Raw genomic sequence first — 144,179 nt, 5'->3', positions numbered from 1 at the left:
ATCTCTGGATAGAGTCTACTATTTGACATTAAATGACAACATTACTTTCCCACTTAACAAGGTTCTTTGGCTATCACTTAGGTTTGAATAAATGGATATGCAAATATGGAAATGTAGTAATTTTTATTGGATGGTAACTTCCCCTAAATGTTTGGCTTCATCATCTGTCAATTTCATGCCTTTCTTCAATATTGAAGCTCCATACCAGTGTAGTTGGTAGGTGATTTACCTCAGAAGTGAAAGGTAAATTAAACTAGTTGTTGAACAGGTTTTCAGAGAACCAAGATTACAACCAAAAAACTATATATGACATTTCTAAAGAAAGATGGGTACTCTTATTGAAGAACCAAATGGAGGTGCCTGGGTGCCTCAGTCAGTTAAGCATCTGTCTTCAGTTCAGGTCATGGGATCGAGCCCCAGGTCAGGATCCCTCCCTGAGTGGGGAGCCTGCTTCTCCCTCTCCCTCTGTCTAACCCCTTGCTTATGCTCTCTCTCTCTCTCTCTCTCTCTCTCAAATAAATAAATAAAATCGAAGAAGGAGGAGGAGGAGGAGGAGAGAAAGAGGAAAAGGAGGAAGAGGTGGAAGAAGGGGAGGAGGAGTTGGAGAAGGAGGAGTTGGAGGAGGAGGAGGAAGAAGAAGAAGAAGAACCAAATGGAGCCCAAAGACTGATTTACCAATGACAGAAGACAAGGAAGCATGGTAACAAAGTGAAGTTCTAAACAGCCATTACTGCAGAAAGAAAAGAACTCATCTTTGTTGACAATATAAACCTTTGCTGCTGAGGATTTTTTTAAATGAAGACAAAGCACTATTTATTTATGATGAAATCTGTGACTTAGTAATCCTCAGGTATCATTAGAGTCACCCGTCTACTGGAAATATGTACTTAGATCTAGTACTTAGATCCCAGTTGTACACTCCTAACAAAGATATATCTTTAAAACCACCTTTATCTTATGAGCTTATTTTGTAATATTCCAACTGCACACAACTCATAACATACCTTTCTCCTTATGTTATAATTTAACATTCAGGGCTCGGTCAAGAAAAAAGATATCAGGGGCACCTGGATGGCTCCATTGTTTAAATGTCTGACTCTTGTTTTCAGCTCAGGCCATGATCTCAAGATCATGGTATTGAGCCCCCATTTGGGCTCCATTCTCAACATGGAGTCTGCTTCAGATTCTCTCCCTCTCCCTCTGCCCCTCCCCCCACTCACGTTCTTTCTTTCTTTCTCTCTCAAATAAATAAATAGAAAAAAGAATTCAAGCTAATTATTTTAATAAAGAGAATTGAGTGTAGGTAGTTGGTTAAATAGCTTCTGTAGGACAAAACAAAAAGTGAAACAATGTGGTGAAAAACAAGAAGCCAGTAAATACCAAGGGCCTAGGGGTTTAAAGGGAGTAGTGAACTTTACTTAATTTTAGAGTAGAAAGACATTTGCTGGCCATTATTAAAAATATGTAACATCTCTTAACTACAGAAAATGAACTGAGGGTTACTGGTGGGGAGGTGAGCAGGGGGATGGGTTAAATGGGTGGTGGGTATTAAGAAGGGTACTTATGATGAACATGGGGTGTTGTATGTAAGTGATGAATCACTAAATTCTACACATGAAACTAATACTACACTGTATGTTAACTAACTGGAATTTAAGTAAAAATTTGAAGAAAGAAAAAAATGTATATATATATATATATATATATATATATAAAACAAGAAAGCCAGAGGGAAAATAAAGCAGTGATTTCAAGAGACTCACCTTAGTATTACAAGATAAGTATAGAAAGATGAGTTTGAAGCAGAGAGACTTAACCAGCACAAAAAAAAAGTTTACAGTATTGGAGGTCAATAATTTGAAGAAAACATTTGAAAAAAAAATCATTGCCTGGAACTACAATAATTTTTTTCACAACTTACTCTTTTGAGCTTGATCTCTTTAGGAACTCACATCTAAACCATCTTGGGTGTTTTTTAAAATCCTCATACCTAGACACACACCTGTCCAACTAAGTCAGAATCTCTGGTGATAAGACTCAGTCATCATTATTTATAAGACTCCTCAGGAGAGTCTAACAAAATCCATGGTTGAGGACCAGTAAACAGCATCCTTAGACATTACCCACATAAACAGCTTTGAGAGATGCAAGATTGGTATGGAAAGTACACAGGAACCATGGAAAAGAATATAAAATTTAAGTATATGAAGAGACTTGTAGGGGCACCTAGGTGGCTCAGTTGGTTGAGCATCCAGTTCTTGGTTTTGGCTCAGGTCATGGTCTCAGGATCATGGGATAGAGCCCTGTGACAGGTTCCAAGCTCAGTGAGGAGTCCGCTTGATGTTCTCTCTCTCTCCCTCTACCTAAGCTGCTCCTCCCCCTCTCAAATGAACAAATAAATCTTTTAAAAGAGACAGAGAGAGAGAGAGAGTTCTACATTTCACCTGGATACCAGGGTCATTGAGAAGAACCTCTCATGCATTTGTTATGATGTACAAGGCATCCCAGAATACTCCTGCAACCCAATTAAAAACAAATTTTTTTAAAGATTTTATTTATTTATTTGACAGACAGAGATCACAAGTAGGCAGAGAAGCAGGCAGAGAGAGAGGAGGAAGCAGGCTCCCTGCTGAGCAGAGAGCCCGATGCGGGGCCCGATCCTAGGACCCTGGGATCATGACCTGAGCCAAAAGCAGAGGCTTTAACCCACTGAGCCACCCAGGCGCCCTCTTCGAGGGTTTTTTAAAAAATATTTTTAATGCATATTCTGAAACCAATCTAGCAGCAACTTCTCTCATCCTCTTCAGCCCCGCTTGACCAGCATCCACCTTACCTATTTTTCTTCACATAACTTAATTTCAATTAAATATGTAGGTCATAAGTTTTCACAGTTGAAATTGCATTTAAACTGAGGCCAGCCCTGCTTTCTAAATCGCTCCCTTAACAAACATTTTGTTGATGACAACTAGCGTACCCGGTACACAAAATTACACTCTGTGGAATTTAACTTTGTGGAATAGTAGGAAAAGCAAGACCATCTATTCCTAAATCAAAAACCCGTAAAAGAATGGAATGAGTTTTGTCCAAGGCAAAACTTTAGAGAAAGCTAAAATGAGTTAAACTGTAATATAACAGCAAAGAGGGATGGACATATTTCCGGCCCTACTAGCGATTCTCTTGATAACCAATATGCACCAATTATGTAAGAGTTGCGCCCAAACAGCCAAAATGGAAACTCCTTGAGGGCAGATAAAATAGTCTGTCTTTATACCCACATCTCAACACAGGGCCTACTACAGCACAGATGCTCAGAGAATGTGTGCCAAATTGTGGACATTAGGATGGCTACAGAACTCAACCAATCATTTCTACTTCTGAATGCATTCTCTTCTCAATGGAAAACAACACCTTGAGGAACCCCTGGAATATTTTAAAAAGTAATATTCATATATGAAACTTGAAGAGGAATGGGAACTATAAGACTGAAAAAATAATGTGACCAAGAAAGCAATATTTGCTGTTCTACATGTTTGGTTGCTGATTTTTTTCAACCCACACTTCAAAAAGGATTGTGCACATACTGAGATTAGCCTGTTCTTCTGAGGAACCTCCATAGGGCACTCTTGATATCCCTGTTCCTCAGGCTGTAAATGAAGGGGTTCAGCATGGGAGTGACTACGGTGTACACAACAGAGGCCACCATATCCTTCCTGGGGGAAGGCAACAGTGCTGACCCAAGGTACACTCCAATAGCAGTTCCATAAAATAAGCAAACAACTGACAGGTGAGAGCCACAGGTGGAGAAGGCTTTATACTTCCCACCTATGGATGGGACTCTCAGAATGGAGGAAACAATTTTATAGTAAGAGAAAAGGATCCCTGAAATAGGGAGAAAACCAGAGATGGCACCAACAAAATACATGATTATGTTATTAGTGAAAGTGTCCGAACAGGCAAGGTTTAGGAGCTGAGAAGGGTCACAGAAAAAATTAGAAAGTTTCATGTCCTTGAAGCAGGTAAGTTGTAACACAATCAAATTGTGCAACTGGGAGTCCAAAAGGCTAACAAAAAAAGACAACAAAACTAAAAAGCCACAGAGGCGGGGGTTCATTATGACTGAGTAGTGTAGAGGGTGACAGATGGCCACAAACCGGTCATATGCCATCACAGTCAGAAGCATACCATCCATACATCCGAAAAGGATCAAAAAAGACATCTGAGTCAGGCAACCCATATAGGAGATGACTCTGCTCTGAGTTTGGATGTCCACGATCATCTTGGGGATTGTGGTAGAAGTGAAACCAATGTCAGCCAAGGACAGGTTGGAAAGGAAGAAGTACATGGGGGTGTGGAGGTGGGGGTCAGAGCTGACAGCCAGGATGATGAGTAGGTTCCCAAGCACTGTGACCAGGTACATGGACAGGAACAGCCCAAAGAGAAGGGGTTGCAGTTCTGGATCATCTGAGAGTCCCGTGAGGAAGAATTCTGAGACACGTGTTAGATTTTGTGGTTCTGTGTAGCTTGGACACCTTCTGAAAAAGAAAAGAGGGTTGGAAAAATGAAACAAATGGGCATCCAGCACTGTGTCCCTATTGTATATTCAAGCAATTCACAAATAAATTATTCACTCTTGTGGTCATACACCCTAGTGCCTTCAGGGGTATTTCTCAGTGTGACACATCCTATTTCTTGGAACTCATTTCCTCATTGGTTTCTTCATTATTCACCTCTCTCATACACATTTACCCTAGAGAAACTCTCCTGAAGGGTATCAGAGAACCAAGAACTGAGATTTTTTAAATTTTGATGCCTCCTCTGTGCCAAAGTATAGGCTCTGGGGACTCAGAAATAAATGAGACTCCGTTGTTTCCCTCCATATGCTAAAGATGTACTTGTATAAACAAAGGTGAAAAGTCCTGCTAAAGCTGTAGAGAAATCATAATTTCAGGTCACCAGATATTTAAGTCTAATGACATGAGAATTAGTTTTATCATTCTTAGTAATAAAATATCTAAAATTTAATTTGCCCTTGGGGGAACCTGAGTGGCTCAGTTGATTAAGTATCTGCCTTTGGCTCAGGTCATGATCTCAAGATCCAGCTCCGCCTGGGCCTCCCGGCTCAGCAGGGAGTTTGCTTCTCCATCTCCCTCTGCCCCTCCCCCTGCTTGTGCTCACTCACTCTCTCTCTTTCTCTGTCTCAAATAAATAAAATCTAAAAAAATTTTAATATGCTCTACTTTATGCATTCATCGCATATTTATTGCATGGAAGGCATCCATTTTAATCCTTATTAAGTTGAGGTGTGCCTGGGTGGCTCCATAGGTTAAAGCCTCTGTCTTCAGCTCAGGTCATGATCCCAGGGTCTTGGGATGGAGCCCAGAGTCCTGGCATTGAGCGCTGCATCGGGCTCTCTGCTCAGCTCAGGGAGCCTGCTTCCCCTTCTCTCCTGCCTGCCTCTCTGCCTACTTGTGATCTATGTCTGTCAAATAAATAAAATCTTTTTTCAAAAATCCTTATTCAGTTGAGCTGTATCAACTAGGAATCAACTTAGGTGATAGCCCTAATTCTCAGAGATACCAGGGACTTGCCCCATAGCACACTAATAATAAGTGAAGCAGATAAGTTTCAAAATTAAATTGTCATACTCTGAGTCCCATGAACTTCCTTGCTTCCAGAATTTCTGAAAGTTTTAAGCAGAGGTACAGAGGTTTTAACTACAGGCACATTTGAGATACATTTTTAACCTTATTTTGTTTCCTGAGTAGAAATGGACCTTTTGTGTCTCCTTTTGTGATTAAGTAGGCTGACTATAAGAATGGACGAGGGGGGCGCCTGGGTGGCTCAGTCAGTGAAGCATCTGCCTCCTGGCTGAGGTTGATCCTGAGTCCTGGGACAGAGCCTCACTTTGGGCTCCCTATTCAGTGAGTATCCTGCTTCTCCCTTTCCCTCTGCTCCCCTGATCCTGCTCTCTTTCTCTTACTAGCTCTCTATCTCAAATAAATAAATAAAATATTTTAAAGAAAGGATGGAGGAGGAGGTGAAGAGTTGAAGCGAAAATCCAGGAACAGGGATGAGAGAGAGAGAGAGAGATCTCCCTGAATAATCATGTGCCAACTCTGTATGGTCACTGCCTATGATTTCAGCCATTCTTCCTATAGTTGATGCAGGAAGTACTATCTACTGCTCTCCAACAGTGATCTGCCAGAAACCCCTAGAGGGAGTGACATAACCATTTGGGGTTGGCAGGGGAGACTAGTCTGATGCCCAGATTCAAACATTCAACCCTTTCTAAGTCATGACCTGGCACAAGTTACATAAAATGCTACACTCTTTTCATTTTATGTAAAATAATAATAATGTGTGCACTTACAATTTGGAATAGATTATGCAGATGAAATCAAACATGCTAAGTAAAACACATACCTCAGAGCCTGACATTTAGGAAGCCCTCAATAAAAGTACATTGTGTTGTAGATAATGGTCAATGTCATCCTCCTCCTTCCAGTTATCATAATCTTACTTCAGGATCATTTTGGAGTAGCTTAGGGAAAGGTTAAAGAGATCCACGTGTGGTTGTGGTGGGGGAGATGCCAACCAAACCTGAAGCAGTGAGAGTGGAAGCATAATTCTTCATGAAAGTTCTCAGAACCCCACCAGAACCAAGAAAACAAATTTCACAGGGCTCTCATCTGGAAATTTTTTTTTTTAAAGATTTTATTTATTTATTTGACAGAGAGATCACAAGTAGGGAGAGAGGCAGGCAGAGAGAGAGGAGGAAGCAGGCTCCCCGCCGAGCAGAGAGCCCGATGCGGGGCTCGATCCCAGGACTCCGAGACCATGACCCGAGCCGAAGGCAGTGGCTCAACCCACTGAGCCACCCAGGCGCCCCTCATCTGGAAATTTGAAACCGATGCCCTCCCATCTGTCTACCTGGTATCATCATGTTTGTGTTGTGGAAGAGGAAAAAATGCTCCTGACAGTCCCTCTTCCAATCACTGTCCCCCTCAGAACTTACCGGGCTGAGATGCGTCTCTGTTGGAACATGACCAAGGAGTACTGATCGCTTGTCTGGTGTGTGATAAAGGCTCAGAATCCCTCCTCAGGACTGGCAGGAAGGCAGACTTGGCTGAGAACTTCTGATGCAGATGCCCACAAAGGGAAGAGACACAGGTATGGAGCTACTGTCTTAGAACCTTCAAACTAAAACCTGGAGACAATTGCCAATTATTTACAATTGTATGATTTGGGAGGCTCAATGCACAAAGCTAGTTAGCTAGTTGGCCCATGTTGTCCCAACTGCCGAGGACTTGATAATGGTTTTGTGTGTGTGTGTGTGTGTGTGTGTGTGCGCACGCGCGCATGTGCGTTTTCAAGGATTTTATCTGTTTATTGAGAGAGAGAGAGAGAGCAGTGGGAGGGGTGAGGGAGGGAGAGAGAATCTCAAGCAGACTCCATACTGAGCATGAAGCCCGACATGGGGCTCCATCCCATGACCCTGAGATCACAACCTGAGCCAAAGCCAGGAATCAGACACCCAATTGACTGAGCCACCCAGATGCCCCAGGACTTGCTAATGTTAATAGAAGAGGAAAGGGAAACAAGTGAATGTTTTGGGAAGGGTCTGGGTTCTTCCTCTCCCCAGGAAGAAATTCAGCCGTATTTCCTTGCTTCTTCATTCCAAGTTGTAGAATCGTAACATAAAATTCAGACTTTTTTTTCTTTTTTCTTTTTCTTTTTTTTTAGGTGTTTTTTTTTTTAAGATTTTATTGACTTTATTTGACACACAGAGGGAGAAATTACAAGTAGGCAGAGAGGCAGGCAGAGAGAGAGGGGGAAACAGGCTCTCCACTGAGCAGAGAGCCGGATGCAGGGCTCGATCCGAGGACCCTGAGATCATGACCTGAGCCGCAGGCAGAGGCTTAACCCACTGAGCCACCCAGGCGCCCTTTTTTAGGTGTTTGGTAGAAATTTATTAATTGATTTATATATGCACTAATGCTATATACAATCATACAGTTTTAAAAATAGTTAGCAAGAATTGTTATAGAACCATACATTTATGACATCATTGGGAAGCAAGGATTAATTGTCCATATTTTTTAATGAAAGTCTCATTCTCAAACCTTTCATTAAAAAAGTTTGTTAAAATTATCATTTAAAAAGTATCAAATAATTGACATACTTGATATGTCAGATGTCAACTTTCTCCTTTTCTTTTTTGCCCCTCTTTACTCCCATGTTTAAACTCCATTGTTTAAAGTCTACAAGTATATATGATATATCAAAACTAAGGAACTTATTTAGTTATTTCACACATTTATGTCAAGATGGTCTACCTTTAGTTTGCCTTGGATGTGTTTTATAAAGCCTATATAATAAACAGTATGAAATATTGTTTTTCAGCTAATATAAATGAGTGTACTTTGGGTTCCAATTTTATATTATGAACTGCACATGAGAGGGAGGAAGATGATCTGTAAGGACACTTCTTATCCTAAAGCTTATTACTCTAGAGAGAGTTGTCACTATCTTGGATTGCCATTTATAGAGAATATTAAAGAAATAGAGAATATTAAATAGAGAAATAGAGAATATTAAAGAACAAATTATTTAAAAATAGAGTATTCAAGAACACATTATTGCTCTAATGAAATAATGCTTGTACATTTCAGACTTTTTTTTCAATTGAATCATTTGGTGTGTGATTTTGATATCTGTAAAATGATTGTATGAATCATGAAGTTGGACAGAATTCAGTCTTCTATACAAAGAATGTGATACCATTTCCATTTTCTCAGTTAATATTTGCTCTAAGGATAACTTTCTATTTTCATTTCTTTAGTTCTTGCTTGGGTTGGCATTTTATATGTTGGAGATTCACAGGTTATTTTTAAGATTTTATTTAAATTCAAGTTAGTTAATTTATAGTATAATTATTAGTTTCAGAGATATAGTTTATTTTATTTTTTTTTTATTTTTATTTATTTATTTATTTATTTGACAGACAGAGATCACAAGTAGGCAGAGAGGCAGGCAGGAGAGAGAGAGGAGGAAGCAGGCTCCCCGCTGAGCAGAGAGCCCAATGCGGGGCTCGATCCCAGGACCCTGGGATCATGACCTGAGCCGAAGGCAGAGGCTTTAACCCACTGAGCCACCCAGGCGCCCCGAGATATAGTTTAGTGATTTATCAACTGCATCTAACACACAGTGCTCATTACAAGTGTCCTTCTTAATACCCATCACCCAATTACCCCGTCCCCCACCACCCCTCCAGCAACCCTCAGTTTGTTCCCTATAGTTAAGAGTCTCTTATGGCTTGCCCCACTCTCTGTTTTTATCTTATTTTATATTTCCTTCCCTTCTCTTATGTTCATCTGATTTGTTTAATTTTTTGCTAATTTGATTCAGACTTCAGTTCTGTTTTTCTCTAATTGGATTACACTGGTATTAGAAAACTATTGATTTTCACATATTTTTGGTAACTGATACTTTATTTAAATACTTCAGAGAGCCTCTCATAACAATACAATCAAGGTGTTGGCCAGGGCTGTACTCATCCCAAGGCTCAACTAGCAGAAGTCCACTTACAATCTCACTCATGGGGCTGTTGGTAGAATTCACATGTTTGCAGGTTATTAGCCAGAGAATTTCCTCAGTTCCTTGATACGTGGACCCTTGATGGGGCAGCTTATAACATGGCAATTGAGTTCCATCAACCTGAGCAACAAAGAGAGCAAGAGAGAGGCGACAGCAGGAAGAAAGCTGCCTTCCTTCCCACCCTCCTCCCACTCTATTCCTGGAAGTTATTTCCCAGCATTTCTTCCATGTTCTCATTGTTGGAAACAAGTCACTGTGTCTATTTCACTTTCAATAAGAGGGACATACACAAGAGCAAGAAAACCAGGAGTTGGGGAACATAGGGAGCCTCTCAGGTACTGCCCACCACACAAGTCTCATCCTCTATGAGAACTTTATGCTCCAAGCACTTCAAGACTCATGTCATATCTGTCTGCTTTCCAACATAGTCCCAAATTTGTCACACAGCAAAAATTCCTAGACAAATTGGAAAATGGGTAGAACTTTCTCTCCATTGGGTATTTCAGCAGATCCCACTTCACTGCTTCTGGTGACACAGGCTCAAGTAGACTCCCTGGTTTCTGTTATACCAGGAGAGCCCCTCCACCACTGGTAAGCCAATTCATAGCCATTCCATTCCCAAATTTAACAGATGTCCCCAGTGGTTGTGATTTCTGCTAACTAGAAAGGAATCAACTCGCTCCAGAGTATATTTTCTTAGATTTCTGTGGGGTTCTCAGCTCTTGAAAACAAACTATGGTTTTGGTTTATCTGTTTTTTCTAGTAGATAAACAGAGATGTGGATAGTTGTACTTCGTAACTTTCTAAGTCCTATCTTTGCATCTTTCCTGACATGGATGGACCTATGGGCTATGAGGTTAAGTGAAATGTGTCAGTCAGAAAAAAACAAATATCGTATGATTTCATGCCTATGTTGAATTTAAGAAACAAAACAAATGAACAAAGAAAAAAAGAGACAAAAAAACAGACTTTTAAAAACAGAGAACAAATTGGTGATTGCTGGAGGAGAGATGGGTGGAGGGATAGGTGAAATAGTTAAAGGGGATTAAGAGTACACTTCTCTTGAGGTGCCCGGGAGGCTCAGTCAGTTAAGTGTCTGCCTTTGGCTCAGGTCATGATCTTGGGGTTCATGGGATCACCTCAAGTTGGGCTCCCCACTGAGTGGGTAGTCTGATTCTCCCTCTACCTCTGCTCCTCCCCTCTCCATGTGTGTTTCTCTCTCTCTCTCTCTCAAATAAATAAATAAATAAAATCTTTTAAAAGAGTACACCTATCTTGATGAGCACTGAGAAATGTATAGAACTGTTGAATCATATTGTACCCCCGAAACTAATAAAACACTATATTTAATTGTACTCGAAAATAAACAAATAAAAAAATACCAAGTTTGAGAACCAGTGACATACCTCCATTCACATAACCTGCACAAACCAATTGGATAAATAAGTGATTTGTATGGAAAATACACAAGAACTGTGGGAAATATGTGAATTTTAAATATGTAGAAGGAAAATTGCTCATCTTTCTGGGATGCTTGGGTAGCCAATGATAAAGCACAGAGTCTCTGTAGATACAATAAAATTTACTCATGCAGTAATTATGATATACAAGGGACCCCAGAATACTCCCTCAGTCCCATTTAAGACATAGGGAAGAAAGCAATTTTCAGATGTTAAGCGAGGAGAGAGATGAAAGCCATGACAACTACAAAAATGATGTGGTGAGAGAGGTAGGATTTCCAGGTCTAGGTGCTGAGTTTTGCTGCACTTTCCAACCTACACTCCAAATGGATGGCATGGGTGCTGTGATCAGATGGTTTTGCTGAAGAGCCTCCACATAGCCCTTTTGATGTCCCTGTTCCTCAGGCTGTAGATGAAAGGGTTCAGCATGGGGGTGACCACAGTATACACCACTGAGGCCACTGCACCTTTCCTGGGAGAACGTGAGACAGCTGAACTGAGGTACACCCCAAGGCCTGTTCCATAAAACAAGCAAACAACTGACAGGTGGGAGCCACAGGTGGAGAAGGCTTTGTGCTGCCCACCTGTGGATGGGACTCTCAGAATGGAGGAGACAATTTTATAGTAAGAAAAAAGGATCCCTGAGATAGGGAGAAAGCCAGAGATGGCACCAACAAAATACATGACTATGTTGTTGGTGAAAGTGTCAGAACAGGCAAGGTTCAGGAGCTGAGAAGGGTCACAGAAGAAATGAGAAATTTCCACATCCTTGAAATAGGTGAGTTGCAACACAACTGAATTGTGCATCTGGGAGACCAACAGGCTGATGAAAAAAGATGTCAAAACCAGCAGGCCACAGAGGCGGGGGTTCATGATGACCAAGTAGCGCAGGGGGTGACAGATGGCCACGAACCGGTCATACGCCATCACAGCCAGGAGGAGACTATCCAAACATCCAAAAAGCATAAAAAAAGACATCTGAGTCAGGCAACCCATATAGGAGATGGCTGTGCTCTGAGTTTGGATGTCCACGATCATCTTGGGGATTGTGGTAGAAGTGAAACCAATGTCAGCCAAGGACAGGTTGGAAAGGAAGAAGTACATGGGGTGTGGAGGTGGGGGTCAGAGCAGACGGCCAGGATGATGAGCAGGTTCCCAAGCAAGGTGACCAGGTACATGGACAGGAACAGCCCAAAGAGAAGGGGTTGCAGTTCTGGATCATCTGAGAGTCCCGTGAGGAAGAATTCTGAGACACGTGTTATATTTTGTGGTTCTATGTAGCTTGGACACCTTCTGAAAAAGAAAAGAGGGTTGGGAAAGTGGATCAAGTGAATGGGCTTCCGGTACTGTGTCCCCATTGCATATTCGAGCAATTCACAAGTAAAATATTCACACATGGGGCCATATATTCCAGAGTCTTCAGCAATCTTTCTGGTCTCAGATCCAATTTTCTTAGAACTGTTTCCTCATTGATTTCTGTGTTATTCACATCTCTCTATACATGCTTTAAAAACACTCAACTGAAGAATGTTAGAGGAGCATGAACGTTTGGAGATAATTGACAAATCCATCATTACCACAAAATATTCTTTTTTTTTTAAAGATTTATTTATTTATTTGACAGAGAGAGATCACAAGTAGACAGAGAGGCAGGCAGAGAGAGAGAGAGGGAAGCAGGCTCCCTGCTAAGCAGAGAGCCCGATGCGGGACCCGATCCCAGGACCCCGAGATCATGACCTGAGCCAAAGGCAGTCGCTTAACCCACTGAGCCACCCAGGCGCCCACCACAAAATACTCTTAAAGAAGCATACCGAATAGGAAACATTCTTCTCCCTTTAAGGAAAAAAAAAATCATTCTAATTAAAGGACACTTAGAAACAGCCTTATTTTATTCAAATAAGTGCAAGAAATTCCCTTTAGAATATTGATAAGCTGTATAATTGCTAGAACTACATTATTGACACTCTAAATTAAAATCAAATGTTTGTAATCAGAAAGATTTTTTTGATGTGTTCATTATCTTCAGGGGTTTTCATCAGTCTCTGGTTTTTGACATCTCTCCATGGAAATAAATGCTCACTCAAATATGTGGGTTGTCTTTATAAAGTCTTTTTAAATATAACTCTTTTTTTTTTTTAAAGATTTTATTTATTTATTTGACAGACAGAGAACACAAGTAGGCAGAGAGGCAGGCAGAGAGAGAGGAAGGGAAGCAGGCTCCCTGCTGAGCAGAGAGCCCGATGCGGGACTCGATCCCAGGACCTTGAGATCATGACCTGAGCCGAAAGCAGCGGCTTAACCCACTGAGCCACCCAGGCGCCCTTAAATATAACTCTTAACTGTGGGCCTGATAGACTTCAAATTTTGATGAGTATGTTTGGGTTAAATGCACAAAATCATGCGGTATCACTGACCCCACGGATGGTATTAGTGTACAATGCAGCTCTGAGTTATTAAACAATAATTAATTTGTAAAAAATACTTTCTTCCTATCTCTCATCTTATGCAGGATTAAATATCAACGTTACACAATCTCAGGGAAATGGACACTGGTGTTTGACACCGCTCTTTGGGGGTTTTTTGGTCTCTATTTTGCAGTAGTTTGGCATTGGTAAAAGGGCTTATATGTATTTCTAAACCCAAACATTTGGAAGTGCTCTGCCCTCATGAGATCCAACTCTCTTATTTATAATCAAGGAATTTAGGACCATACAAGGCCCCCAGAACCAGGTCTGAAATCTATCCTTCTTATGCTTCCTTAACTTCAATCTTTACTGAAACAAGGAGAATTCTCCTTAATTCATTCTTTTAAAAATTCCACTTAAGAGTCTGGGATTTTTTTGTTTGTCTTTTTTTATTTGTTCACTTCTTTTGTTTCTTAAATTCCCCATATGAGTGAAATCATATGGTATTTGTCTTTCTCTGACTTATTTCATTTAACATGATACCCTCTAGGTCCATCCATGTTGCTGAAAATAAAGAAATAAGTAAATACATAAGTAAACAAAAAAATCAATTCTCCTTAAATACAAAAATTTTTTTAAGATTTTCTTTTTAAAGATTTTATTTATTTTTATTTTATTATTTATTTGTCAGAAAGAGAGAGAGAGAGAGCGAGCACAGGCAGACAGAGTGGCAGGCAGAGGCAGAGGGAGAAGCAGGCTCCCCACAGAACAAGGAGCCCAATGTGGGACTCGATCCCAGGACGCTGGGATCATGACCGGAGCCGAAGGCAGCTGCTTAACCAACTGAGCCACCCAGGCGTCCCTAAGATTTTCTTTTGAAGCAATCTCCACACCCAACCAAACCCACGACCCTGAGATCAAGAGTCGCACGCTCCACTGACTAAACCAGCCAGCCAACCCTAAATACAATTATTTTTAAATAAATTCCCTGAAGGCAACTCTGATATTCATTTCTCTTGACAGGTTACACTGTGGTTTAATTTAGAGAAAAATCCAAAGATTAAAGTACAAAGACTAACATAACAAACACCTGGGGAGTTTCCACATTGGTAAAATGGTAATAACAACTGAACTCACCTTATTGGGTTGTTTGAAGAAATTAAATAAAACATAAAGTGCTCAGACCTGTGGTTCTCAATCCTAGTTGATTATTATACTTACCCATTAATATTGTAAAATGTACTGATGTCCTGTCCACTGCCTAGAGCCAATCAAATAATAATCTTTACATGCACGATTCTTGGTGGTGCTAATGTACAGCAGGGTCAAGAACAATGCTTTAAGATATTGCCGGGCACCTAGAATATGGTCAATGAATATTACCTATGATTGCTATAATGAATACCCAATAGCTATATTAAAATATAAGCATTTACTAATATTTGCTTCCAGACTCGTATTTTACAGAGATTTGAAATATTACTGATAAAATTTTAGCTTTCTTTAAATCCCTGCATGATCTCATTGCCCTGCACATTTGTCCCCCAAAGCAACGACTGTCATTAATTAGGTGGGTATATTTTCTTTGGGTGTTTCCATGATGTTATTATTTATGTATTTACAAAAGGTTTTCTTGAAAATTTACCTAAATAGTAGGTACTAGCACACTGCATATAAAGTGTCCTTATTTACTACAACATTGTGTTTAAATCTAGATAATAACACTTCAAGTGATACATAGTATTAACTGAGGAATTAACTTCATTCTGTTTATCAATTGCTTATTTCAACAACCCTATGAAAAACCTTATGCCTTTCTGCGTATCATGCAAGTAAGAATTTCTAAATGACAGCTGCATGGAGGATATTGTGTTATAAAAATCAATGCAAGTTCAATTTCACTACTTATTGCCTATATTTGTTTTCCCAGAAAAATTAGTTGCTATCAACTACATGCTATTATTAAAGTATACAATCAGAAATATTTCTCAAGTATTTAGTTACAGTCATTCTGTGATAGCTCCATATAAAAATTCACATCTTACTTAGGGAATAATATTTCCGTATCTCGGATTTTCAAACTCAGCTGTAAAGTGCATTGCTGTTGCTAGGAAATCCTATAATCTACCATTTTACTGCCATAAGTGCTCCTGAAAATCACTGGTCCAGTACCCTAATTCACAGGAAGATGTGTAAATCCCTCAACCTGTGTGTGCTAGCCCTGCGTCTCTGGAAATCGAAAGATAAGTCATCTCCAGAGATGCGTGGCATCTAAGGGAAGTGGAACTTAATAAATATTTGGTCATTGTTTTGTAATAAGAATTAATTTTTTTTGCTTTTTTAAAGATTTTATTTATTTGAGGGAGAGAGTGCACATGCAAGTGCTCACACACAAGCAGGGGAAGGGGCAGAGGAGAAGGAGAAAAGCAGACTCACCCATCCCAGGACTTGGGATCAGGACCTGAGCCCAAGGCAGATGCTTAACCGACTGAGCCCCCCACATACCCATGTAACCAGAATTTGAATCATTATTGTAACTATGGGCTTACTGATGAAATGCAATTCTAAGACGTCTTAATAACCTTTTATTATGTTATATGGCAGAGAATCTGGAGGCTCTCTTGTCTCAGGTCACTAGAAATCCTAAAAAGTGTTTGAACCTACACAGTTAACTTTATCTTCCCCTTCTCATTCTGCCTTTTCTTTTTCATATTTACGAAAAGCACTGTGATGATTTTTGAACAACTGAATGTTGCAAATGCTATTAAATAGAAAATAATAGGGAGGTGCCTGGTGGCTCAATTGGTTAAGCATCCAATTTTTGATCTCAGGCTCAGATCTTGATTTCAGGGTCATGAGTTCAAGCCCATGTTGGGTAACATGCTGGGTGTGGAGACTGCTTAAAAAAAAAAAAGAAAGAAAGAAAGATCCTATTGAATGTTTATGACATAGATACAAACAAGCTCTATTTTATCTTTTTTTTAAGATTTTATTTATTTATTTTACAGAGACAGACAGCAAGAGAGGGAACGCAAGCAGGGGGTGGGGCAGTGGGAGAGGGGAAAGCCAGCTTCCCACTGAGCAGAGAGCCAGAAGCCGGCCTCAATCCCTGGGCCCTGGGATCATGACCTGAGCCAAAGACAGCTGCTTCATGACTGAGACACCCAGGTTCCCCCAAGTGCTATTTTATCTTATCTCTTATCCCTAAAATGAATGAAGGCACAGGCAGGAAAAGACCAGTGTGTGCAAGCCATATTGACTATCCTTTGTTCCTGTGACTCAGAAAAAGTCCTACTCAATATTTAATATATTTGGCGGTTTTGTTGTTGTTGTTGCCTACTCTGTACCAAAGATGATACAAGATCTGGGGAAATAGAAATGAATGTGATTCAGTCATTTCCTTCCAAGCACTCAGTACTTACCTTGTATAGGGGTAAAAATCAAATTTTTTTTCAGGAAGCCATTGAAAACCAATCAGATCACAGGATATATTGGTTGAAGGACATAAAGGTTGGTATTAACAATATTAATCAATATTATCAATAATAACATCTAAAATTTTTGCCCTTACTGTATGCATCTGTCATGTTTTTAACCACATTGGTAGTATTCATATTTATTTAGTCCTTACTTAATGGAGTGGTATCAACTAGGAATCAAGTTAGACGACAGTTTTGAGGCTCAGAGATACTAAGAACTTGCTCCCGCTTATTCCATAATAAGAAGATAGGACTTAAAATTATATCATGGATCTGAGGCACATGCACTTAACTTCTTTACTCTGTTAAAATTCAGAAATTTTAAAGCAGAGATCTATAGGTCTTAACCAATAGCACAGCTATTGTACATCTTTTAATAGTTTCTGGTTTCCTGAGTGTGGGTGGAACCAGAGACATTGACGTTGTGTCTCCCTTTGAAATGGAGAAGCACTAACTTGTAAGAATGGAGGAGGAAGCGGACAGCTGAGGCACAATCCAGGAGCAGGGGCGCTCATGAGAAATCTACCCTAAACTGTCATGAGCCAGGTCTTTCTGTGACCCCGTGCCAGCGATCTTCAGCCATCCTTCCTATAGTTGATGCACCAACAGCTCACCACTGTGGTTTACCAGTAACCTCCACAGAGAAGAGCACAGTGAGCAGAGAGTGCATGGACAGAATGACCAGAGAAATGAAATGGTTATTTGCATCGGAAAGGGAGAATACCGGACAGGTGCATTGTGCCTGGAGTCAGACTCTTTGATTCAAACCTGGCTTCATCCCATTCTATCCCATGACCTGGGACAAGTTATATTAAAAGGCTATAATCCTCTCCTCCTCTGTAAAAGAACAATAATGTGTACCCGTGTATTTTTGGGGTGACTAGGCAGATGAAAAGAAACAGTCTACATAAAGCACTTGTTTCAGAGCTTAGGATTGGAATCTTTAGTAAAGGTTCATGATGTCATATATCTGGTCATCTTGTATCATTCCCCTGCTCGTCTTCCTCATCACTTCTATGGTCATTTTGGAGTGCTTAAGGGACAGTTTAGAGGGACTTATTTTCTGCTCTGCTGAGGGAGATTCCTACAGGAGATAGAACCAGTGTGGGAGGAAAGCTGAACTCTGAATGACAATTCTCAGATTCCCACCAGAACCAAGAATACAAACTTCACAGCCCTCTGAGCTCAACCTGCATATCGGTGCCCTTCCATACGGCTACACCAACTCTCCTGCTTATCCTGATGATGAAGAGACAATGCTCCCCCAGTTTTTTCTGTATCCAGTATCTCCAACATCACTCACTGGACTATGGGTCCTCTACGATGGGCATGACAAAGGAATCACTCTTCTTATGCCTATGAGTAGTGAAGACTTGGGCTCTGTTCTCAGGATGGGTAGGGAGACAGAGTCAGGTGTGGAACCCTTGGTGTGTAAGCGACTCAGGGAAGAGAAGACGCACATACAGAGCCAACTGTGCTCACACTGGCCACTGAAAGTTTGCAGGGCACAAGCCGATTATTTACAGTTGTGTGGGCTTGAAAGCTCAATGCACAGAGCTCATAATTAACCAAATTGTTCTGTGTTCTCTCCAATCTCTGAGGGCTTGTTAATATTAATGGACCAGGATCAGAAGAAAAGTAAATGTCCTTTGTAGGGTCTGAGGCCTCCCACTTCTCAGGAGGAGTAGCACCTGTGCTGTTCTGACTTTCAACTTTCATACATCTTAATAAAAAACCCAGACTTAGGGACGCCTGGGTGGCTCAGTTGGTTGGACGACTGCCTGCGGCTCAGGTCATGATCCCGGGCGGCCAGGATCGAGTCCCACGTCGGGCTCCCAGCTCCATGGGGAGTCTGCTTCTCCCTCTGACCTTCTCCTCCTCGCTTATGCTCTCTCTCACTGTCTCTCTCTCAAATAAATAAATAAAATCTTAAAAAAAAAAAAAAAACCCAGACTTAAATTTTAAGTTAACATACATAAATATGTGAGTTTATCAGTCATCAAATGACTAAGCAATTTAGGGAGAATTAGGACTTCTATATCAAGAATCTGGTAGTATTTTCAAGTATTTTTTGGCTGAGATTAACATTTAGATCAATGGATTTTGAGTCAAGCACATTACCCTTTATAACATAGGTGAGCCTTAGCCAATCAGTTGAAGGCCTTAATAGAACAAAGACTGACCTCCCAGAGAAAGCAGGAATCTTGCCATCAGACTGTCTTTGGACGTGAATTGCAATTCTTCCTGTGTTTCCTGCCTGCTTAGCCTACCTTGCAACATTTGGACTTAGCAAGCCACCATAATCATGTGAACCAATTTCTTAAATCTCTATATAAATACACACATATCCTGTTAGGTCTGTTTCTCTAGAGAACCCTAATACATTAATATTGCTGTTGCTATCTCATTTAACATTCTTTGACCAGGTGACACTTTCGTTTTCCTCATCAAACTCCAAAATTTAGGATGAGTGCTACTAATTGAGGGGAAAGCCTCAATGGAAATATGCCAGGAAAGTCCACAGTAGCTGTCTAGGGATGGTGCTAATATCCTTGATACAAGAGTGGCATCACAGATAATAGAAAGGGTATGGGATTTAAAGACACAATTCCACCTGATCTCAGCAACAATTTAAGACTGGTGGCATGTCAGGGCACTTCAGTTCCTCATCAGCGAAAAAACAGCCTGTGGAATGGGAGAAAACATTTGCAAACCACATGTCCAATAATTGGCTAAATCTCAAAAATGTAAAAGAAACTCCAATAAGAACCAAGATGCCCTTCAACAGACGAATGGATAAGGAAGATGTGGTCCATATACACTATGGAGTATGATGCCTCCATCAGAAAGGATGAACACCCAACTTTTGTAGCAACATGGACGGGACTGGAAGAGATTATGCTGAGTGAAATAAGTCAAGCAGAGAGAGTCAAGTATCATATGGTTTCACTTATTTGTGGAGCATAACAAATAGCATGGAGGACAAGGGGAGATGGAGAGGAGAAGGGAGTTGAGAGAAATTGGAAGGGGAGGTGAACCATGAGAGACTATGGCCTCTGAAAAACAATCTGAGGGTTTTGAAGGGGCAGGGGGGTGGGAGGTTGGGGGAACCAGGTGGTGGGTATTAGAGAGGGCACGGATTGCATGGAGCACTGGGTGTGGTACAAAAACAATGAATACTGTTACGCTGAAAAGAAATAAAAAATTAAAAAAAAAGAAATTCCAATAACCCAATGGTAAACAAACAAACAACTAATAACCTGATTTTTAAAAATGGGTTAAGGACTTAAACAGACATTTTTGCAAAGGAGATACACAAATAGCTACCAAGTACATGAAAAGGTGATCAGTATCACTATTCATCATAGAAATGCAAATTGTATATATACAAAAGTGTATGTATACTATTATTGTGTATATATACTGCTATACTTGCGTAGTATATTCTACTATGCATCTAGTATACAACATATCTATTCAGCCTGAAAAAAGAAGGAAATTCTGTCATTTGAAACAACATACGGTTTGCAAATGTTTTCTCCCATTTTGTAACTTTAAGGATATTATGGTAAGTGAAATAAGCCAATCAGAGAATGACAAATAATGCATAATTCCAGTTATGTTCAGAGTCAGAGTAGAACGGTGGCAGGAGCGAGAAATGGAGAGTTCCTAATCAAAGGGCATGACGTTTCAGTCAAGCAAAAGGAGTAAGTTCTAGAGATGTGCAACATTGTACCTAAAGTCAATGGTAATATATAAACACTTCAAAATTTGTTAGAAGAAGGGAGCCTGGGTGGCTCAGTGGGTTAAGGCCTCTCCCTTCCGCTCGGGTCATGATCCCAGGGTCCTGGGATCAAGCCCCACATAGGGCTCTCTGCTCAGTGTGGAGACTGCTTCCTCCTCCCTTCCTCTGCCTGCCTCTCTGACTACTTGTGATCTCTGTCAAATAAATAAATAAAATCTTTAAAAAAAATAAAAACTTGTTAGAAGACTTGAGCTCAGGGCTCCTGGGTGGCTCAGTGGGTTGGGTCTCTGCCTTCGGCTCAGGTCACAGTCCCGGGGTCCTGGGATGGAGCCCTGCATCAGGCTCTCTGCTCAGTGGGGAGCCTGCTTCCCTTCCTCTCTCTCTGCCTGCCTCTCTGCCTACTTGTGATCTGTCTGTCAGATAAATAAATTAAAAAAAAAAAAAGAAGAGTAGAGCTCATGTTAAATGTTCTGAGACCCACAGTATTAACTGAGAAAATGGAAATACTCCCAGATTCTTGACATAGAAGTCCTAATTCTCCCTAAATTGCTCAATCATTTGAATGCATTTGCTGACAGATTAAACCTACATGTTTGTTAACTTAAAAAGTAAGGGACTACTTAATATCTAACAGAGATGTTTTTGTTTTTGTTTGTGTTGCCTGTTCTGTGCCAAGGATAGTATAGGCTCTGGGAAATCAGAAATGAGTGAGATTCAGTATTTCCCTCCACTCATTATTTGTGTAAGAACAAAATAAAAGATCTAGGGAAATTGTGCCTTCAGATCACAGGATATTTTAATCAAATAGTATGAGACAAGCCTATTAATAATATATGAAATCTATTTTATACTTTCTGTGTACATTCATCACATATACAGTTTCCACTATACTGTTTAATCTTTGCAATTAGAATGAAGGAGAAGGAAGACAGTGTAAGGAAAATGTAGGAGCAGGGACAAGAGAGACCTATAACTGGCTAAGCCTTCTATGATCCATATCTTGATCTCATCTGTCGTCCTATTAGTCTATTACTATAGTCTAGCTGGTGCAAGGGGTACCCATTACTCCCCACCGAGGGCTACTGGAAACCTCCAAAGAGACCTAGCAGGTAAAATGACATACTGGGTTGGTAGGAGGTAGATGGCTAGATGACCTGTGTCTGGAGTCTGGATGTGAGGATTCAAATCTGAATTCATACCCATTTTACCCCATGACTTAATACAAGTTATATATTTTTTTAAGATTTTATTTATTTATTTGTCAGAGAGAGAGAGGGAGAGAGAGCAAGCACAGGCAGACAGAATGGCAGGCAGAGGCAGAGGGAGAAGCAGGCTCCCCGACGAGCAAGGAGCCGGATGTGGGACTCGATCCCAGGACGCTGGGATCATGACCTGAGCTGAAGGCAGCTGCTTAACCAACTGAGCCACCCAGGCGTCCCAATACAAGTTATATTTAAATGCTGTGCTCCCTTATTCACCTGTAAAATGATGATGATGTGTAGTCCTCTTCCTTGGGGGAGGGGGGTATACAGATGAAATGAAGCAAGCTACACAGAACACTTAGCTCTGAGCCTGTCATGTAGGAAGCCAATGAAATTTAATGATCTCATGCTTACTGTCTTCATCGGCGTACTTTGGAACAGTTCAGAGACTGGTCTCCTGCCATTGTAGAGCTCGAACCAGTGTGGGAGGAAAGCAGAGTTCTCAGTGAGTCCTTAGACTCTCATTAGAATCAAGAACGTAAACTTCACAGTGCTTGGAGGGAAAACTTTGCACACCCTACCATGTGTGTAACCCAAAGGTCCTGCTTGCCTGGCAATAAGGAAACAATGCTCCCCCAGGCCCTCCTCCATCCGCTGTCTCCCACGGCCCTCACTGGTTGCCCTATGGCTTTGGTGGTGCATGAGCAAGGAGGAAGGGGGCTGCCCCTCCCCTGCTTGGTGAGCAACAATGGCTGAGGCTCTGTCCCCAGGACTGGCAGAAAGACAGACTCGGGCCAGGCTTCCCGGTGGAGATCACTACTCTGGGAGGAGACACAGGTATGAAACCCACTTGACGGGGACTGGTAGCCTGAAAGGCTGGAGACGTATGCTGATTATGGAATTGTGGCCTGGAGACACGAAAGCAGAGTTGGTAATTAGCTGAACTAGCCCATGAACTCCACTCCCTGAAGACTTCACTATCTTGGAGAACCATAGGAGGAAAAAGTGTCCTTGGTCTTGCTCAATGACTTCTAAGTGTCCCCTCCTCCCAAAAGGAAGTTCATTTGGCCTCCTCTAGGCATATACCCACAAGGGAGGCTCTTTCTGTAAAGATCATTTCCACTTAAAAATTCTATTGCAATTTTGATTTATTGAAATAGCATTGATGATGAAATAATATCAGGAATATTGACAAGGATTATCATTTCCCATGCTAGAACCTGAAAATGCCTCCGTATTTGTACATTTATATGTCTGCAAGGAGAGCTTCATACTTTTTCTTTTTGGTAAGATTTTATTATTTGAGAGAGACAGCACAAGTGGGGTGAAGTGCAAGGGGAGAAGCATTCTCTCTGCTGAGCAGGGAACCCAGATACAGAGCTCAATCCCAGGACTCCGGGATCATGACCCAAGCTGAAGGCAGACGCTTAACTGACTAAGCCAACCAGGCACCCCATACTTTTCTTAATACAAATATTCCTAATTCCTTACAGAGTTTATTCCTTGGTAACTTTTTTCTTTGCTAATTTGAGTGACATCATTGGTCTCATTTGTTGTTGATTTATATTGTCATATTAGAAAATAAAATTATGGGGACGCCTGGGTGGCTCAGTTGGTTAAGCGGCTGCCTTCAGCTCAGGTCATGATCCCAGCGTCTTGGGATCGAGTCCCGCATCGGGCTCCTTGCTCAGCAGGGAACCTGCTTCTCCCTCTGCCTCTGCCTGCCTCTCGGCCTACTTGTGATCTCTCTCTCTCTCTCTCTCTCTCTGACAAATAAATAAATAAAATCTTAAAAAAAAAAAAAAAAAGAAAAGAAAATTGTGTATTTCCGGGGCGCCTGGGTGGCTCAGTGGGTTAATCCGCTGCCTTCGGCTCGGGTCATGATCTCAGGGTCCTGGGATCGAGTCCCGCATCGGGCTCTCTGCTCAGCGGGGAGCCTGCTTCCCTCTCTCTCTCTCTGCCTGCCTCTCCGTCTACTTGTGATCTCTCTCTGTCAAATAAATAAATAAAAATATTTAAAAAAATTGTGTATTTCCATTATCTAGCACTCCTCTTTATTGTTTCTAGTTGTTTTTCTTGAGTAGAATTTTATCTGAAATTGCATGTCATTGTGAAGAGGAAACACTCTGTGGCTATAAAGTGTTTCAAATAGTGCGTGACATAATCACTCAATAAATCTTTTTGTCAAATCAAGCTATCAATATTTATGTAATTCTAACAATGTGCCCTATGTCTGCAAAGATAAAGCAACCTTGATCTTTCATACTTTATTGGCTGGATTCTCTTCTTCCCTTGCAACCACACTCCCCCCATGACATAGGGAGCCATAGGATAAGGATGGTTGAGAAGATACTTGGTGCTTGCCTAAAAGATGCCAAGTGAGGATTACACCAGAATGCTACCCACAGCCCCACCTAACCCCAGCAGTTCCCCATTCAACCGCACCCAATCCTGCCTGTCCTGACTCTTCAGGATTCTTGGACCCCTGGAGGCAGTAGAGTGTAGTATTTTCTGGGGGCACCTGGGTGGCTCAGTTGGCTAAATGCCTAGCTTTGGCTCAGGTCATGATCCCAGGGTCCTGGGATCGAGTCCCACATCAGGTTCCCTGCTCAATGAGGAGCGTGCATTTCCCTCTGCCTGCCTGCCCCCCCCCCACAAATAAATAACATCTTAAAAAAAAAAAAAGAAAAAAGAAAAAGCCTGGGTTCTGGATTCAGACATAGTTCCACCACTTACTACGTAATTCTGGACAATTACTTGAGCTCATTTGTGAATCTACTTTACCATGTGTATTATGTTGATAATAAGTATCTGCCTTATAAAATTTTTGTGCTGATCAAATAATACATGGAGGTTGAAACGGTGAATGACACAGAGTAAAAGCTCATTAAATGCTATTTTTTTTAATTTTTTTTAATTTATTTATTTGACAGAAATCACAAGTGGGCAGGAGACAGGCAGAGAGAAAGGGAAGCAGGCTCCCGGCCAAGCAGAGGGCCCGATGCGGGGCTCGATCCCAGGACCCTGGGATCATGACCCGAGCCGAAGGCAGAGGCTTAACCTACTGAGCCACCCAGGCGCCCCTAAATGTTATTGTTTTAAACCTCTTCTCTTTACATAAAACCAAGCCAGCCCTCTTCTCTTCAAATCATCTTTGAATCACATCTTTGTCCTCTAAACTCTTCCATAGTCTAAAAACTTGGGGCAGTGAAGGAAGTGTTTCTGCTCCTGCAGAAAGGATGTGATCCCTGCCCCCAGCCCGGCCCCTCCAGTAGCACCTCCTGTATCCACCCAATGGTACTGACTTTGATTTATGGCCAATGTCGCTAATACTAAACACAAAAACTTGTTTCTTATTCCTTGCCTATTTTTTCTATGTCCCAATATATTAGCCTTAAAATATATTTAAAATTAAGGGCACCTGGATGGCTCAGTTAGTTAAACAGCTGCCTTCAGCTCAGGTCATGATCCTGGTGTTCTGGGATCGAGCCCCACATTGGACTCTCCCCTCAGCAGAGAGCGTGCTTCTCCCTCTCCCTGCCGCTCTGCTTACTTGTGCTGTGCTATCTCTCTGTCAAATAAATAAAATTTTAAAAATAAATTTAAAATTGAGGAAAGTAACAGGAAAGCAACTATTAGTAAATTGAATCCAGCAATGTGTAAAAGGAATTACACACACCATGGCTGGAGATGCATTCCAGATGTGCGAGGCGGGTCCATTATCTGAAAATCGGGGGATCCACCATATCAACAGGCTGTGATCATATCAATTGATGCACACAAGCCATTTGACAAAATCCAAAATCTATATTCATGATTTTTTTTTAACTCTGCAAACTAGAAAGAGGGGGACTTAACTTGATGGAAAGCACTTCCAGAAAATCCACTGTTGACAGCTTAGCAATAAAAAAGGACACAGTTTCATACAAAAACTTGAATGTAAATCAAGGGGATTATGCTGAGTGAAAAAAAAAAAAAAGTCTGTCTCCAGAAGGTTACATACTATATGGTCTCATTTACATAACATCCTTGAAAAAAGCAAAATTATAGGGTTGCCTGGGTGGTTCAGGGAGTTGAGCATCTGTCTTCAGCTCAGGTCGTGATCCCAGCGTCCTGGGATCAAGTCCCAAGCTGGGCTCCCTCCTTGGCAGGGAGCCTGCTTCTCCCTCTCCTGCTCTCCCCTGTTTGTGCTATCAGGTGAATGAATAAAATCTTTAAAAAAACAAGCAAACAAAAAAATTATACAGATGGAGAACATACTGGTAGTTGTTAGGGCTAATGATGGAGAGGTTTGGGTCTGAATACCAAGCAGCTAAAGAGGTTTTTTTAAGATTTTATTTTTTATTTATTTGAGAGAGAGAGAAAGAGAGTGAGCACCAGCAGGGGAAGGGACAGAGGGAGAAGCATACTCCCCGCTGAGCAGAGAACGTGACTCGGGGCTCAGTCCCAGGACCGTGGGATCTGACCTGAGCTGAAGGCAGACACTTAATCAACTGAGCCATCCAGGTGCCCAAGAGTTCTTTTTTGTGATGGAACAGTTCTGTATCCTGATTATGGTAGTAGACCCATTCATGGACACGGTTCAAACTGCAAAGAAATACACACACACACACACCTCAAACTGGCAAAATTTGAATAAGCTCTTGGATTTCCATTAGGGAAAACCGAGTAATGGATACATGGAGTTTCCCCATACATATTTTTTCACAGGTTACTGTGAATCTATAATTATTTCATAAAAAAGAATTTAAACACACATACACACATACCAAACTCAGGACCAGAATTAAGTGACTTTTCTGAAGTCACAGAGCTCGAGTTGGAAAGTGGATACCAGCAGGTGTCTTGACTCCCAGGCCAGTTTTCTTTCCATTCCACCAAGGAAGCCCCGTGACCTTAGGTAACAGGCACGTAAATAGTATTTTTCTGCATATATCTCAGACATATTGCTATTGATAATGTTAATGGTGGAAAATTCTGACTGGATAGGTTTATAAGCAGACAGGGCATAACAGAAGACGGGCAGTGATACAAGCATCTACCTCAAATAGGTAGAATTAAATTAAACCCAAGTAGAAGGGAATAAACCAAAAATTAAAGAATCAGAAAGCAGAATAAAGTTGGCTCTTTGAAAAAATTAATATATCTAAATCTCTAACAGGATGAAGAAAAAGGAAGAGAACACACATATCACCAATATCAGAAATGAAAAGGGGAGGGGCGCCTGGGTGGCTCAGTAGGTTAAGGCCTCTGCCTTCGGCTCAGGTCATGGTCCCAGAGTCCTGGGATCGAGCCCCACGTCTGGCCCTCTGCTCGGCGGGGAGCCTGCTTCCTCCTCTCTCTCTCTCTGCCTGCTTGTGATCTCTGTCTGTCAAATAAATAAATAAAATCTTAAAAAAAAAAAAAGAAATGAAAAGGGGCGATAATGACAGTTTTCAGACATGAAAAAGAATTATAGGATATTATCAACAAAATTTATGCCAACACGTTTGAAAAGTTATGGAATGGACAGACACAATTTAGCAAAACCAACGCAAGAACAAATTAAAAAACTGACTAATCTTTTGTCTCTTTATATTTGGTGTAACTCACCAATGAAACCATCTTACGAAAAGATTTCTGTGAAGAAAACCCAGAAGACAGATTCACTGGTGAACTGTTCCAAACAGATAAGCACTAACTGATTTAAATTTTACAGAAAGTCTTCCAGCACAGTTTCCAACTCCTTTTATGCTTTTATGGGGCCACATAAATTTGACATAAAACACAGACAAGTACTTTAAAGGAAATTACAAGACAAACATCTAATTAACAGACACAAAAATAATTTTTTTAAGTCGTATACTGAGTCTAGCAAAATGAGAAGGCTAATAAGCCAATATCTACCATGTCCAAGTGTAGTTTATTCCAGGAAGACAAGTTTTACCATCTAAAAATCAAGAAATGTAGTTATTCACATTAACAAATTGAAGGATTTTTTAAGACAATGACACACGCAGAGAAGGCACTGGATAAAATATTCACTAACAATAAAAAAAAACTTGGCAAATTGGGAATAAAACAATTCTTTTCATTATTAAAAGTAATCTATGAAAAACTTGCAGCTATTTTTATATTTATGAAATATGGAACATTTTCCCCTAAGATCAGGAACAGGGCAAAGATGTTCATATTCGTCGTTTCTATTCATCACTGTAAACGAGTGAGGCAAAAAAAGTAAAAGATAAAATTTAGAAATCAAGTAAGACTTTCTTTTGTTATCAACAGAATTGTACACAGAAAATCCAAACTAATCCACAAACTATTTGAATATAATTCAAGTAATAATAATTTAATTTATAAATGTCACTGGATAAAAAGATCAATGTACAAAAAGAAACTGTAATTCATGCTAGCTGAAAAATCAAAAAGGAAATAAATAAAAATATTTACAAAGCAAAACATACCACATACCTAGAAATAAATTAAAGATATTCAAGACCTCTACAATTAAGCTAAAAAACACTGTTAAGATAAATTAAAGACAACCCAGGTAAAAGGATGATTACAATACATTTAATTGGAAGACTCAATATTGTAAAGATGTCAATTTCATTCAGTTATGGCATCAAGTCAATGCAATTCCCAGCATACTCTCAGCATATCTGTGAAAACTGATAAGGAAATGCTAAAAATAACATAGAAACAAATGAGGAATAGGGAAGGCAAGACAATCTTAAAGAATAAAAATGCTAGGGGCGCCTGGGTGGCTCAGTGGGTTAAAGCCTCTGCCTCCCGGTCAGGTCATGATCCCAGGGTCCTGGGATCAAGCCCCGCATCGGGCTCTCTGCTCAGCGGGGAGCCTGCTTCCCTTCCTCTCTCTCTGCCTGCCTCTCTGCCTGCCTCTCTGCCTACTTGTGATCTCTGTCTGTCAAATAAATAATTTTTAAAAAAATGCTGTTAATTCTCTCACAACCAGATTTCTAAATGTACCACAAAGCAACATAAAGGTTGAGAAGCCATCTTTAGCATTCTAAAGATACATTGACAGATGGCATCTGACCTTTCTCAGGGCCTGCTGAGTTACCAGACTCAGTTCCCTCCTATTGCTAAGACCCCAGTAAGCACAACATGCTAGCTGACAGTATTACCCCCACTTGCCCACTGCTGCCTCCTCCCCTCGCCATACATCACAATGGTCAGGACTCTGATTGGGTCGGTGCAAACTCTACTCTGGTTTGGGGATGAGCACTCGAGCCAGACCTGAACAAATCAGAGTATTACATTCCTCTGGCCACAGTGATTCGGTAACAAGTGAGCCAATCAGATTCTATTATAATGATCACATTGGAGTTGCTCTTTTCTCCCTGAGACTTCAACCTAGAGAAAAAGCAGCCTGGATCTTTTGGGACCCACAACAGAAAGAGCCTGCCACGAAGAACAGCTAAATGCAAGAAGATGCACAGCCAAGACACGGACACAGAATTCATCCAGGTAAGAGCTTTTCAACCCCAGGATCCCAGCCATCCCTGAAACTAGTTGTACCCAAGGACTTCTCAAAAATCAAACCAATAAATTCCCTTTATAACTCACAACAATGAGAAGAGTGAAAAGACAAGCCAGAGACAGGGAAAAGTAATCTGCAATGTATGTATATATAATATACATAAGTCATGAATATATATGATATATAACACATGGTTTTATAAATGTACGTGTATGTAACTAGACACAGAAATACACATACATACAATAAAGGACAAGTAAGTAGAAGGAAACCCTTCACATAAAATAAGAACCAAAAATGAATGAAATGCTTCAACAGGGTGCCCTCATAAAAGATACCAAACAGGGGTGCCTGAGTGGCTCAGTGGGTTAAGGCCTCTGCCTTCAGCTCGGGTCGTGGTCCCAGGGTCCTGGGATGGAGCCTCGCATCGGGCTCTCTGCTCAGCAGGGAGCCTGCTTCACTTCCTCTCTCTCTGCCTGCCTCTCTGCCTACTGTGATCTCTGTCAAATAAATAAATAAAATCTTTAAAAAAAAAAAAAATACCAAACAGAGGCACCTGGGTGGCTCAGTCAGTTAAGCCACTGCCTTTGGCTCAGGTCACAACTTCAGAGTCCTGCGATGGAACCCTGCCTGGGGAATCCCCGCTCAGTGGGAATCCTGCTACTCCTTCTCCCTCTGCCCCTCCCCCCTGCCTGTGCTTTCTCTCTCTCAGTTGAATAAATAAAATCTTTAAAAAAAATTTTTTTTAAAGATATCCAAATAGCCAATAAGCACATAAAAAGTACTTACCATCACTACGTGTCAGGTAACTGCAAACTAAAACCAAAGCAGGATATTACCACGTCCTCTGCTGGATGCCTAAGATTAGAAAGGGCTGTCCAACTAGGTGGAACCACTGGAATTTGCATGCATTGCTTTTAGGATGATAGATGGAAGCCACCTTTTTGAAAAACGGGACTACCTACTGAAATTAAAGCTACAGCCTACTCTATGAGCCAGGGATCTCATTCCTACAAACAAAACACACACCAAGAGAAGTGTAAGCCAGCAAAAAGAGCAATTAAGGAGAAAGACAACTATCACATGATCTCCCTGATAGGAGAAAGTGGAGATGCAACGTGGGGGGTTTTGGGGGTAGGAAGGGAGGGAGACAAACCATAAGAGACTCTTAATCTCACAGGGTAGACTGAGGGTTGCCGGGGTGAGGGGGGTAGGGAGAGGGTGGTGGGATCATGGACATTGTGGAGGGTATGGGCTATGGTGAATGCTGTGGAGTGTGTAAACCTGGTGATTCACAGACCTGTACCCCTGGGGCTAATAATACATTATATGTTTATTAAAATTTTTTTTTAATTTAAGTATTAAAAAAAAGAGCAATTAAAAGGCAAACCAGATATCATGCTGAGAAAAGAAGCCAAACACATAATTGTACATATTGTGTTTAAGCACTCAGATAAAGACCAAGAGGATCAAGAAGAAACAAACCTAATAAACTGAATAAAAGTCAAACTGTGGTTTCCTCTGTGGGACAATTATTGAGAAGGTAGATAAATAAGCTTTCTTGAATCCTGAGAACCTCTGTTCATCGGGGTGTGTACGTAAGTGAAATTTCATCAAGCTGTACACTGAAGATTAGCACATGTGCATATTAGTGTATTTTTGCTTTACTGAAACAGCAGAAAATGATAAGGGATAAAGGGGAAATATGATGGGAAGGGGAAAGTGCACCTAGATGTACTGAAGAAGCACAAACCAATTAGTTTTCATCTTTCTCAAATAAAAGAGCAGAAAAATCTGTTGGAAAGTGTCAAATGTAAACCTTCCTCCACGAAAACAGGATGATGTCCTGGTACCTAATTTTCCTTACCGTCCACAGCCCTTCTTGTTTGAGATACCAGAGGACTTGCAGAGATGTCTGTGCCCTGCAGCAAAGTGACGTGATGGGCTTGCACGCGACACAGATTAACGATCCTGCTCTGAACTCGGGCCCCTCTACAGAGCCAGCTGACATGCCAGAGGGGCTGTCCTATCAGCAAAATGACAATGCCGGAACTTGCCAGAGAACCTAAGAAGCTGTGTATGACCGTGACGGGGGAACTGATGGGGGAACTGACGGAGAGGTCTACGGAGCTGCTGCCTCTGATGTTACTGAGGTTAAAGCATTTAATGTTCTGTTTCAAGCCAGTTCTGACTGGTGAAAACAAGCTGGACACAGAAGCCCACCAGGCCCCTACGTGTGTCTCCAACCTGTGGCCCCACTAAATGAAGGATAATAGCTTCTTCCCGCTGCCTTCCAATTCTCATGCAAGCTCTCTGTTTCAGACAACTCTAACCTGGGACTGGATAAGGAAATGATTCTAAGAAATGGAGTCCCAACCATGTCCAAACTAACATACATAAGCCAGCTCAACTAACTTTACTTCTAGCTTTCTTGTCACAAGGTCCCTTTTTAAACTCAAAACACTGGGTCCAATTCCCAGCCACTAACAAGGACAAAGAACAAAATACAAAAACAACGTATTAGATACGACTCTCTTTCGAGATCTTTGCACTTATTAATTTCTGCTGAAATGACTTACTAGACAGGAAAAGGTTTTAATAGTAAAAACTGATAATTTCAAAAACTTTAGGTTCTTTTACTTAAAAAAAAAAAGAAAAGAAAAAAATATTGGGTAGGCAATTTCCAGTGTCTCCCATACTAGATCAAAATGAAATTACCAATTACAAGAAAAAAAAATCACCAAAGAAATTACAAATACCAAAGCGTTGATACCATTATGACTGCACACCTGGGGAACAATGAGCATTAATTAGATATTAATTTTTTTTAAAAAACCACCCCTGCCTGATGAAAAACACCTTAAACCCCCTGTGGGTCCAAAAGATTCTGTAACATAAAGAACGTTTATATCTCGGCTGAAATAAAGGTACATGTAATAAAATGTGGTTAGAGCTAAAAAGGTATTAGAGGAAAATTTATCACCTGAAATAATTCATATCAAAAAACGGAAACTGACTATCAATGAGCCAGCAGTCCACTTTACAAGTGAGGTCCTGATCTGTGCTTCTCTTGTGAATTTTCTTATACACCGGAAGTGACATTCACAAAGGCATTCCCACAGGGCGTACGGACACGGGTTTCTCTCAGCTATGAGTTCTCAAGTCGTCAAACAGATAAGCAACACTTTTTTGCTTTCTTACATTCACGGTGCATCTCCACAACGTTCCAGCTATGCTACGAGGTGAAAACGCCTTGCAGACATTCCCACATTTCTTACCATTTACACATTTTCCCTAGAGTGAGTTTTCACATGTCTTCGAAAGTAGGCAGGACACACGAAGGCTTTCCCACATTCCTTACATTCATATGGTTTCTCTCCAGTGTGGCTTCTTACATGTCTTCGAAAGGATGAGGGACAACTGAAGGCCTTCCCACATTCCAGACATTCGAAGGGTTTCTCTCCTGTGTGCATCCTTGCATGGACAGTAAGGTATGAAGAATGGCGAAAGGCTTTCCCACATTCCTTACATTCATACGGTTTCTCCCCAGTATGTGTTCTCATGTGGATCCTCAGAGCTGAGGGGTAAATAAAGGCTTTGCCACATTTCTTACATTCATAAGGTTTCTCTCCAGTGTGAGTTCGTATATGAACTGTCAGGTGGGAAGAACTAATAAAGGCCTTCCCACATTCTTTACACTCGTAAGGCTTCTCTCCAGTGTGAGTTCTTAAGTGTTCAGTGAGGGACGAGGAACGGCTGAAGGCCTTCCCACATTCCTTACATTCATATTGTATCTTCCCAGTGTGATCTCTCACGTGTGCTCTGAAGGATGAGGGACAACTAAAGGCTTTTCCACATTCCTTACATTCATAGGGTTTCTCCCTACTTTGATTTTTCACGTGCGTATTAAGGGAAGTGGGAAGATAGAAGGCTTTTCCACATTCCAGACATTCATAGGGTTTCTCTCCAGTGTGTTTTCTCATATGGATACTTAAGGAGGAGGGACAGTTGTAGGCTTTCCCACATTCCTTACATTTATAGGGTTTCTCGCCTGTGTGTGTTCTGACATGTACAGTGAGTTTTGAGGATTCACTGAAGGCCTTCCCACACTCTTTACACTCGTAAGGTTTCTCTCCGGTGTGAATTCGTATATGTATTATGAGGTGAGAGGAAGAACTAAAGGCCTTCCCACATTCCTTACATTCATATGGCTTGTCTCCGCTGTGAATTCTTTTATGTTTGGAGAGTGAGGAGGAACAACTAAACGCCTTCCCACATTCCCTACATTCATAAGGCTTATCTCCACTGTGAATCCTTTTGTGTTCTGTCAGGGATGAAGAACAGCTAAAGGTTTTTCCACATTCCTTACATTCGAAGTTCATCTTTCCAGTGTGAATCTTCATATGTGCCCTAAAGAAGGAAGAACAACGGAAGGCTTTTGTACATTCTTTACATTCATAGGGTTTCCCTTCGGTGGGATTTTTCACATGCTTCTTAAAACAAGCAAGAAAATGGAAAGCTTTCCCACATTCTTTACACTGATAGGGTTTGCTTCCAGTGTGAGACCTGATGTGATTCTTAAGGGACAAATGATCCGTGAAGGCCTTTTTACACTCATGGCATTCATAGGACTTTACTTCAGTAGTTCTCTTGAGTACATTCAGATGTGAAATTTGGCCCAAGGCTTGTCCACACCGATTCTCTTCATTGCATTCATAGATGTTCTCCGCAACTGGACTTCTTTTAAAAATAAAAGCACATTATTAGTAATAAATAAACTTTTATCATTTTCAGTGACTAGGTACATTTTCTGCCCTGTCAAGTTACAAGTTCAAAGTTCTCACAGAAGGGTCTACAATACCCAATATTATCACTGAGGTTTTCTTGACATACAATTTTTCTGATAATTGCTTACAACTGAACTCTGTGTCAAACACTGAAGATCGCAATGTTTTTTTAGGGAAAAAAAAAATCTTGGAAAAATTCTTTATGAAATCACAATGTTGGAACAAATTCTAGATAAACATTTTTTAAGTTTTATGACATCTTAAGATTCTCTCCTGAGGCATTACTTTTTCTTTTATGAATGGCACTCACCTCAAATGTCTCTCATGGTTTTTGTTCTGATGACAAATACCCTGGTATTCCCAGTTTTTGTGTAAAATGGATGAGTGAGAATCATTCCTTTTGAATCTCACTATTTTCTGTTCATTGGATATTTCTTGCCCATAAATATCTTGTGGAGCTACTGATTCACTGGTTTTAAGCTGAATCTCAAAACCTGAAACAAAAAAGTACAGGCACCTATAAGCAAGGGACTTCTGGCAATGTGGCTGTTTCAAGACTTTGGTAATACGCAGAAGGGTCAAAACGGTAAGCAAGAAATTATTCCATGGAGACTGAGACTGATAGTAACACAAATAAGGTACTATTAGGAAAACAAGGGGGACTTGGCTGGCTCAATTGGAAGAGCATGCAACTCTTGATCTTGGGGCCATGAGCTTGAACCCCACGTGGGGTATAGAGATTGCTTCAATAAATAAAACTTAAAAAGGAAAACAAAATAAAAAGGAACCAGTTCCCTCTTAAAGTGCATATGACCAAATACTAACTTACAAGAAGAAGTACGGGCAATATTTCAGGAACAAGGGAAGGGTGAGAATACCGATAAAAGTCAAAATAGTAATCCAAGATGGCTGGGAGATCAGACTCCTCAAACAAAACAAAGTTTTGCTTTGCTTTTATTTGATTTTTCCAAACCTAATATTCCCCCAACCAGGACAGTTTTTCCCAAGGACCCTTGCCTTCCTGGTGCTCCCCCTGGACAGGTCCTCCTTCCACTGTCTCCAGGTCCTCCTCTTGTTTCCACTGGGAGATCAGATATGGTGTGTGTAGTGGATACCCTGTTAATGCAGAAAGGCTTATCATGAGGGAAAACAATGATGATCCATAAACATTTCCATGAGACGGGGTCAAAATTTTGCTCTCCTGATACTGTAACAATGGGAAAGAATGAACTGAATTTCTACAAAATGTCAAAAGTTTTTTTTTAAACCAGGGGCGGAGGGGGGAGTAGACAATGACAAAGACAATGACACAGCCTCTGATTTCTAGAACTGATGTGACATTCATTATCTAAACTTTAATATTAGAAGCTCATGTGATACAGCCAGGCCATTTTGTTCTCCTATTGCACGTTAGTAATCTCACAGAATACCAACCTTAAACAAGATTACTCTGAACATGATAACTTTTTTTTTTTTAAGATTTTATTTATTTGACAGAGATACAGCGAGAGAGGGAACACAAGCAGGGGGAGTGGGAGAGGGAGAAGCGGGCTTCCCGCTGAGCAGGGAGCCCAATGTGGGGCTTGATCCCAGGACCCTGGGATCATGACCTGAGCTGAAGACAGATGCTTAACTGCTAGGCCACCCAGGCGCCCCTAGACCATGATAAAATTAAACAAATCAAGGCCACTACATAATTTAATCTAAGGATGACTCACCCAGTCACTGTGCACCTGACAAAATACTTAATAATAAAATGTCTACCTATTTGGGCAGCATCCAACTTAAAGTGACCACCTGTGGACTGGGTTGAGCAGTGTCCCTTGAAAATTTATGGCCAAACAGAGCCATGAAACAGAACAGAGAGGCAGAAATAGACCTACATATGGTCAGCTGATATTTGACAAAGGAGTAAAGGCAGTATGTGGAGAAGATAGTCTTTCCAACAGAGACGGAAACAAGCCATCAACATGCAAGAAAATGAATCTAGACACAGACTTTTACATTCGTCACAAAATCAACTCAAAATGGGGACAGCTGGGTGGCTCAGGTCATGATCCCGGGGTCCTGGGATCGAGCCCCACATCGGGTTCCTTGCTCAGCAGGGAGCCTGTTCTCCCTCTCCCTGCCGCACCCGCTGCTTGCACACATGCTCTCTCTGACATATAAATAAAATCTTAAAAAAAAAAACAAAACTCAAAATGGATCAAAGAGCTAAATATAAAATGCAAAACTTTGAAACTCCTCAAAGAAAACATCATATGAAAAGATATCTGAACATGTCATCAGGAAAATACAAATTAAAACAATGAGAAACCGCCACACCTTAGATCACCTATGAGAACTGCTAAAATCCAGAACACCGACAACAAATGCCAGCAAGGCTGTGAACAGGGGCTCTCATTCACTGCCGCGGGGAATGCGAGATGGTCCAGCACTTAGGGAGACAGTCCGGCAGCTTCTTACAAAACTAATCTTACCATATGATCAGCAATCACACTCCTTGGAATTTACCCAAAGGAGCTGAAAACACCTCCACACAAAAACCTGCACATGCAGGTTGACTGCAGCTTTATTCACAGCTGCCCAAACTTAGAAATGATTAAGATGTCCTTCAGCAGGTGAATGAATAAAACCGTGTTATACCCAGACAATAAAATATTATTCAGAACTAGAAAGAAAAGAATTATCAAGCCATGAAAAGACACGAAAGAAGCATAAATGCACATTACTAAGTGAAAGAAGCCACTGAAAAAAAATCTATATAGTATATGATTCCAACCACAAGACATTCTAAAAAAAGCCAAAACTATGGGAAGAGTAAAAAGATTGGGGGTTGCTACAGGTTAGTGGGGAAGGAGATGAACTGACAAGGCAAAGAGGACTTTTAGGGCCGTGAAAGTACTCTGTATGATACTCTAACGATGAATATGTACCATTACATATTCATTCATTACATTACGTCTTTGTCCAAAGCACAGAATGTATTCTGTGTTGAATGATGGACTCAGGGTGATGATGATGATGTGTCAGCTCAGGCTCATCAACTGTAACAAGTGTACCACTCTGGCAGGAGATGTGGATAGTGGAAGAGGCTATACCTCGATGGGAGCAGGGTATACAGGAGAGGTCCCTGTATCTACCACTCACTTCTGCTCTGAATCCACAACTGCTCTAAAAAAAGTAAGTGTATCAAAATAAAATAGCCTGTCCCTTCTTGAAACCTCAGAATGTTATTTTATTTGGAACTAATGTATCTTATCTGGAAATATGTAGCTATAATCAAGTAAAGATGGAATTATACTAGATTAGGGTTGGTCTTAAATCCACTGAGCAGTGTCCTTTAAAGGAGGGGCATAGAGACAGAGGGAAGAGGGCCATGTGAAGATAAAGGCAGAAATCAGAATGATCCAGCTGCACGGGGCGCCTGGCTGGCTCATTCGGTAGAGCATGCCAACTCCTGATCTCAGGATGGTGGGTTCCAGCCCCACGTTGGGTGTAGAGATCACTTGAAAATAAAATCTTAAAAAAAAAAAAGAAAAAGAAAAAGAAAAAGATATCGCTGCAAACCAAGAAATGCCAACAATTGCTGGCAACCACCAGAAGCTAGGGAGAGACCAGGAGAGACTTCTGCCATAGAGCCTTCAAAAGGAGCATGGCCCTACTGACCCCCAGATTTTGTACTTCCAGTCTCCAGAAATGTGAAAGAATAAGTTTCTGCTGTTTTTAGCCACAGTTTGGGGTACTTTGTTATGAAAGGCCTAGGAAACCAATACAGCCTGCTTCCAAGACCCATCTCCAAAGCACTCACCCAAAGTACAAACCCAACAATATGTACTTTTTAACACCTTCATTCTGAAACATACCACAGCTCCCCATGTCATGTGTCCTCTCTCTCTGCACTAATAACCCCTCTTGTTTACAGGTATCTTTCTGAGTAAAGAGCATGGATGTCAGTAAAATTCTCATAAGGACCCAAACCACAAACCTCTCTAAGGCCCAAAGTGACCCCTGAAGTCTGTGCCCGCACTTCTAACACTTAATAAGCCTCAAGACTTTTAGCCACAAGAAAAATAAAAAGACAGGGATGCCTGGGTGGCTCAGTCAGTCAGGCATCCACCTTCAGCTCAGGTCATGATCCCAGGGTCCTGAGATCGAGTCCCACATCTGGCTCCCAGCTCAGCAGGGAGCCTAATGCTCTCCCTGCTTGTGCTCACTCGCTCTTTCTCTCTCTCTGACAAATAAGTAAATAAAATCTTAAAAAAAGAAAAGAAAAAGAAAAAGGCAGTTCACTATACACGTTTATTGTCATGGTGAAGCCATCAGACTCTAAGTTCTTTGAGACCTGTGACAATGTCGGTCTTATTTACCAATTCGTTCCAATTCCTCAGCCTAAATCCTGGAACAAGATCAATTAGTGAAATTATTTTCTAAACAACTAAATGAAGGAATGTTGCCATTCTTACCTAGTGAGGCCAGGTTCTGAAAGTTTTCCAGCATCACATCTCTGTAGAGGCTCCTCTGAGCCAGATCCAGCAGAGCCCACTCCTCCTGGGTGAAGTCCACAGCCACATCCTCAAAGACCACGGAGTCCTAAAACATCCCAAATATATTCCTTTCAGAAAGGTGCCTACTCTCCCCACGTGTGCAAGAAGATTGATGAGGTTGCTAACATTAGGGAACTGAGAATCAATTCATAGGAAGTTCTGAAAATTTTTTTTTTTTTAATTTTATTCATGTGACAGAGAGAAAGCCAGAGGGAACACAAGCAGGGGGAGTGGGAGAGGGAGAAGCAGGCTTCCCGCAGAGCAGGGAGCCTGATGCGGGGCTCGATCCCACGGCCCTGGGATCATGACCTGAGCCGAAGGCAGACATTTAATGGCTGAGCCACCCGGGTGCCCCGGAAGTTCTGAAGATTTTATGGTCTCCCAACATCTACCCTAGAGTTCAGACACCAGATCTTTCTCTTTCTATTCATTACATCCTTCCTAACTGACCCCATCCTGTCTCATGGATCTAACCACACTTCTAAAACACCAAATTTATCTCTCACACGGTTTGATGGTGACCAATTCCAGTCTTATAATGATCTAAGACAGTCCAGAGCCAATAGCAGAAATGACAGAAATGCTCTAGAGATGAAATAATTTCCACACTGACACAAACAATTTCACCTGCTTCCTTCTTTCCCACCACAGCAATCAGCACAACATAAAAGACTGTGCCAAATTCAATTGAGATTTAAATGCATAAAAATACACTGAGGGGGGCGCCTGGGTGGCTCAGTGGGTTAAAGCCTCTGCCTTTGGCTCAGGTCATGATCCCAGGGTCCTGGGATGGAGCCCTGCATTGGGCTCTCTGCTCAGCAGGAAGCCTGCTTCCTCCTCTCTCTCTGCCTGCCTCTCTGCCTACTTGTGATCTCTGTCTGTCAAGTTAATAAATAAAATCTTAAAAAAAAAAAATACACTGAGGAACAGGGAGCATTCCCCTCCCCCCCTTTTTTTTTCTTCCCACAAACCTAAGGCCCAGGAGCCTTGCAAAAGTACAACTTGCAACTCAGGCCCACAGCTGGCTTGTACTCTAGGCCAGGGGTCAGCGAACTACAGCATATGGGCTAAATCCAGCCTACTACTTGCTTGTGTAAGTAAAGTTTTATTGGAACACAATAAAACATTTGTTTATGTACTGCCTGTGGCTGCTTTCAAACTAAATTCACGGTTTAATTGCAATAGAAACTCTAGAACCTTCAATGCCTAAGATATTTACAATGTGGCCCCGTAGAGAAAGAGATTGCTGACCACTGCTTTAAACAATTAGGAGGTCAAGGACTTGGTGGGATGGAAAATGCTTTTGGAGAATCATTAGCTTCTACCTACCTGTGTCATATTTTTCTGTAACTCAGCAGCTCTTCTTTCTTCTTCCATGTTCCCTTCATGAAAAAAGTCAGAGAACTGAGAGGTTAGAGCTAAAGCAGGAGAAAGAAAACACGAGAATCCAGGTCTCCCCACAACTTCCACAACTCATGAGCCTGGATGCTACAGCACATCCATTATGAGGGGCCACTTCCCTCAAAACACACACACACACACACACACACGTATAAAGCATATGCCCAAGACACCCAACCAAATACACACTGATCTTTTTTTTTTTTTAAAGATTTTATTTATTTATTTATTTATTTGACAGAGATCACAAGTAGGCAGAGAGGCAGGCAGAGAGTGAGAGGGAAGCAGGCTCCCTGCTGAGCAGAGAGCCTGACGCGGGGCTCGATCCCAGGACCCTGGGATCATGACCTGAGCTGAAGGCAGAGGCTTTAACCCACTGAGCCACCCAGGCGCCCCCACACTGATCTTTTAAGGAGGTGGAGTAATCTTACCTCCACTAGAGCTTAAAAAACAAAACAAAACAAAAAAACATTGCTGGGGTCCCTGCTAGTTTAAAAAGGTTAAAAATGGCTAAAAGTCCCATGTTCTAAGTTAACTGAAATCTAAAAAAGTTGAGCTGTCAGTTTTCCCATGATAATGGAAAACAAAAAACAGGAGACAATGCCTGCCACCATAAAAATACACACTGTGTCAAATCCCAAAAAGCACTTATAGCTGTGACTTCCGATGGCTCCACTCCCAGTATTTCTTACTTCTGCACCACTGGCAGGCTAACAGGAATTACTGTTCAGCCCCTGACCACTGACCCCTTCATGGGCTGCAGGGCCTCTGAAACTTGATTTTTGCGAAAAAGCCTCTGCCTTTGGACTAAACTCCACATGTAGGAGGCAGAGAAGACTGCCAAGCTGTGACTCTCCTGCTAAACTGTGCCTACACAGTACAGAAGAGCAGAGCAAAACACCAGAAGTGAAGTTAGTAACATGTCATCTCCAACAGTGGCATGTGCAGCTCTAGTACATAAATTTAAAATAACAAAAACACAACAGTTTTTCCCATGCAGTGGATCCAGTAGGACATTTTTTTTAAAGATTTTATTTATTTATTTGTCAGAGAGAGAGAGAGAGAGAGCACAGGTAGGCAGAGGCAGAGGGAGAAGCAGGGTCCCAGCTGAGTAGGGAGCCCATCCTGGGCTCAATCCCAGGACCCTGGTATCATGATCCGAGCCGAAGGCAGCCACTTAACTGACTGAGCCACCCAGGCATCCCCCAGTAGTACATTTTAAAACTGATAAAAATCACAACATCCTTTACTAAATTAATAACGTGCCATTTGAGCAACTGTGATGTGAGAATGCTCTTCCAAAGAGCTTTTCTTTTGGAGAAGCTCTGCAAATCAGCTATTATTACAACCAGGTTATAGCTGAGAAATCTGAGAATCAATTAACCATACACTCAATGTTACCCAGTCAGAAAGCTGCTAAGGTGTATGTAACACAGGATGTATCACATAGACGCGTGTGTGAATGCAGGCCTGTCTGGCTTCAGAGCCTAAACTCCCAATGAGTCTACTTCTGAACATATACCCTACAGTTTAGTTGTTAGTGAGGCCGTTATAACTAACATGATGAGAGTCTAGCCTAGAATCCTGCTGTGCACTATGGAAAGTAGACAGATGAAGTATTCTATTTACATGTCTTATCTTGGGGCGCCTGGGTGGCTCATTTGTTAAGTGTCCAACTCTTGAATTCATCTCAGGCCATGATCTCAGGGTCGAGGGAACAAGCCCTGCATCAGGCTCTGTGCTCAGTGCAAAGCCTGTTTGTCCCTCTCCCTCTGGTCTCTCTCTCTCTCTGGAGAGAGAGAGATAAATAAATAAATAAATAAAATCTTTAAAATAAATAAATAAATGTTTTATCTTCCAGCTCCTCTTGACTAGGCTCCCTTTTTGGTCAAGGAAGCGTCCCTTAAGGCCCTTACCTCTTGCTCCTTTATTTCTTATTTACTTAGGTAATATTTACTCCAATCCCACTACATACAGTCACAGGGGATTTAGCACGGAACAAAACAGAAAAATCATGAAGGACACGGATGTTATAATCATGAGGGGGGGCAGTAAATGAACAAGATGTAAAAGGTGTGGCATACGATACATAATAATGCAGCCTGTTACAGGGATAAAGAGGCACACACACATTTATTTTTAGCCAATTAGGAATACTTTTGTGGCAGGGAAGCAGAAAATTAAAAGAAGTGTTGCAGATAACACTGGAAATCCACAGTTGGTGTGGTACATATATTCACGAATTTATGTGAATATCATCAACTCCCAGAGAAAATAAAACCAGTACGAGTCGGCTAATCATTAACTTAAAGGATGGAAAAAGAACAGCATAAAGGTCTAGAGAAATGAAAGTAGGACGAAATTAATATTTTAAAAAAACAAAAAGAATCATAAAAATGAACAATGTGCCCTTGAACACTATTGAAATCAACAAAGCTTTAGCAATCTTAACAGAGCATAGATAAAGAGTTATGAATGAGTCATAATCACAGATGTTGAAGAAAGAATACAACAAAAAAGTTAACAGAATATATATGAAAATGTACAGATACTGAATGAATTTCTAGAGAGAAATACAACTTTCTGGCAATGATCTAAAATAAATACAAAACTTAATTACATCCAGGGCGCCTGGGTGGCTCAGTGCGTTAAAGCCTCTGCCTTTGGCTCAGGTCATGATCCCAGAATTCTGGGATAGAGCCCTGCATCTGGCTCTTGCTCAGCAGGGAGCCTGCTTCCCCCTCCCTCTCTGCCTGCTTGTGATCTCTATCAAATAGATAAATAAAATCTTAAAAAAAAAAAATTACATCCAATCCTAAAAGGAAACAACAACAACAAAAAAAAACAGTACTTTAAAAAATGCTCACAAAGGAAATATGAATTACAAATTGTTTCACAGGCAAGTTCACCAAATAAGTAAAGGATTCATAATTCCATTGTAGGGGTGGAAAATACTGTTTTCCTGAGTGTTTCCAAGCCAAAAAAAGTACAACTCAAAACAAAACAGGAGGGAGCCTGGGTGGTTTGGCTCAGAAGATGATCTCAGGTCCTGGGACTGAGTCCCCCATTGGGCTCCTTGCCCAGTGGGGAGTCTGCTTCTCCCTCTCCCTCTCCCCAATCTGACTTCCCCATCCCCCACTCGTGCTCTCTCTCTCACTCACTCTCTCTGTCAAATAAATAAATAAAATCTTAAGAACAGGAAAGATCTCATTCACACATATGAATGCAAAATAATATAAAAGTATTAGTACAGTCAAGAACTGGATAGAGTATAATCATAAACCGAGTTTATTTCCTCCTAGTAATGAAAGTGGTTAAAAATGAATCCTCAATTAATATAATCATCACATTAATAGAAAAAGATCATATGACTCTTCCCCTTAGATACAAAATAGTGACCGATCTATATCCATATCCATTGCTGATCATTGCTGATCTGAGACCAAGAGACTATTGCTGGGGTCACCTAGGTAGCTCAGTTGGTTGTGGGACTTGATTTTGGTTCAAGTCTTGAACTCAGGGCTGTGAGATCTGGCCCAGGGGCCGGGTGGGGATCCCCCTACCCTCAGTGGGGAGTCTGCTTAAGATTCTCCCTCTCCCTTCCCTCATTCTCTCTTAAAAAAAAAAAAAAAAAAAAAAAAAAAAGTCGGACACTTAACTGAGCCATCCAGGTGCCCCATAAACATCCTATTTAAATGCTGAAATGATAGAATAATTCCCTCTGGGATCAGGAACAAGGCAAGGATGCAAGTTATATGCTATTCTAGTACTGACTGTCCACTGATGGACACTAGCAAACACACTAAAGAAATAAGAAAGCAAGGTACAGGAATAAAAGAGAAAACGCTGCAAATGACACATGATCTCATTCTCGGTGTGAAATTCAAAATAACCTACAGATAAATGATTAAAAATTATAGCTGCATTCGACGTTGAAGGGGGTTACAGAGATACTAAGTAATCAGTTCACGTTTATGTACCTGAATAAAATGTATCAAACTGATGCCCACAGGCAAGGTAAAATTCACGGATGAAAGATCTGCACCAGGAGGGGAAATGAGAACGGAGTGGAGGCAAACGTCATCCCGCGCTCACCGAACACGCCGAAATCCACTGACCAGCGTACAGACGAGGTGGAGGCGCTCGTCCCCGTGACCGAATGACAGGGATGCTTTTACTTTCCGAAAAGACAGCAGAGGATGCTTTGGAAGGCCGACTACAGAGGAAGGTGGTTCGCTAACTCTAGCCTGCAGCCGACTCACCCCCGCTGCTAGACGCAGCCCACAGCTCCTGATTCAGTGAGTTTGGAACCAGCCGCGGCAGAGGGGGGCCCCTCGTGCTGGGTTCCGGCTGAGGCAGGGGGCACGGCCAGAGCGGCCGTCCGCCCAATGCCGACCTCTCCCCCTCCCGGAGGCCGGACCTGGGGCTGGCCAGACCGAGTCCGGAAGGACGCGGCGAACCAGGGCAAAAAACTACCCCAAACGCGAGTGTGGCCCCGTGAAGCTATGGCCGCCAGCTCGCGCACGCGCATGAGCGCACTTCTGCTTCCGGTTTCTGAGCCGCGCACAACGTGAGGGGCGGGGCCTAGTGAGCTGAGCTATAAGGATTGGGAGTCAGGGGGCGGGGCAGGGGGCAAGGCAGGGGGCAGGGCAGGGGGCAGGGCAGGGGGCGGGGGGAGGGGCAATGACGGGAGGAGGTTGCAGGCAGCCGCGAGTACGAGAAAAATGCTAGTTTCTTCTTGCAGAGAGACGCGTGTGGGGCCTGAGGCTGGATCAGCGCAGGACTTGGGGTTGCACAGGGCTCCCAGGGGCTTCCGGTCAGTGGCGGGATTTGGCTGTTTAGGCTTGTGGGGAGGAGCTGGGGCGAGACAGCGCCTAGGGGCGTGGCTTAGTTGCGTATTCCAAAGGGCAGGCTTTAGGGTGGGACCAGTGCGAGGGGCGGGACTTGGTTGAAAATTCTTGGGGAGCTAAGGTCAAGGGGGTGGCCGAGGTGATTAGGGCTAGCGGCGGATGTATGGTTAGGGCCTCCCATCCCGGCTCCTGAGTCAGAAAACCGGACACTCATCAATTGCATTTGTACGCTTCTCCACGATGTCGTACACAGGACACAATACTTAGAACTTTGAGCCTATACCAATTCCCAGGATCTCCCATTCATTTTGTCCTCTCATTAGGTTTTTAGTTTTCCTTTTCATTGTTTTATCGATTACTGCTCTTGCAGAGAAGGGCGATTGATGTAGGTCCCTTTACGTGGAAAACTTGCTCTCCTGTAATATTTGTCAGTCCGTTATGTTGACTTTACATATAAATAACATTTTCTGTTCTTATTAACTCATTTAATTTTCTTCTTCTTGTTTGTGCAGGGCCTCTCAAATTGTCATAAAGTCGGAAAGAAATCAAGCATTCTTGTCTTTGTTATTAATGATTATCAAGAATCCTAGGTAAGCTAGGTTGTGTTCTTTATCAAGTTAATGAAGTCCCTTTTTAAAATCTGGTTTTATGAAGATGTTTTATCAGTTTTTGATCAGTGTCATCAAATGTGTATGCATCTATTGAATTGGTAATGTAATTTTGCTCCTTTAACTCTCTTTATGATATCGTATCTGTATAAAATATTTAATTCTGCATGACTCAATGAATCTATACCTTTTAAAAATTGGTTTCTCGGTTTCCTAGCTTGCTTTTATGGAAATAAAACTCTAGAGTATAAAAGTATTTTCCTATCTGAAGCTAGAACTCAATCACAAGAGGAAATTTGGAAAGAACCCAAATACATGGAGACTAAACAGCATCCTTCTAAAGAATGAATGGGTCAACCAGGAAATTAAAGAAGAGTTGAAAAAATTCATGGAAACAAATGATAATGAAAACACAATGGTTCAAAATCTGTGGGACACAACAAAGGCAGTCCTGAGAGGAAAATATATAGCGGTACAAGCCTTTCTCAAGAAACAAGAAAGATCTCAGGTACACAACCTAACCCTACACCTAAAAGAGCTAGACAAAGAACAAGAAAGAAACCCTAAACCCAGCAGGAGAAGAGAAATCATAAAGATCAGAGCAGAAATCAATGAAATAGAAACCAAAAAAACAATAGAACAAATCAACGAAACTAGGAGCTGGTTCTTTGAAAGAATTAATAAGATTGATAAACCCCTGGCCAGACTTATCAAAAAGAAAAGAGAAAGGACCCAAATAAATAAAATCATGAATGAAAGAGGAGAGATCACAACTAACACCAAAGAAATACAGACAATTATAAGAACATACTATGAGCAACTCTACGCCAACAAATTTGACAATCTGGAAGAAATGGATGCATTCCTAGAGACATATAACTACCACAACTGAACCAGGAAGAAATAGAAAGCCTGAACAGACCCATAACCAGTAAGGAGATTGAAACAGTCATCAAAAATCTCCAAACAAACAAAAGCCCAGGGCCAGATGGCTTCCTGGGGGAATTCTACCAAACATTTAAAGAAGAACTAATTCCTATTCTCCTGAAACTGTTCCAAAAAATAGAAATGGAAGGAAAACTTCCAAACACATTTTATGAGGCCAGCATCACCTTGATCCCAAAACCAGACAAGGATCCCATCAAAAAAGAGAACTACAGACCAATATCCTTGATGAACACAGATGCAAAAATTCTCACCAAAATACTAGCCAATAGGATTCAACAGTACATTAAAAGGATTATTCACCACGACCAAGTGGGATTTATTCCAGGGCTGCAAGGTTGGTTCAACATCCGCAAAACAATCAATGTGATACAGCACATTAATAAAAGAAAGAATAAGAACCATATGATACTCTCCATAGATGCTGAAAAAGCATTTGACAAAGTACAGTATCCCTTCCTGATCAAAACTCTTGAAAGTGTAGGGATAGAGGGCACATACCTCAATATTATCAAAGCCATCTATGAAAAACCCACCGCAAATATCATTCTCAATGGAGAAAAACTGAAAGCTTTTCTGCTAAGGTCAGGAACACAGCAGGGATGTCCGTTATCACCACTGCTATTAAACATAGTACTAGAAGTCCTAGCCTCAGCAATCAGACAACAAAAGGAAATTAAAGGCATCCAAATTGGCAAAGAAGAAGTCAAACTATCACTCTTTGCAGATGATATGATACGATATGTGGAAAACCCAAAAGACTCCACTCCAAAACTGCTAGAACTTGTACAGGAATTCAGTAAAGTGTCAGGATATAAAATCAATGCACAGAAATCAGTTGCATTTCTCTACACCAACAACAAGACAGAAGAAAGAGACATTAAGGAGTCCATCCCATTTACAATTGCACCCAAAACTATAAGATACCTAGGAATAAACCTAACCAAAGAGACTAAGAATCTATACACAGAAAACTATAAAGTACTCATGAAAGAAATTGAGGAAGACACAAAGAAATGGAAAAATGTTCCATGCTCCTGGATTGGAAGAATAAATATTGTGAAAATGTCTATGCTACCTAAAGCAATCTACACATTTAATGCAATTCCTATCAAAGTACCATCCATTTTTTTCAAAGAAATGGAACAAATAATCCTAAAATTTATATGGAACCAGAAAAGACCTCGAATAGCCAAAGCAATATTGAAAAAGAAAGCCAAAGTTGGTGGCATCACAATTCCGGACTTCAAGCTCTATTACAAAGCTGTCATCATCAAGACAGCATGGTACTGGCACAAAAACAGACACATAGATCAATGGAACAGAATAGAGAGCCCAGAAATAGACCCTCAACTCTATGGTCAACTAATCTTCGACAAAGCAGGAAAGAATATCCAATGGAAAAAAGACAGCCTCTTCAACAAATGGTGTTGGGAAAATTGGACAGCCACATGCAGAAAAATGAAATTGGATCATTTCCTTACACCACACACGAAAATAGACTCAAAATGGATGAAGGACTTCAATGTGAGAAAGGAATCCATCAAAATCCTTGAGGAGAACACAGGCAGCAACCTCTTCGACCTCAGCCGCAGCAACATCTTCCTAGGAACATCGCCAAAGGCAAGGGAAGCAAGGGCAAAAATGAACTATTGGGATTTCATCAAGATCAAAAGCTTTTGCACAGCAAAGGAAACAGTTAACAAAACCAAAAGACAACTGACAGAATGGGAGAAGATATTTGCAAATGACATATCAGATAAAGGGCTAGTGTCCAAAATCTATAAAGAACTTAGCAAACTCAACACCCAAAGAACAAATAATCCAATCAAGAAATGGGCAGAGGACATGAACAGACATTTCTGCAAAGAAGACATCCAGATGGCCAACAGACACATGAAAAAGTGCTCCACATCACTCGGCATCAGGGAAATACAAATCAAAACCACAATGAGATACCACCTCACACCAGTCAGAATGGCTAAAATTAACAAGTCAGGAAATGACAGATGCTGGCGAGGATGCGGAGAAAGGGGAACCCTCCTACACTGTTGGTGGGAATGCAAGCTGGTGCAGCCACTCTGGAAAACAGCATGGAGGTTCCTCAAAATGTTGAAAATAGAACTACCCTATGACCCAGCAATAGCACTGCTGGGTATTTACCCTAAAGATACAAACGTAGTGATCCGAAGGGGCACGTGCACCCGAATGTTTATAGCAGCAATGTCTACAATAGCCAAACTATGGAAAGAACCTAGATGTCCATCAACAGACGAATGGATAAAGAAGATGTGGTATATATACACAATGGAATACTATGCAGCCATCAAAAGAAATGAAATCTTGCCATTTGCGACGACGTGGATGGAACTAGAGGGTATCATGCTTAGCGAAATAAGTCAATCGGAGAAAGACAACTATCATATGATCTCCCTGATATGAGGGAGAGGAGATGCAACATGGTGGGTTAAGGGGGTAGGAGAAGAGTAAATGAAACAAGATGGGATTGGGAGGGAGACAAACCATAAGTGACTCTTAATCTCACAAAACAAACTGAGGGTTAATGGGGGGAGGGGGATTGGGGGGGGATTATGGACATTGGGGAGGGTATGTGCTATGGTGAGTGCTGTGAAGTGTGTAAACCTGGCGATTCACAGACCTGTACCCCTGGGGATAAAAATATATTATATGTTTATAAAAAAAAATCCCCCTGATATATGAAAAATAAAAGTATTTTCCTAATTTTCTTCCACATTTTATTATTTTTAAAACTTTTCAATCTTTACTCTTCCAGGAATGCATTTTGGCATGTAGTGTGAGGTGGACATTTGTTATGTTAACAAGCTGGACTCTGTATATTGGCCCCTAGGTTTATTTCTTCACTATAGGCTAAAACCCATTAACTCAAAAGCCCGGAGCCAAACTCAAACTCAAACTTGTGCATATCCAAAATGGCCCAAACAAGCACATTTTTAGCTATTCAGAGCCTCCCTGCTTTACATACTCTGTGAAACCATCACCCAGCATCTACTGAACATTGGTAAAATAGAGACTTGTGATTAGAAGACACTGAGCTGCTGTGGCCTGTCAGAGCTCTCCGACCACTCCATTCTGCTGAGCAGGCTCCCTCCCAGATGCCATTCTGCCTCAGGGGTTCCCTTGCTCTCTTCCCTTCTGGATGGTGGCTCCTGAACCATAAACCTTTGGATGGTCCCATGGCTGGGACTTTCCCTCTCATGCAACTCTGTCCAAGTGCCACCCTGTCAAAGGAAAAAGAGCGGTGGATTTAAGGTGGTAAAACATTTTATTCAGTACTATTGCAGCATGGAAAAAGAGACCTCAATATAGATCCAGGTTCAATTACGAATATATAGCCAAGGGGCATGTTGGAAGTTGATGGATGGAAAATTACTAAGGGGAAACATCAGAGATAAGAGGGGTTCCTGGATTCCTAAATCAACCTAACAGGACTCTTGCTGAAGGCAGGCCAGATGATTGGATATCCCCTGAGGGATGAGGAACCTGAGTAGATATCAAGGATGATCAGATATAGAGGATGGGAAATTCTAGCCTAACTGACTTGCTAAAATTAGACAATACAGAGAAGTCCAAAAGTCAAGATCTAGTGGCAGGGGATTTCAGGAGAGCCTGAGCAGAGTTTGGTGAAGAAGAGAATCTTTGTCAACCCAGTAAAGCTCATTGGATGTTACGGCTTCTTGTGGTCCTATCTTTTTCCTAGATCTGCCTCCAAATCTCTCAGATTCCCTACAGGAATCTGGTGATCGGGATAGGACTGAGGTAATCAGGAAAGAGGTATAGGGACCACACACTCAATAGGGCAATCAATCAGCAAAGCTATACTGGACAGCCTCAAGTGGTTGAAACTCTAAAACACCTCTCTTGTCTGTTTGGTGCTGCTCTGTGCTGTTTTACTCTGTACAGGTTTTGTGATCTCCCACTCTGTCTCATTAGCCTCACCAAGTGGTAGTGCAGGTGAAGCAGGCAGGCTGGTCCAAGGACTCGGAAGAGGGTCCCATGGGACCCGCCAAGAAGGTTCTTGGCTTCTCGAAGGACGGAAATCACACGCAAGCCAGAAAAAGTGAAAGCACAGTTTACTGAGTAGTGTAAGTGACAGAAAATAACAAATGGAGTGTATGGGAGACTTGAAAAGGAAAAGTAAGTGAGTCTTGTCCTTGGTTGGTTGGGGTTAGGGGTTGATATTGGAAAGGGGTCCAGAGTACATGTCTCTTGAGGGGACCAGGATAAGGTCCATTCAAAGGCAAGGGTCAGGTGAACAATAGGTATCATGGCAATAGGTAGGGGTATTGATGCCAGTATCAGCCGAGGCTTCTTCAAAACGAATGTCCTGGAATGTGTTTGGGATCTGGCTCTGCTTAGGTGTGATCAGGTGTTTGGGGCCTAGGACAAAACTCAGAGAATGATCAACTTCCTTGCATCCCCTTTGAAGTAGGAGTATAGCTTTTTTGGCTTATTCAAAGGTAAAATATTAAACATGAGTAAATGGGGCCTAACAGCAAAATAGCAGAGATAGAGCCAATCTAAAATGGAATCAGGGGTGCCTGGATGGCTCAGTCAGTTAAGCATCTGCCTTCTGCACAGGTCATGATCCCAGAGTCCCAGGACTGAGCCCCTCACCAGGTTCCCCATTCAGTGGGGAGTCTGCATCTCTTTCTGCCCCTTGCCCCACTCATGCTCACTCTCTCTCTCTCTTTCTCTCAAGTAAATATATGGGTGCCTGGGTGGCTCAGTTGGTTAAGTGACTGCCTTCGGCTCAGGTCATGATCCTGGGGTCCTGGGATCAAGTCCCACATTGGGCTCCCAGCTCCATGGGGAGTCTGCTTCTCCCTCTGACCTTCTCCCCTCTCATGCTCTCTCTCAATCTCTGTCTCTCTCTCTCTCAAATAAATAAAATCTTTTTAAAAAAATAAGTAAATATATAAAATCTTTTAAAAAATTTTTTATAAAAATAGGGGTGCCTAGGTGACTCAGTGGGTTAAAGCCTCTGCCTTTGACTCAGGTCCTGATCCCAGGGTCCTGGGATCAAGCCCCACATGAGGTTCTCTGCTCAGCGAGGAGCCTGCTTTCCCATCCCACCCCCGCCTACTTGAGATCTCTGTCAAATAAATAAATAAATAAAATATTTTTTAAAATATTTTATTTATTTATTTGACAGACAGAGATCACAAGTAGGCAGAGAGGCAGGCATGGGTGGGGGGTGGGAAGCAGGCTCCCTGCCGAACAGAGAGCCCAATGCGGGGCTTGATCCTAGGACCCTGGGATCATGACCTGAGCCGAAGGCAGAGGATTTAACCCACTGAGCCACCCAGGCACCCCCTAAATAAATAAAATAGTTTTTTAAAAATTTTTTTAAATAATGAAATGGAGTCCCTTCAGCTTCCCTACCTCCTGGGTATTTTAGTGAACCTATACTACTGGAACTGACTTTTGCAGTTAGAGGTATAGCTGCCTGGGGAAAGAGGTCAGCCTGCCTGTCTGGTCCCCACTAAGCAGCTGCTGGGCCTTGTAGGAATTATGGGTCCAAATAGGAAAAGGGGAAGAGTATCCACCTCTGGACCAGGGGTGGCCTGCCCCTGACCCCATCATGGGCTATAGCAAGAAGAGGTCCCCATGACCAGGCTGGTGTTTTGGGCTCCTCTGAGACAAGAGGATGTCCATGTCCCTGGGCATTGCTACAACAAGTTAATAAGCCCATAAGGCCAAGATGGCAGGTCTCCCAAGCACAATGAGCAGGCTTTAGCTGTCGTCCCCCCTCAGATCTGTTGTCAAGGACGGCATTCCAGTCCCTCCCCAGAGGAACATCGAGACCCCCAATTCTTGGGCCCAGCTAGCTAAAACATTACTTAAAATAACTAAAGTCAAAGAAGTTTATATCCCAGCCCTTCCCAGGGGCCCAACGAAGGTGGCTATTTTACTAGAGGAATGTTCTAGACCACGAGATGGGTGTTGGATCCTACTTAACTACAGCTTCTCACCAGGATGCCACCCAGAGGAGGAAAGAGCCCAGACTCTTGGGGGAGATGAGACATGACAGGGTACAGGATCCTGGGGAAAAAAAGGACTGGTCCCCTTTGCTGGAAAAAAAAATGAAAAAAAAAAGTACAGTGTCACCACTGTAGGAACTGAGATGATTTATCCTCTGCTTTGCCCGTGACCTTCCAAAAAGTAGTAAAAGACAAAAAAGGCGGGGCACCTGGGTGGCTCAGTGGATTAAAGCCTCTGCTTTCAGCTCAGGTCATGATCCCAGGGCCCTGGGATCGAGCCCCACATTGGGCTCTCTGCTTGACGGGAAGCCTGCTTCCTCCTCTCTCTCTGCCTGCCTCTCTGCTACTTGTGATCTCTGTCTGTCAAATAAATAAATAAATAAAATCTTAAAAAAAAAAGGACAAAAAAGGCAAAGGGGAAGGCAAAAAAAAAAAAAAAAAAAGGAAGAGGTGACTCTTGGAGGAAGAAATACACACCATCTCTATCTTTAAGGACCCAACCCAAGAAAGCAGTCCCTCTCCCCTACCCCAGGAAATGGATGTCTTGGGAGGAGGATTAACAATTATCAGCTTAACAAGTAAAATTGGCCCACTTTTGCTAAAAGATGATTCTGTCCTGGTTGTTCCTCCCAGACAGTCCCTTTCCCCATTATTGGAATAGGACCTGCTGAGCCAACCTCATGAAACAAGCCAAGAACTTTTGCTATTGGTGGGCACCAGCCTTTCAGAATGACTTAACTTTCCCCTATCAGTGGAGATGTCAGTATGCCCCAGGAGCCACTGACTGAGGAAAGGCACTGAAGGAGTTTGGCCCATCCTCGCTGATTTAGTGAAAGAAGGGACACCAATTACTGCCATTTCACCTTCCAGTTCCAGGTGCAACCTGTGCTTAAAACCACTAAGCATAAATGAAGCTGACCATAGACTATAGTGAAACATGATTATTCCCTTCATTAGAGCACCCCTGCCAGGTATCACTGCCTTAATGGATGACATTTGAGCCAAAGTTATAAATTTGGCTAATAATACGTTCTACTCAATAAAAGTTTCACAAGGGAGGAAGGCATCCTCACCCACTGCCCACATGCTGTGCTCTCTCACTCTCTCTTTTTTTTTTTTAAAGATTCTATTTATTTGAGAGAGAAAGAGATAGAGCATGAGCAGGGGTCCTACCTGGGGAGAGGGAGAAGCAGACTCTCTGCCAAGCAGGGAACCTGATGCAGGGCTCAACCCCAAGACCCCAAGATCATGACCTGAGTTGAAGGCAGATGCTTAACCAACTGAGCCACCCAGACCCACCCATGCTGTGCTCTCTTAAAGGCACTGTGGAACAAACTTGGACTTGCTGCCAATACCCAGGAAGTAGAACAAATCCCCTCAGACTAAATAGATAACACCAGCCACAAATGACCATCAGCTTTAACCTGTGCTCTGTGACTGTGACTCTTCCCCATAGCTGAAGAGCCCAATCTAGACCGCAGCTTAGCATATATTCTGCATTTCTCTTCTAAGGGGCAGGGGAAAAAGCCCCTTATCTCATCAGAACCTAGGAGGCAATCAGAAATTGTCTTCTAAAAAAAAAAAAAGAAAGAAATTGTCTTCTGACAGTCTCCCAGGGGAGGTGAGTGGGAGATGGCCTCATAGCTGCTCCTTCCAGGCCTCCCATCCTCTCATGTTCTGGGAGAATCACAAGGCATTCGGCCAACATTCAGACTGGTCGCAAGTCAAGCCTTTGCCTGCATGGCCTATGTGGATAGATACAAAGTCTCAGAGTGCCACCGCAGTCATTTCTCTACAGCTCTAGCCCCTGATTTTTCATGTATCTAGCTAAGAATTCTTTTTAGATTTTTTTTTTTTTTTTGGTGGTAGACAGAATAATGGCCCTGCCAAAGATGTCCATGTCCTAATCCCCAGAACCTGTGAGTGTATTACTTTGTATGCCAAAGGGGACTGTGCAGGTATGGTTAAATTAAGGTTCTTAAGATGGGGGGATTATTGGGGTGGGCCCAATGTAATCACAGGGATCTTTATAAGCAAAAGAGGGAGGCAGTAGGGTCAGAATCAGGAAGAAATGTGAGAATAGAAGCAGTGACCAAAATGATTTATGGTCATGAGCCAAGGAATGGAGACAGCCTCTAGAAGCTGGAAAGGTGAGTAAATGAATTCTCCCCTACAGTCTCCAGAAGAAACACAGCCCTGTGGACACACTGAATTTGGCCTAGTGAGACCCATTTCAAATGCCTGACCTTCACAACTATGAGATAATAAATTTGTTTTGGGCTACTGAGTTTCTGGTAACTTGTTACAGCAGCAATAGGAGGCTAACACGGATACTGTAATTAATTGTGTTCATAGTGGCTTATGCCAAAATTGATTGTTCTTTTTTTAAAGATTGCATTTATGTATTTATTTGAGAGAGAGTGAGCAGGAGGAGGGAGAGGGAGAGAGAATCTGAAGCAGACTCTGTCCTTTGCACAGAGCCCGATAAAAGGCTTGATCCCAAGGTGGTGAGATCATGACCTGAGCCAAAAACCAAGAGTCAGACACTTAACTGACTGAGCCCCCCAGGTGCTCCTGATTCTGCTCTTTTCGGGAGCTTCAGACAAGACCGACCAGGACCATGAGTCCCATAGCATGATGAGGCTACATCGAGGATATACTTCAGCCAGGCTCCCCATGCAGAGCCAAGCCAATTAAATCATTAAACTAGGTGCAGCGAGAGGTATTGGCAGCTGCGCAATGAAGACTGTGATGCGTTCACGTATACACCAAGATTTGAAAGCAAGTATTATTCAGTTAAGACGTGTAAGAGCACCAGGCTGGGGGGTAAAGCTAACCGCTCCTTGTCCAGCAGCCCGCCTAATCCCCGCTTCCCGCGAGGCCCCGCCCCTTGCGCTGTTCCCGGAGACCGGAAGAGCGCATGCGCGGGACGGCGGCCATCTTGGCCGCGCGCCACTCCCGCGCTTGAGGGACAGTCGTCGGCTCTCAGCGCCCGCCCTCGGAGCGCCTACGCGGGGAAGGAGGATCCCGAGAGGGAGGCGCGGTGTTGAGGGTCGCTTCTTCCGAGAGTCCGGGCAGGCTGGGCCGCTCGGGCGGCAACGGTAGCCCCAGGGGGAGGCGTGCCGGATAGGCCTTCCCTGGCCGCGGCGACTCCGGCTCCGGCGTCCCCCGCGCCCGGCGGCCTACGGTTGCGTTTCCTGCGGGCGGGCGCGCGGTGCGCGTGTGGGTATCGGTGATGGCATTTCGGTAAGTTCTTCGCTGGAGAGAGGGACCTCTGCAGGTTCCGAGGGAGCACGCGTGTGGGACACAAAATGCAGGCGTGAAGAGATTCGCCGAAGTACGTCAGCGCCCGGAGCTTCGAGTGCTGGAGCCCTTTGAGGGGCAGCGGGAGGCGGGCCGGTTGCCGTTAGCTGGAACTGAATTGAGCCCAAGTACGAGGAGTGTGGACAGGTGGGTTTTTCTTTCGGCTCTTCACCTGGAAATTCGTCCTTAAATCTGTGGCGGCAGTAAAATGAGCATCCGTGGAACCTTCATCCGCGTTCACTCCTGGCTGAGATTTTGTCTCCCGTCCTGGGTGTTGTTGTGATGAACCGATTAACGGCAAATGGCAGACATTCGCTTCACCCCTTCGCGGTAAGCATGCATCAGAACAGCCTTCTACTGAGGACGGCGCTCCACTGCCGGTCCAAGGAAGTCGTTCCATTTTTCCGAAAGTGTCTATTAAAGTTGCCAGCATTTTAAAAAAAAAAAAGTTAATTTTGGTTATTGAACGTTCCCGAAGAATATTATTGTAAGATGTTGGCATTCCAATATGATGTTGTTTTCCTGTGATTTCATATACTTATTTACTTTTAAAGATTTTATTTATTTGTCGGAGAGCGCAGGCAGGGGGAGCCGCAGGCCGAGGGAGAGGCAGGCTCCCCACTGAGCAAAGGACTCTGGGATCATGACCTGAGCAGGAAGCAGAGGCTTAACCGACTGGAGCCACCCAGGGGTCCCTTCCTAGGATTTCATTTAATTGTTTCTTGTAAAGTAGACTTGGTTCTAGAGCAGTACCGTCTAATACATATATATTGTGAGGTACAAATGTAATTTTTTAATAATTTTAAGTAGCCAACTAAGAACACTTTGAAGCCCTGAAATTATTTTTAGTGTGTTTAATCAACTTATCCAATTATCAATATAAATTTATAATGAAGTTAATGACTAATGTAGTTAATAGAGAACTATTAATGAGAAATTTTACATTTCTTTCCTTTTGTAATAAGTTGCTGGAACCCGGTGTGTACGTGGATCTCACTGTGGATGCTGAGTTTTCATTGGAAACTCGCCATCTGTATTTAGCTCTTACTGTTTTGCTGTAGAAAAAGCCCTCCAACTCCAGATTGTTCAAACATACTGAAGAGTTTTTTTGAGTACCTGAATCAATTTTATTTCTAAATTCTAATTAATTAAAATAAATCAAATTAAGAATCTAGTCCTTCAGTCGCACTAGCCACATTTCATGTTCTCAGTACCCAAAGAACCAGCCAGTGCCTGCCTGGTTAGACTGCAAATTTAGACATTTAAATGTTTCTGTATACTTTGTGCTGTAGCTCATCGGGAAGTGGGGAAGTGCAAGTTGTCCCATTGTTTATTAGGAATGAGAAGCATTTAGTCAAGGTGCACTTCTCTCATAGTCACAAATTTTTTTGAGGTAATCCTTGGGTGATACTTGGCAACAGGGGAATCTGTTTCCTAACAGCCTTTCATCCAAAGGTTTCGCCTCGCTTGTCAGTCTTTGCCTCAGTCTGTTTTTATGTGGGAGGGGGCAGGTTACAAAATCCTATTTTTCTTAATTCTGTCATTCCTTCTCCAATCTTTAGCTATGCAGCTTTCTTTTCCCACCTCCCCTGTTTTTTTTCTTTTTGGAATATCACAATATTATCTTGGACTTTTCTTTCATTCACTATTATTTTGACACTGAAACTGTCCCAAATTTGCCCAAGGGTAGTCCTTTTGAATCCTGTGTTCCTTCAACATGAATCCTTTTAGTCTTTAAACCCTATTAGTCTTTAGGTGTAAGATAAATCCCCAGTTCACTTTGTACTTTTTTTTTTTTTTTAAGACTTATTTATTTGGGAGAGAACACAAGAGGGGCAGAGGGAAAGAGAGAAGCATGTGGATGTTGAATGGAAGACACTAGGCACAAATTAATGCATGTCATGATTTTATATGAAGTTTAAAAACAGGCAAAATTATAGTGTTAGAAGTCAGAATAATGCTTCCATTTGGTGAGGAGAAAGGAATAATTTGTATGAGGTATATGAGTGCTTAGGGGTGGAGAAATTCATGATAATGTACTGTACACTTGTAATTCTACACTTGTTTGAATAATTCAACAAAACGTTTGAAAAATGAACTCAACTGTAATTTCCAAGTGTTTGAAATGATCAACAAAATGAACATAAAGCATAAGTAAAAAAAAAAATAGTATAAATAAGGAAGGAATTTTAAAAAGGCAACTTTAAGGGAAAACTAAGAGGTGTGAGGTTTTTTTAGAAAAAGAGATAGATAAACTTTGGGCAAAGTCTGATTTAGCATTCTACCTACTCAACATTTTATACCCTCTGGTAAGACTTAGGGGATTGGTCAGATCGCTTGCATGAGTGTTTCTAAGCTGCCAGTGAAGTAGAGCAGTATCTGAAATATATGCTGAGTTTATTTTGTTTACCATGGAATTGTTCTAGTGTTTTGGATCAAAAGTTAACTGTCACTTTTTAGGCAAATCAGATGTCAGTTTTTCAAGAGCCTTTTGAAATGGTTGTTTTTCTATTCTGTCTTTATTTTTTGCAGAGCTAGTACTGAGTTTGCCAAGAAAAATCCTTGGTGTATCTCTGTGTGTGTTGGGGAAGGCAAAGGATAATATTCCTTATCTGTTCGTATTTTTCCCCTAGCACTGAACACCAACTAATAGGATATGGATTTATTGTTTAGTACCTGCTTGGACCTTTGGAATGTGAAAAATGTAAGGTATTGAGGATTTTCTGTTAGTTCACTGAGCTCTCCTCAGTGCCAAGTGTATTATGTAACAAAGGGAAGGACCTTCATAAAAATTTGCTTAATGAATGAAGGCAAAAGCCGATATAAGGACTTGAAGGAAGGCAACTGGGCCTATGTGATTTTGCCAGCTGGAGGAGCTCAGAGATGTGTGAATTAAACAGTTTGTGCTAGGGATCCTCATGACCACCCTAGTGCTCAGCAATGCAGTAGGACTGAAAAGACTCATGCTGTTAAACCCAGCATGACAGTTTATAGAATACAGATCAGAATCAGCAGAGGGATGAGACATGTGGGATTAATTCCAGAACAAACCAGGCACAAGCATCCATAAGTGTCTTTCCCCAGCGCAGTCAAAGGGGCATTGCTCAATATTCCTAGTAATAATGTGTAACATCACATGTGAAATATGGCCAACCAAGGAAGCCCACACAGTACATTAGATTATTCAGTTGTACTGCTATAACAAAAAATATTTTAGATTGGGTGGCTTACAAACAACAGAAGTTTCTCACAGTTTTCGAGACTGGGAAAATCAGGATCCAAGTGGCAGCAAAATGGTGTCAGGTGAGGATCTACTTACTGGTTAATAGGAGGCAGTCTTACTGTGTTATCACATGGCAGAAGGAGCAAGGTAGGTCTCTGGGGTCTCTCATAGAAGGCACTAATCCCATCATTACCTCTCAAAGGCCCCATCTCCAGAAACCATCACATCGGGAATTAGGTTTCAATGTATGAAGAGGCAGGGAGGTACGGACATTCAGTCTATAGTCCCTGAGCTTTGGTGTCCAGGTTTTTATTGTGGGTCAGTCCTGTAGGCATGCACCACCTGCATGACTGACTGCAGCCACTTAAGCTCCAGCCGGAATTCAGACTGTTAGAACATTGCCCAGAGCCTCAGGCATAAAACAGATGTTCACCATAAATCACATTGTTAGCATAAACTATCGGTCCAACTGGCAGACGAAAACATCAGGCAGGGTATTCCATGGACTCGGTTTGTCTCCCACAGCCCCACCAAGAGTAGATCTAAAGACAGGTTTTCTCAGGAAAGTGCAGGATTTGAGCACCCAGACCTGCTAAGTTAATCATTTCTTGCACACCCGTTTATAATCGTCGTCTGGGTATGTTGGCAAATAACAATAAGCTCTGGAGTTCAGGCTCATGATATAGAGTAACCTGTATTCAGGTTACTGGTCTTCCTAATTGGTGATCTTGGGCCAGTGACTGCTGCTGTCTCAGTGTAGGTTGCCTCAGCTGTGGAATGACAGTAATGATAACTGTGTTGATAACCACATGAGCTACCACTGCTTCTGGCACGTGATAGGTACTCAGTAAATGACGATTGTTATTTGTATTCATGTGGTAAACAGTTTTTAACGGCTTTCACATAATGTAATTTCATTTTCTACAGAGAGCTAATAAATGATGCTTCATGACAGCTGAGTAATGGCTTATTTCTTAAAGACTTGATGATGTGTGGCAAGGTTCCACTGCTGCTTAATAAAGAAGAATTGAGATTGACCTCTAAACTCAGACACTGTCTTGAAGGACTTTGAGAACAAGAAGGGTTCAGGCAGATTTTACTGTCATACCTACAGGATGCCAGCCTTTGATCTTTTCTCTTGTGGTAAGTCCTTATTGATGCTCCTGTCAGAGACTGTTTTACTGGGCCTATAAACAACCTGTCTTGTGGTCAGGGTCTAAGCAATCCTGTTTCTGTGCTGTCTAGGAGAGGGGCTTGAGTAGATAAGAACATCCTGATGTCTATATCCTGAGATTTGGGAAGCAGGGGTGAGGATGGGTATTTTTGTGGGAGAGGGTCTGCTTAATCACATGATGAGATTCATTATTGTTGGCCAAAGAAAACAACAGCTTTACCTCTCTGAACTTTAAATTTCTTTTTCCGTAAAATGGAATTACTAAACTCTCCTTCCAAAGCCCAGAACCCTTTTTCTGATTTCAGATGAGGCAGGCTGCTTGGGTGTTTCATGGCAACTGCATGTGTGTCAATTTAGAATCAGTGTGGAGTAGCTTCTAGCCTGAGTGGGAATTTTGGGGAGCCTAGGTTCTCAGGTTTTATTTCTTCTCCCCAAGGTCACCTTTCTCAAGACTTTTTCTGTCTTCGTGAGGAGAAGTCAGAAGGGGAAAGGATAATGACCAGGTGTCTAACAAATGTTTCTCGCGTAAGTAGGAAATTTATTCCTTTATAAAAGTACATGCTTCTTCCTACCAGGTAGATATGTTTTCTTGTAGTGGAACAGTTTCTTTATGTATACAGGACCTGTCTAGGGACTGAGTACCCAGTTACATTTTCTCAGGTTTTAGGATTTTTTTATGTGGTTGACAGAAGACGTAGGGAAATGATACTGTTATCCCAATGTTTACTAATTCAGTCCAACTCCCATCCACACTGATTGTGTGCTCTCAGTGTGCTATGATACATTGTGAGGGAGTGGACATGTGTTTCTCAGAATGTGTGGTGTTGATGATTCGTTTATTTGCCAGCATTTATGGTGTCTGTAATGTACTCAGTCAATAGGGAAGAATAGAAAGTGTACAGTGTATTTGTGGTGAGATACATTCAACTGGGTGATAGAGGTGCTCTTAAAGTTATATGACTGGATGAGGTCCCCAGTGAATATGTGTAGATAGGAGAAGCCCTGGGAGAGATGATGGGAGAACATGGAACACTGTCTAAGCTTTGGGTCTCCCATTCTCTTTCTCCAGTGAACATGGGTTTAGATGGCAACTACCTGATGCTGGGATGTTTGTGATGGTTTAGGACCCAGTGACCTTTGAGGATGTGGCTGTGGAATTCACCCAGGAGGAGTGGACTTTGCTGGATCAAACCCAGAGAGGTCTGTGCAGAGATGTGATGCTGGAGAACTACAACAGTCTGACTGCAATAGGTAAGGTTGGTGCCATGCCTTCCTTTAGCTTTTTCTGGAACAAATCTTTCTTAAGTGACTATATTCTAGACTCTGTGCTGACTAATGGGATTGCAGTGGTAAAAAGAGCAGATAATTGTTTCTGTTCTTGTAGATCTTATCTTGACGTGGCTTCCTCTTGAAAATGAAAATTTGTTGCTCTGGTTTTATTTTCTCTATGGATTGAAAGGCTTAGAACTTCAAAAATGTTTCCGAATACAAGTTTGAGCATGGGTTTCAGGGGAAAGATCAGCACCCTTTTTGGTGAACAGTGAGAGAGTATGTGTTTGCATTTTAGTTTCATTTGAAAGTTTTTTGGTCTGAAAAACAAAGAAAGTTTATTGGTTTGAAAGGTTGTCACAAACATTTTATTATTTCTCAAGTTATACCTGATAGTATTTGGTATCCCTGGAGAGCAGAATCTTGGTCCTGACTTATGAATTTGTCATCCCTTGCATGTTCTTGTATCAAGCTTTTTTCTCTGAGAGCCAGGTACCATACGTGCAGACGAGGTCTTATCTTTCAGGCGGAGCAAAAAGGAGAGCAGAGGATAGTAGGAAGGGTTCTGCGAGGTAAAGGAAAAGGGAGAGATGATTTCTTTATGAAAAATAGCAGGAGTCCATGAGACCTGCAGTCTATTTGGAAACGTTAAATAGGAAGCTTTTGAAGATGGATTTTTCCTGAGAATGCTGGACCCTTTGATTTCTGTGGTTCCTTGGGTACTTTAGACTTCTCTTTAACTTTTCATCCACTTTTCTGAAATTTCCTTTTGACCTGACGGATCTGTTTCTTTAAATTTTGCATTTAGCTCTTTATTCATTTCCTTTCATTCTTTGCTTTCCTGGTCACACTGCTTTCTGTTCACCATTAGTCTCAACATTCATAGAATCATTTCTTAGAAAATCACCTGCCAACTTCACCAGCACCTTATTATTGCCAAACTCTTAATATAGTCAGAATTCTCAATCTCTGTATGTTCATTTCTTTTTATTTTATATTTCAAGTCAGTCTTCGAAAGTAAGTAGACATTGGCCTTTTTTTTTTTTTTTACACTTTCCTTCCATCATTTATTTCTCCAAGACCTTAATGTTTTTTTTTAATCTTATTTCAGATTGGGAGATTTGTCTTAATACCAAATGGTCAGCACCTCAGCAGAATATTTTGCAGGGGAAAACACCCAATGTGGTAGAAATGGTAAGATCGACAGTGTGTAATTCCTTGCCTTCCACACCAGTGGAAGATTGGAAATTCCATAAGATAGAAAAGCAACATGATAACTGTAACAGACATTTGGGGCTAGTGTTACTCATCCCAAAAGAAACTTTTCTCACGGGTTTCTGAGCCTTAAGAATTTAACAAACCCTTTAAATACATAATTGAGATAAAGTTTTGGGTAAGTAATTTCATCTCAGTCAATTACCAGTTAAACTCTGTAAGAATCCTTGTGAAAGTAAAGACTACAACAGAACTTTTTAGCAGAATGGTCACTTCATTCTGCTTGAAAGCACTGAGGTCTGGAACCATGCATTGCAGTGAAAATGGGAGAAAAAAATAGAAAAAACTTCAGTCATACTCATTTATTTCCTGTGTAGTATAACAGAATTCAAGGCAGAGGGGAGGATCTCTGAATGTAATAAAGCTGGAGAACTTTCATAAGTCGTGACTAATATCTTCATCAACAGGAGAGAAGCCATATTGGAGAGTAATTGTTTAATTTTCACCATTGGGAAGAAGCCTTGAGTGAACACTCCTTTAAGATTCATAGAGTACTCACATTAGAAAGAAAACTTGTGAGTGCAACCAGTGTGTAAAAGCATTCACAAAGAACTCTGCCCTTAATCTACACAATAAGACCCATAATGGAGAAAAGCCTCCTAAGTGTAATCAGTGTGAAACAGTCTTCAGCCAAAATCCATATCTGGTTCACAAGAAAACTTACACTCAAAAGAAACCCTATAAATGTACAACTGTGGGAAAGGCATTCCTTCTTCCTTACACCTTAGAGAATGTGTAAGAATTAATAGTGGAGAAAGGCCACATACCCTTAAGGAATGTAGGAAAGCTTTTTCTCATTCTATAGGCTTTTTTGTACATACGCAAATGAACAATAGAAAGAAGTCTTAGAAATTGTAAGAATGTGGGAAAACCTTTATTTGATCTTGTCTTACTCATCATTTAAGAACTCATAGTGAACTGATGGCCTATGGAATGTAAGAAATTTGAGAAAGCCTTTCCTTGTTCCCCAAACCTTGCTTAAATTATACAACTTCATATGAGAAACATTGTGTTTTCAAGGAGTGTAGTAAAGAGTTTGTTTCCCAAAAACTTAATACTCACATGTGAGTTCACCCTGGAGAAAAAACCATATGAGTGTAGCAAATAACCTGGAAACCTTCACCGATTCTGCAGGTCTTATAAAACACAAAAGAACTCACACTGGAGAGAAGACTTAGGAATGTAAGGAACGTGGAAAAGGCTTTGTTCCTTACACCTTACTGTACATTTAAGAACTCAAACTGGCAAGAAGCCTTATGTTTGTAAGGAAGGTCGGAAAGCCTTTAGTAACTCATCTTGCTTTAAATTCACATGCAAACTCTAAAACCCTGTAATGGTAAGCAGTGTGGGAAAGCCTTTATTTGATCCTCATTTCTTATTCAACATTTAGGAACTCACAGTGTAGAAAACCTTTTGAATGTAAGGAAATATGGGAAAGTATCGAAAGACCTTTTGAATGTAAGGAAATATAGGAAATCATTTAGATATTCCTCATACTTTAGTCAACATAACACATACTGGAGAGAAGCCATGTAAATGTAAAAAATGTGAGAGAGCCTTCACTATTTCATCAGGCCTTATAGTACAAATGAGAACTCACACTGGTGGATGACCTTTTGAATGTAAGGACTGTGGGAAAGCCTTTACTCAGTCCACATACCTTTTTTCTTTTTAAGATTTTATTTATTATTTGTTAGAGCACAAAGAGAGAGAGCAGCCAGCAGAGGGAGGAGCAGACTCCCCGCTGAACAAGGAGACTGATGCAGGACTCGATCCCAGGACTCTGGGATCATGACTTGTGCTGAAGGCAGATACTTAACCAACTGAGCCACCCATGTGTCTCTCAGTCAACATATTTTATTCAACATTTAAGAACTCACAGTGGAGAAAACCCATACATAGATGAGGAATGTGGGAAAACCTTTATTACGACATACTTTACTGTGAATGTATAATATTTCACTCTTGAGAGAAGCTTATGCTTGCAAAGAATATGGGCAAGTCTTTAATACTTTCTCTTAGAAAGCACAGACTAATTCACAGCGAAGGTAACCTTATTAATGAGGAATGTAGGAAACCTTTAGCTCTGCCTTATACTTTACTATTCGGCTGTGATTTCACAGGTATGAAAAATCTTACATAAAAAAAATTTTCATCCCCCACTTTGGGAAACTATGAAAGCACACGTTAAGAGAGATCCCATGAGTGAAAGGGTTATAAAAAAGCCTTTGATTGTTCTTTGTTATTAGGAAACATAATTTACACTGGAGAGAAACTGTAAAGTATAATTGTAGGGAATTTGGAAAAGACTGTGCCAATTGATGTTACATAATAAGTCACATTGGAGATATTCTTTGTGAATGTAAAAACTGTTTTCAGTAAATATCTTACATATATTTATAAAAATTGAAGTCCTAAAGGGTTTTATAAGTGAAAAACCTTTGTGGGACACCTGGGTGGCTCAGTCAGTTAAGTGTCTGCCTTTGGCTTGGGTCATGATCCTCAGGGTCCTGGGATCAAAAGTCCCATATCCTCTGCTCAGCGAGGAGCCTGCTTCTCCCTCTGCCTGCTGCTCCCCCTGCTTGTGCACTCTCTTTCTCAAATAAATAAAATCTTTTTAAAAATTGTTTTGTTACAAAAGATTTTTTAATAAAACCTAGAAGTGTTAAAAAATTTGGGAAAGTTTTAGAGTACAAATCTTCAGTTACTGCATACAGAAAAATTGATACTGGAAAAGAAAATCCATTGTTTAAAATGAGTTGTCTGTGTGTGTGTGTTTCTTTTCTCAAAGTAGACCAGTAGTTTTAAAGACCAGTGATGTTGAACATCTTTTCACATACTTGTCATCCATTTATTTTTGGTGAAATGTATGTTCAAATATCTTTTTTCTTGTTGTTAGAGGGTTTATTAAGGTATAATTGCCATGCATTAGACTACATATTTTAAGTGTATAACTTGAGTTTTGATGCATACACACATCCATGAAATCAATCACTAGCATTGAACAAATAGAATCTGAAATTGCAAACACAATATTTATATTAGCACAACAAAATATGTGCATCATCTATATAGGGAAGACTACAAAACTCTCATGAATGAAATCAAAGAACCAAATAAATGGAGAGAGATTTAACGTTCATGGATATGCTCTGTATTGTCAAGATGTTAGTTCTTCCGAACCTGACTAATTGATTCAGTCCAATCAAAATTCCAACAATTTATTTTGTGGATATTGACAAACTGATTCTTATGTTTATATGGAGATGCAAAGATGCAGACTAGACAACACAATATTGAAGGAGAACAAAGTTGGAGGTCTGAAACTACCTGGCTTCAGGACTTAATAGAAACCTACATCAAGTCAGCTGGTGTTGGTAAGTGAATAGACAGATTGATGGAACAGAACAGATTGCTGAGAAATAGGCCCACATAAGTAGTCAACTTATCTTCGACAGAGGAGCAAAGGCAGTGGAATGGAGTGAAAATAATTCTTTCCAACAAATGAGACTGGAACTATTAGACATCCACATACAAAAGAATGAATCTAGACACTGAACACCCCACAAAAATTAACTCAAAATGCATTGTAAACCTAAGTGGAAAATACACAACTCCTCAAAGATAACATAGGAGAAAACTTAAATGTCCTTGGATGTAGCAGTACCTTTTTAAATATAAAACTGAGAGCTTGATCCATAAATGATAAACTGGACTTCATTAAAATTAAAAACTTGGGCTCTGTGAAAGCCCTTGTTAAGAGAGTGAGAAGACAAGCAGAGGTTGGGAGAAAATCTTTGCAGAAGACACATTTGGATAAAGGAAACATTATCCAGCATATACAAGGAACTCTTAAAACTCAACAGTAAGAAATAGCCTATCAAAAATGGGCCAAAGACCTTAACAGACACTCCTCCACAGAAGATGTACAGATGGCAAATAAGCATTTATGAAAAGATGCTCCACATCATATCATCAGAAAAGTACAAGTCAAAATGAAATACCACCACATATCTGAGAATGCCCTAAATCTGGAACACTGACATCACCAAATGCTTCTTTGCTGGTGGGAATACAAAATTGTACAGCTGCTTTGGAATAGTTTGGTAGTTTCTTATGGAACTAAACATACTCTTACCAGATGATCCAGTATCCAGGGTCCTTGGTATTTACCCAAAGAAGTTGAAACTTACGTTCATTCAGAAACCAACACATGCATAGTGTTTCAGGGGTTTTTCTTTGTTTGCACATGAATGTTTATAGCAGTTTTATTCCTCATTGCAAAACTTAAGTAGGTGAATGAATGTCTTCAGTAGGTAAATGAATAAACTGATGCATCCAGATGATGGAATATCCAGCACTTAAAAGGAATGAGCTAACAGGCCTTAAAAAGACTTGGAAGTACCTGAAGTGCATATTACTAAATGAAAGAAGCTGATATGGAAGGGTTACATACTGTATGATTCCAACTCTGTGACATCCTGAAAAAGGCAGAACTATGTAGATCAGTGGTGGTTGGGGAGGGGCAGCTTAGGGTATGAATAGGCAAAGCACAAGGAATTTTGAAGGCAGTGAAATACCTTGTATGATACTATAATGGTGAATATGTCATTCTACATTTGTCCAGACCTTAGAATGCACAACACAAAAAGTGAACCTTAAGGGACTATGGATGATGATAAGGTGTAAGTGTTCATCAGTTGTAACAAATTTACCACTGTGGTGTGAAATGTCAGTAATGGTGAGGTTATCCATGTGTGGGGGCAGGAGTATATGGGAAATCTCTACCTTGCTGTTCCATTGTGAACCGAAAGCTGTTAGGGGGAAAAAACTGTTAAAGTGAATAGAGACCTTTGAATCCCCAAACTGTGGGCAGGGAGCAAGATGAAATAGGTCTATAAAACCAGTCCATTAAAAATACGGTCCTATAGGAAAGCAGGTATGATTCAGGTAGCAGAACTCCACAGAGAATCATTCCTATGATGTAGTACTGCTTCTTAAGAAAGGAGTAGACAAGATGTTCCTGTCTTTCAGAATTGCTGTGGATCATTGGCTGCAGTAGGCCTCCCATTCCTCCCACTCCTTCCTTCCTTTTTTAATGATAAACAGCCAGCATTTTATTTTTTTAAAGGCTGTTTAGTTTTTTTTTTTTTTTTTTTTAGTAATCTGTACACTCAGCGTAGGGTTTGAACTCAAAACCCTGAGATGAAGAGTCACATGCTCTTGTGACTGAGCCAGCCAGGCATCCCCCCACCCCTTTCTTAACATGAATGTCTATTATGATTATCCTTTTTTCTTCTCATGATTATATACATATATATTGAGTGTGTGGGGAGTAAATGACTTGTCTCTTTACTTCACAAATCTTCAAATCAGGAGGGACATACTCAAGACTAAACCCAAGCACTCTTTTCCAGATTGGACCTGATTTAGATTTTAAGTTTTAGACATAGAGCTTGAGTCTGATACTATGGGCACAAGATTTTGGCATGGTTTTGGTGGTGGTGGTGGTGCGGTTTTTTGTGTGGTTTTTTTTTTTTGCTTTTTTTTTTTTTTTTTTTTTAATTTTCAGCGTAACAGTATTCGTTGTTTTTGCACCACACCCAGTGCTCCATGCAATCCGTGCCCTCTCTAATACTCATCACCTGGTTCCCCCAATCTCCCCCCCCAACCCTTCAAAACCCTCAGATTGTTTTTCAGAGTCCATAGTCTCTCATGGTTCACCTCCCCTTCCAATTTCCCTCAACTCCCTTCTCCTCTCCATCTCCCCTTGTCCTCCATGCTATTTGTTATGCTCCACAAATAAGTGAAACCATATGATACTTGACTCTCTCTGCTTGACTTATTTCACTCAGCATAATCTCTTCCAGTCCCGTCCATGTTGCTACAAAAGTTGGGGATTCATCCTTTCTGATGGAGGCATAATACTCCACAGTGTATATGGACCACATCTTCCTTATCCATTTGTCCGTTGAAGGGCATCTTGGTTCTTTCCACAGTTTGGCGACCGTGGCCATTGCTGCTATAAACATTGGGGTACAGATGGCCCTTCTTTTCACTCCATCTGTATCTTTGGGGTAAATACCCAGTAGTGCAATTGCAGGGTCATAGGGAAGCTCTATTTTTAATTTCTTGAGGAATCTCCACACTGTTTTCCAAAGTGGCTGCACCAACTTGCATTCCCACCAACAGTGTAAGAGGGTTCCCCTTTCTCCACATCCTCTCCAACACGTGTTGTTTCCTGTCTTGCTAATTTTGGCCATTCTAAGTGGTGTAAGGTGGTATCTCAGTGTGGTTTTAATTTGAATCTCCCTGATGGCTAGTGATGATGAACATTTTTTCATGTGTCTGATAGCCATTTTTCGGCATGGTTTCGTTTTTTTTTTTAAAGATTTTATTTATTTGACAGAAAACACAAGTAGGCAGAGAGGCAGGCAGAGAGAGAGGAGGAAGCAGGCTCCCCGCGGAGCAGAGAGCCCGATGCGGGGCTCGATCTCAGGACGCTGAGATCATGACCCGAGCCGAAGGCAGAGGCTTTAACCCACTGAGCCACCCAGGCGCCCCTTTCGGCATGGTTTTAATAGGCAGTGACTATTCGTGTATATGGAAGACAAATAATTTGTGGTAGGCTGTGATGATTTTAAAACAGGGCCCCAAAATTCTTTGACACTGTTCCCTCCCCTTGAATCTGGGCCTACTTTTGACCTTTTCTGAGAGGAGTACAATATAAATGGTGCCATTTGATTTCCCAGTCTAGGTCATAAGAGGCCATACAGTTCCCTCCTGGTTATCTTGGCATCTTACTCTGTTGGGACACTCCCAGTTGGTATGCTTCTCTTGGAAACAAGCAGTTCTGCTCTGACATACAGGGGCTACCTGGAGTGATGCTCTCAATGGTCAGCAGCTGTTCTCAGCCCTCTAGCTATTTCAAGGATGGCAACCAGATGCAGGTGTGAGTCTACACGTATCTCTAGGCCTTTGTCTTTGGAGTCACCTTGAGCTGTGTGAGTTTTCCCAGGTAAGGCCCTGGTCTTTGTAGGGCAGAGATAATCCATTCTTTCCCTTTGTATCTTGTCCAAATTCCTGATTCATGATCTGTGAAAATAAAATGGTGGGGAGTCCACACCAGCAGTTTTCAAATTTTTTTATCTCGGGACTCTTGTATACTCTAAAATTGAGCATACAAAACATTGTATCTTTTGAGTATTTGACATATTAGAATTTAAGACAGATTTTTCATATATTTATAATTCATTTCATAATGTACATATTTATGAAAAAGAACTATGAAATGAAAACCCAAAAAATGTGAGAAGTGAGAGTCTCCTCTTGACCAAACTTTAGTAAGTCTCCTGAACCTTTTCCTAGATCTGTCGGTACACTTATAAAATCCAGTTTTAACAAGAACCCTGCTAAGTCAGTTTAGCAAGCCTTCCCTCCTCCTCCACTATCCTTCAGGTGATTTCTAGTCACCCTGGCCTGTCTTCAGCAAAGATTCTGTTAGTTCAGCCAGAATCCCTAAACCCCTCTTGTTTCCTCTTAGTTATTTTCATCCACTGACCCCTCTTCTGCTCCTTGGCTATAAGTTCCCACTTACCATGCTGTATTTGAGCTTGAGCCCATTCTCCCCCACTGTAAAGTCTTGTTGCAGTGGTCCCTGTACCTGTCTTGATGGCTGAAACAAAGTCTGCCTCACCATTTTTAACATGTGTCATTTTTTTTTTCCTTTCCAGGTGAGTGATAAGCTTGGTCAAAAGATCATTTCATCTAGCTTAATTGATGAGAGCTGGAGTCTCATAGGTGCTTCTGCATTCAGTTTTTTGCCTTAAGTTATTTTAGATGAAGTATATATAGAAAATTTGGCTTCAGTGAGATAAATAGGTAGAAAAAAGTATTTTCAGATAATTTTGGCTCTTTGATCCCCTGCCAAAATTCAACTAATAGTAGTTTCTTAAAGATTTAGTTGCACTGTGGAGTATGAAATTCTATGAGTGAACTCTTCTGTTATATTAAAATCCATTGATTTTTTTTTTTTTTTTGCACTTTGGATATTTTACCCATACGTGATTTTGTGCCTTCATGTGTCACTTGTATAGAAAATAGTTCACTACATTATGCATATTTTTCAAATGTTGACTTGCTATCAAGCATCATGCACTAATATAATTTGATCATAGCAGAAAGGTTTGTAAATGTTGACAAACTGCCAACATTATGGTTGCAGATACATATTTTTTCCAGATTTTTTCTCATGCCTTAAAGGCATTTTTAAGGAAAATTGGGTTTTTTGTTTATCATGAGTATGTGCCAACGAAGAAATAGTGTTTGTGGCACTTGATGCCACTGCCTTGATTTCCGCCAAGGGGCCAACATTTTATCCACCATTGCTTTTGTGTCATCAGTATAAATGTCAACATGATGAAATGGCAAATAATAGAACTATTATAATAGTTCTGACCTCACAGACTGCCTGAAAGTGTCTTGGGGTCTCTCAGTCTGGCAACAACATTTTGAGAACTGCTGTTAGTATGTTTGGGGTGGTTTGTTACACAGCAATAATATCATAACAGACTTTCTTTTTTATGATTAGTCTCTTCAGTGGTCTAGACAGTTAACTGGGAAAATTCTAGGGTCCCATTGTGCTTCAGAATTTGGCTTGCTTTTTGCCCAGGTAGACCTTGGGTGTTAAGGGCTCAAACTGGAGCCTAACTGCCGGAGTGTGGGTCCTGCCCTTGTTGCTTCTGAGCTATGTGTTTGGGGTACTTCCCTTAGCCTCTCCTAGCCTCATTTCCATTTGCTAGATGAGATCATTAATAAGGGAAATGATTTGTTACCAGATGTCAGTGGAAACTTTCTAACAGTCATGCCCTCAACAGGGGCTGGTGAGAGCTCCCAGTTAGTTTGCACTTACTGTATGCTGTGAAATGCCCTGAAGGCTTTCTTTCCATGGACTGAGTCATTTCATCTTCATTACAACTCTCTGAGGAGCCACTGTTCTTATTCTACTTATGTGATTTATGTGACATGAAATATGCACCATCATTTCTGGTGGATTCTAGCTCAGTGTTTTCAGTTTAAAGCATCCAGTTTTTTGAGCTAACAGAGGAACCCTAGCCACTGACTCCAGGCTTTTGGTCTCATCGAGATTAACAGCAGCCAAATTCTGTTCCTCTGGGTTCTGTATTACAAGTAGCCAGATTTTCGGAATTATTGTGTTCCCCTCGGTAGAGAACTCACAATTCAATTAGAACACAGATATCTCCACACAGAAACCCACTGTTGATGTTGCAGCTGACCCAGAACTGCCAGCAGAACTGAATCTGCCCTTGCTCTCAAAACGTGGCTATCTACTAATTGCAAAGAATGTGAAGCATACATTCAGGCAAAAGTGATAGCAGATAGTCATAGGCTGGGCCTTGATAGGAGTGAAAACTAGCCCATGGTTTTGTAGCTGTGACTGAATAATTTTTTGAGTTTTTTGAATAATTTTAATAATTTTTTTCTCCTTATTTTCAATTCTCCCGTTTCTTTTCCCTCTCTTGTTATGGAAATTACACAGGCAATTTCATCCTTCCAATTGTACCTGAACATTGTGTACAGTCTTGTTAGACATCAGATATTCTGGAATATAAGCATGATAATAGTTAAGCACATGACTTTATTATTAAGCCACTTACTCTGCAGATCCGAAAAATGAACATGAAAACCCCGTGGCTGGCACCAGAGACCATTTTTTTTTCCTATCTTTTTCTTCCTTTAACTTTTCTTCTTTTGGGATTTTTTTCTCAATTCTTTAACTGGAAACTTAGATTAATTCTTCACTTTTCTCTAATGTAAATATATAAAGCCTACTTTTTTTTTCTAAGGTCTACTTTAGCTGCAGCTTACAAGATTTGGTAGTTAGAATTGATCGATAACCATAGTATTATATATTTTCTAATTCCAGTTTAATTTATCAATTATATATTTTATTCATGAGTTACTCATAAAGATGATGTTCTCTAAACTCCAAATGTATGGCTTTTAATGTTAGATCAAACCATATGAACCTGCTAAGTTTCCACCATTTTTTTATCTACAGAAATGGCAGTGTTGGGGCGCCTGGGTAGCTCAGTTGGTTTAGCGTCTGCCTTTGGCTCAGGTCATGATCCCAGGGTCCTGGGATCAAGCCCCACATCAGGCTCCTTGCTCAGTGGGGAGCCTGCTTCTCCCTCTCCCTCTACCTGCCACTCGCCCTGCTTTTTGCTCACTTGCTCTCTCTGTGCCAGATAAATAAATAAAATCTTTAAAAAAAAAAAAAAAGAAATTTCAGTGTCATATGGCTCAACATAATAGCTTTCTTTTTTAACTGAATTTCATTTTGGTCAAGGAACATATCTGTATATAAATCCCTCAAAAGCTTTAAAACTAGTGCTCACATCGCAGCACATATACTAAAATTGAAAGCTTTAAGACTAGCTGTATATTATAGGAAGAGAGCTAGTTTTTATAAATACTCCTCTTGTGCTTGAAAAAAATATTTTTTGAGTGTAGTGTTTATAAGTGTTTTAGGTGAAGCTTGTTCATTTTATTATTCAAATCTTTACATCTTCCCCCTGCCCCCGACCTCTTCATCACTGACAGTAGTATGTTAAAGTCTTCGACGTTGATGGTGATTTGTGTATTTCTCCTTTAATTCTCTTAGCTTTTATGACACTGAGTCTACGCAACTTCAGAATCTTTATATATTTCTAGTGAATTGAACCTCTTATCCTAATGTAGTTGTCTTTCATAATGCCTTTTGTTTTAAAATGTGTGAAATCAAGAGGCACTTGGGTGACTCAGTCAGTTAAGCATCCAACTCTTGTTTTCAGCTCAGGTGTTGATCTAACGTTTTTGAGTTCAAGCCCCATGTTGGGCTCCATACTGGGCATGGAGCCTATGTTTTTGTTTTTAAGTGTGAAAATAAACAATTTTGGTTAATATTTGCCTGGTGTATCATTTTTATTTTTGAGATTCAGTCTTTCTGGTTTATTTTTTAAAGATTTTATTTATTTATTTGTCAGAGAGAGCACAAGCAGGCAGAGCGGCAGGCAGAGGCAGAGAGAGAAGCAGGCTCCCCAGTGAGCAAAGAGCCCAACTTGGGACTCAATCCCAGGACCCTGGGATCATGACCTGAGCTGAAGGCAGCGGCTTGACCAACTGAGCCACACAGGTGTCCCATCAGTCTTTCTGGTTTTGTTTCGGTTTTTTTTAAGATTTTATTTATTTATTAGAGAGAGCCCAAGCAGGGGGAGCACCAGAGGGACAGGGGGAAGCAGGCTCCCCACTGAACAGAGAGCCCAGCATGGAGCTAGATCCCAGGACTCTGGGATCGTGACCTCAGCCAAAGGCAGATGTGTAACTGACTGAGCCACCCAGATACTCTTGTTTTGGTTTTAAATGCATCTCATGAAAGAGCATAGAGCTGGAATTCATCTTAATCTAACATGTCAATCTTTGTTTTTAAACTGTAGTTTAATCCATTTACCTGTGTATTAATTGTGATTATTGATATCAGTATTTTCTACTGTCTTGCATTGTGCTTTTTACTTTACCTGCTTTTTTTGTTTGTTTGTTTCTTTTCCCTGCTTATTTTCCTTACTTTTGGGATAATTGAGGGTTTGGGGGTTTTTTATTCCATTTTTTTCTTCTAAACTGTGAGTTAAACCTGTGAGTCCATTCACTTAGTGGTCACCCTAGTATCTTTATCAGGCACTTAAAGTCAAAAGCTAATCAACATCTCTATTCCGTTCTGCAAGAATCCAAGTAGCGTAAAACTGCAGTCATCTCACTCCAAATTTATGTTTTTTTAGGATTCTAGCTTGCTCTTCCTTCTCACAAATTAGACTGTTATTACCATTTTATATGATCAAGGTTCATTTACTTTTACACGTTGGGTCCCCCAATAATGGGTCCATGGTCAAAGGAGCGAGACTGATATATAGCGAAGGTCAAGCAAAGCTTTATTTCACGCCAAGCATCAAGAATCAAACCGACCGTCAAACAGACCAGTCGGGGCCTTGCCTTACAGAGAGGGCAACCCCTCTCTGCCTTACAGACTAGCTTTTAAGGGCAAAGACCATGTGGTTGGGCCTGGCCACGCACAGGTGGCCAATGAAGTTGTAACACAGAGAAAGCTGCACAGTCATGCTAGCTCACACCTAAGTGACCAATTGAATTACAATTACCCTATAGTAGACATTTGAACTAGCCTTTCACCTTGGTCAGAATTGGCGCCCAAAAGGCGCCCAGAGGGCGGGGCCCACACTCCTTGGTAGTGAGGGAGACAGTATGTGCACTCTACTGATTGGATATCTCCACCCGACCCAACTCATCCCTGCATTTGGGCTGTTATCTCCATCTGACCTGACCCACCCTTGTATTTGGGCTTTGTTACCTGGGACCGGTTTCCCCCGACTTGCTTTTAAGTAAGTTGGGGGGGGGGTGGCAGGGTCAATTTAAGTTTTACTGCATAAACAACAAAATGGCTGTTCAGCCAAGGTGGGGCCACTCTGGCTAAATTGGCCCTTACAGGCCCATTTGATTTTTGTTCACTCTACTTTTTTAACATTTCCGTTGCACAAACTCCCATTTCCTGGAATACTGAGAATTTACTTTAGTGATCTTTTGATGGGTAAATTCTCTCAGGTTTTTACTTAAAAATGTCTTTATTTTATCCTTTTAAATTTTTAAGCTTTTCATAGGGAAATTTCAAGCACACATAAGAATAGAATAGTATAGTGAATCCTTATGTTGTCAACACTCAGCTTTAACAATTATCAATATTTTACCAATCTTGGATCATCATAGCCTGACTGTTTAATACACTATCCACATATGGCTATTTAAATTTAAATTTTAATTTTAACACTGGCTTCATTTCAAGGGCTCAGCAGCCTTATGTGAGTGGTGGCTTCTGTATTATGGAGGTAATAGTGTTGGGATAGTGCTAGTAGCCTGTCCACTTGCTTTTTTTTTCCCCCCCCTGGGTTTTTTTTTTTTTATAGCACATTCTAGATATCACGTCCTTTCATCAGTAAATACTTAAGTATGAATCTGTAGCTGGTACATACCACCATAGCATTTTCTCACCTGGCAGACTCCAAAGTTCCCTGATTGTCTCCAGAATATATTTTTACAGTTGGTTCGCTCAAGTCAGGATCCTATCAGAGCTCCCATATAGTTTTTTGAGGTATAGATCTCTTAAGTACCTGTTTCATCTCCTCCCTTTTTCCTTTCTTTGTTAATCAACTAATTGGAGATACTAAGTCATTTGTCTTTAAAGTGTTCTGCATTGTAGATTTGGCTGATTGCTGCATCTTGGTGTTTAACTTGTTTATCTCTGTATTTCCTGTTGAAAGTCTTTAGAAGCTTGGCTAGATTTAGGCTTAACAGGAAGTATTTAGCATTATCACAATACTGAGCCACTCAGGTGCCCCTTCATGATGTCATTTTAAAAACATGTCCCTCAGTCCTTCCTCTTTTCTCTTTATAAACTGCTAATGTGAAAGGATTTGTCAGGGGTTTTTTTGGCAAAAATACTTCACAGATGGTACTGTTTCTTCTTACATCATATCAGAACTTCCGTGATCAGATACCTACTTTGTGATGTTAAGATTTATCATTGGGTTCCAGTGTCAGCTTGATCCTTCCTTTATAAAGTTCTCCAGCTTGTTTATACAGCCTTCATTTATCCCCTGGTTAATAAGAGTCCTTATTAATTACAAGAGGAGAAAACAGTTACTTCATAGAAGAAACTGTGGCATGCCACCTTAACCACATGATTAAAGTTACCAGTAACAATACAGACTGGGTCATATGCTTCCCGAAGTGGCTCACCGAGAAGGACACACATCAGTTGTGTAATCCTTCATCCAAAAAAGAACTATCTGAGTCTAATCATGAGAAAACCATCAGACAAGCCAGAATTGGAGTCGTCAAACATCGGACCTGGACTCTTCATATCTTGAAAGATGAAAGGCCAAGGAATAGGTCCAGATCAAAGAAGAGTAAAGAACCATAGTTTGGGGGCGCCTGGGTGGCTCAGCGGGTTAAAGCCTCTACCTTCAGCTCGGGTCATGATCTCAGGGTCCTGGGATCGAGCCCCACATCAGGCTCTCTGCTCAGTGGGGAGCCTGCTTCCCCCTCTCTCTCTGCCTGCCTCTCTGCCTACTTGTGATCTCTGTCTGTCAAATAAATAAATAAAATCTTTAAAAAAAAAAAAAAAGAACCATGGTTTGAGGGCATGGTCCTGTATGGGAAATTTACAAAGTGATTGCTATAAAGGACATTATTGGGCCAGTTAGTGAAATGCTGCATATGGAATGTTAAATCCATGTTAAATAGTCCTGATTTTGCTCGTTGTGGTTACATGAATATCCAAGTTCTGGCGTCACTCTGAAGTATAGAGGAGGAAAGGGTCATGACATCTGCTGTTTCCCCTCGAATAGACTCTTAACATTCTTGCTGAAACAGAGAGGGAACACAGGGGTAGAGAAAGCAAACTTTAATGGTGAAGAGTCTGTGGAAGTTCATGTTCACACCATTATTTTCTTTCAGTTTAAAAGTTTTTTCAAAATTAAAAGTCAGAAATAAACATCCCCATTTACTTTTCACCTAATAACTTAATAGCTGTTGGTTGTCATTGCCATGATCCATTAATGTACTAGTGCTTTAGAAATGGTGACTTTCTGACTCTAGCGTTTTATGATAAACGCTATAAAAGCTTATAAAGCTTATACGATTCTTCTGTAAAGAACTTCGCCTCATCACAGCAGTTTGGAAATCATAAAAATATTGTTCACAAAAGAGAGAGGGATATATGCTTGATTCTTTCCTTTCAGAATTTTCAGAATTATGAGTTGATAGCCTGGCCTCCTCTAATACTGACCATTAGGGTTTTTTTTTAAATGTCGTTATGAACTCATTATTTTGTTTTAGATTTGATGATTTCAACACATTGCAGTCATTATTTTGTAAACTGTTCCATCTTAAGCCAAGGAGAGCTGTTTTTTTAAAATTTCCTCCTTTGTCTTTTTGATACAACCCCGTTAGCTTTGTTGGGTTTCTTGCTTTCTGCTATATGATGTTTCAGACTCACCTTGAACATTTCATGTTCTACACTGGACTCAGCTGTTTCTCAAATGAGCCCCCTTGTTTCTTTCCTGGGCAAATGACATTTAGAGGCATGGTAGTTTTAGGAAGGCTCATTGCTTCTCACAGTGCCTATTGACTCTAGACATTTTTAGTAGTTCAGTCTAGAAAAAAAAGTGTAAAAGCTAAAAATAAATACTGTATTCCTGATTGCTACTTGTTCTAGGATAGGAAGGTAAAATCCTAACAGGGAAGTGTACTGTGGGTTTGTGTATGTGTGTGTGTATGTGTCTGTGTTCCCTCTGAAGCTAGTATGTGGAAGCTTCTAGGGTGTAAGTGTTGAATATCTGTCCAACCCAGACTCTGGTGGCTTCTTTCTTCTCTAGGTCTGCTTGCTTAGAATCCTGCCTGGTAAGGAGGGAGACACACAAGAGGAAGAATGGCTGCAGGATTTCTGACAACCTGGTCACAGGTATACAGGAAATTATTCTCCTTCTAAAAAACATTGCTGTTCCCAAAGGACACATCTCTTGCCCCTGACCTACAATTTCAACTGAGCTGGCCTCAGTCTTCCCCACTTCTCTGGGCCTCTTAGAATGAGATAAAGAATGCAGTAGGAAAGACTTCTATTGCTACATCATTTGTTAATTTCTTTTTTTTCCAAGATCTTCCTCCAAGTTGAGTATTAGTTCCATATTCTGCTGCGTGCTATGCAGGACAAGAGAGATTTTTCACTAGGAAAATCATTCATTTTTCAAGTATTTTTCTCATCCTGCCATACAGTCAATCTGTACTCAATCTTGGCTAAGACTGGAAGAGTCCTTGCAACCTAGTGGTGGGAAGAGCAGGTCAACTATATATTAGACAGGGTGCTTAAAGCATGAGTCTGGATGAGATGATCCAGGCAGGGAGAGCGAAAGAGGAGAGTTCCAAGAACTGAGCCTCGCGTCTCAGTTAATGAGATAATGGGAGGCCTCTGAAGCACCTGCAAGCCTGCTGTGTGCTAGTCTCTTTCCCCAGTGCTGGCAGCCTCTCCACCATTCTTTTGCTACATTGTTAGAGACGGGCCTTGCCTGAGCCACAGTGCATGTGATGTTTCAGGATTCAGTGACCTTTGAGGAGGTGGCAGTGGACTTCTCCCAGGAGGAGTGGGCGCTGTTGGACCCTGCTCAGAAAACCCTGTACAGAGACGTGATGCTGGAGAACTACAGGAACCTGGCCTCCGTGGGTAAGATTGGCCTCATTCCTTCATTCTCTCATTTCTTCATGCAGCAGATGGTCCTTCTTCATATACCATGTTCCAGGATATGTGAAAAGAATGACAATACATGGTAAACACAAAAAGAATAGCTTTTGCCCTTGTGGGGCAGTCTCATGGCTTTCCATAAAAACATACTGATTTCATTTTCATTATTATTGTAAAATTTAGGTGATTTGCAGTATGTTTCTGCTCTTGGGCTTGGATTTCGAGGGTTAGTTCCCTGTGGATAGGGCATATGTAGGTGTCTGTTTGGGGGACCTTGCAGAAGAGCTCAGATCTGATTCTTTGGTCACTCCTGAAGTTTTACTTATCTATCTTCGGAATTTCTTAATATCAAAGTATTGGAATCAGTTTTGTGGACAGATTTCTTGTGTCCTTCACAGTTCCCCACCTCATGTGTCTTTCTCCATGAGCAGGATACCCTCTCTGCAAACCCAGTCTGATCATGGAGGTGGAGCAGGAAGTGCTGGGGACAGAGGAGGGGGCAATTCTCCAAGGTGCCTGTACAGGTGAGCCCCAAGCAGAAAGGAGTCATTATGTGGAGGAGACTTGGTGAGGGATGGTCCATTTGGGACTGTCAGTTTGGAAGAAGGAGGCCATTATGCGAGCTTTCCTTCTTTCACCATCTTGCCATTCATTCACGTTTTCATGTCTCAGAGGAAACAGCTGTTTTAATTCCTCTTTAAATTTGACATTTCCTTGAATACTTTTGGTTCCATTTTCCCTACTTTGCTTTCCAGATAATACACTCTCCTATTATTTCAAACCTCCAGAATCCTTTCTAAATGAAATACTTCCCATTTCCATTGCTTGTTCCTATCATTAGCATCTTCTCCCAGAGCCAAGTTCCTAGAACAGGTCCTCTGGTCACAGGTTACATCTTCTCTTTCACATTTCCTTTCCATATTTAGTGTTCCTGAAAACAATTCATAGGGTGCCCACCTCCTTTTTTCTGTTATCCCTACTTTTTATCCCAATAGTTTCAAAAATTTTCAATTTCAGATTGGGATATTCAACTGAAATCAAAAGATGGGATTCCTCTGAAGAATGCCCCTGGGGAAAAAACTTGCGATGGCATAAAAACGGTAAGATTCACCAGGAATGATTTCTGATTTCTTTTAAAGTAGAAGTCTTTGATGCTATTGAGTTAAAGCACCAGCTTCCAAATGAGGTGAGACAGTGAGGCAGGTAGCATTCACTCACCACAAAGCTGTCTCAGAAACGTCTTCCTGAATCTCATAAAATTAGAGAAATCTCTAAAACAAGCTCAATATTTGCTGCCCCACAGAGAATACCAAAAAGTAAACATTTATTTAAATATGATTCCATTAAGTATTTAATACATGGTTAATTCATTCTTCACTCATTATTGGCAAAATTCTGTATATAGGATGCCCCTTGTTAGGAATGATGGAGTCCTGGGTTAGAGCATTCAGTTGATTCAACATGAAGGAACTAATAGGGGAAAAAAAATCACATACATGCACTGAAAATAGTAAAAATGTCAGTCATAATCATGTACTTCCTATGTATGGCAGAATCCACACAGAATAGAATTCCCACGAGTGTAAAGAAAGTGAGAAAGTCTTTAGTTACCACTTGCTTGTTCTGCAGGCACCAACTCAACCTGGCAAGAAACCCTTGGACTTTGATCATTGTGGAAAATTCTTCAGAAAGAACTATCACTTTATATGTACAAGATATTGTGAGGGAGAGAAATGCTTCAGTTATAAAGAATATGGGAAAGACCTTGGCCACCCCTCAACTCTTAGCAGTCATGTAAGTACTCACAGTGGAGAGAAAACTTGTGAGTTTAATAATTGTGGCAAAGCTTTCCTTCAAGAGGCATCCCTTAGGAAATGCTTAAAGACTCTCACAGGAGAGAAATCTCATCCGTGTAATCAGTGTCTTAGGTCCTTCAGCTTACACCCTTCCTTTTCAGTACATGTGCAAATACCTGCTGGAGAGGAATTCTGTGAATGCCATGATCATGGAGAAAGAGACTCCCTTGGTGTCCACAAAACAATGTGTACCATGGAGGAAAGCTCAGAATGTAAGGAGCACGGAAAAGCGTTCACCAGCTCCTCGTCCCTTCAGAAATGTGTGAGACCTCATGCCAGAGAGAAGCCTTATGAATGTGGTGACTGTGGGAAAGCCTTCATTTTTCAGTCTTCCCTTAAAAAGCACGTGAGATCTCACACGGGAGAGAAACCGTATGAGTGTAATCACTGCGGAAAATCCTTCAGCCAGAGCTCTCATCTTAATGTGCACAAAAGGACTCACACTGGAGAGAAACCCTATGACTGTAAGGAATGTGGCAAGGCTTTCACCGTTCCTTCATCCCTTCAGAAGCATATGAGAACCCACACTGGAGAGAAGCCCTACGAATGCAGTGACTGTGGGAAAGCCTTCATTGATCAGTCATCCCTTAAGAAACACACACGGTCTCACACTGGAGAGAAACCTTACGAGTGTAGTCAGTGTGGAAAATCCTTCAGCACAGGCTCTTACCTCATCGTGCACAAGAGAACTCATACTGGAGAGAAAACCTATGAGTGTAAAGAATGTGGGAAGGCCTTTAGGAATTCCTCGTGCCTAAGGGTACATGTGAGAACTCACACAGGAGAGAAGCCCTATCAATGCATTCAGTGTGGAAAGGCATTCAGCACCAGCACTAACCTTATAATGCACAAGCGAATACATACTGGGCAGAAAGTATGAGTGAAATGACTACAGGAAAGCCTTTGTTAGGCCTTTACCCCTCATTCCTCATGTTAGAACTCACACCAGAGAGCAGCCCTGCTGTGACCAATGTAGAAAGCCCAGGCACAATTCTTGACTTACGCTATACTGGGAACAATCTTACGAATGTTATCGTTCTGTGATTGTCTTTATCAGTGAGTGTCTCATCCTGAAAGTGTGACAGCTTGTTAACTGATGAGTATTAAAGGTTATATGGCACTCTAAATGCTCCTTAGTCTATACCACAAAATTTTGATAAATAATGTTTTCACCATAATTTAGTACTAAATGTGGTCCAATCCTCATCAAGATGTCTTGGACCTGTAGGTTATTTAGAAATGGATTTTTAATGTGCAGACTCTGCATATTTTAGTTATTTTTTTGTAGATTTCTAATTTAATTGGATTATACACAGATGCGTGGTCTTTATGATTAGATTCTGTATGACATTATTTCAAACAAAATTATTGGAGACTTGCTGTGTGGCCCAATGTGTCGGATACAATGAGTAGCCCCAGATCCATTCCTCCTTCCCTTTCCTAAAGTAACAAAACTATAGTTGTATTCAAGTTGGCAGTGTGAACAATTTTTTAAGGAACTCTCTCAACTTACTTTGCTGCTTTGAGCCCCCATAAGCTCTTGGTTCTGGTCAGTGAGAAATAGGCAGAGGTCACTACTCGTGGGTTCTAAAGAAGCTGTGGCAATGGGAGTATCTCAGTTGGCATCTTTTTTTCAACATTTGCCCCGTGTCTCATCTCTTTTTCTTTCCTAGAAAATAGACCAAGAGGATGATAGTCAGAGGCTACTGATTATACCACAGGGATATACAGTATCATTTGGCTGTACCAACCTCGGGTTGCTTATTTCTGGGCTTCATCTAACACAAGAAAAATAAACTCCTAACTGATGTAAACCACTCTGGAGTGAGCTTCTGTTTCAGTTAACCGAGAATATCTCCTATGTGGTCAAGTTTTATGAATCTTTTAAATATGGTTGGAAACAATGCCTATTCTGTAATTATTCAGTATAATCAGTGTGTCTGATATATGAATCTTTTGTTTATAAAATTTTTATTATTACAAACCTCTCCTCATTTGTCCTTTATTGAGAGACGTATGTTAAATGTGTCACTATTACTGGGGGTAGTCAGATTGGTTTTTTTTTTAATTCTGTCTTACTTTGAGGCACTATAGGTAGATGCATACAAATGTGGTCATTTTATATTTCTTTTTTTAAGATTTTATTGTTATTTATTAGAGAGCACGCACAGGAGGGTGAGGGGCAGGGGGAGATGCAGAGTCCTTGCTGAGCTGGGAGCCCAATGTGGGGCTCAATCCTGGAATCATGACCTGAGTCGAAGGCAGATGCTTAACAGACTGAGCCACCCAGGTGCCCCTCATTTTATATTTCTGATAAATTGTCCTTTCATTCTTTTTTTTAAAGGTTTATTTATTAGAGAAAGAGAAAGCATGAACAGTGGGGAGAGGGAGAAGCAGACTCTCCACTGAGCGGGGAACCTGATGTGGGGCTCAATCCCAGGACCCTGGGATCATGACCTAAGCCGAAGGCAGACACTTAACCAACTGAGCCACCCAGGCACCCTTGTCCTTTCATTCTTATATACTCCTCACTTTTCTCCCCTAATAATGTTTTAATTCACTTGGTATAAATGCAAATGATTGACTTAGCTGATAACATTTTCTCCTTACCGGTATGTGAGGACAACCAGAAACGACTTACCTCTCCTCAGCACTGTGGAGTGGTGGTCCCTGCAACACCAAGGGGGATCTCCTCAGCCACTACATCTCCTATGGGGGCCAAAGAGATCAGGAGGTCCTCAGCAGCCTTCCCTGCCAAAGACAGCAGCAGCTGTCACATATGTCCCTGTTATTCCTCGCTTTGCTTCTGTCGTGATTTGTTCCCCCGCCTACCTGGTGGGAGATGAGATCCATGTTTCATGAAAAAGGGAAAAGGGGAAGAACATTTTTCCCTGCTCCCCTTAAAAAACCTCGGGAGGTTTCTCAACTCAAACCCGTTTGTAAATCTCCTGGTCAATGTACGTGGTCTCTCGAGTGCCGCTGCCTATCAACATGTAAGAGCATCTTCTTGAAAACCAAATGTTATAAAATTGGGATTCCCCCCTATTGCTCTCTTGGAGAGAGACTCCAGTCCCTCTGAGGTTGAAAGGCACAGTCTAGAAAGGGAGGTCACTGCGCATAGCAAAGTTCCACTCAGGACCATCAGGAGCTTATGGGTAAATACATAAAGAAAAAAAACAGGGAAAGGTGAGAGACCAAAAGAAAAAAGGTATAGCGGCCGGGGCTTTATGTGACTACAAGTAATCCCTCCCTTCCCAAAGAACAGGAACTTTAAATCTTCTGTACCAAGCAACTGTCAGGTCTAGAAACATAATGTTAGTCTTCAATTGCTTACTCATTTAAAAATGATAATGAAAAATAAACCTACAGATACAGGGGAGAAAACAAAAGGTAAAGTAAATTATGTACATTTCCAACATTTAATATAGATATGTATATATGTAAATTATAAATATACACTACACACAACTAAACTAAAACAAAGATCCATAATTTGAATCAATTGAAAACTTAGTTATATATTAAAGTTTATATGTTAAAAACTTACATAAGTTTTCTATATAATTATATATACAACAAATAAGAAACAAAATGTATATATTAAATAATTTACATATTAAAAAGATAAAAGGGTCACCAAGGCTTTTGCACCTCCACAATTTAAGTTCTAAATTAAATATAACATTGCTAAAATACACTAATTGACAGGGCTTCATAAATTGTTATCAATACTAGGGCTCAAATTATAGCTATACTTGGGGACCCCACTAAATTTAAACATTTCTCCTATAATCAAAAAACTATTTAAAATAGAGGAAAATAGGTGTACCCCACTGTAATTGTAGTAATGTCTAAATTTCCCATAAGTATTGTAACCATTACCCTAAATTATCCCATCTTAATCATCAATGCCCTGACAACGATGAAAAATAAATTTAAATTATGGTTTTTGGCTTTATTCCTTGATAAAATGATTCTGTGGATACTTGGTTAAAAAAAATTAATATGGCTCAATAGGTGTTAAAACTGGCTTTCAGAGTTTAAAACTTATTATTCTGGGTGGATGGGTGGCTCAGTTGGCTAAGCGAGTGACTTCAGCTCGGGTCATGGTCCTGGGGTACTGGTGGGGAGTCTTCTTCCTGATCTCCCCTCTCATGATCTCTCTCTCAAATAAATAAAATCTTAAAAAAAAAATAAAACATTATATAAGCATAACAAAGAGGTACTTATCTCTACTGCTTCTCCACTTAATAATTCAATTTTGCCTATCTCAAAAATTTAGGATACATAACTATATCTTATCTTTTGGTATTAACCAAGTAAAGAGCAGTCGAGAGTTCCTGGACTATGCAAATGGCACTGCCAGCCATATGTGACGAAGCACTGGAATGTTACTGCTTTCCATCTCTTACTTTATAAAAAAAAAACAAATGGACCAAAGATCAACCAAAGACAAAACTGCAAAATTCCCAGAAGAAAGCATAAGAGGAAAGCTTCTTGACATTGAATTTGGCAATGGTTTCTTAGATGTGATACCAAAAACACTTGCAATCAAAGAAAAAAAATAGATAAATTGTAGTTTATCAAAATTAAGATATTTTGTACTTCAGAGGTCCATCATCAACATTTAAATACTTTTGTACTCCAAAGAACACATCAAGAAAGTGAAAGAAAGACAATCCATGGAGTGGTAGAAAATATTTGCAATTCATATATGCAAAAAGCAACTTCTATACAGAATATATAAATATTCTGTGTATATATATGTAAATATATAAATAAATAGAATATATAAATAACTCATAAACAATGAAAAAACAATTCAATTTTAAAATAGACAAGAGATTTGAAGAGACATTTCTCCAAGGACATAACAAATAGCAACAAATACATGAAAAGTTACCACTAGTCATCAACATCACTGATAGAAAAATGACCCAAATCACAAGGAGATATCACTTCTTACCATTTAGGATAGCTAATAAAAAAAAATTAACAAATGACATTGGGAAATAGCTTATATACTGATGGGTAAAATATAAAATGGTGCAGCCACTTTGGAAAACAGTCTGATAGTACTTCAAAATGTCAAATATATAGTTACTATTTGACCCAGCAATTCCAGTCCTAGGTAGATACCTATTAATTAATTTCGTGTGTCAGCTAGACTGTGTCATGAAATACCTAGATATCTCATTAATGTCATTTTTGGTAGTGCCTGTTGGCATGTTTCAGGAGTTTCGCATTTAAATCAATAGACTAAGCATAGCATATCACCCTCCCCAACATGGATGGATATCATCCAATGCGATTTAGGGCCTGAATGGATGAAAAAGCAGAGGACGACTGTATTCTCTTTTTCAGTCTGATTGTTGAACTGGGATAGTGATCTTCTCCTGCTCTTGGTGTTCCTCTTCTTGGGCTTTGAGACAGGGACTGAAATCTCCATTGTGGGCAGTCTGGCTCTCGAGTGTTTGAAAGGTACCACCTACTTTCATAGCTCTCTCGACTGGGGATGGTAGATTGAGAGATTTCTCAGCCTTCATAGCTATATAAGTAGTTCCTTATATAAAAGTCATGTTGTGTGTGTATAAGTACGTATAATGTATGTTGTGTCCATTGTATGTGTGTATATATAATAGATCCTTCTGAGCTCACCATAAATTTCAGGGCTATATGTTCTATTTCTCTGGGGAATTCTAATACAATACCCGGGATAAATTAAAATATGTCTGCAGACACACAAAAATATGTGAATGATCAGAGCAGCAGTGCTCATAATACCCACAAAGTGTAAACAACCTAAATGTGCATCAATTGATAAATATATTAATAACATGTAGTATATCCATACAAAGGAATATCATTCAGCAATTTAAAATGATGCATACTACAACACATACGAACCTTGAAAACATGCTAAGTGAAAAGAAGCTATCAGTAAAGGATTTTATGATTTCATTTACATGAAATGTCCAGAAAAGGCAAATCTTTAGAGTGAGAAAATACATTCATGGTTACCTACACACTAAGAGAAGAAGAAAATGGGATGATAGCCAAAGGAATGGTTCTTTTGGAGTGACAAAAAAGTTCTAAAATTGTGCTAGTTGCACAACTCTGGAATTTAATTAAAAAAAAAAAAACATTGAATGTTTAAGTTTCAAATGCACAAATTGTAGGTTATGTGAATTATAGGTCAATAAAGCTATTCCAGGGGCGCCTGGGTGGCTCAGTGGGTTAAGCCTCTGCCTTCGGCTCAGGTCATGATCCTAGGGTCCTGGGATGGAGCCCCACATTGGGCTCTCTGCTCAGCGGGGAGCCTGCTTCCCCCTCTCTCTCTGCCTGCTGCTCTGCCTACTTGTGATCTCTGTCAAATAAATAAATAAAATCTTAAAAATAAATAAATAAATAAAGCTATTCCAAAAACAAAAGAAAAAAGTCATGGCATAGCTATATCATTAGAAGCATAAAAAATAATGTCTTATCTCTGAAGCACTTAGAGCAGTAAGGTGCAACATATATTAGCAGCCCTTATATTTTTACCACTAAATATTAGAACTAAATATTAAGCTATTGCAATAAAAAAAAAGGTACATGGGTATTACTATTACTGGCACAGAAGAGTCTAGAAACTTATACCAGCACATATAGTAATTTATTTAATTGAGATGGAATTTCACATGACTAGGTCAAGAAAAGTTTACTGGTAAGTGGTACCACAACTGGCCATGTTTTCTGTAGGAAATAAAATAACCAGATCCACTACCCCACACCACATGGCGAAATCAACTCCACGAGGATTAAAAATTCAAATGTCTTTAATAGGGGCGCCTCGGAGGCTCAGTCCGTTGAGTGGCTGCCTTCAGCTCCCCTGATACCAGTGTCCTGGGATTGAGCCCAGCAGGGGCTCCCTGCTCAGCTGGGAACCTGCTTCTCCCTCACTCTCCGTCCTTCTCCCTGTTCCTTCTCTCCCTCTCTCGCTCACTCAAATAAATAAATCTTTTTAAAAATGTCTTTAATGTGAGAGGGGCGCCTGGGTGGCTCAGTGGGTTGAGCCGCTGCCTTCGGCTCGGGTCATGATCTCAGGGTCTGGGATCGAGTCCCGCGTCGGGCTCTCTGCTCGGCATGGAGCCTGCTTCCCTCTCCCTCTCTCTCTCTCTCTCTCTCTCTCTCTCTCTCTCCCTCTGCCTGCCTCTCTGTCTACTTGTGATCTCTCTCTGTCAAATAAATAAATAAAATCTTTAAAAAAAATGTCTTTAATGTGAGAAATAAATTCAGTATACAGTTTGGACATTTAAAGGCAAGAAACAAATTATTTTGGGGCCTCTGGGAGGCTCAGTCGGTTAGACAGCTGCCTTCAGCTCCAGTCGCGGTCTCAGGGTCCTGGGATTGAGCCCCATGTCAGGCTCCCTGCTCACTGCGGAGACTGCTCATTGTCTCTCTCTCTCTCTCTCTCTCTCAAATCTTAAAATATTTTTTTAAAAAATAGATTATTTGGCTACATACATTTAGTATTCTATACAGCAACACATGAAACAACCTAGCAAAATAGTTACAGATGTATAAGACACATTCGATAATGCACATGAACAACTCAATAAAATGTCATTAAAATCAGGGTTTAAACATCTTTATTAACTCCGTAAAGGTCATCCACTGAAAACCACAGCAACCACAGAGAACGTGATTCCTGGAGAAACTTCAGATATATTCCTGAGAAGTGAAGAATGTCCGGTATCAATTGTATTTAAAAAATAAATAAAAAGAATTATTATGGGGGGGAACAGATTTGCAGAAAATGTCATTACATTGAAAATCTAAAGGAATCGCTTACTGGAGTTTAGCATGGTGCTCAAAGACCTAAAGAAGGGACTGACTGGAGGAGCTAGACCACTTTAAGGATTGGCAACAACGTTAGATAGGGGAGAATCCTTGTAAGCGGTCCAGGAACAAGGGGAAGGGCAGGCAGTTCTCCCGTGCTTGTAGTGGGGTCGGCGCTCCCGCACACTCGCCCTTCCAGCTTAAATATTCAGCAGTGCCGATAGGCACTTGGTCTATTCGGACCTGCAGCCACGCCCTCAAGAGTAAGCCCCGCCCACGGCGCTGGTCCTAACTTCCGCCTAGTCTCCGGATCCCATTCTGTCCCCGCCCCGGGGCCTCGCCCAGCCCCGCCCACCCACACCCAGGCGGGAGGAAACCAGCGGTCTCCCGCCTGAGATGGTCCGACGGGGCTGACGGCCGCCCGCGGGGGCCCGCCCCTTCCGACCTCAGGCTGGAAGCGGAAGTGAGATCACGCAGGCGCCGGGGTCTTCGCCGCCACTGGTCTGGTTTCGCTTTGGCTGTGAGTGCGCGCCTGCCAGCGTCTGGAGGCTAACCCTAGGGAGAGGGAAGGGGCTGGAAGGTGGCAGTTAAAGGACAAGTGTCTCGCGCCTCCCAGGTGCCTGCTTAAAGAGACCTGGCCCGTGGAGAGCCTGGCGGGCTCAGTGAGTGGAGCGAGCCACTCGATCTTGGGGTGGTGAGTTCAAGCCTTACCTTGGGTGTAGGGATGACTCAAACAAACTTTAAAAAAGAAAAAAAGAGACCTCGCGCGCACCGCTGCCTTCCGCTGGGGTGTCTTCGGGAGTAGCTTTTCAGGAAATATAAGGGCGCCTCTGGGGGGTCGGTTCATACACTGCTTCCCTCTTCAGGAGCCTGCGAAGCGACTTTTGTTACTTTTCTGCAGGGGGAAAAGAGCTTCATCCGCCGGGTTGGTAGATTCTGGCCGTGTCCTCGCGTCGTCACGGACCACGCGGTTCCGGCGCACTCGGGTGAGCACTGTGGGGGGAGCTGATTCCCACGGGCCTGTTTTCCTCTTGGATGCAAAGGAATGTTTTATCTGACGGTTTGACTTTATTTTTGCGCGTTCTTTGCTTCTGACACATAACGTTCACGTAGGAAGTTAATAGACTTTTTTTTTTTAAAGATTTTATTTATTTATTTGACAGAGATCACTAGTAGGCAGAGAGGCAGGCAGAGAGAGAGGGGGAGCCTCTCTGCCTACTTGTGATCTCTCTCTCAAAGAAATAAATAATCTTTTTTTAGAAAGTTAGACATAAAATACAAGCATAAAGGAAGTCTGTGGCAAAACGAAGAAACATAAAGGCAAATTAAATAGAAAACGGAACAAATACAAAATATGAAATGGCGGTTGTCTGAAAAGACACACAAAATGCACACATGTTGAGCAAAGTGTGGCATGGACTTGCCCCTCTGTCAAGGCAAGGGGAAGCACACACCTGTTTGATTGGAGGTTCCAACCAACACCTGTGGGAGCTTCAGCACTTTAACATATTCTGAGTTATTTTGTAAAAACTTTGGCATTCCTTTTCTAATCTTTTTAGGTTAAATATGGAAGAGCTAATGATTCTCTTTTTCTCCATTGTCTTGCCCAGAAACCAACAGAATTTATGTGGGGTGTGTATATAGGACACCCTTTTTTTCCCCCCACCTGTTTATTTTCCCATGTCACTTATGAATTGATAGGTCAATTATTACTTTATTGTCTATCTTCTACAATAGGAATGTTGGCTCTTTTATGCCTGTGACATTTTCTGTATATGTAACTGTTCTCATGAGTATCTGCCACAGACATAACTTACTATTTACTGAACAGAAGAAAGGAATAAATCCTCAATAAGAATTGAAATGAACAAGCTTCAAGCTTCCCATCCAAGGAGGCAAGCTCAGTGGTATTGACAGAAACAAATTTTTTTTTCCTTTATATACTCAGCAACAGCCTCAACCAGTGCTGTCCAGTAAAAGTATGTGTAGACCATGTACATAATTATTTTCAGTATCTACAATGAACAAAAATGAAAAAGTTAATATTATTTTGAAGAATATTTTACTTCTTTATTATATAAAGTAGGTACTGCAGTATGCAGTCAGTACCAAAAATTTAGATACTTTGTGTTATTTTCTTCATTCAAAGGTAAAAATTCATTGGACACTAAATTTTAACAGATATGTTTGATTGGTGTTTAGATCGTTACAGTTGAATGAATAGATTCATACTTAAAATCTTTTTTAAGAAAAGGTGGGGAAGGGTGCTTGGCTAGCTCAGTGGGTAGAGCATGCGATTCTTGATCTCAGGGTTGTGAGTTTGAGCCTCATGTTGGGTGTAGAGATGACTTAAATATAAAATCGTTAAAAGAAGCAGATTCAGATATACAAATTTTTCCACATATGTGTGAGCTCAAAACTCTAGTGAGACATGATATGTAACAGTCCTCAGTTATTGGCAATTGATATTAATAACCTCTTGTATACCGTCCTGTTAGAGTAGCTTTCATGCATGTCATCTATACAGAAAAAGTAATTGATCCTGTTGAATTATCACTAATCAGTATTTTTGATTGATTAATTAATATGAACCCAACTTCAAATAACCTGATCTCCAGAGGGATGGAGAAGGCCCTGACCACTTATCATTCTTGATCTGCTCTGAAATAATCTTGGTTCATATAGTGCAGCATTCCAGCAGATTTTACCCTCAGCTTTGCAGGATGATGGCCTAGAATATGTCCCATAATAAGTCCTTGTTGATGCCCTTTTTCAGAGACTCTGCTTTAGGTTCTACCTGCACAATACAGAGTCCTGAGGTCGGAACCTGAGCCACCCAGGCGCCCCTGGACAAGAGCTTTTAGACTTGTATTAAGTTCAGTGTTAGAGGCTTCACTGAAGCCAGGAATGAAGTATATCAACCATGAGTGAGTTATCAACAGAGAGAAGAGTGTTTAGCACTGTTTTCTGAAAGGTATATGCAAAACAAACTCCAAAGCCAAAGGAGATACAAGACCAAAGAAGGCAAACAAGTGTAGTTTGATGAGAGATGGTTTATTAAGGAGACTCACAGACAGAAGTATGGCTTGGGTAGCCACAAGACAGAAAGATCTCCACAACCCTATGACCCTTAAGATGTGTTATTATATAGCCTTAGAGGCTGGGAGTACATGCTGGGGTACCACACAAGAGAGGAATGTTTCAGAATGAATGTGTGCCATAGTCATATCTCTCGGCTTAGGTCATGATCCTGCAGTCCTGGGATCGAGTCCCATATCATGCTGCCTGCTCAGTGGTAAGTCTGCTTCTCCCTCTGAATCTCTCCCCTCCCATGCTCTCTCTCTTTCTCTCTCATTCTCTCTTAAGTAAATAAATAAAATCCTTTAAAATAAACAAAAAATAAAAGCTCTTGTCTGGTTTTCTTCTTGCAGCAAACTCCTGAGAAAAGAGATACCTGTAAGCACTGATGAATTTATAAACTAAGGAATGCACACTTTGAGCCTCATCATATAAGCACCTGCCAAAATAACATGTAGTCGCCATTATGAAATGCAGATACTGAGATTATTTGGTATTCTCTCATTCTGATAGGCTGTACTTTGTGAGAAAATTCAACAAGGGCTCAGAGTGACTCTGTTCCTTTAGGAAGCTGTGGAAACAGGTCTACTTATAAGGAAATATATGTATCTGGTAGATGTAGCATGTCATTTTTATTGAAGGATCAACTTTTTCTTACCTGAGAAGAACCTGTTAAACACTCAGTCTTCATCTTTTCTGCCTCTATCCTTGTTTCAAGAAAGAACAACATGTCCTTAGAAGGAAAACCTAGGAGAAAAGAAAGAAGACTGAATAACAGAGATGACTGTAATTGCCACATTTACCTGACTGGAATTCATTCCATTCTAGCTTGAAATTCCCGAATATCTCTCTGCATTCAAGTTAATCCACACGAACAGACACTGTTGCCATACAATGCCACGGTGGTTCTCAGTCAGCTATAGTCAGAGAAGGGCATCATGAGCGATACTGCCCTTGAAGAGAATCATGTTGTTTAATTTCAGAGTCGTTTTTTTCACCAACTTCTTAACATCATTACTAAATTGTTGGGGCACCTGGGTGGCTCAGTGGGTTAAGCCTCTGCCTTCAGCCCAGGTCATGATCTCAGGTTCCTGGGATCAGCCTCTCTGCCCAGCAGGGAGCCTGCTTCCCCCATCTCTCTGCCTGCCTCTCTGCCTACTTGTGACCTCTCAGTCAGTCTCTCTCTCTCTATCTCTGTGTGTTAAATAAATAAATAAATAAATAAATAAATAAATAAATAAATAAAATCTTTTTAAAAAATAAATTGTTGACATAGCCAAACTCTTCAAATCTATTGTACTGGTTTTTGGCATGTTTAATTTTGTAACAAATTCAAATGAACCTCACTATTTTTAACTCCTTTAACCTACATGTATTTCTATAATTTCTTATATTTGTTATTCTCTCTTACTTTCAAACAAAGTGTAGCGTAAAACCAAATACTCGGTAATTTGGCAGGATATTTTGGGGAAAAAAACATCCAATAGGATAGAAACACTGAAATCACTTAAGTTTATAAAGTGGTATTTTTTTATTTCCCATAGTTGGAAAAGATTGAGCTTTTCCTTAGCTAGAATATTAGCACGAGTGATAGATATTTGAGATAAGGGACATTTTCCAAAGACAAAACAATTTTTCTTGTGAGATATTCTCAGTGTGATGAATTTGGGGATATACTAAATCTACCTCGAAACTTGTCACTTCACAATTCCAACAAGTATTCATTCCCAAATATATAAATGGATGTTGAGTTTTTAAAACAATTCCCTGAAACAGGGATGCCTAGGTGGCTCAGTCGGTTAAACAGCCTTCTACTCAGGTCATGATCTCAGAGTCCTGGGATTGAGTCCCACATTGGCCTCCTTGCTCATCGGGGAGCCTGCTTCTCCCTCTCCCTGCTGTTCCCCTACTAGTGCATGCTTGCTCTCTCTCACAAACGAAATCATATAAAAAAAAAAAAATTGAAATTCCGTGAAACAAAAGGAATCCCTCTAGGATTTTAAAAGATGGCCCATTGTGCTGGCAGAAGGAATCATCCCAGCTGGAAGAAAATGAACAGGGCAGGAGGTATATAAATGCACTGGAAATGGTATGAATCCTAATCAGCACTGCAATGCTATTTCTATTTTGATACAGGTAGGATCAATTAATGACTCAGAAATCTTTGAAGTATCATTCATCTATTCCCCTACAGGCAAGAAATCATGTTGAATGGGAACTCTTTGTGAGCAGTGTTGGAAAGACTTGAGTGAATGCTCATACCTTTAGACACACAGGAGAACTCAGAATGGAGGGAACACTTACGAGAGTAAGGAATATGGAAAAGGCTTCCTTTCTCTGCAGGAGAAACCCTGTAGTGGAGACAGACTTCTGGGTTTAAACAACACAGAAAAAACCATCTGACTCCAAATATTTTGGACTGGAAAACCAGCATCCAGGAGAAAACCTTCACATGCAGTGACAGTGGGAAGGCTTTCCATGATCAATCTTACTTCAAAGGACAAATGACAACTCATGATGGAGAAGAAAAAACCTGTGAAAGCAAGGAAGGTGAGACACCCGTTCTTCATGAGTGCATGAGGAAACTTCCACTGCTAACAGATTTATGAATGTGAGGAATGTGGTGAAAATATTCCTTGTTGTGCAGACCTTTACATACACATGTGAATTGACAGGAGAGAAACCCTATAAATGTAAGGAAGTGAGAAAGCCTTTGTTACATCTCCCAATTTTGAGAGACATACAAGATCTGATACTGAAGAGAGTACCTTTGTATGTAAGAATGTGGAAAGAGTTCCTCATGTCTTAATCACACTGGAATAAAGTGCTACCAGTGTAAGGAATGTGGGAAAGCCTATACTGCATTCTCAAAACATACTGAACATAACTACAAGCTCACACTATGGAGAAGCCTTTTAAATGTGACAAACATAGGAAAGCCTTTACTGCTTCCTCGTGTTTTATTAATCCTCTCAGAACTCACAATGGAGAGAAACCGAGTGTAGTCTGTGTGTGGGAAAGCATTTGCCAGTTTCCACTTTATCACTCACATGCATACTCACACTGGAGAGAAACACTATGACTGTTTAATAAAAGTGGGAGAGCTTTTATTGTTGCCTCAAAAGTAGCACAACCTTTAAGAATTCATACTGGAGAAAACCCTTATAAATGTAAGGAATGTGGGAAAACCTTCATTAGTTATTTTTCTCTTAGTAAACATAAAACATTGCACTCTGGAGAAGTACTTCGAATGTAAGGAATGTAGAAAACCCTTCCAAAATTATTCATGTTTTAATAATCCCAATTGAAGGGCGCTTGGGTGGCTCAGTGGGTTAAACCTCTGCCTTCGGCTCAGGTCATGTCAGGGTCCTGGGATGGAGCCCTGCACTGGGCCCTCTGCTCAGCAGGGAGCCTGCTTGCCTGCCTCTCTGCCTACTTGTGATCTCTGTCTGTCAAATAAATAAAATCTTTTTTTAAAAATCCCATTTGAATTCAAACTGGATTAAAACCCTATGGATATAAAGAATGTGGGAGGGGCACCTCGGTGGCTCAGTTGTTTGGGTGTCTGACTCTTGGTTTTGGCTCAGGTCGTGATCTCATGAGTCTTGGGATTGAGCCCCTCATTGGGCTCTGCACTCAGCAGGGAGTCTGCTTGGGAACTCTCCCCCATACCCTCACACCCCTGCTCCTGTATGCTCTCAAATATTTTTAAAAACAAGAATCTTATGTCTGTTGACAGGCATTAGTCTTGTGGGTGGTTGTAAGGTCTGTTTTAAACATTTATTATTGTGTCCCAACCTTTTCTGGGGGCATGACTTATCTTTGCCCTGATTGGCCTGGCCAGGCCAGTCTAGTTGCTACACCTTCCATGTCGCAGCCCGCCCAAAAGTGGGCCTACACAATTCACCCTTTATTGTCCTTACTGTCTTCTACCCACCTGGATACTCTTACTGGATTGACTTGGTCTTACATTTCAAGCACGGTGCCTCAGGGCATCACTGTTCAAACTGCTCATGGAGTCCATCTACACTGAATCACACTCGCCAGGGTAAGGGATACAAAACATGTCTGTCAATTTTGGAAAGAAGACCTTGTGTCCCTCTTTCATCTGATCCTATCTCATGGAATCTCAGGATGATGCATGGGATGAGTGGAGAAGAGGTGAGAGATTACACCTCATGCCATGAGGCAGCATGAGTACATGCCCTATGAACACACCCCTGCCAACTGGGAAGGCCTTCGATTCAAGCTGTGTAGCAGGAGGGTGAGTGAGGACAATGAATGTGCTCTTCCGTCCCCACACCCAACACTACAGCCTGGCAAAACAACCCTACCATCTTTGGAGCTCAAGCTCCAAGGGGTCATGGTGATGGGGTCTGGCTCTGTGCTTGTCATTCAATCCATGTGCTGTGAAAACAGCTTCAGGGATATAAATTCATATGGCTCTGATGTGGAGCAGTGTTGGGTTGGTTTATGTCATGTGTGGCCATCAGGGCTGCGGCTGCTTGATGACACTTTTTGAGGCTTAATGAAACCATTCTAATAATCCAAATCAAACTTCACACATGTCTTACAGCTTCGGTGGGAATTATCTGTGCACCTTTTTCTCTTGCTCTCATTCACTTTTTTACCTGGGAAGAATGCAAATCCCTGATCACTCTTCCCCTAGCCCATTTGTTAGATGTGCCTTTGCAGTGTGGAACCTTGAGAGATGACATCATCTCTCCCATTAAGATAAAGAACAGGCTGGCTGACTGTTCAAATAAACTGGGTTCTGCAAGCTCAGCGTTCTCCAGCACCCGGGCCCCTAGGAACCCCTGTGAGACGGGACAATGGGAGCCAATTTACACATACTGATGCTCATGCTACTGGCTATACCATGAGTCAGTTATTGCCTTGGTCTCTAACGTCAGAGTCTCAGCTCCTCTGCCAAAATCTGTGAGATAGTGACAGGTTCACTTAACACCTTGGAAGAAGGGAATAATCAAATCACACATTCAAGACTTTTGGAAATGGGAAAGATATTCTAACAGAGTCAAGGATTTCTGGGAGAGGGAGAACAATGGCAGCCAGAGTATCTGCAATGCAGTAATGAAATTTCCACAGGAGGTTTCCTCTCTGAGCAAGAGGGGAATAGTGCCCCTACTCTGCTGCTTCTTCATGAAGTTTGTGAAGTACTGTAGTTACATCAGCTTGTTTTTCCTTACTTTTTCAAATATTTTCAAATTTTCAAATATTATCTATTTGAAATATTTTAAAAACCTTTGCTTTCATTTGGAACATTAGCCCATAATATGCCATTACTAATAAATTTGGATTTATGTCTAACATAAGTATTTTTCAGTATTTATCTCCCCCTACTTTGTAAACTACTATATTGCCCCTATTCCATCAACCCTGTATATAGGCCTTTATTTCCCCTTATTTCCTTTTATATTGGACACAATGGTAAACTCTTATCACTGGTTCCTTGCTTTTTTTTTTAAGATTTTATTTATTTATTTGACAGACAGAAATTACAAGCAGGCAGAGAGGCAGCAGAGAGAGGAGAAGGGAAGCAGGCTCCCTGCTGAGCAGAGAGCCCAACTCGGGGCTTGATCCCAGGACCCTTAGATCATGACCCAAGCCGAAGGCAGAGGCTTTAACCCACTGAGCCACCCAGGCGCCCCGGTTCCTTGCTTTCAATGTAATGACATTTTGTAAATCTTTCATATTTTTGTTCTCATTTTGTGGAAAAACACTGACACTGGGCATTCTTGCTTTATTCAGGAATGGTTCTAAAATTACTCCATTGGGGCGCCTGGGTGCCTTCAGCTCAGGTCATGATCTCAGGGTCCCGGGATTGAGACCCGTATCGGGCTCTCTATTCAACAGGGAGCCAGCTTCCCCCTCTCTCTCTGCCTGCCTTTCTGCCTACTTGTGATCTCTCTGTGTCAAATAAATAAAATCGTTTTAAAGTCTATGGCCATACCACCCTGAACGGCACAATCTCGTCTGATCTTGGAAAATAGTTTTAAAAATTAAAAAAAAATATATGGGGTGCCTGCGTGGCTCAGTGGGTTAAGCCTCTGTCTTTGGCTCAGGTCACGGTCTCAGGGTCCTGGGATAGAGCCCCAAATCAGGCTCTCTGCTCAGCAGGGAGCCTGCTTCCTCCTCTCTCTCTCTGCCTATTTGTGATCTCTTTCTCTCTGTCAAATAAATACATAAAATCTCAAAAAAAACATAAAAATTTAAAAAATTACTCCATTAATCATGTTTGCTGTGACTTTGAATGGAAAACGGTCTTTGCACAGTTAATAAAGATCTTTTAAAACACTGATTTTTAGGGGCACCTGGGTGGCTCAGTGGGTTGGGCCTCTGCCTTCGGCTCGGGTCATGGTCTCGGGGTCCTGGGATCGAGCCTCGCGTCGGGCTCTCTGCTTGGCGGGGAGCCTGCTTCCTCCTCTCTCTCTCTGCCTGCCTCTCTGCCTACTTGTGATCTCTGTCAAATAAATAAATAAAATCTTTAAAAAAAAAACACTGATTTTAAAATTTTTTTAAAGAGTCCGTTTATTTATTTGACAGAGATCACAAGTAGGCAGAGAGGCAGACAGAGAAGGGAAAGCAGGCTCCCCACTGGGCAGAGAGCCCGACTCAGGGCTTGATCCCAAGACTCTGAGATCATGACCTGAGCCGAAGGCAGAGGCTTTAACCCACTGAGCCACCCAGGTGCCCTGATTTTTTAATTTTTTTAAGATTTTATTTATTTGACACAAAGAGACAAAGATCAAGAGTAGGTAGAACAGCAGGCAGAGAGAAAGGGAGAAGACTCCCTGCTAAGCAGGGAACCCAATGTGGGACTCGATGCCAGGACCCTGGGATCATGCATGACCTGAGCCCAAGGCAGACAATTAAATGACTGAGCCACCCAGGAGCCCCTAAAACACTGATTTAAAACATATTTATCAAGACTTGTTCATGGGCATCATTAAATGTTTTGTGTGCATCTACTGAATTGATAACCTATTTTTGCTACATTCGTGTTTCATGTTTTACTGCACAAATCCTTTGATTTTTATGTAGGCAAAGAAGCATTTTTAAAAATTGTAACTGGATGGCACAGTTAGGCTGGCCATCCAGCTCTTGGTCTCAGCTCAGGTCCTGATCTCAGGGTCGTGGGACTGAGCTCTGAGTTGGGCTCTGCACTCAGCACAGAGTCTGCTTGGGACTCTCTCCCTCTGCTCCTCCAGCCCACGTGTGGGCTCTCTTTTAAATAAATTTTAAAAAATACAAGTTGTATCTGGATTTCCTAACTTGCTTTAAAAAGTCCCTTCAAACTCTCAATTATATACGCATTTTATAGTTTACTTCTTAAATATAATCCATTTAAAAACACCGACCTCTTTAATCCTCATAGGATATATTTTACCATATGGGGCGGAGTAGTGGATCCAATCCCTCTTTCCCCCAGAAAAGATGGCCAATTGATTCAGTACCAATCATAAATTATTTTTGACCTACAGATACAAAACTCCAACTTTATTAAACAATAAACTCCTGCACTAGTATTGCATTCACTTATGCTCTTATCTGTTTTGATTATAGTAGTGTTGTAAGTTTTAATATTTCGTGGTAAATATAAAAAGGTTGGGAATGTTACATTTACCACAGTAGGTACTTCATTGTACCTATCAGCTTAAGGTACTTCCATTGATGATATGTTTGCCTAATTCTTGTGATCATTGCCTCTTTATATCTATACCTTCGAGTAATCGCGCTTCCAGTCTTTAGTGTCACAGTACAGAAAAGCCCTTCATCTGTCAGCTCAACTTAGGCTACTTAATGGTCTGTCTGCTGGCCGTGTCTGCAGGCAACTGGGCTTGTCATTTGTGTCTCTGTAATTAAACAAATGTCTCTTTCAGACTGTATAGCCTGTTTTCATGGACAAAAACGATCTCATGTCAGGTCTCTGGGGTGATGGGTTTTGCTTCTGGAATCATGGTCAAGTGGGACTGAGACCAGAACTGGCTGCTGTCAGCTCTGCATTGAGTCTGTGGTACACAATCCTGTTACCAAAGCAATTGACTTTGTCTTCACCCTGGTCAGAAGAGACATCACTCCAGGACCTTGTCAGGATACTGAGTCAGTATCCTGACACTAGGACAAGGTATCAATTCAGGGTCCAAAGATAGCAGTAGTATTTTCTGGTTATGTGGACAGGTAGGGCTCATAACACATCACTTGGCAGGCATAGATGGCCTCAAACCACAACTGAAAGGGATTGGAGCCAAGTCACAAGGCTAACTTAGGGTCCACATCCATGACCCAAATTCTGCAGGCCTGCCTCAGAGGGCACTGAAGGGCGAGACTTCTTCTGGGTGGGCAGGATTCCTCCTACATTGTGGCTCAGTGTCTGGAGCCGGGTTGTGGGCTGCTTCAAGATCAGGAGGGAGACCAAAGTGAGCAGGCCCACCTCCAGGAACTAGTTGGGACAGAAGTCCTTCTGGATTCCTTTGTGTTCTAGACTGTTGAGGGCCAATATTAAAATATTTCTCTAAAAACTAACAAGAGTCATCAATTACATTATGGAATTAAAGATATTATCAGAAAGAAATCTCACAATCTCTTTCCACTTTGTCACTTTTTTATTGTGTTTAAATACATGTAACAAAATTAACCATTTTAAACACTTAGGTGTACAGTTCTATTCAGCTGGCATCAAGTACATTGGTTTTTGTGCAACCATTACCACTCTCCATTTCCAGATGTTTTCATATTCCCAAATACTCTATCCATGAAACATTCATTTTTGTGTTCTTTCCTCCACCAGTCATGCACTGATAAAGTAGTTTCCACCTGGGTCTTGTTGGCAATAACGGAAAATAAAGGTACAATTAAAGATAATAAAGGAAAGGGGGAATGAAAGAAAGAGGACAGAAAGCAAAGAATGAGGCAATATATCAGATTTACCCTATGCTATATACCACATAAAAACACCTAAGCAAACTACCACTCAAATCTACATTCCTACACACCGGAAGTTCAAAACTATGTCTTTGTGTCCAGGGTAGAATCCATTGCAATCACAAACTTTTATGAAAAATGGGGTAAATGAGAAAGTATCTCCAAGAATTCCATCAAATTATATACATAAAACAGCAGTTTTTATTATGGCAAGTGCTTCAATTACAACTGTAGTACCCTTTTTAGTCCACTAATATGAAAAATACACCAAAGTAAATGAATGCAAATATCAACATTTCAGAGGATGATTTTTGAGAAAACCATGCCACATGTGATGTGGTGCTTCATATCTAATGTTGGACATCTGAGGAATGGCTATAGGAAAGCTGACCAAGCCAGAGATTTGATGCTCTAATTAGGGAAGAAAAGTAACAAAGTAGTTACTGAAGAGGTTGGTGAGAAACAAAGACAAACAGAAGCAAGTCATAGGTGCTTTGGGAATAGAGTAAAATAAATATATCCATTATGAGAAAATAATCACCAGAAAACTTAAATTCACAATATTTGCATTTGGGGCCCACAATGTCCTCTTGGTTCTGAGGCCAACATCCCATCATGGACCATCATCTCTCCCAGGCGGAGAACCCAGGACCCCAGGCTGTCGATGAAGGAGTTCAGCATGGGTGTGACCGTAGTGCCTGTCACTAAGGTAATCAAGCTTCTCTGGTTAGAATGGCTCCAGCAGAACTGAGCTAGACTGCCACAGGATTCTCCCACAGGAAAAGGAGATCACGGAGTAGTGAGACCCACAGGTGGAAAATGCTTCATGTTTCCCCATTTAAAAGACATTAAGGGGGGGACAATCCGAGATTATGAAAAGAGGATCCTGGTGAGACAGAAGTCAGCTACCATTATTACTGGAACACACAGATGTTACTGATGAGGGTATCAGATTGTTGGAATTAGGACTTGTGGGTTTTGAGATAACGTCACTTAAGGCCAGTGTATTATATATTGCAATACACACAATGCAGGTAAGACTACACCCATACTCAGGAGACTCATTTCATATCCCAATCTCAATCAAACACAAACATACAGGAATGTACCCATGTCACTTCTTAAGTAGGCTCCATGCCCTGCCTGGAGCCCGATGCAGGGCTTGAATTTACAACCCTGAGATTGAGACCTGAGCTGAAATTAACAGTTGGACATTTAACTGACTGAACCACCCAGGTGCCCCTATCCAGGTCACGTCTGATCGGGAATTATCACTAAACCGGGCTGGTTGGAGTGTATTCCACTGATCTGATTAAGCTAGAAGGGAAGTGATAGTAAGCTGCTGTAGCCTCCAAGGCCACCCATGACATAACTAAAGGCTGCTCCAGTATTACAAGTGTATGAATGTGTTAACTCAAAATTAAACCAAGGTTCTGATAGATTCTGTGTCTCTGCCCAAAGGCCACTTGCAGGAACTGCCAGTGGGACATCAAGTATAACAAGAGTATCAGGACCTGTCCTATTCACAAGGTTTCCCACCTCACAGCATCTGAAGTGATGTAAACGAATCAGCACATCACATGCCAGGTGCAGCTGTTTCGGAACACAAAGGACCTAACTGTTCTTCCGGGCCGTGGTGATTTGGGAACAAAGAGAACATTCTGTTAACAGCCTCTCCGTGTTCTACCCGAGGTTAAAGGTATTTTCTAACCTAATACCAGGTGTGCTGCTCTTTCGCGAGCATGAGATCAGGGCTGTTAATTCTTAAGTCCTTCCTAACCCAGGAAGAGCAGGTGTGAGAGAGAACATTTTCAGGAAATTTAGAGACCTATATCCTCCCCCTTCACCAGCATGAGGCACTGCAGACGGACTACGAGCAGTTAACTGATTCACATGCTCACCATCTTCACAGTATTAGACAAGGTCAGTGTAACCAGAGGATCCAGGTGGCCTGCACAGCGCTAAGTCTAACGGTGGTAGTCCCACGGTGGTAGTCCCACGTGGGGCCAGGCTGAAAACCAGGTAGTAGAAACTAGACTGGACTAGCACTGCTATCAAGGGCAGAAAGCCAGACCATTCCCACAAATGGTCAGGGCAGAGTGGCACACGTTCAAAATAGATCCATGAAGCCAGCCTATAAACGGGCCCCACACAGCTCTTACATTGAACTTCACTGTTCCTCCGACATGGTTGTGGGACACTGATTGCTTCCTCACACTGCTTCACTTCATAGGCATCTAACTAGTGAGTTCTTTCACATATTCAACGGGACACCTGTAGACCTTTCCACATTCCTCATATTCATAGTTTCCCTCAAATGTGAGTTGTTTTGTTTTTTGAAATGCACTGGAATAACAGACCTTGTCACTCTTATCACATACATAAGTCTTCAATCTATTCTGCGTTTTAAGGTGTTAAGTCATGACTTCGATGTGAAGCTTTTCTCACATTCCTTACGTTCAAGGGGTTGCTCTCTGGTATCAATTTTTACAATTTTACAGGTTGAGGCAACAGTGAAGGCTTTTCCTCGGTGTTTACATTCATAGGGTTTATCTCCTGTGACTTCAAATGGGGAAGTAGTGAAGGCTTTCCCACAGTCCATTAACAGTCATAGGGTCACTCTGACTTTGAATCTGTGTATGTTTATGGAGGTTGGAAGACCAAGTGAAGCCTTTCCCATATTCCTTACTTTAATAGGGTTTCTATCCAGTGTGAATACTTAAATGTCAAATCAGGAGAGCACTAGTGAAAGCCCACAGTACTTAAGTTCATAGGATTACTCTCTAGAGTGATTTCTCAAATGGCTATTAAAATACAAGAAAGTCCTAAAGGCTTCCCCACATTCACCACATTGAAAGGGTTTCTCTCCAGTATGAGGTCTCAAACTTTCCTTAAGATATGAGGGATTACTGAAGGCTTTCTCACATTCACCACATTCAAAGGGCTTCTCTCCACTATGAGTTCGCAGATGTTTTTTAAGGACCGAGGGCCAAACAAAAGCTTTCCCACATTCCTTACATTGATAGGGTTTCTCTCCGGTGTGAATTCTCAAATGTACACTAAGTCGTGAGGAATTAGTAAAGGCTTTCCCACACTCCTTACATTGATAGGGCTTCTCTCCAGTGTGAATTCTCAAATGTTCATTAAGAATTGAGGAACTACTGAGGGCTTTCCCACACTCCTTACACTTATAGGGCTTCTCACCACTGTGAGTCTGAACATGTTTCCGAAGGACTGACAGCCAAGCAAAGTGTTTCCCACACTCCTTACATTGATAGGGCTTCTCTCCAGTGTGAATTCTCAAATGTTCATTAAGAACCGAAGAACGACTGACGGCTTTCCCACACTCCTTACATTGATAGGGCTTCTCGCCACTGTGAGTACGAACATGTTTCCGAAGGAGTGAGGGCCACTGGAAGTGTTTCCCACATTCTTTACATCGATAGGGTTTCTCTCCAGTGTGAATTCTCAAATGCACACAAAGGCGCGAGGATGTAGTGAAGGCTTTCCTACATTCACTACATTCAAAGGGTTTTCTTCCACCATGAAGTCGAATGATACGATTATCGAGGCACTTGGAATCTGCATAAGACTTCCCACACTGTTTACCTTCATGGGGTTCGTGAGCAGCCCGTGTCTGCACATGCTCCTTTTGGCCTGCTGAGAAAACTGAAGTTTTTATAAATTGCTTCCATTCACTGAAATCTCTTCCATTGTGAGTTCTCCTATGTGCCTGAAAGTGTGAACGACTAATGAACGTTTTCCCACAGTCACTGCATTCAAAAGTCTTATCTGCCACGCTGGTTCTCTCACACACTGCATGTGGAGTCCGCCTGTAGACTTTACCACACTGATTAAACTCAGAAAGTTTCTCTCTAGTAGAGTTTTTCTTTTGCAGATTAAGGAGGCCACTGTGATACTGATTACACTCAAAACTGTTCCCTCTATTTTGAGTTCTCATGTGTGTCTTAAGGTTTAAATGTTTATTCAAGACTTTTCCACCTTGCTCACAGTCAAAGAGTTCTGCTCCATGGTGGTTCCTCTCCTGTTGATGGAAGGGATGAAAGATGATGACAGGATTTTCAGACTGCTGATAAATTTCAACCTTATAGTGCAAGAAACATGGTGATGATATGACTCTTAGCATTTTCATTACATAAATACAGGTCCTGTTGATTTCTTTCAAGTTAAACCACAGAAACTGTCTGCCAAAAACTGACGCCATCTACTCTTAAGATCATTCTATTAAAATTTCACGAAAATGTTTAAAGATTCAATGACAAGTTATATATCTGGGAATGTGTACTTGTGGCATCTAGAGAGCAACAATTTTCAAGATAGATTTGGATTATAAATGCCAAGTCGTCATATTCAGAGTATCTCCGAATTACTCTGTCTTTGGTGAATGCCATTTGTCTCAAGTATCTCACACTTGCACTGAATTTTGTAACAGGACCACCAATCTTTTTTGAATGTGGAATATAAGAAATATCACATATCAATCTTACTTTCTGTATTTCAATGGCTGTTTTTCCTCCAAAAAATTCCTGGTGAGATGCTGATCCTTTCGTTTGAGGCTGTGTTTCCCATTCTAAAGTAAAATAAAACACAAATTTAAATATTTGCAGGAAGAAATCATAGGCTAAACAATTTTCTTTCTCCTTTTTTTTTTTTTTTTTAAGATCTTATTTATTTGGGCGCCCGGGTGGCTCAGTCAGTTAAGTGTCTGCATTTGGCTCAGGTCATCATCCCAGAGTCCTGGGATCAAGTCCCATGTCAGTCTCTCTGCTCAGCAGGGAGCCTGCTTCTCCTCCCTCTGCCTGCAGCTCTCCCTGCTTATGCTCTCTCTCTGCCAAATAAATAAATAAAATCTTAAAAAAAAAAAAGATTTATTTGACAGAGAGACAGCGAGAGAGAGAGAGAATACAAGCAGGGGGAATGGAAGAGGGAGAAACAGGCTTCCTGCTGAGCAGGGAGCCCTATGTGGGGCTCAATCCCAGGACCCTGGGATTATGATATGAGCCAAAGGCAGATGCTTAATGACTGAACCACCCAGGCACCACTAAACAATTTTAAATGAAGACTCATTAAATTAAGACATATTTTCATATTAAAAATGGTGAAATAACAAGAAAAAACGTTCACCTGTTTGTTTTTGGGGAATATATGACAATAAGTGTGTAGGGACAGACTTCAGTGGCTTACTAAAAAATAATTTTCTGAAAATCAAACAAGATGTCAAACAATAACAAAATATTATCAAGGTAATATATTACCAAGTAGACATGTGAAAAATACCTGGACAAGGAGGATACACCAAAATTATAAACTTAAAGAATCAGAACAGATCATTTGTGAGATCATAGGAATTTTAAGTAAAAGACTGAAGGAACCTGAAGATATCCCAAACATCAGAGGTAAATGGTTTCATCCCTCTGAGACCAATGTATCTTAAAATTTTACACATTAAAGTTGCAAAAATGCCATCCTTCAGAATGACCAGTTAGGCCTGTTAACAGCACTCACCTTGGAAAACTCCCTTCTCCACTGTCCTCAACTCTTGTTGTTCCAACCAAGCGATCAGTTTAGGTTTCGACAGTTGATATTCTGTCCACAGGAAAAGGTACATTAACAGGAGAGGCTCATGCAAGAGAAGACAAAGCCTCCAATGACTCTAGAACTATATTTCTAATGAAAGCCATGAAATTATCCCCAAAGGACCAAAAAAGGCAAGTACTCCCCTTCTGTGACAGGAGATAAGTTATCTCTTGACACCTGAAAGCCAAATTTGAATGTATATACATATTTACAGAGCATAAAGGTACTCAAATAGGAAATTAAGATGATGAAAGATCTTCATTCTGATGGGGAAACCACTACAAGAGTGGTCCTCAAACGCTGGAGTGCATCACAATCAGCAGGATGGCTTACTGAAACACAGAAGATGGGGAGACAACCCCAGCTTTATAACTCAGAATGTCAGAAGTGGAGTCTAAGAATGTAAATTCCAAACAGAGGGTCACATTTACAGAACACGCATTGCAGACGATAACCTGCTAGTGCAGGGCTATGTGTCTCTTTTTTCCAATTATGTTCAGAGAGCATCACCAAGGCTGGAAACACAGTAAGTATATGACACACATCTGGAATGCTGGCAGACTTACCTACTGCTACCAGGTTCTGGTAGTTCTCCAGCATCACATTTCTGTATAGGTTTCTCTGAGTAAGGTCCAATAATAGCCACTCCTCCTGGGTGAAGTCCACTGCCACATCCTCGAAGGTCACTGCAATCTAATCCATCACACCCATGTTGGCTTGAGACAAGAAACATCTCCACCAACGTTCACAGGAGAATGAGGACAGGAGATTCAATACCTATGCAGGTCTAGGAGATTTCTCTTTATCCTCCCACGGTTCTGTGGTCCTCGATCCTCTTCTTCCCATCTAAACTCACTCACTGCTCATCTCCACTCATATGGCTTTAATGGCACCTTTTAAGCTTATCTCAGAAAAACCAGAGTAGGAGTTCTTATTTCCCTCCAGTGCAGTAGACTTCTAAGCACACTAAAGATCCTTGATAAACAGCACAGAATGACTAAATTCATTGAAAAAGATACTTACACCCTCCTTACCATGTCAGAACACAGCAAGGTGGAACTATGTACCTGTTATCCATGAGGTTCATAGGTGATTAGTGAAATACTAAGATTATTTTCAGAGTAATCCCTTTTTAATATGAGTTTCCACTTCCAGGGAAAATGCAACTGGGGATTCAGTCCTTGTACAGAGTTTATTTGCCTTAGGAAGCTCAAAACACAGATGTGCCTAGAAGTAATGTATCCACCTGGTGGATGTAAGTATGGTATTCCGTTGACTGATATGTTTTTTTAATTACCTGTTGATAATTTTTCAGCCAGACAGCCACCATCCTTTCTGCCTCTGTTTTTTCCTCAGGCAGATAAAAAGGATCTCTAGAAAGATCTAGAGGAAAAAAAAGAATGCAGCATGACCAGAATCACCTACCTGAAAAATCATTCCATCCTAGTTTGAGATTTCCATATATTCCTGTACACTCAAGAAATCTCACAGAAATACACACTACTGCCATAAAATATCAGAGTAGCCCTCCCTCACCCAGAGCCATAAAAGGGACATGCTAGACATACCACCCACAAGGAAAGGGGTCATCGCCTTATTTTACAGATATGGAAACCCAACCCCTGGGAAATCCAATTCTTTATTTGCCCAAGATAATAAAATTCATCAATGGGATTATGCAGCACCAAGTCCCAAAGCACACACACCAGGAAGCTGACTTAGGTAACAGCATTCTCTGGCCTATTTCAGCTCTTTCTAGGTGAACCAGCAGCCTGACTGCCTAGACGCAGATCCAGGCCCTATACTGTGTAGGGGTGACCTTTAAGAATCGTCTGAAAATGAGAATCAACACTGACTTACCATGGCTCAGATCAACAGCTGCCATCCTGGGAGAGTGATGAGGTTTGGTGAGAAATCGGATGCCAAGATCACTTCAGTGCAACTTAAGAATCTGAGTAAATACGGCAGTCTTCATTACTCTTGGCACAATGTTACCCAGAGTATCTTTCATTCATATCAATCATCAATCAGTAAGCATTACTAATCCACTATCAAACATCATACATTAGCTCTCTCTCAGTAGAGGATATACGGGAAATCCACTAAAAATGTTATAACCTTTGGCATGAAAGTCAGTAATAGTAATGTTACCATTTCCTTACAACAGACATATGACAGATATCTGTCTTACTAGGAGCTGTACGTGTATCAGCTCACCTAATTGTTGTAACAATCCTTTACAGTAGATATCATCTGCCCTGTTTAATAGCTGATAAAGCTAGATTCACAGAACACTAATCACTGGTCCGATACTATCCAATTATGAAAAAAAAGAGATCCACAATTGAATGCAGACAGGCTTCTCTCAAATGTTTGAGATCCTGAGGTTCTTATTCCCCAATATGATCAGACGTCATTCTAGACCTGCCTTGTCCATTCTGGTAGCCAGCAGCTACATGGGCCATTGAGTAACTGATATGCAGTTAGCAAAATCAGGATTTTAGATTTTATTTATTTTTAATTAAATTTTAAATTTTAAACTTTTTGCAGGTTTATTAGAAAACTTAAAAGTTTCCATAAACTTAAACATCTTTCTCAACTGTATTTATTACATGATCCAAACACATAAAATACATCTGATGAAAATTTTGTGTCCAGTGAATTCTGAATACTTAGTATGAGAAGAATTTAAAATACTTCAATTCTTTTTTTTTTTTTTTAAAGATTTTATTTATTTATTTGACAGAGATCACAAGCAGGCAGAGAGGCAGGCAGAGAGAGAGGAGGAAGCAGGCTCCCTGCCGAGCAGAGAGCCCGATGCGGGGCTCGATCCCAGGACCCTGAGATCATGACCCGAGCCGAAGGCAGCGGCCCAACCCACTGAGCCACCCAGGCGCCCCAAAATACTTCAATTCTTATATGGGGTTCCATGCTGAAATATATTCAATAGATGGGATAAAGTATATTATTACATAAGATTTCCTTCTTGTTTGTTTATTGCAGTTACAGAAAAGCTTTTACCATATACTTGGCCTACACATTATATTTCCATTCACCAGCACTGGCCTAGAATACTGCTGGGTATTATGAAGAGGAGCAAAATGAAGTGTTTAATTTGGTAACACCCTTGAGCTTCACTTCATGGAGCTGAGAGTGGTTTGGAGCCCTGCACCGCCTTTTCATTTATCTAATAGGCTTATTCCTTCCTTCTTTCCATAAATAATTAAGAAATTGTGGTCCTGTCCTAGGCATTATGCAGAAAACGGTGAAATATACAGAAAATGTCCCGGGGCTTAATGGCCCATTATTCCCAAGGGACAAGATATTCAATTATTAATGGACACATCCGTTTATGAAGCAAAAACTCAAATAAGTGAAAAAAATAAAGAGTATCCTATACACAAATACAAATGTATACACAAATATTTTGGTTTGCTTCTTGGGTAATATGACAGAAAAAGGGAAGGCTGTTCTAAATAGGACCCAGAATTTTAAGAAAAATAATGCTAGAAAGATTTTAGAAAACTCAGAAGACTCTTCAAGTATTCAACAGAAGGGTCTTGATTGAGGCTCAAAGCAATCAAAGTTTGCCCACTGCCCCTCGCCCTGGCAATGGAGCAATGCCAAATCAGCCTGTCAGTGATCTATTTTTAGGAATCTTTCACAGAACTTCCTTATTATTATAACTTCTGTTTTCACCAAGCTTTTATTTTATTTTTATTCCTTTCTTAATAAGGCTTCCTTCTATCTTTTAACCTGATACAGCTTCAAGGACAACTCCTGTGTTGAACATTATTGACTCTCTTTAATAAACTGAACAGAGAACAGCAGCCCAAATGCTATCTACAGAGTAGATAAGATGTGGGGGTTGATTTCATCAAGTCTTTGTCTGGAGCCAGATGCTGAGTTCCTTGAAAGACACTCACTCAGCTGCATTATGAGCGCTATGGCTCACTCGGAAGATGTACACAGAAACACTTGCCTTGGGAATCCAAGTGAATGCTAGGCTTAGCTGTTACCTCAGTAATGATTACAAAGACTGTGGTGAGAGACAGAGTCTTATGACTAGAGTTGCACAGAAAATGGCATGCTCGTATCAAGGTCTGATAATCACAAAGCCTCAAGACAGCTCTCAAAAAGGACATTTTTTGTGGCCATAGGACTGACACCGCTGAAAATCAAACATGAAATTTAACTGCACAGGTAAAATTACAACCACAATTAGAGTGTCTATATCAACTAGTTGTTCATGTGAAAATTAAGGCACTGATAAGGGAAGAATGAGATTTAAAAACGAATGGGGACACTGAGTCAGACCAAGATGAAAGTCACAATCTCGAATCCACAAGACACCAACTCTCCCTCATCAGGAAGTCTCCTGCCCTTTGGTTTGTGAGATGAGCCTTCCTCTGCTTAAAAATACCGAAGAACTCTCACTTGGGGCAAAAGTCTTAGAAGGAAATGCTCCTTCTCTTCAAGATCCACCCAAACTACCTGCTACTGCCTCTAGTGGCATAATGAATTCATAGTCCAGGGTAACAGGGATACAAGTCAATGCAAGATAAAATAGCTTGTACAACAAAACAGTTCCAACTAGTATAATATGTAGAAGAAACCTGAGTACCCTGTCGGGGAATAAACTGTAAGCGTGCCAGACCCTTAAGTGTGGAATATAACAATAAACTGGGCCAAATTCATTGACATGGGGACTTATTATAATGACGGTCTGGGTTTAATATATACTACCTCATGGACTCAGGGAAAGCTCCAACAGCTTACTTGCTTGGATGGTACCATAGACTCAATGGTGACCTACAGTAATGAGTTCAAATGTCAGAAATTCCACCACAAAATGGGAAGGGGCAAATCCCAGGGAGATAGCAATGTGGCACTGGATTTATCCTGTGTGATACACAGCCCCATTCCCCACTCTACGTTGAGGGAACAGAAGAGTCTCCACAAGGGTATAGAGAAACAGGTAAGTAGATGGCCTCCATCCTAGAAGCCTCTGTGGTTATTCTCCAGGATAGGTGAGGTACGACTTTAGGGGCTATACGATCACTGAGTTCCCTGATTTCAGTGGGGATGATGAGAAGCCAGAGAGGCAGAAATCAAGTGGGCAGCACTTAATTGCCATAGACAAAGTAGGTATGTGAACTGTCAAGAGCAGTGGGAATGAAACAGGAATCAGAGTGCTCTGGCCCGCAGAAATCACTAGCAGTGGCTAACTGATCCCAGCCTAACTGGTCCCTTGCAATGAAATAGATATGCAGCCTGTTCTAGCAGAGCTCAACAAATCTGCTCTACCAGTCCATACAGTATGTTGCAGGCATAGCAGGCCAAATACCGTCTGTGCTATATAAACTCAAGTCTGTCTCTGTGGTTTCAAAGAAGCCATAGAAAATATGTAAACCAGGGGCACGTGGGTGGCTCAGTAGTTAAGCATCTGCCTTTGGCTCAGGTCATGGTCCCAGGGTCCTGGGATTGAGCCCTGCATCAGGCTCCCTTGCTCGGCGGGGAGCCTGTTCTCCCTCTGTCTGCTTCTCCCTCTGCTTGTGCTCTCTGTCAAATAAATAAGTAAAATATTTTTTAAAAAATGTAAACCAATGAATATGGTTAAGTTTGTCTAAAGCTGTATTTACAGAAACAGGTGGAGAGCCAGATTTGGCCTAGGGTTCAGTTTGCCAACCTATGTACTAGAATTTTGTTTGATGTCTATAACTAGAAACCTCAAGTACAGTAACCAAAACTCAGATTTGACTGACCACAGTGGAAAATCACAGCCGCCTAACCAACAATATCACAAACTTGGGACTCCTTCAGCAAAGGAAGGATCTTGCATCATCACCACTAGTCACACTATAAACCTTCCTACAGGCTCTTCATAAAAGGATGTACAGTCATTTACAAGTGACTATGCATGGGGGAAAAGGAAATATTCAGACAGTCTCTAAGAGGACAATAATTCCTGAGGATCCAAAATATCATTCTGGCACACCACCAAAGCAGAGACTTAGGAGGTGATTTAAAAAAAAAAAATCAACCTTCAGTGAACGCAGACTGGACCCAGCTGCAGCAAGCACCCACCCTGTGTTTATTTCTTTCCCTAAAACCTAAATATGTAATTGGAATTTTTGGCAACTAGCAGAATTTCCTTATCTCTGACCCATAGTGTAAGGACCATTATGGTAGGAAAAGCTGAAAGGAGTATCCTGAAATTCCCCACCACTGGATAATATAATCCAGAAACAATACCAACATTGCAGGAGGAGATACAAAGATTAATGCTTCAAAAGATTAGTTGCACCTATATCCTTCCCGTTTTCATTAATACACAAGTTATTACAGGATAACTTTACAATTTAGTCTTTAGGTAACTGATTTTCATGAGATTATAACTAAATTTGAGCAGTAGTTACTATGGACCGTGAGGGAGATAAAATACTTGATGTACATTATAACTCCTTTTTTTAAAAGACTTTATTTATTTGACACACAGAGAAAGATCACAAGTAGGCAGAGAGGCAGGCAGAGAGAGAGGAGGAAGCAGGCTCCCCGCTGAGCAGAGAGCCCGATGCGGGGCTCGATCCCAGGACCCTGAGATGATGACCTGAGCCAAAAGCAGAGGTTTAACCCACTGAGCTACCCAGGCGCCCCACATTATAACTCCTTTATGCAACATAATCTGAAGTACAAATCACCCACAAGATAGTCTGTGAAAGATCTTTTGAAGCTTCTGGACCTGAATAGCTGGCAAACTATAAAACACAGGGCTGTTTCTGGAAATCAAGTTTTACTGGAACAAAACCATATCCATTTATTAAGGTTTATGGTTGCCTGTGCACTACAAAAGCAGAGCTGAGTAATTCCAGGCCTTTTGGCCCACAAATCATAAAGTAGTCACTGAAAGAGGACTGCAACTACCTCCATTTTGGCCTCAAACTTTCCAATTGATTAAGGTCTTCTTTCCAGCTCATCCCTTAACTCAGGCAAAAGTCCAAAAGGGCAAAGCATTTCTGATGGGAACTGAAACTTCCTGCTCAAGCTTTAAGGACTGCCCTGAGCTAGCAAGACCCCATGTGACTGACTCCAAGGCAATGATGGCCCTGATCTTTGCTCACCTGCAGGTACCCGCTGACCTCTGTCCCACATGCGCCTTATAAAAAACTGGAAGTATTTTCAGAACTTTGACGACCATCTTTGAGACACTAGTTCCCTCTCTTCCTGGTACTGGCCTCACTGACATGTATTTCTACCTTGTTTCACCACCACTCATTTCTCTCTCTCTTTTTTTTAAAGACTTTATTTATTTACTTCACAGACAGAGATCACAAGCTGGCGGGTGGAGGGGGGGGGAGCAGGATCCCGGCTGAGCAGAGAGCCCGATGCGGGGCTCGATCCCAGGGCCCTGGGATCATGACCTGAGCCGAAGGCAGAGGCTTTAACCCACTGAGCCACCCAGGCGCCCCTCTCGTCTTTGATTTTGTCAGCGACCAGTGGCCGAACCTGGTCTGTTTTTAGAGCCCCAGAGACAGGTGCTCTTGCACCCCTGGCCCCCCATTACATTACTACCTTGGCCTTTTCTGACACAAAGTCTACCAACCTCTATACTGGACCCAATGACCATATTACAAAATTACAAGATGAACAAAGCTTTTAAACACATCATGGAAATAAAATCACAAATATCAAAAGTATGAGTTTCTCAAAAAAATGTGACTCTTCCAAGTCAGTATTCTGAAGAAATAGCTCTGCTTTAGCTTAAAAGTGACTAAGAGACATAAACATATATATTGTCATATAAAGCTTAACTGAGTCCTAGATCCAAAAATGTTCAAAAACACTTTGAGACAATGTATAGGATTTTAGTTTTCACAGCGCAGGTATCAGTTAACATTTTTAATTTTCTGGGGTGAAATCAATGTATTATCGTTTTAGTAGCAAAATGTCCTTATACTTAGGAAATACATCACCGGTCTTTTTTTTTAACTTTTTAAAAAGGTTTTATTTATTTATTTGACAGAGAGAGAGAGAGACCAAGCAGGGGGAGTAGCAGGCAGAGGCAGAGGGAGAAGGAGACTCCTGCTCTGTGGGGCTCGATCGCAGGACCCCGGGATCATGACCTGAACCGAAGACAGACGCTCAACCAACTGAGCCACCCAGGCGCCAACACTACCGAGTATTTAAAGGTCAAGTATCACGCCTGCAATTTATTTCCTTTTTACTCTCAATACATGTCGTTATCCAGAGAGCGCAACCATGCAAAATGCGAAAATGGGCGAACCTACTTCGACCACATTCATTGCAGTAGTATTTACATTTCCTTTAGGTTAAGATCTTTGGAAACAAAAATGTCGGGGAAATACACGTCCTGTAGTTGTGAAATTCAATTATTTAAAAGTGGGGTAATAAAGCCTCCAATCTTTTCTCCAGGGGTCCCCTAGTTTGAAACCTGGTGGGGATGGACGGGTTCAGGAGGAAAGGATGTTAAGGTAGGTGAAAACTGCTTCTCTGTAGTACACTTGTGGTGCACGCGTGTATCACTAGCTTCTGAAATATGCCCACTACTGACGTCCGAGAAAGCATATTACCTTCCGACTAAGACACGGTGTGTCCAAAATAAAGGACGAGTGTGACAAAGCCACATTCTCTTCCGCACGAAAAGAAAACGCAAGCCCTTGTGAACCAACTTTCCCAATGCTCACCAGTCAGGTCCCCGAGGAGGCGGAGTCTGGGTCACTCCTAACAGCTGAAATTCTTTACCTCCTTGAGAAAAGTCACAAAGGCTGCTTGCGCAGTGGATACAAAAGACCCCCCGGAAGCGGCCTCACAGCAGGTCCACAGCGGCTCGGGGCGGGAACCGCCGGCCTCAATGGCCTCTCGGCCGATCTAGGCGGATGCGCACCCCTCAGCAGGCCCATCCGCGACCCTGACTAAACCCGTCCCTGCGTTCCCTCCTCCTTCACTCCCGTTCACGCCACCCTTACCACAGCCAACCCACAGCTGACCACTACCGTCCCCAAGGGCTGAACGCGGCCCACAGTAGGTAGCCGGAAGAGACCCCGGCGGGCGTGTGACGCAACTTCCGCTTCCTGCCGGGGGGGGGGGCTCGAGGGGCGGGGCTTCTACTTCAGACCGCAGAACTGTGGCTCCCTCATTCGCCAGCTGAATGGCGGGTTGGGCTGCGGCTACGTTTGAGGCGGGAATGCGGCCGGGAGGACACGGCGGGGGCTGGAACCAGGTAAGTGGGCGCGGCTGCGGGCGGACGGCGGGACCCGTGCGCGGGGTGGGCCGGGGTGGCGTGGGGCGAGCCCCAGCTGCAGTTTGCGCGGTGGGAGGACACCCCTAGGCAAACCCAACGGCCTGCTCAGTGAAAAGGTTTCGTGTCTCCCTCCCCGCAATTCCTAGAGCCTGTACGGTCGTCGTTCCTTATCGATAAGCGCGAGAACCCAGCGGTCCATCCCATTTTTAGGCCTTTATTTTGAGTGTTATTGGGTGGCGTTTTTGCAGTAAATAGAGATCTTTTTTAACACGATTGGGTGATCCCATCTATTCAGGACTTAGGGGAGGGAAGTGGGGGCGTAATGGACGAAGTATGTGAAGGAGATTAAGAAGTACAGTCTTCCGGCTGTAAAATAAGTAAGGAGATGTCATGGACCCGCATATGGAATACAGTCAATGTAACATTTCACCATTCTTTGTATGGTAACAGCTGTAAACTAGACATTGTGGTGACCATTTCATGACGTGTATATGTGTCAAATCACTGTATGCTCCTGAAACTAATCCTTGTTTGTCAGTTGTTCATCAATAAAAAGAGAAACGTCTTGTTCTTGCGCATCATCAAATGTGTTTTATGCATCGACTGAATTGATAACCTCTCTTGCTGTGTTAATGTTTCATCTTTAATTGTACAAATATTTAATTGTTCTTTAACATCACCAAAAATGCCAAATTTATTAATTTACATCAACGTTATGGAAGTTAAAGAAAATAATTAATTTGTCTCACGGACGGGAAGGTGACTTATTAATTCATTCATTTCCAAACCCCATCTAGCAGTCACTAGGGTTAAAAGTGAGTCAGCTGATTGCTTGAAATCTAATGAACTTTAAGATCTTCAATTTGTCGGGGCGCCTGGGTGGCTCAGTGGGTTAAAGCCTCTGCCTTCGGCTCAGGTCATGATCCCAGGGTCCTGGAATCGAGCCCCGCATCGGGCTCTCTGCTCAGTGGGGAGCCTGCTTCCCTTCCTCTCTCTCTCTGCCTGCCTCTCTGCCTACTTGTGATCTCTGTCTGCCAAATAAATAAATAAAAAATCTTTAAAAAAAAAAAAAAAGATCTTCAATTTGTCCTGTTGAATGTTAACAGTATTGACATAAATAAATCCCTTCAGGTAAATGTGAATTTATATGTTTGCAGTATTCTCGCATACTTGAAAACTCATTTTCACAATTATCACAAGCATGAGGAAAAATTTTAGTATGTTCAATAGCAACATGCCTGTTAGCATTCATATTGAGTCTACTCTGAAAACCACATACTTGACATACAAAGAAGTTTTTATATTTGTCAAAGGGAATTTTGTAGGCGCCTGGATAGCTCAGTCAAATATCGAACTCTTGATTTGGGCTCAGGACATGATCTCAGGATCATGAGATCGAGCCTAAATCTGGCTCTGCATTCGGTGGGGAATCTCCTCAAGAGTCTCTCTCTCCTTCTCTTGCTGCCCCTCCCCGCAAAATGCCTTCTCTCAAAATAAATAAATAAAATATATTTTTAAAAGATTTTATTTATTTGACACAGAGATCACAGGCAGAGAGGCAGGCCGAGACGGGGGGCCGGGTTGGGGGGAGCAGGCTCCCTGCTGAGCAGAGAGCTCGATGCACAGGGCTTGATCCCAGGACCCTGAGATCATGACCTGAGCCAAAGGCAGAGACTTAACCCACTGAGCCACCCAGGCGCCCCATCTATTTTTTAGAAAAGATTATTTTGCTAAAGAGGCTGTACTGTCCATGTTCTCCATTGTTATACTTAGAACTCAGTTAATTTACATGCATGTTCATTTGCCACATGGCTTTGCAAGTCTTCTGGATCATTGGTTTCATGTTTACAAAACTGACACTAGTACCATTCATCACAGCTGTGCTCCTGGAAATGTAGGTAGCCTTCGTTGCTTGAAGATAACTCTACATTGCACTGCTCACAGCAAGAAAGGTCACTAAAATGGGTGTCTGCAATGTGCTGGCCAAGGTTCTCAAAAATCGCTGTTTTATAGTTACAGTATTTACAAATGTAGGGATCCTCCTCATGCAGTTTGATGTGTTTAATCAGAAGCATGTTGGTAGAGAAACTTTCCTTGCATATTCAACACATTTGAATTAGTACCTTTGTGCTTCAGCATCATATGCTGCTTTATAGCAGAAAAATATTTGCTGTTGAACTCACAAAGTTCGCACCTTTTTAAAGATTTTATTCATTTGTTTGACAGACAGATCACAAGTAGGCAGAGAGGCAGGCAGAGAGAGAGAGAGGAGGAAGCAGGCTCCCTGCTGAACAGAGAGCCTGATTCGGGGCTTGATCTCAGGACCCTGGGATCATGACCTGAGCCGAAGGCAGAGGCTTTAACCCACTGAGCCACCCAGGCGACCCACATTTTTTTTTTTTTTTGGATTTTATTTATTTATTTGACAGACAGAGATTACAGGTAGGCAGAGAGGCAGGCAGAGATGGAGAAGGAAGCAGGCTCCATGCTAAGCAGAGAGCTCGATGTGGGGATCGATCCCAGGACCCTGGGATCATGACCTGAGCTGAAGGCAGAGGCTTTAACCCACAGAGCCACCCAGGCGCCCCTAAAGTTCGCATTTATAGAAATCACTGCTATTAGCTTTCAGTAAAGGCCAGTTCTGCTGGGCAGGCCCATTCAACGCTTGGCTCCTGTCACAAATTTTGCAAACTTTAACTGGTGGCTCCTCATCAGTTTGGTCTTAGAGACTCTCAGAGGAATTGTTTTCTGTCTCCAAATCGTAATCTCCAGAAATTGCATGCACTTCTGCAACAGTTAGAACATCTTCAGCAGTGTGAACTTCTATAGGACTCTCCTCTTGAGTTTGTTGGTTGGCCAATTCAGATGAGTCACACTCTTCATCACAAATTTCAGTATCAGCAGATTTTTTTTTTTTTTCTTCCCACAAAAGGCAGTTTGGTCTAGAATTCTCAGTACATGACTGGGAACAAGGTAGTTAGAATTTCTATTTCTGGTCTTGATTACATCTGTAAATTTTGGCAAATCATTTGATGTCTCTTTATCAGAGTCATTCTTTCTGTTGTCAAAATATTTTAGTCTGGTTTTCTCATAGAACAAATACTATAACTGAACAGAAAAAATTCCATTGAATTCGTCTGCAATTCTGCTTATTCCAGAGGAATCTGAGTGACAAGAAGAGTGTAATGTCTTACTTTTTCTTGTTTTAGGATATTCATTCATATCTTTTCAATTTCATATAATTCTTTTTTTAAGATTTATTTATTTATTTGACAGAGAGAGAGATAGTGAGAGAGGGAATACATGCAGTGGGAGAGGGAGAAGCAGGCTTCCCGCTGAGCAGGGAGCCTGATGTGGGGCTCTACCCCAGAACCCTGGGATCATGACCTAAGCTGAAGGCAGATGCTTAACGACTAAGCCACCCAAGCGCCCTTCAATTTGGTGTAATTCTTAATACTGTAGTGAGAGGAAATGAATTACAAGGAAGCTTTCACAGATGCTAAAAAATGCCAGGATCCCAGGGCTGCAGTACTGTGACCGTCATGCTCCTGAGAACTGCCCCAGCCTAGGCCCTCTCCCTCCTGCATGCCTCACACCCTGCCCTTCGGGCATCTGTACAAAGGCGTAAGTGTTATGTAGATGAAGAAGTCTAGGGGTGTTTTTGTTTTTTTTTTTTAAGATTTTATTTATGAGAGAGTATGGGGAGCAGAGGGAGAGACTGGGCAGACTTCTTGCTGGGCAGGAAATCTGCCCAGCAAGGAGCCCAATGGAGGGCCTGATTCCACGACCCTGAGATCATCAACCTGAGCCAGAACCAAGAGTGGACCCTTAACCGACTGAGCCACCCAAGCACCCCCAAAAAGACTATCTGCATTTCCTGCTTTAATTTAATTTTATTTTCTTAAAGATTTTATTTATTTATTTGACAGAAATCACAAGTAGGCAGAGAGGCAGGCAGAGAGAGAGGAGGAAGCAGGCTCCCCACTGAGCAGAGAGCCCGATGGGCTCGATCCCAGGACCCTGAGATCATGACCTGAGCCAAAGGCAGAGGCTTTTACCCACTAAGCCACCCAGGCGCCCATCCTGCTTTAATTTTAAAAGTCTCTTCAAGCTACAGATCGTATTCGGATTTTATCATTTTCTTCTTAAATATATTTAAAAACACTTAAATCTCTAATTTGCATGGAATGTATTTTGACATGTAGTGTGTGGTAGTGGATCCAGTCACATTTTTAACTCCAGAAAACATGGCTAACTGTTTTAGTACCACTTACTGATAAATTAACTGGCACGCTGAATTGGAATTGCACCTGTATTTAAAAAGCAATTTTTTTAAAGATTTTATTTATTTATTTATTTGACAGACAGAGATCACAAGTAGGCAGAGAGGCAGGCAGAGAGAGAGGAAGGGAAGCAGGCTCCTTGCTGAGCAGAGAGCCCGATGCGGGGCTCGATCCCAGGACCCTGGGATCATGACCTGAGCCGAAGGCAGAGGCTTTAACCCACTGAGCCACCCAGGCGCCCCTAAAAAGCAATTCTTATAAATACCTGTATCAGTTTCTAGAACTCTTGTGTACTAGTAATGTATTTATATATAAACATATCTCACTCTTGATTATGGTAGGCTTATATGTTTTAATATTTCATGGTAAATATATAATGGTAGGTGATATTTGTTGCATGTAACCGCAGTAGGTATTCAGCTTGACATCCTTTACAGGTCAGCTAGTAGAGTATGCAGACATGTGGTATTGGTATTAGGGTCTGTGCATTTGAAGGAGCAAACACTTCTTTCAGTCTTTAGAAGCTGCTTTCACTCAAAGACCTTCTCCTGCTGGGTTTCAGTCCTGGTGGTTTGCTTCTAGGATCATAGTTGAGTTGGGTTGGAGCCATGTAATACAGCTGCTCCTGGATCTGTAACAGTCTGTGTGAAAATCCTGTTAGTAGGGCAGTAAAGCTTGTCTGGTCCCTGGGTGGACAGGACCACCTCCAGGACCTTGGTTAGTAGGGCTGGCCCTAGGACAAGGATTCTCGTCAGGATCCGCAGTTGGCAGAGCTATTTTCCTAGTTGTGTGGGAAAGTATGGCTCTCTCACTAGACGTGCATGAATGGCCGCATAACACAGCTGAGAGGGGCTGGAGCCATGTCCTAGAACTGCGTTAGGGTCCACATCCATGTCTGAGTTCTGTAGGCCTGCCTCAGTGGGCACTGATGGATGAGTCTCCCCTTGGGTCTCTGGGTGGGCATGATTCTTCCTACATCGGGACTCAAGAGTGTTTGGAGCTGGGTTGTGGGCTGCTTCAAGATCTGCAGGCAGACCAGTTCAGCAGGTTTGCCTCCAGAGTCACAGATGGACACATGTCCTTCTGGATTCTTATGTGCAGAAGACCACAGATCAGAGAGACTGGAGTTGGATCACAGGCTGGCTGCTCATAGTCTGCATCTCAGAGTGAGGTCAGCAGCCTGTTAACCTGAAAGGTATGGGTGGATGTGTCTCCTTCTGGGGGCTGAGGGATGGTGCCAAAGCCAAATGGGGCTATAGCCAAGTCCACATGAGGATATAACTGTTTACAGGTGTGTGGCTGGGACTATGTTTAGCCGACCACCTGGGCATAGGTCTGCCCTCTCAAAATGTCCCTCCTTGTTCTTGAGCTCTGTTGAGGCTTTGTAGTCTTATACCTGAATACCAAAACTCCCACTAATGGTTGAGGTCTCTAGAATTTGGAAAGAGCAAGTAAACAGATTTCCTCAAGCACCTCCAGAAAGAAAGTAGCCCTGCTTATGCATTTTAGACTTCTGACTTCCAGAAACGTAAAATAATAAATTTGTGTCATTTTAAGCCACTAGACTTATGGCAGTGTGTTATAGCTTCAAAAGGAAATTAATATATCTTTCTTCCAAAATCTTCCCATCTTACTGCCACTGGTTAGGTCAGGTCCCCATCATCTTTTCCCCTCAACTACTTCAACGGTCTCCTAAATATTCCTTCTGCCTCCAGTTTCTCCCACTCAGAGTAACCCTAAAGTCTTCGTAACACATCTGTGGTTACAGCATGGCCCTAGTGTTCCACTGCTTTCAAAATCTTTAATAGATCAAATTAGATTCTCTCTCTTTTTAGAGCAGAGGCGGGGAGGAGTAGGGAAGACAGAGGGAAAGACTCTCAAGCAGGCTCCTTTCCCCGTGCAGAGCCAGTTCAGGGCTTGATCTCACAACCCTGAGATCATGACAGCCGAAATTAAGAGTCCAATCCCTAACCAACTGAACCATCCAGGCATCCTTCAAATTGGATTCTTAATAGTCTGTCCTCCATCTACATATCTAGGTTTATTTTTTTTTTAAGATTTTGTTTATTTATTTGACAGAGATTACAAGTAGGCAAGAGAGGCAGGCAGGGAGAGAGAGGAGGAAGCAGGCTCTCCTCGGAGCAGAGAGCCCAATGTGGGGCTCAATCCCAGGACCCGGGGATCATGACCTGAGCTGAAAGCAGAGGCTTAACCCACTGAGCCACCCAGGTGCCCCTCTAGGTTTATTTCTAATAACTCAGTCAACAGTTCCATATATCATCCTGAAATGCCTTAGTCTTGAATTTTCCATGTTTATGTGTACATGGTTCCTTTCTCCTCTAGTTCCGATTCTTCTCTCTACTTCCTACCCAAACCATTCTTCAGTTAAATTTCTACTGATTATTTGTTACTCAGTGCTCAAGTGTATTGTCCCATTAGAAGTTTTTGATGAGTGGTACCTGGATGGCTCAGTCATTAGGTGTCGGCCTTCAGCTCAGGTCATGATCCCAGGGTCCTGGGATTGAGCCCCGCATCGGGCTCCCTGCTCAGTGGGAAGCCTGCTTCTCCCTCTGCCACTCTCCTTGCTTGTGTATATCCACTCTCCTCTCTCGCTGTCTCTCTCTCCCCATCAATTAAATGAATAAATAAAAATCTTTTTTAAAAAAGTTTTTGGGGCGCCGGGGTGGCTCAGTGGGTTAAGCTTCTGCCTTCTGCTCAGGTCATGATCTTAGGGTCCTGGGATCAAGCCCCACATCGGGCTCTCTGCTCAGCAGGGAGCCTGTTTCCCCCTCTCTCTCTGCCTGCCTCCCGACATACTAGTGATCTCTCTCTCTCTCTCTCTCTGCCTGCCTCTCCATCTACTTGTGACCTCTCTCTGTCAAATAAATAAATAAAATTTTTTTAAAAAAAGACCATATATCGTATGATTACATTTACATAAAATATCTAGAGAAAGCCAATTTATAGAGACAGGAAGCAGATAAGGTGTTACCTAAGACTGAGGTGAGAGTGGACAGTAACTGCAACTGGAGACAAGGGAAATTTTGGAGTGATAGAAATGTTCTAAAATTGCATTGTGGTAATGGGCACATAATTCTATAAGTTTACTAAAATTACTGAATTTACATTTTGAATGGATTTTATGGTATACAAATTATATCTCAATAATTTCATTAAGTAAATGTTTTCTCTGGAATTACTTAAGTCATAAACTTTTACCTTTCTTTTCAACAGGTTCTATTACACACCAACATTATTATGCTCACAATTCTGTATTGCAATCATATTTACCTCTTTGGTACCCTCTTCAATTTGTACACATAGACAATAATTAAACATTGCTTGAAACTTGATGGACTGAAAATGAATTTAAGCCACCCCATATTGCTGAAATATTATGCCTTTTTTTCAGTAATTTGAAGATCTAATTATATATTGAATACTTGTTTTTTGTTCAGGTTGATTTTGTCCCAAAAGTTATTAGTTCCATCCCTGATAATTGTTTTAATACCCATCACAATCTTTACTACATCACTCCATTTGGGTTCCTCAGAAGAAGACACGGAGCCAGTGATTCATTGGCATGCACATTACTGGAAGAAGCAAGGAAGAAGGACATTGGTTAGGGAGAGGGGAAGTGAAACAGGGAAGAAAGTACATCCAATAAAATGTGCCTTAAGTCAGCTCCCACCGCAATTGAACAGTTTTTATCCTGTGGGGAAATATTGGAAAGTGGTGCAAAACAGAAATACAAGAATTATCCCAGCTAATTGATGATGAAGACGGTATACTTCACACCTCTCCATCAAGAGCTGTCCTTGGGCTCCAAGAGCTCAGTCGGTTAAGCAGCTGCCTTCAGCTTGGGTCATGATCCTAGATCCTGGGATCAGGGCCCACATCAGGCTCCCTGATCGACAGAGAGCCTGCTTCTCCCTCTCCCTCTGCCTGCCACTTGTGCTCCCCACCTCTCTCTCTATCAAATAAATAAACAAAATCTTTAAAAGAGAGAGAGAGCGCTATCCTTGGTGGGGCATAATTCCCTGTTACTTCTTACCCCGTGCACCTGTTGCTGAACATTGATTGGCAGGTTGGAATGCAATGGAGAAAGTGAAAGGATCCCTGCAAATGGAGGAGAAATGCTGACAAATACACTCCTCACTGCAGACTCATTTCTATCAAAATTTTTTTTTTTTTTTTTTTTTTTACTATCTTTTGGGTTGTCTGATGGGCAGGAAGCCTGCTCCTCCCTCTCTCTCTGACTCTCTGCCTACTTGTGATCTGTCTCTCTCAAATAAATAAAATCTTAAAAAAAAAAAAACTCAAAAAAAGGAAAGGAAAAATGGATCTACTATCCCACACCGCTATCCCATGAAACTACATTCTTAAAATGTCACTAAAAACAATGCATCTAGAAGAAAATTAGGAAATCTGTTGGAATCTAGAGTTTGAAGAGAATTTTTAGGGTAAGGCGGGAACCCTCAAAATTACTTGTTAAGAAAGCATCCTCTGAGGGCAGACCCCGCCCCATGCCCAGTCTTGCCCTCCTGACTTCCAAGCACAGCACAGACCTGGCTCGAGCCCCATCTAGTCTCTCGGGTCTGTCCCTGCCCTCTGTCCCCACGCTGGCCCAACTCCAGGATCCTCAGCATCCACTGGAGAGGAAACTACGGGTTCCCAGCAAGAAGCGGTCCAACGAGTCCTGCGGTCCTAGTTGGAGCCCCGCCCCCTTACGGCGCGAGGCAGGAAGCGGAAGTGGCGTCACTCGCGCGCGGAGGTGTTTGCGGCGTTGCTCAGCGTTACCTTGGGCGACTCAGGTTAGTCGTCGCGGGCCTGAACCTGTGTTCCGCTAGGCCGCGTGAAAAGGAGGCCCGAATGCGAGGAGGGCGTTAAAACACAGGTGCGACCCGGTCTCCAAGCGGCCTCTTGAGAGGGGCCGGGTCCTTGAGCTCGTGCCCTTCGCGGTCGCTGGTGCCCGCGTTGGGCCGGTCCGGGAGGTGAGGTGAGGGCGCGCCTGCGGAGTGTTTTCGGCCACGGTGCCTCCCGGTTCAGACGCCTCAGGTAACGGTTGCGACTCTTTTCCGGGAGGAAGTGAATTTCCGACGAGCCGGGGACGTTGTCCCGACCCGGTGCCCTGCGGTTCTCCCGACGCTGGCACTCCTGACCCTTGTGGTGAGCACCGGCGGAGCCTTGGTTCAGCGGGACTTTCCTCTACTCATAGGCAAGAGAAAGTTTCTTGCTAGCGTTTGGCCTTGGCATTGTCTGTTTTTCTTTTTCTTTTCTTCTTCCTTTTTTTTTTTATTTTAAGATTTTGTGTGTTTAGGGGCGCCTGTGTGGCTCAGTGGATTAAAGCCTCTGCCTTTGGCTCAGGTCATGATCTCAGGGTCCTGGGATCGAGCCCCGCATCGATCTCTCTGCTCAGCGGGGAGACTGAGCCCTTTCCTCTCTCTCTCTCTCTGCCTACTTGTGATCTCTGTCTGTCAAATTAAAAAAATAAATTAATTTTAAAAAAAGATTTTATGTACTTATTTGACAGAGACAGCCAGAAAGAGAACACAAGCAGGGGGAGCAGCAGGCAGAGGGAGAAGCAGGCGCCCCACCTAGCGGGGAGCCCTACGCCAGACTCGATCTCTGGGATCATGACCTGAGCATAAGGCAGACGTTTAAGGACTGAGCCACCCAGGCGCCCCCTGTTTTTCTTTTTGAACGTTACCTATAGGTAGAAAGAAAGACTTAGGTTCAAGGGTGTGTGTGTTTCTGTGTATAAGAACGGACATGTACGGGCCATAAGTCATTCTTCTAAATGAAAGCAAGAATACTCCGCTGTCTTGTGCTCTGAACGTCCTGGGCCCGTGCATCCCCCACAAACCATCACAAGAAGGGCCTCCAGGAGAAAAAGGTGGGGCCTTGTGGCACTAGTTCCAGAATAACTGACTTTACCCTTAACGGGATGTTTGGACTGAATGTGGTTTATCCCCTCAATTTTTCTTCTGTAAAATCTGAAACTTTGAACAAAATTTGTTGAACATCCGGTACAGTGAATGTTCATTATAGTAGTTTCACCCATTTTTAACATTTTGCATGTATGCTCTCTCTGTGTGGATAACTGAATCCATTCTATGGTGAACTCCGAGCATAAGTTGAAAATAAAATACATACGTTAGGGGCGCCGGGTGGCTCAGTGGGTTAAGCCTCTGCCTTCGGCTCAGGTCATGATCTCAGGGTCCTGGGATCAAGCCCCGCATCGGGCTTTCTGTTCGGCGGGAAGCCTGCTTCCTCCTCTCTCTCTGCCTACCTCTCTGCCTACTTGTGATCTCTCTCTGTGTTAAATAAATAAATAAAATCTTAAAAAAAAAAAAAAACAAACATACGTTAAACTTGACCTTTATTTTATTTTTTATTATTAACATATAATGTATTATTTGTTTCAGGGGTACAGGTCTGTGATTCATCAGTCTTTTTTTAAAGATTTTATTTATTTATTTGAGACAGAGTGAGAGAACATGAAAGGAGAGAAGGTCAGAGGGAGAAGCAGACTCCCCACGGAGCTGGGAACCCTGTGTGGGACTCGATCCTGGGACTCTGGGATCATGACCTGAGCCAAAAGCAGTGGCTTAACCAACTGAGCCACCCACGGCACCCCCATTTTTTAAGATATGATTCATCAGGCATAACACAATACACAGTGCTCACCACAACACATACCCTCCCCAGTGTCCATCACCCAGCCACCCCATCCCTCCCATCCCCCTTCACTCCAGCAACCCTCAGTTTGTTCCTGAGATTAAGAGTCTTTTATGGTTTGTCTCCCTTCTTATTTCCTTTTTTGCTCTCTTCACCTATGATCCTCTGCCTTGTTTCTCAAATTCCACATATCAGTGAGATCATATGATAATTGTCTTTCTCTGATTGACTTATTTCCCTCAGCATAATGCCCTCTAGTTCCATCCATGTCATTGCAAATGGCAAGATTTTGGGGTTTTTTGTTTTGTTTTTGTTTTTTTTTTAAATATTTATTTGACAGAGATCACAAGTAGGCAGAGAGGCAGACAGAGAGGGGAAGCAGGCTCCCCGCTGAGCAGAGAGCCTGATGCCGGACTCGATCCCAGGACCCTGAGATCATGACCTGAGCTGAAGGCAGAGGCTTAACCCACTGAGTCACCCAGGTGCCCCAAGATTTTTTTTTTAAAGGCTGCATAATATTCCGCCATATATATATATATCTTCATCCATCTATTGATGGACACTTGGGCTCTTTCCATAGTTTGGCTATTGTGGACATTGCTGCTATAAACATTGGGATGCAGGTACCCCTTCAGATCAGTCCATTTTTATGTTTGGGGTAAATACCCAGTAGTGCAATTGCTGGATCATAGGATAGCTCTATTTTCAACTTTTTGAGGTACCTCCATACTGTTTTCCAGAGTGGCTACACCAGCTTACATTCCCACCAACAGCGTATCCCTATCCTTGCTACCCTCTTTTGTTTCCTGGCTTGTTAATTTTAGCCATTTTGACTAGTGTGAGGTGGTATCTCATTGTGGATTTTATTTGTATTTCTCTGATGCCTAATAGTATTGAGCATGTTTTCATGTGTCTGTTGGTCATTTGGATGTCTTCTTTCCAGAAATGTCTGTTTATGTCTTCTGCCCATTTCTTGATTGGATTATTTGTTCTTTGGGTATTGAGTTTGATAAGTTGAGTTTGGTAGATTTTGGATACCAGCTCTTTATCTGATATGTCATTTGCAAATATTCTGTCCCATTCTGTTAGTTGTTTTTTGGTTTTGTTGACTGTTTCCCTTGCTGTGCAAAAGCATTTTATCTTGCTTTTTGAATCTACCAATAGTAGATGAAGTTCCAATAGTTCATTTTTGCCCTTGCTCCTCTTGCCTTTGATGATGTGTCTAGGAAGTAATTGCTGTGGCTGAGGTTGAAGAGTTGCTGCCTGTGTTCGCCTCAAGGATTTTTTTTTTTTTTTTTTTTTTTTTGTCAGAGATCACAAGTAGGCAGAGAGGCAGGCAGAGAGAGAGAGGAGGAAGCAGGCTCCCTGCTGAGCAGAGAGCCCGATTTGGGGCTCGATCCCAGGACCCTGGAATCATGACCCGAGCTGAAGGCAGAGGCTTTAACCCACTGAGCCACCCAGGCGCCTCTTCTCAAGGATTTTGATAGATTCCTGTCTCACATTGAGGTCTTTCATCCATTTTGAGTCTATTTTTGTGTGGGGTAAGGAAATGGTCCACATTCCTCCTTCTGTATGTAGCTGTCCAATTTAACCAACACCATTTGTTGAAGAGGCTGTCTTTTTTCATTGGATACTCTTCCCTGCTTTGTCAAAGATAGGTTGACCATAGAGTTGAGGGTCCATTTCTGAGTTCTCTATTCTGTTGCATTAATCTATGTGTCTGTTTATCGTGCCAGTACCATACTGTCTTGATGATTACAGCTTTGTAATAGAGCTTGAAGTCTGGAATTATGATGCCACGAGCTTTGGTTTTCTTTTTCAACATTGCTGTGGCTATTCAGAGTCTTTTCTGATTCTATGCAAATTTTAAGATTATTTGTTCCATTTCTGTGAAAAAAAAGTTGATGGTATTTTAATAGGGATTGCATTGAATGTGTAGATTGTTCTACGTAGCATAGACATTTTCACAAGATTTGTTCTTCCAGTCCATGACCATGGAATGTTTTTCCATTTCTTTGTGTCTTCCTCAGTTTCTTCCATGAATGTTCTATAGTTTCTGAGTACTGATCCTTTGTCTCTTTGGATAGATTTATTCCTAGGTATGTTATGGTTTTGGTGCAATTATAAATGGGATTGAATCCTTAATTTCTCTTTCTTCTGTCTTGTTTTTGTTTTATTGAAGTGCAACTGATTTCTGTGCATTGATTTTATATCCTGATACTTTACTGAATTCCTGTATGACTTCTAGCAGTTTTGGGGTGGAATCTTTTGGGTTTTCCACATAAAGTATCGTGTCACCTGCAAAGAGTGAGTTTGACTTCTTTGATGATTCGGATGCCTTTTGTTTTTGTTGTTGGTGGTGTCTGATTGCTGAGCCTAGGACTTCTAGTACTATGTTGAATAGCAGGGGTGATAGTGGACATCCCTCTGTGTTCCTGACCTTAGCGGAAAAGCTCTCAGGTTTTCCCCATTGAGAATGATATTCACTGTGGGTTTTTCAAAGATGGCTTTGATGATATTGAAGTATGTACTCTCTGTGCCTACACTATGAAGAATTTTGATCAGGAAGGGATGCTGTACTTTGTCAAATGCTTTTTCAGCATCTATTGAGAGGATCATATGGTTCTTGTTTTTTCTTTTATTAATGACATTAAAAATATCATACTGATTGATTTGTGGATGTTGAACCAATCTTGCAACCCAGGAATAAATCCCACTTGGTCATGGTGAATAATCCTTTTAATGTACTGTTGGAACCTATTGGCTAGTATTTTGGTGAGAATTTTTGCATCTAGTTTCATCAAGGATATTGGTCTGTAATTCTTTTTTTTTTTTTTAAAGATTTTTTATTTATTTATTTGACAGAGATCACAAGTAGGCAGAGAGGCAGGCAGAGAGAGAGGAGGAAGCAGGCTCCCTGCTGAGCAGAGAGCCCGATGCAGGGCTCGATCCCAGGACCTGAGATCATGACCTGAACCGAAGGCAGAGGCTTTAACCCACTGAGCCACCCAGGCGCCCCTGTAATTCTCCTTTTTGACGGGGTCTTTTTTTGGTTTTGGGGTCAAGGTAATGCTGGCCTCATAAAATGAGTTTGGAAGTTTTCTTTCCATTTCTATTTTTTGGAACAATTTCAGGAGAATAGGAATTAATTCTTCTTTAAATGTTTGGTAGAATTCCCCTGGGAAGCTATCTGGCCCTGGGCCTTTGTTTGTTGGGAGGTTTGTTTGTTTGTTTGTTTGTTTTAAGATTTTACTTATTTAACAGAGAGAAACACAGTGAGAAAGGAAACACAAGCAGGGGAAGTGGGAGAGAGACAAACAGGTTTCCCGAGGGAAGCCCCAAGTGGGACTTGATCCCAAGATTTTGAGATCATGACCTGAGCTGAAGGCAGACACTTAATGACTGAGCCAGCCACCCAGGCGTGTTGGGGGATTTTTGAAGACTGTTTCAATCTCCTTACTGGTTATAGGTCTGTTCAGGTTTTCTATTTCTTCCTGGTTCAGTTTTGGTAGTTTATACGACTCTGAGAATGCATCCATTTCTTCCAGATTGTCTAATTTGCTGGCACATGGTTGCTCGTAATATGTTCTTATAATTGTATTTCTTTGGTGTTGGTTCTGATCTCTCCTTTTTCATTCATGGTTTTACTAATTTGGGTCCTTTCTCCCTTCTTTTTGATAGGTCTGGCCAGGGGTTTATCAGTCTTACTAGTTCTTCCAGAGAACCAGCTCCTAGTTTCGTTGATCTATTCTACTGTTCTTTTGGTTTGTATTTCATTTATTTCTCTTATTTCTCTTCCGCTGCTGGGTTTAGGCTATATTTGCTGTTCTTGCTCCAGCTCCTTTAGGTATAGGGTTAGGTTATGTATTTGAGACCTTTCTTGTTTCTTGAGAAAGACTTGTATTGCTATATACTTTCCTCTCAGGACCATCTTTGCTGCATCCCATAGTTTGAACAGTTGTGTTTTCATTTTCATTTGTTTCCATGAATTTTTTATTTATTTTGTTTTATTTTATTTTGTTAAAGATTTTATTTACAGAGAGAAAGAGAGAACACAAGTAGGCAGAGAGTCAGGCAGAGAGAGGGGGAAGCAGGCTTCCTGCTGAGCAGAGAGCCCAATGCAGGGCTTGATCCCAGAACCCTGAGATCATGACCTGAGCCGAAGGCAGAGGATTAACCCACTGAGCCACCCAGGTGCCCTTCTTTAGTAGGATGTTCTTTAGCTTCCATGTATTTAAGGTGGTTTTTTTTTTTTAAGATTTTATTTATTTGACAGAGACCATAAGTAGGCAGAGAGGCAGGCAGAGAGAGAGGAAGGGAAGCGGGCTCCCTGCTAAGCAGAGAGCCTGATGGGGGACTCGATCCCAGGACCCTGGGATCATGACCCGAGTCGAAGGCAGAGGCTTTAACCCACTGAGCCACCCGGGCGCCCCTGTTTTTAATTTTTTTTCCAGCTTTCCTCTTGTGATTGAGTTTGAGTTTCAAAGCATTGTGGTCTGAAAATATGCAAGGAATGATCCAAGTCTTTTGGTACCGGCTGGGACCTGATTTGTGACCCAGGATGTGATCTATTCTGGAGAATGTTCCATGTGCACTAGAGAAGAATGTGAATTCTGTTGCTTTGGAAGGAATGTTCTGAATATATCTGTGATGTCCATTTGGTCCAGTGTGTCATTTTAGCCTTTATTTCCTTCTTGATCTTTTGTTTAGATATCTGTCCATTTCAGTGAGGGGGTGTTAAAGTCCCCTACTATTGTTGTATTCTTGTCAATGTTTTTCTTTGATTTTGTTATTAGTTGCTTTATGTAGTTGGCTGCTCCCATGTTAGGGACATTGATATTTAAAATTGTTAGATCTTCTTGTTGGACAGACCCTTTAAGTATGATATAGTGTCCTTCCTCATCTCTTATTATAGTCTTAAGCTTAATATCTGATTTGTATGATATAAGTATTGCCACTCCAGCTTTCTTTTGAAGTCCATTAACATGATAAATGGTTTTCTACCCCCTCACTTTAAATCTGGGGGTATCTTTGGGTCTAAAATGAGTCTCTTGCAGACAGCATATCAATGGCTCTTGCTTTTTTATCCAGTCTGACACTCTGTGTCTTTTGATTGGGGCCTTTAGCCCATTTACATTCAGGGTAACTATTGAAAGATAGGAATTTATTTCCATTGTTTTGCCTGCTGTAAGGTGACTGATACTGTATATTGTCTCTGTTCCTATCTGGTCTGTGTTACTCTGGGGCTCTTTGTTAGAGGACCCCTTTCAATATTTCTTGTAGGCTGGTTTGGTGATCACAAATTCTTCTGGTTTCTGTTTACCCTAGAAGCTTTTTATCACTCCTACATTCTTGGCTGCATATCTTTCCTCTTTAGTACCCTGAATATATCATGCCTGTCCTTGGCCTGCCAGGTCTCTGTGGATAGGTTTTCTGCCAATCTAATGTTTCTGCCCTTGATAGACCTCTTGTCCCGAGCTGCTTTCAGGATTTTCTCTTTGTCATTGAGACTTGTAAGTTTTACTATTAATTTACTATTAAATTAAATATTGACCTCATTTTTATTGATTTTAAGGGGACGTTCTCTGTGCCTCCTGGATTTTGATGCTTGTTTCCTTCCCCAAATTAGGAAAGCTCTCCGCTATAATTTGCTCCAATATACCTTCTACCCCTCTTTCTTTTTCTTCTGGGATCCCAATTACTCTAATATTATTTCACTTTATGGTATCATTTATCACTCAAATTCTCCCCTCGTGATCGAATAGTTGTTTATCTTTTTCTCAGCTTCTTTATTCCCCAGCATTTGGTCTTCTTTATCACTAATTCTCTCTTCGGACTCATTTATTCTAGCAGTAAGAGCCTCCACTTTTGATTGCACCTCATCAATAGCTTTTTTTTTATTTCAACTTGGTTAGATTTTAGTTCTTTTATTTCTCCAGAAAAGGATATGCTAGTATCTTCTATGCTTTTTTCAAGCCCAGCTAGCATCTTTATAGTTGTCATTCTGAACTCTAGTTCTGACATCTTACTGATGTCTGTATTAATTGGGTCCCCAGTAGTCGGTACTGCCTCTTGTTCTTTTCTGTTCTTTTTTTTTTTTTTTTGAAGTGAGTTTTTCCACCTTGTCATTTTGTCCAGAGAAGAATAGATGATGAGAGAACAAAATGCTAAAAGGGTAACGATGATCCCAGAAAAATATACACTAACCAAATCAGAAGAGATCCAAAACTAGCGAGGTTGTGGCTGGGGACTGGGGGGAGAAGAAGGGAAAAAAAAAGTGTGATTAGGCTGGTGAATGGAACAGAGACACACACTTGATTTTGGGTGTATTTTGGTCTGCTAGAAGAAATTGCCTCCCAACTTTTTTTTTTTAAAGATTTTATTTGTTTATTTGACAGAGAGAGACACAGCAAGAAAGGGAACACAAGCAGAGGGAGTGGGAAAGGGAGAAGCAGGCTTCCCGCTGAGCAGGGAGCCCAATGCAGGGCTCAATCCCAGTACCCTGGGATCATGACCTGAGCCAAAGGCAACCACTAAATGACTGAGCCATCCAGGTGCCCCTTCTCCCAACATTTTAAAGAAAGAAAAACTTATATATAAAAATAAGAGTAAACACAATGAAGGGATGGAATATAACTATAATGATAAAATTTTAAAAGATTTTTTTAAAAGATTTTTAAAAAGAAATTGATAAGTTGGTTTAAAAAAAAAAGAAAAGGGACGCCTGGGTGGCTCAGTTGGTTAAGCAGCTGCCTTCGGCTCAGGTCATGATCCCAGCGTCCTGGGATCGAGTCCCACGTCGGGCTCCTTGCTTGGCGGGGAGCCTGCTTCTCCCTCTGTCTCTGCCTGCCATTCTGTCTGCCTGTGCTCGCTCTCTCTCCCTCTCTCTCTGACAAAAAAAAAAAAAAAAAGAAAAGAAAAAACAGAATGTGATCAGTCTGGAGGCTAGGACAAAGCCATACACTAGATTTAGGGTATATTTGGTCTGTTAGAAGAAACCCAAAATTTTAAGAGAAAGAAAAGCATATATGTATATAAAAAAATAAGGTTAAATACAATGAAGGGATAGAATATGACAATAAAAATGAAAATTAAAAATGTTTTTAAGGGGCGCCTGGGTGGCTCAGTGGGCCCCCCTCTTCAGTGAGCCCTCAGACAAAAGCAGTCATCACTCCTGTCTTTCTGGTCTCTGGCCACACTCCGTGCTCACCCAGTCTCTGACCAAGCACCTCTATCTCTGGCACACAGCCCCATCTGGAGTCTCCAAACCCAACAGATTCCTATAGCATTCTGCGCTGCTCCTTCTCGTGGAACCCTGGATCTGCCACTTGTGGGGTCCCTGCTTGAAGAGTAGTGGCCTGACTGTGCCTCGGGTCACAGTTCAAGGTAACCCCAAGCTGAGAGCCCCTCTCCTTGTTTTTTCCAGTTTTCCTCTGCAGCCGGCTTCCCTGCTCTAATACCTGAGAACTCTGCCACACTTAGGCACTCCTGGTCTTTCTGTGACCCCGTAAGTCCTGAGACCACACTGTCCCAGTGAGGGCTCCACCCCCTGCTTAGCCTCTGGAGTGACGTCCCTCTGTGGAGCAGACTTCTAAAAGTTCCAGTTTTGTGCTCCACTGCTCTATTGCTTGCCGGGAGCTGGCCCCTCCGCCCTGCAGCCTGTCTCCCCATTTATCACCTCGGATTCACTTCTCCACACGTCCTACCTTCCAGAAAGTGGTTGCTTTTCTCTTCATAGAATTCCTGCTGTTCTTTTCTTCAATCTCCTGTTGAGTTTGTAGGTGTTCAGAATGGTTTCTGACTAGCTGAATTCTGGGACCAGATGAAATTTCGGTCTCCTAGTCCTCACCATCTTGCTCCTCCCCTTTATTTTTATTTTTTAAAGATTTTATTTATTTGAGAGAGGGAGAGAGAGAGAACAAATGAGCATGAGCAAGGAGAGGGACAAGAAGGAATGGGAGGGAGAGGGAGAGAATCCCAAGCAGACTCCCTCTGAGTGGGGAACCTCATAATGGCGCTTGATCTCAGGACCCTGAGCTCATGACCTGAACCAAAACCAAGAGTCACATGCTTAACCAACTGAACCACCTAGGCACCTTGAGCCAGTTTTAAAGGATTTTTTTCACAATACATTTGTAGAGTCTCTCTTAGTATGAACTTTTTTTTTTTTAAAGATTTTATTTATTTATTTGACAGAGAGAGAGATCACAGGTAGGCAGAGAGGCAGGCAGAGAGAGAGAGAGGGGAAGCAGGCTCCCCACTGAGCAGAGAGCCCCATGCAGGGCTTGATCCCAGGACCCTGAAACCATGACCCAAGCTGAAGGCAGAGGCTCAACCCACTGAGCCACCCAGGTGCCCCTAGTATGAACTTTTTGATGTAGGATAAATCGTATGGACTGAAGTCCTTTTTAAACTAATTACATGTATAATATTTTCTTTTAATATGAATTATTTGGTACAGAGGCAAAGAGTTTCTTTTGAGTATGAATTTTTTGGTGGTGAGTCAGGTTTGGTCTTGCCAACATGAAAACTCTGGTGTGTGTTAAAGGATGAGAGAAACCTATAGGCTCTGATATACATCACATCTGTGTGGCTTTAGTTTATGTATATGCTCTGGTGTGAAATAACTTTTGAAGCTCTGTTAAAGGTTTTGCAACACTGATTACTTCCTAATTATTTATCTAGAATTTAAATATTTAGAGTGTTCTAAATGATGAGCAGTGCCTAAAGACCTTTGTTTGACCATGTTTGTGGGCTTTCTCTACCTTGTGACTTCACTGATGTTCAGTAAGGTGGGAGACATGGTTGAAAGTCGTGCTGCACTCATTATGTTCATAACATTGGACAAAAGTACAAAGTTTTCTATCTTAACATAGTGAGAGCTTCCTGACACACTGGGCATGGAGCACTTGTTACCATCTTTCTCCAGCACCCAGGGCTCCTTTCCTTGCCTCAAAGAGGATATCACATCTACCTTATAAGTGCACCAAAACATAGTGTCCAAAAATACAAGGTAATCACAGCATTACATCCTTATACAGTTTTTTCTCTTCAGGGCTTAAATGAGCCCATTGCTCTGGAGAAAAGATCACGGCCACATCTCTAAATTTCACTCATTCCTGTGACATCAGCTTTAGAAATGAAAGAGACAATTTTTCCTCCTTCTCTTCAGGGAAAGCAGTTTCCTGAGAAGTCACGCTCTTTCAAAGAGGTCATCCAGGCAGCCCTGTTTGTTACTTGATGTTTTCTGTTTCTGTTGAAATGTTTAGTATGTTCATCCATTCTTCTCAGTTTCTTGAATATCTTTATGACTGTTATTTTGAATTCTTTTTTCCCTAATTTTTATGTAAATCCTGTTTTGTTAACATGTAATGCAATATTGATTTCAGGAGATTTCAGTGATTCATCATTTACACATAACACCCAATGCTCATCGTATCAACTCCCCTCCTTGATATTCATCACCCATTTAGCCCATTTCCCCACCCACCTCCCTCCATCAACCCTGTTTGTTCTTTCACAGTCTCTGGTTTGTTTTTCCCTCTCTTTCTCTTTTTTGCCTCCCATATGTTCATCTGTTTTCTTAAATTCCATATGTGAATGAAATCATACAGTATTTGTTTCTGTTTCATTTTACTTAGCATAATATACTCTAGCTCCATCCATGTTGTTGCAAATGGCAAGATTTCATTTTTTTTTTTTAAAGATTTTTATTTATTTGACAGACAGATCACAAGTAGGCAGAGAGGCAGGCAGAGAGAGAGAGAGGAGGAGGAGGCAGGCTCCCTGCTGAGCAGAGAGCCCGATGTGAGGCTCGATCCCAGGACCCTGGGATCATGACCTGAGCTGAAGGCAGAGGCTTTAACCACTGAGCCACCCAGGCGCCCCAAGATTTCATTCTTTTTGATGGCGGGGTAATTTCTATTGTATTTGTATATACACCACATCTTTAGTTCATCTGTCGATAGACATCTGGGTCTGTTGATGGACATCCATAGTTTGCCTATCATGGACATTGCTGCTATAAACATTGGGGTGCAAGTGCCCCTTCAGATTGCTACTTTTATATCTTTGGGGTAAATCTCTAGTATTGCAATTGCTGGGTCATGGAGTAGTTCTGTTTTCAACTTTTTGAGGAATCTCCATCCTGTTTTCCAGAGTGGCAGGGCATACCATTTTTAGTGGGGTTCTCCTATATTATCCTCACAGAGCTAACATATGATATTTGTTGACAGATAATATTTATTGGTTACTACATAGTACAACTCCATAGTACAACTGTTCCCCAGAGGGATGGAGATGGCCGTATATTCTTACATTCATAAGATACCCTGATATGGTCTTGGTGTCAAAGAAAGGAAGGTCAGGTAAATTATACTGTCACCCTTACAGGGAAGCAGCTGTTGATTTGTCCTCTGGTAAGTCATTATTGATACCCTTTGTTTTTAATAGACTCTGCTTTAAGTCCTTGATGCACAGTTGAAATCAGTGGTCTGCGCCTGAGCAATTAGCTGCTGGCTCAGTTAGGAGGACCCAAAGTGAACCACTGACTTCTGTTCTCTAAGTCACCTTACTGATATGTATACATTGGGAAGAGGTACTACAAAACTTTTTTTTTTTCCCCAAATGGCAATTTTTTTAAATAAAAAATATTTAAAATTTCTAAGGTGGGAACACATTGTGATGATCACTGAATCTTAAACGCAACTAATGAGTCATTGAACACTACATCAGAAACTAATGATGTACTATATGTTGGCTAATTGAAAAAACTTTTTTTTAAAGATTTTATTTATTTGATGGAGATCACAAGTAGGCAGAGAGGCAGGCAGAGAAAGAAGAGGAAGCAGTCTCCCTGCTAAGCAGAAAGCCTGATGTGGGGCTCAATCCCAGGACCCGGAGATCATGACCTGAGCTGAAGGCAGAGGCTCTAACCCACTGAGCCACCCAGGCACCCCATCTTTTGGTTTCTTTTTGCATGGGATATTTTTTCATCTGTTTTATTGCCAGTCTTGGCCTGTCAACAAGCAGCGTTGTAGTCAGACCATACTTTCCTTATATGTATGTATTTATTTTTAAATAGGCTCCACACCCAGCATGGAACCCAGTGCAAGGCTTGAATTCCCGACCCAAGATGAAGACCTGACCTGAGATCAAGCATCAGATGCTTAACCAGCTGAGCTACCCAAGTGCCTCTGTGTTTATTATTCCTTTCCTACCTCAACTCAAATGCATAGACCATTTTTCAGACTTTATTCTGTTATGTAAGCATTTGAAGCTTTGGCTAGTTTGTAGTTTGACATTATTTCAAAATGTGTTTGTATATTTCCACCATATGTTGTATTTTTAATGTTTTTGTTATTGATTGTGACCAAGCTTCATGGTCTTTACAGAATTATATTAATCTTTTGACACGTTTGAGATATGCTTTCTGTCCCTGTGTGTGGTCAGTTTGCAGAAGTGTTTCATGCAAGCTTGAAAAGAATGTTTGCAGCCAGCAGTGCCCTCTGTCTCTGGGTCCAGCTCATTAATTGTTTTGCTCAAGCCTTTGTGGTTATTGAATGTTCCTCTATTCTGTTCCAGAGAGAGGTGTATCAGAAATGTTCTACTCTGAGGGTAGCTTTTATAATTCTCTTTTTATATTGTCTATTTTGGTTTTCTATTTTTTTGAAAGCTGTGTTATATTAGCTGCATATCATTTTGGAATTGCTGTTGCTTTTTGGTAAATTAATTTAAATATTGTAAGTAACCCTTTATCTCTCTAAATGCCCATTTCATTAAAATCTTTTGTCAGATTTTTATGTATCTTTATCATATTGTTTCTCCTGTATTTCTCAACCTGATTTCTTAAGCATTTTAGATGACTTTTTAAAAACCTGTAGCTGTCATTTAAAAACTCTGGATTCTAAATAAAGTTCTCATTTTGAGATAAATTCAGGCATTCAGAGAGGTAAAAATAAGACCTGTGTCCCTATATATTTTTCACCCACCTCTCCTTAAGTTTGACAGCTTAGATAACCTTAGTATAATTACCGAAACTAGGAAATTAACATTGACAAAATACTATCAACTAATCTACAAACCTTATTTAAACTTTCCTTTATTTGGCCTGTTTTGGGGCAAGGGGGGGATTCAGAATCACATATTGCACTAATATTGATAATTTTTAAATCCATAATAACAGTCCTTATTTAATAGAAGCATTTAGTCCATTTATTTGTAATATAATTACTAATATTTGGATTTAATTCAGGTATCTAATTTTATGCTTTTCATATGTCTTATTTTTGTTTTTCTTTGAATTCCATTTTTTCCTCATTTATTTTTCCTTCTGATGTCTAAAATTTATGCAGTTCATTACACTGAAAGCTTTGTGTTTAAGGTCTTAAGTAGGGGCACGTGGCTGGACCAATCAGTAGAGCATGTGACTCCTGTTCTTGGGTAGTGAATTCGAACCCCATGTTGGGTGTAGAGATTAAGTAATCAGTATCTTTCCTTTCTTATAAAGCATACAAAGAATTTTGAATACAGTCCTTCTAATCAACTACCTTCTGAACTATGCACTAGATAAAGGACTTACAGACAAGTCCAGAATCACACAAGTTAAAACATTGTACTAACCTCAAACCTGTGCACATAGCTACTAGGAAACATCTGATAAATAGGCAAACATAACAGACAGTCCCCTAGACATAGATATTGAAACCCAGAAACATACTGTGACATATGTAGATTTGCTCCAAATTGTTTGTACTCTTTAAGTGTGAGGTGATATTTCTGTATCCTCCCCCTTTGTTCCTTGGCTTACCATGTGTGTTTTCTTGATCAATATATTTGGAAAATCGATTTGGCATTTTCTACTGAATTGTAATGTAGATATACTCTATCCAACAAAATGTGACCATCAACATAAATGTGAAAGGTTACTCAGACTACCTTGATTTGTGTACCTTTAAGTAGCCAGAGAATTCAGTGCCCAGTCTTGCCTAATATGGGTCCTCAAACAATGAGCCATGTGGGCACTGAAGTGTCTGTCTTGCTGCCCAAACAACACAGAGAAGATAATGCATAACCCTGCCTACCTCTGAGTATAGTACCCAGTCCTTACCAGCTAGTAAGCCTGACTAGAGATCCCAGGCAACTCCAGAGCCCAGCCTACAGCCTTGCTTGGGCAGGGAACCAAGCTAGCATTCCTATACCACTATTCACAGCTCCCCGAACTTCAGAGCTCAGGCAGTTGGCCTTGATCCAAAACAGACATTGTTAGCAGTCCCATCTGCCCAATGACACTATCAGCAAACAGTCCAGAAAGCTAAACTGACCTGACTAAACTGGTTCCTTACTTAGTGAACCTATAAATCCTGAAAGAGAAGACCACTTACTCAAAATGTGCAGCTACCCATGTAAGTAATGAAGGATCATGAAAAATCAGGTAAGCATAATACTACCAAAGGAAACTAATAAAGCTCTGATACCCTAAAGAAATGGAAATGTATAAAATGTCAAACAAAATATTCCTCTTAAAGAAGTTTAGTGAACTACAAGAACACACTGATGTATAGTATAACTAAACAAAATTAGTAAAACAATGCATGGAGAAAATGAGAAGTTTGGTTGTTTTTCATGATTTCTGTTTCTTTGTCAAACAGAGGGGGGCCAAGCTGGTTCAGTCAGCAAAGCATGCAACTCTTTGGGCGCCTGAGTGGCTCAGTGGGTTAAGGCTCTGCCTTCAGCTCAGGTCACGATCTCGGGTCCTGGGATTGAGCCCCACCTCGGGCTCTCTGCTCAGCGGGGAGCCTGCTTCCCCCCCCCCCCACCGCCCACCACCACCTGCCTCTCTGCCTACGTGTGATCTCTGTCAAATAAATAAATAAAATCTTAAAAAAAAAAAAAAACATGCAACTCTCGATCTCAGGGTCATGAGTTTGAGCCCCATGTTGGGTATAGAGATTACTTAGTAAACAAAAAAATAAAATAAAATAAACAAAGCCTAGAGATGAAAAATACAATTAATGAACTGAAGAATTCAATAGAAAGCTTGAAAAGCAGATGTGACCATGCAGAAGAATTAATCAGTGTCCTAGAAGACTAGAGAGTTGAAGTATCTAGTCAGAGCAGCAAAAAGAAAAAGGAATGAAAGAGTGAAGAAAGCCTACAGGACTTAATAGAACACAGTCAAAAGAAACAATATCTGCATTATGGAAAATCCAGAAGAAGACTTAAACCAAGAATGGCTGAAAACTTCTCAAACTCAGAGAGAAATGGACATCCACATTCCCTGAGACCTGACCCCCACTAGGTTGAACATGAATAGGGATACAGCAAGACATAATTGTCAAAAGTCAAAGACAGAATTTTGAAAGTGGCAAGAGAAAGATAATTTATATACAAAGGAACTCCCATAAAATGATGGGTGGATTTCCCAATAGAAATTTTTTAGGCCAGGAGTGAATGGAATGATATATTCAAAATATTGAAAGAAAAACATTGAGAGAGGGACTCCTGGGTGGCTCAGTTGGTTAAGCGGCTGCCTTTGGCTCAGGTCATGATCCCAGTGTCCTGGAATCGAGTCCCACATCGGGCTCCTAGCTTGGCAGGAAGCCTGCTTCTCCCTCTGCCTCTGCCTGCCGCTCTGTCTGCTTGTGCTCACTCGCGCTGTCTCTCTCTCTCTCCCTCTGACAAACAAATAAAAAATCTTAAAAAAAAAATTTAAAAAAAGAAGAACATTGAGAGAATTAAATTGTCAAAACAAGACTTTTCTATACCTGGCAAATCTCTCTCTCCTTTTCTGAAGGACAAAGACTTACGACCAATCAAAAGCTGTGGGAATTCATTACCACTACACCTGCCTTACAAGAAATACTAACGGGAGTTCTTTGAGTAGATGTAAAAGAACACTGATTAACATCATAAAAACATAAGATAGTGTAAAGCTCACTGGTAACGGTAAATATATGCTCAAAGTTGGATTCTGTAATGTAATTAAAGATCCACTTATAACTCCAATTTTAAGTTAGAAAATATAGTAAAAATACCCATAAGTATAATAATTTTTCTATACACAATATATGTTGAAAAAATAATGTAAGCTGTAACATCATTAACCTGAAATGTGAGAGGGAGAGTAAAAGTATAAAATTTAGGAATGCCACTGAAGTTACCAGTTTTTAAAGGGTGTTAAAATTTAAAGATATTTTATGTAAGCCTCATAGTAACCACATGGAAATAAAAAAAAAAAAAATCTGTAGTAAAAGTTCATGATAGAGGTCCCTGGCTGGCTCAGTCAGTAGGACCTGTGACTCTTGATCTCAGGCTCGTAAGTTTGAGCCCCACGTTGACAGAGAAGTCAGAAATTGAGAGCGGCGTGCTTCGGATTCCGGGTAGCCCAGAGGATGGTTCTTCCGCGGCTCCTGGCCGTCCTGCAGCACCGCCCGCAGCTGGTGGAGCGTCTGTCCGAGTCTAAGCGCCTCGCGGGGTCTGCACTGATGCAGGCCCAGCTGTGCCGCCAGGACGCAGCCCGGCGTCTTCGAGCCCTCGTGGCTGGGCCCGCGTGCTCCCTGGGTCGCCACGCTGCCCACTTTAGAGACACCTTCACTGAGGAGCTGCGCTGCGGCCTCTGGGAATGCCCAGGGTCACTGCCAGGTAACCAGAGGGGCCCCAGAGCTAACCCCTAAACCCAGGCTGTGCGGGCCAGGGTCGCCGGCTTTCCCTTCTGGGCTCGACCCGGGCCTCGGCGCTCAGCAGTCATCCTGGGCACAGTGCACGGCTTTGAATCCGGAGTCAGACTGTTGGCCTGCAGAGCCCTCATTAATCAGAAAGCCCAGGCCAAACCGACATCCCCGGGGAAGCCCTGTGATCAGACTGGGCAGGGTGTGAAGAAATGACCCCCCCAAGCCGGGCCCTGATGCACCACATAGAGCCGTGAACCGAACCACAGCCCGAAGGATCGTGCCCTCTGCGAGTGGGACTAAAACTCGTGTTCAGTGACGCTGCTTCTGCACTGATAGAGCAGCGCTCTACTTCTAGGGGAGAGGAAGGAGGGAAAGACACAGCTGCCAAAATTCTTTGATTAAATGTGTGAGCTGAGGAGGGGCGGGAAGAGAGAGAGAGAAGTCAGAAATTGATATTGACTGTCAAATAAATAAATCTTTAAAAAAAAATTGCTATTGAGGGGCGCCTGGGTGGCTCAGTGGGTTAAGCCGCTGCCTTCGGCTCAGGTCATGATCCCAGGTCCTGGGTTCAAGCCCCACATCGGGCTTTCTGCTCAGCAGGGAGCCTGCTTCCTCCTCTCTCTCTGCCTGCCTCTCTGCCTACTTGTGATTTCTCTCTGTCAAATAAATAAATAAAATCTTTAAAAAAAATTGCTATTGAAAGACATCAGAGAAAACCCAACAGCAGGATAAAAACAAAGAATAAAGGGTCAAAACAGCCAGAATACAATGAACAAAATGACAGTAGTTAGTCTTTATCAATAATAACTTTACAAATGGATTAAATTCTCCAGTCAAAAAACAGAATGGCTAAATGGCTAAGACAACAAGATCTGGCAATACGCTTCATACAAGATACACGTTGACTAATGGTGAAGGGATGGAAAAAGATATTCATCAAATGGTAACCAAAAAGAAAGAAGAAGAAGAAAAAAAAAAACAGGTAACTACACTTACAGCAGACAATATACTTTAGCCTAAAAATGGTAAAAAGAGACCTTTAAAGGTTGTTACATAATGATAAAGGGGTTAATCATCCAAGAAGATATAACTATTGTAAATATTTATGCATCCAACATCAAAGCATCAAAATATACAAAGCAAAAACTGACAGAGCTAAAAGCAGAAATGTATTAATATTGCAGAACTTTAATACACCCAGTCTCAATGGTAGATCATCCAATCAATATGGCAACAGCAAATTTTAACAAGCCCATAGACCAAATGGACCGGACATATACAGAACATTCTACCTGACAATAGAATACAAATTTTACTTAAGCACACCTGGAATATTATCTAAGACCATATGTTAGGCTACAAAAAATCCTAGCAAATTCAAAGACTGAAATCATACCAAGAATCTTCTCTGACCACAATGCCATGAAAACAAATCAAACTAGAAAGAAAACTAGAAAGTTCAAAAAGTCTTCAAAATTAAACACTGCACTGAATAACCAGTGAATTAAGTAAGGAGGAAATAAAATAGCATCTCAAGACAAAAATGGAAACACAGCATATGAAAACTTATAGGATGCAGCAAAAAAATAGTTCTAAAGGATGTTCCTAACTACAAACGATTATATTAAGAAATAAGTTCTCAAATAGGCAACCAAACAATGCTTTAGGAACTAGAAAAAGAACAAAACAAACTGAGCCCAAAGTTAGCAGAAGGCTTAGAGCAGAAATAGAAATAGAAAAGGGGAAACAATAGAAAAGATTAAAAGTAAGTGTTCATTCTGTCAAATAATAAACATAGTTGACAAATCATTTTGCTGCACTAGCCAATGAAAAAAAGAGAACCCAAA

The 144,179-nt window shown here is 41.5% G+C and overlaps 5 protein-coding genes, 1 long non-coding RNA gene and 2 pseudogenes across 8 annotated transcripts; 4 read left to right on the top strand and 4 right to left on the bottom strand.

Annotated features, from left to right (window-relative positions):
- Nucleotides 1-2,112: 2,112 nt before the first annotated feature.
- Nucleotides 2,113-4,573, bottom strand: LOC111162417 (putative gustatory receptor clone PTE01). Its single transcript, XM_022526824.1, has 2 exons — nucleotides 3,598-4,573; nucleotides 2,113-2,192 (listed from the first exon to the last, which is right to left on the bottom strand). Exons 1-2 carry the CDS (start codon nucleotides 4,415-4,417, stop codon nucleotides 2,113-2,115), a joined length of 900 nt encoding a protein of 299 aa, XP_022382532.1. The 5' UTR covers nucleotides 4,418-4,573.
- A 6,832-nt stretch (nucleotides 4,574-11,405) lies between these two features.
- Nucleotides 11,406-12,388, bottom strand: LOC111162551 (olfactory receptor 18-like). The gene is given in 2 exon segments (XM_022527046.1): nucleotides 11,406-12,166; nucleotides 12,169-12,388. Coding segments are annotated over 2 exon segments (828 nt in total). The 5' UTR covers nucleotides 12,236-12,388.
- A 19,937-nt stretch (nucleotides 12,389-32,325) lies between these two features.
- LOC111162545 (zinc finger protein 699) lies at nucleotides 32,326-115,281 on the bottom strand. 2 transcript variants are annotated; one of them, XM_022527038.1, is made up of 8 exons: nucleotides 115,141-115,281; nucleotides 108,296-108,386; nucleotides 107,733-107,818; nucleotides 107,002-107,128; nucleotides 106,364-106,444; nucleotides 105,346-105,428; nucleotides 103,755-104,882; nucleotides 32,326-33,978 (listed from the first exon to the last, which is right to left on the bottom strand). In XM_022527038.1, the coding sequence occupies exons 2-8, from the start codon at nucleotides 108,318-108,320 to the stop codon at nucleotides 32,656-32,658; spliced, it is 2,853 nt and encodes a 950-aa protein (XP_022382746.1). In that variant the 5' UTR covers nucleotides 108,321-108,386; nucleotides 115,141-115,281; the 3' UTR covers nucleotides 32,326-32,655. The 2 variants fall into 2 exon arrangements, with proteins under 2 accessions (XP_022382746.1, XP_022382747.1); XM_022527039.1 differs by lacking the exons at nucleotides 103,755-104,882; nucleotides 105,346-105,428; nucleotides 106,364-106,444; ... (2 more) ...; nucleotides 108,296-108,386; nucleotides 115,141-115,281 and adding exons at nucleotides 34,472-34,655; nucleotides 35,179-35,277; nucleotides 38,628-38,754; nucleotides 40,038-40,090; nucleotides 44,090-44,463 and having other exon boundaries at nucleotides 32,326-34,114.
- On the top strand, nucleotides 60,067-71,306 carry LOC111162410 (annotated as a pseudogene). Its single transcript, XR_002641577.1, has 7 exons — nucleotides 60,067-60,204; nucleotides 60,672-60,760; nucleotides 61,360-61,486; nucleotides 62,616-62,698; nucleotides 63,187-64,435; nucleotides 64,632-64,705; nucleotides 71,224-71,306. The product of XR_002641577.1 is annotated as a zinc finger protein 559-like (transcript).
- LOC111162548 (zinc finger protein 177-like) lies at nucleotides 78,321-81,875 on the top strand. The gene is made up of 5 exons (XM_022527042.1): nucleotides 78,321-78,365; nucleotides 78,995-79,121; nucleotides 79,571-79,663; nucleotides 80,157-80,239; nucleotides 80,769-81,875. Exons 1-5 carry the CDS (start codon nucleotides 78,333-78,335, stop codon nucleotides 81,873-81,875), a joined length of 1,443 nt encoding a protein of 480 aa, XP_022382750.1. The 5' UTR covers nucleotides 78,321-78,332.
- Nucleotides 115,282-116,754: 1,473 nt separating the features above from the next.
- LOC111162416 lies at nucleotides 116,755-118,919 on the bottom strand (annotated as a pseudogene).
- A 5,838-nt stretch (nucleotides 118,920-124,757) lies between these two features.
- LOC111162555 lies at nucleotides 124,758-138,602 on the top strand. The gene is made up of 2 exons (XR_002641579.1): nucleotides 124,758-125,149; nucleotides 137,745-138,602. It is a non-coding gene; the product is annotated as an uncharacterized LOC111162555 (long non-coding RNA).
- Nucleotides 138,603-142,053: 3,451 nt separating this feature from the next.
- On the top strand, nucleotides 142,054-142,335 carry LOC111162554 (uncharacterized protein NCBP2-AS2-like). Its single transcript, XM_022527049.1, has one exon. The coding sequence runs from the start codon at nucleotides 142,054-142,056 to the stop codon at nucleotides 142,333-142,335; it is 282 nt and encodes a 93-aa protein (XP_022382757.1).
- Nucleotides 142,336-144,179: the final 1,844 nt, after the last annotated feature.

The sequence above is a fragment of the Enhydra lutris genome, unplaced genomic scaffold, assembly GCF_002288905.1.
Source record: "Enhydra lutris kenyoni isolate GAN:26980312 unplaced genomic scaffold, ASM228890v2 scaffoldscaffold92, whole genome shotgun sequence".
NCBI classification, from domain to species: domain Eukaryota; kingdom Metazoa; phylum Chordata; class Mammalia; order Carnivora; family Mustelidae; genus Enhydra; species Enhydra lutris.
This window is presented reverse-complemented; position numbering and strand designations above follow the sequence as displayed.

Excerpts from the sequence above, each read along its gene's own strand:
- LOC111162417 (XM_022526824.1), bottom strand. The coding sequence starts at position 4,417 with ATGTACCTGGTCACAGTGCTTGGGAACCTACTCATCATCCTGGCTGTC. Across the intron at positions 2,193-3,597 it reads CCTATGGAGGTTCCTCAGAA|TATATTCTTTTCCATGGTTC; the intron begins GAACAGGCTAAT and ends ATACTTAAATTT.
- LOC111162548 (XM_022527042.1), top strand. The coding sequence starts at position 78,333 with ATGGCTGCAGGATTTCTGACAACCTGGTCACAG. Across the intron at positions 79,122-79,570 it reads CAGGAACCTGGCCTCCGTGG|GATACCCTCTCTGCAAACCC; the intron begins GTAAGATTGGCC and ends CTCCATGAGCAG. Across the intron at positions 79,664-80,156 it reads TCTCCAAGGTGCCTGTACAG|ATTGGGATATTCAACTGAAA; the intron begins GTGAGCCCCAAG and ends TTTCAATTTCAG.
- LOC111162545 (XM_022527038.1), bottom strand. The coding sequence starts at position 108,320 with ATGGCAGCTGTTGATCTGAGCCATG. Across the intron at positions 107,129-107,732 it reads GGCTGAAAAATTATCAACAG|ATTGCAGTGACCTTCGAGGA; the intron begins GTAATTAAAAAA and ends GTGATGGATTAG. Across the intron at positions 104,883-105,345 it reads CAGCCATTGAAATACAGAAA|GAGAGGAACCACCATGGAGC; the intron begins GTAAGATTGATA and ends TTCCATCAACAG.
- LOC111162554 (XM_022527049.1), top strand. The coding sequence starts at position 142,054 with ATGGTTCTTCCGCGGCTCCTGGCCGTCCTGCAGCACCGCCCGCAGCTG.